The 144179-nt window shown below is 39.3% G+C and overlaps 3 protein-coding genes across 6 annotated transcripts; 2 read left to right on the forward strand and 1 right to left on the reverse strand.

The window, feature by feature from the left end:
• The first annotated feature begins 20471 nt into the window (after positions 1–20471).
• On the forward strand, positions 20472–40919 carry ALKAL2 (ALK and LTK ligand 2). The gene is made up of 6 exons (XM_067468214.1): positions 20472–20900; positions 23289–23596; positions 35487–35540; positions 35641–35721; positions 38911–38976; positions 40299–40919. The coding sequence occupies exons 2-5, from the start codon at positions 23317–23319 to the stop codon at positions 38973–38975; spliced, it is 480 nt and encodes a 159-aa protein (XP_067324315.1). The 5' UTR covers positions 20472–20900; positions 23289–23316; the 3' UTR covers position 38976; positions 40299–40919.
• ACP1 (acid phosphatase 1) lies at positions 26320–62342 on the reverse strand. 4 transcript variants are annotated; one of them, XM_067468210.1, is made up of 7 exons: positions 62232–62340; positions 53579–53652; positions 53393–53506; positions 50827–50888; positions 48589–48694; positions 48326–48452; positions 26320–26481 (listed from the first exon to the last, which is right to left on the reverse strand). In XM_067468210.1, exons 1-6 carry the CDS (start codon positions 62272–62274, stop codon positions 48375–48377), a joined length of 477 nt encoding a protein of 158 aa, XP_067324311.1. In that variant the 5' UTR covers positions 62275–62340; the 3' UTR covers positions 26320–26481; positions 48326–48374. The 4 variants fall into 4 exon arrangements, with proteins under 4 accessions (XP_067324311.1, XP_067324312.1, XP_060608711.1 ...); XM_067468211.1 differs by lacking the exon at positions 26320–26481 and adding an exon at positions 40382–42954; XM_060752728.2 differs by lacking the exons at positions 26320–26481; positions 53393–53506 and adding an exon at positions 53226–53339 and having other exon boundaries at positions 48035–48452; positions 62232–62342.
• A 1-nt stretch (position 62343) lies between these two features.
• On the forward strand, positions 62344–97465 carry SH3YL1 (SH3 and SYLF domain containing 1). Its single transcript, XM_060752725.2, has 10 exons — positions 62344–62679; positions 72295–72405; positions 74595–74708; positions 77728–77792; positions 81300–81412; positions 82528–82656; positions 85253–85418; positions 87973–88033; positions 88974–89030; positions 96630–97465. Coding segments are annotated over exons 1-10 (1011 nt in total). The 5' UTR covers positions 62344–62678; the 3' UTR covers positions 96824–97465.
• The last annotated feature ends 46714 nt before the right edge of the window (positions 97466–144179 follow it).

Genomic DNA, 144179 nt, shown 5'->3' on the forward strand with positions numbered 1-144179 from the left:
TTACTCTAACTGAAGTGATGACAATATGTGATGTGTTGGAAGTAGATCCAAGTTCAATGAATTTTGTTTTAAGAGCTGATGGAGGAGATTTTAATCTTCTTGGCATGTGCCTCAGGTAGGGAAATGGAGAACAGTCCTCAATATGCTTCATTGCCTTAAGAACCCTGACATCTGTGGAAGTCATAAATGTTTCCCAGGTGTTTCCAAGAATTCTTACCAGCAGCTGTTCTTTCTGTGGGCATTGCCTTGGAGAGCGAAGAGCCTGTAGAGATAAGCTTAGCATACAGATATTGTTTTAGAATTACACCCAGTGAATTCTGCTAGAAAAATATCATGAGGTTAAAGAGATGTGCATGTTTAGCAGAGAAGGCTGAGAGGCGACATGATGATAGCCATATATAAATCAGTCATAGAGAGGAGGGAGCAAGCTTGTTTTCTGCTGCCCTGGAGACTAGGACGCGGAACAATGGCTTCAAACTACAGAGAAGGGAGGTTCCACCTGAGTATTAAGGAAGAACTTCCTGACTGTGAGAGCTGTCCAGCAGTGGAACTCTCTCGCCCGGAGTGTTGTGGAGGCTCCTTCTTTGGAGGCTTTTAAGCAGAGGCTGGATGGCCATCTGTCAGGGGTGCTTTGAATGCAATTTTCCTGCTTCTTGACAAGGGGTTGAACAAGGCTTCTTCCAACTCTATGATTTTATGAGGGTCTGGCAATCGAACACAATTGTTTTGCTCTGTGCCGAAACTGATTTATGAAAGTGCATTACTTACTATACAAACATACTGTAACTTGTCTATTATCAGATTCGTGGGCCATTGGAAATATTGGCTGGAAATCCATTGGGGAGCTACAAATCCAAAGGTATTGTAATTAAATTACTATGCAGTGACCTACAGGCAGTGACCACTGCAATCAATGGGAGCATTTCCCTTGACTGACATTCCCTTCTGTGAGTGATCGCTGGTGCAACAGGTAGAAGCAGAACCCTTGAGTTAATCCCTTCCTGAAATGGAGATAGCTCTTATGAGGGACAGGGCAACGTTATCAGCCAGCTCCTTCCCAAGTGACAGAGGCCCCTTTCACACAGCTGAATAAAATCCCACATTATCTGTTTGAACTGGAATATGCGGCAGTGTGGACTCAGATAATCCAGTTCAAAGCAGATGTGGGATTTTCTGCCTTGATATTCTGAGATATAGGGCTGTGCGGAAGGGCCCAGGGTTCCTATGAATTCCCTAAATGAGGTGGCCTGTGGACTAAGTAAAAAGTTGCCTCCTTCCAAAATGGGCTTACAAAGCAAATTGCAGTATAATTAATAGTTATTATTATTATTATTATTATTATGATTATTATTATTATTATTATTATTACTTGTATTCCACCCCATCTCCCATAGGGGACTTGGAGCAACTAACATCATAAAAGGCAATGCCAACAAATAAATACATGCAAATATAACTTAATAAAACATGTAAAAAACACAACAGCAATTTGATCATTTAAAAACCATAATTAAACAATACAACGCAGTACCACACTGAACAGTGCAAATTATGTTAAAAGCCATATTCCTATCATTACTTCCCTTACCAAAAAAAATTAAGAACTTACTTGCTGTGGTCCCTCAAGTGATGGAAGAGCTACAATACAAATCAATCAATAGGGTGGACATCATGTCATACTGGAAAGATTCTTCCATCAGATATGCCATCACTAAAGGTGTTGGGTGAGAAGATGGCAGCCCTTAGTATGAGGCTTTGAGTGGAGAAACTGTACCCTGCTTATTGATGCTTGCTGTAGCTCTTTGCTCATGAAATAGTGGAGCAGCTTTCCTGGTGAACTCTTCAGTTCTGAAAATGATGAGATTTTCTTCCTCTCTCTGTGTTTTCAAAAAATGCTCCCATTTACCCCAATCCTTGTAGCTTCCCATTCCTTTTAGGGTGACAATTTCTATCCTTTTTTTTTTCAGACAAGCACTGATTGATGTTTACATCCACTGACACAGGGCTCTGTCACATTACACAGTTATAGCACTATAATTCCACTTTAAGTGCCTTGGTTGTGTCTCAAGGAGTCTTGAGGTTTGTAATTCAGCCAGGGGCACTAGAGGTAGTCTGGATGAGAACTCTAAGGGCCCTTCCACACAGCTATATAATCCAGAATATCAAAGCAGATAATCCACAATAACTGCTTTGAAAAGGATTATCTGAGTCCACACTGCCATATAATCCAGTTCAATGTGGCTGTTATACAGTTCAATGTGGATGTTATAAGGCCCCTTATACACAGCTGTATAAAATCCAGATTATCTGTTTTGAACAGAATTATCTACCACTGTAGACTCAGATAATCCAGTTCAAAGCAGATCATGTGGATTATCAGACTTGATATTCTGGATTATATGGCAGTGTAGAAGGACCCTTTATGTCCATCCTTAAACTGCAAAGCCCAGGATTCAATAGGATGAAAACTGACAACTGAAGTGAGTTCTTAGCCATCTAATTGCGTCACATAAGGGATCTGATGGTAAGTTCTGGAATTGACTAGCAACTTTTCACAAAATTACAGAGTTACAGGTATTACTAGTAGCCACAGAAGTTAAAAATGCAAGGATCTAAGCAAAAAGCAGTTCATTTGCTTTAAGAGGATGAAATGAGCATAAATCCATCTGTTCTAATTTAAAAGGTCAACTGTTGTCTAATGTTTTGCACTGTGAATGGAAAGAATTTCTGCTTGTGGGCCCTTCAGAAAGTGAAAACACTGTAAACCCCCCCCCCCACTTTGTCCTGATTGGGGGGGGGGGTTGAAAACACATTGGATTGAAACTCGTGACCCATGGAATGGGTTCTTTTTGCCCTTCTCTCCCTTTTGCTGCATTCATGCACAGAGACAGACAAAGGCACATATATACATCCAGGAAAATCATTACCTCAAGTAACTCTGAGAATAGTAATGTTTCCCACTTCTCCAGAGTGGCTTCATGCAATGTCGGGGTCTGTAACTGCTGGGGCAGCCAGTAGAAAGCAGTGGGAGGCAACTCTACATCCCAGCAAGACAATTTTTCCAAGTGTTCACAGTATAATTAGAGCCAAGACACAATTGGACAGTCTGAAGACCTAATGGTGCAAAAGTAGAATAATTAATGAATGAAATAAATAAATAATTGAATTGTGTGTTCATGGAAGAAAGTAGATGCATACCATGAGACAGTGGTTCTCAACCTGTGGGTCCCCGTGTGTTTTGGTCTACAACTCCCATAAATCCCAGTTTACCAGCTGTTAGGATTTCTGGGAGTTGAAGGCCAAAACATCTGGGGGCCCACAGGTTGAGAACCACTGCCATAAGGCAATAATTGTATAATGTTTAACAATGCTTATATTCAATGAGAATTTTGGTATTTGAAGGGATACTTTGCATGTTCAGTTCTTTCTTTTACATGATGGATGAGGCCATTGCTTAGGAAGTCCACTTGTCCTGCTGTTAGCCAACTGATACTTGGGAACAAGGCAGAATTACCAGCACACCTGCTGCTTATTCAACCTTTCCTGTATAACTCTTACGAGGCATGTAATCTGGGAATCTCACAGAGTGCTCGCTCAGAGGAAGTATTAATTTCTGTTTGTGTCTGAAAAACAAAAGATTCTCCAGGACACATCCTTATGCCATTAATTTTTTAGGGGGAGGAGTATTATTTGAAGACTTATTAGTCAATAATATCTTTCATAATCTGCATTCAAAGTTGTTGGCAAGAGCTTTTTTTTTTCAAGGATCACATGCTGCTTGGATGTGGAGTATGCTAGAGTTGTGCTTATTGCTTACACAGTCAGCTGCACTCTGAATTGCATTCATATGTCCTTATATGAAATATACATGGGAACCCTATGTCTGTTTTTATCAGTTGAAACAAGAGTTCAGTTGAAATGCTTGGCCTGTTAGCATGAACGTTTCACCAGTCTTCCATGAACAGAAGCAAATGAAAGATATTTTCTCGATGTGTTTATATAGGCCACTAAATCTAAAATCAAAACTTCTTTGCTTTCATATTACACTTTGAAATGGGAGTGACAACATAAATTCTTAACTCTGAGAGCTAATTTTAGTCAGAGAAGGGTGTGTGATTTCTTATTGTAGTTCTATCAGTTCCATAAATTTGATATATTTTTGGCTACCACTACTGGAAATGATCTGCCGGTATTGCCACTGTTGTTATTTAGCATCGAGGCAGATTTAACCTATGATGATCTTACAAATGAAACTCTTCCAAAGCCCTAGTCATCCACAGTCCTGTTCAGGTCTTGCAAACTCAGGGCCTTGGCTTCATTGCGTCAAAGTTTATATAACACTGTCTTTCTCCTTTCCTTTGGCTTTATTGAACATTATTGTCTTTTCCAGTGAGTTATGTCTTGTGAAATGTCTAAACTACATGTACAACATATACTTGTGTATAAGTTGACCTCATATACAAGTCAAGGGCAGGTTCGGGGGGCCAAAGTTATGGACATTTATATTACCCTTGGATAAGTCGTGGGTTATTTAACAGAGAGGGGAAAGTATCATTGTTACTTAAGGAGGCCAGCCACTTCACCTGTCTCTTCCATTTTCTTACCTAGGCATTCAAAAAGGCCAAAGGTGCTGCCATAGTAGAGATAGTAGATGATTTAGTGCACCTTATAGGTACTCTTAGTACAGAGTAAGCTTTCGCCTTTTGCCACTCTACTCAGAGAAGGGAATGGTTCCCTTTTGATAAGAGTTAAAGTACAATAGTTATACTGACCAATTGATAAGTTGAACCAGTTTTGTTGGTGGGGTCAATTTTTGACAAAAATTTCTAGACTTATACTTGAGCATATAGACTACTACAGTTATTTATTATTAGTTATTTTCACTTTTAGGGACAACTCATGTTTCATTTCTCTTGAACATATTGATATATCTTTTTGGAAATTCAAGGTATTCAAAGGAGTCTCTTCACACACACATTTTAAATTACTTGGTTTCCTTTGTGTCAGTTTTCTCAACTTTCAGGTTTTTTGACCATATCTATAACTCAGAAATGCTATGACATGGTCAATTCTGACTTTGGTGTATGTGCATGCATGTTTGTGTGTGTATATGTGTGCATTTGTGTGTGTGTGTGTGAAAGCTAAACATATACTCAATTCTGAGATTAAAAATGTTTAATGTTGACTAGATGAACCATGAACATTATCAATACTTATACAACATTCATTAAAACGGATTTTAAAAATAGATGAGAGGAGGCAGGAAAAAGGTATCACCAAGATACATTCCTTGTTGTGTGTGCATGTATTTCCCAACATTTTATTTTCAATTGTATACAAATTATGTATACAAATACAAATAATTTGTTGAGTTGGTCTTAGACTCACAACATGTGCTGCTAACATTTAACAGAGCAGATTACTCAAAAGGTATATAAGCAGTAATTCTTATTAATCTGAACTGCTTAATGTTGATTTATTAGGTTACCTAGACAGTCTTTTGTTCTGCGAGTATATTTTATATTTGGGTCAATGAATTTATTTGAACTGACTTCATTATTTTTGGCAAACATTTTATTTTGCTGATGTCCCTGATCTCAGTATAAAACCTTCACTTATTGCTAAGGCAGCCAAATTCCACAGTGTAGGATAGGAAACATAAAAGCGGTAAATGTCTGTAAAAATGTAACAAAACAATAAATTCCAGGGGGGAATTCAGTATTGGGTATATATACTATGCTCAAATGCACCAACATATGAATTTTATCAAAGAAAATCCCCAGAAAAAATACATACTTTTTATTGTTGTTGCTTCTCACCAGAAATGTCATAAATGTGGTGCTAATTCCAGATCATGAGGAATTTTGCTGCAGTGACTGTCACCACTTTTGTATATGCTCTCAGAGCATCATGTCTCCAACTATTTTCTGTTTTGTCTTCTTCAGAGAGGTTGCACTGAACTGAAGTTGACGAACCAGGGCAAATAAAGCTAACATTTCTGGCTGTAAGGCATTATGTTGACTTTTGTTGACACATTCCCTACTAAGGATGTGAAGAATGTTTGTTACTTTACATGTCCTCGATGAAAAAAAGGTGTCCAGCACTTGGGAAAATCTGCTGAGAAAAAAGAAAACAGCTGTGAAATACTTTGCAGTTCTGGGAAAATATGTTTGGGCAGAAATACAGATGTTTTTGCTAAAAAAATTAGAAAATCTTCTTCCTATGCAGAAGACCCATTTTCTGTACAGGACAGCCAGGTGTATTTCTGGGCAAACGTTCTGTCCCAAAAGATATTCCAAAATGTGATCATGAATCGCACATGATCACTTGTATTTGTGTTCACCAGGGAGAAATTGGTGGAAATTATTTGGTCTTGCAGGTCAGGATAAAATTAAAGGAATATTTATATTCCTATTCCCCAGACTCCATTCAGTTTACACAGGACCTCCTGTGTACCCAACCCACCTGTGGTTGCAGCCTGAGAAAGTCTTCCTGTATCCCCACTGCCTGGAGCACTGTAAATCTCATCTGAAGATCGAGGAAGCCCTACTAGTGTTCTATGCCTATAGCAGCAAGTGCCAAGACAAGCAAGATCTAGTAGGCAGAAGCAGTTATGGGTGAATCAAGTTAGTACAGATGACACATAAGCAAGCAAGGAACTTTACTGGGTTGAAGCTAAGAGAAGTAGCAAGGTTTCAATTCTTCCAGAAACTGTCACAAGAAGCTAGCAGTGATAATAGATGAAGATCGAAGGGAAAGTTTGGAGAGAAAAAACATACCTCATTAGGCAATCCAGAGGTCAAGAACCCAAATTTAGTAATCCTCCCTCCCCCGCTTATCTATGGCTTCATTTGACCACACTCCAAAAATTATTTCCCTTGGAAGCAATTGCAGTCCCTCTAGGTCCTCTAATGTGATTGTATGGTTTTCTTCTGGGCCAATGATAGTCAAACTATAGAGTGGCTCACTTATCCATGGGAGTTCTTAGAACATATCTCAACAAAAGTATGTTCCAAGAGGCATTGGCTCCTTTCCTGACCATGATGCTCTAAAAATGATAGTGTCCCTCCAGCTCAAGTGGGACACTATTAGATTCTTCATTAGTGTCATTGGTCACTGGCTGCACAGATTCATAGCGGTGGGGTGGGAGTCATCATCTGGAACCCGAGGCCTTTCTTTATCAGGTTCCTCTTCATCAGATTGCTTGGACCCTATGTGGTAATTACATAGAGCAGCAGACTGCTTTAAACAGTGAAGGACAGGCAGTCCCCAAGTTAGAAACATCCAACTTACAAACAACTCATAGTTAAGAATGGAAATGAGACAACAGGAAGTGAAAGAAATCTACCCCTTGAAAGGAAAATTCACTCATGTAAGAGTTAACATTGGGGGGGGGGGGGGGCTCAACTGAAGTTTTTTCACCAATCCTTGTTTCCACAAGCCAAATTTTTCAAAATCCAATGATTACGGGGACAGAAAGATAGGTGAAATCTTCTGAACGGGGGCACAGACAGCAAAATAAACACCACCGGGGTGTTAACTCTTCCCTATGCTATTCAAAGTATCTGGAATTATACTTCAAAATGTACCTGTTCTGATTTACAAACAGATTCAACTTAAGAACAAACCTACCGAACCTAGCTTGTTCACATCTTAGGGATGGTCTGTATGTGAAACAAACATTCCTGGGGGATGTTTGAATGCCCAGAAAGTTCAGAATGAAAACTTGAAAACCGGAGCATTGCCACTCTTCCCCCAGCTGCTGCTTCAATCTGTCCAATGTAGGACCAGTCCTGGATAGTTTTACTGGCAGATCTACCACCTACCCAAGTTTAAGTGTTTCTACTATGGTTCCTGTTTCCACTCCTTGAATAGTTTTTTTTTCCACATTACTGATTGAGCAATAAGCAAGGTATGAAGTATATTTAAAGTAAGTGCTAAGTTCATATCATGTAAAAAACACAGAATCATATTTCTTCTACACTACCCTACCCAAAATTCAATGTGACAGCATCACATAAATCTGCATGCATTTGTGCATGCACACAAATACCATTTGCATGACCTGTCAAATGAAACTAAGTACAAGTCGTACCTATTTGGTAGCTGTCTCATCATCCTGGTTTAAGTTCCAGATGTCCCGCTTTATTCATTACTTTAGATGAAGCAAAACAAATAAAGAGGAGACATTCAAGAGCATCCAACATCTACTAAATCACAAGACAGAACTTATACAAGGGATGTTGCCGTACAGGGGCAGCTCAACCCATTACGCAAAGTAAGATTTGCAGTATAGTTTATTTTGCCCAGGGGCGCTCTTGAGGCGCTCTTGGGGAAAAATAGACATATGCGAGTTGTAGTTACTGGGGTATATAGTTCACCTACAATCAAAGAGCATTCTGAACTCTACCAATGATGGAATTGAACCAAATATGGTACACAGGACTCCCACAACGAACAGAAAATACATATCAGTGATTGGTTGGGGGGGGGGGGGGGCAAAATACTGTTTGTTTACCACTGAAATTTACCTAGGGCCGTCTCTGATGCCATATGAGACGAAGACAAGATAGCCTCCATTCTAATTCTATATGCTAGCTTGACAATGCAGCATTTACAATTGAAAATTTTCCCAACACACTGGGAACGTTGGGCTATTTTGATGACCATGCTTTATAGCAAAAAATGAACAACTGTGAAGCCTGGTAAATCAGTGGGGTAACTGCCATCACGATCTTCCTTCTCCCAACATCTGCAACCTTACAGGATTGCCGCATTCTGTCTAACAGTAAGGCTGGTCTTGTTAACATTGATACTAAAAGTTATTCTGTTAGGGGAAAGATTCCCAAATGTACATATTTGATCTATAAAATTCAGCACTGGAAAGGAGGAGAAAAGATAAACTAAAACCATATAGATGAATCAAGCTCCAAGTTATGAAGTTGGTTATGATTAACTGCAGACATATTGAGTTTATGACTGCTGATTGAGGAAAAATGCAGAGAAAGGCTTACAATTAAGTCCAATCAAGAAAAGATGAGCGGAAACGTGGGACTATGGGCTATTGGAAGAGGGTCCAGTGTAACCCAAAGTAGATAAATTAATTCCCTAGACCTGGGATGCTAGAGCCCGAATTTATGATACGGCTAAAATTAGACTATATCGGGATAGCCAAACTTGCATAACATAAAGGATACATATTATATACTTCAGATGTTTGAGAACTGCCAAGACATGAACAAAATGCTACACACACATTGTTATTGTTACATGCACATTTTGTTACAAAAATATAATAAATATTATTAAGAAATATGTATATGTAATAGATTTATGTGTGTATGCAGTTTTCAAACTATTAAATTGTATGAGTTTTGATAATCACAAAGTTTATATATACCAAATATTTTCAGGCTCCTGTTTAGTTTGTGTTTTAACAAATATGGTAATGAACTATAGAAATATCTAAGAAAAATATGCAGATTTGAAAAAGCAGTGATCTAGGCCACATAGTTTTTCAGGTTGTATGAAGGATGCTTTTTCAAAAACAGAACACTAAGCCCCCTTTGAACAACTAGATCCATGTCACTATGGAGATTTTTGCATGAGGGTTGCGAAGCACATTAGCAGCATTTAACCACAAGTAGAAACACTTCTTGTCACACAGCATCATCTCAATCTCATTACAAACCACATTTCAAGTCATTGCTTACCTATTCCTTTCTAAGCAAAAGGGGAATATTGCTGATAGCCTGCAGAAAATATCTTCTTCTGGGGTTGGCAGTAGTGCAATAATTCAGAAGGACTGCTTGCCATGAGTTTGGGAGAATATGTATTATTGTGGACACTTTGTGAGAGCATCACTTTCCACAGCTTCACTTCCCCTTTCCGAAGACTACATGAATGAGGAAAACTGCCAGGAACTATACTTTTATGTTATCCATATTTAATCTTGGAGGTACAGCAATACTCAAAAGTGTGTTATTACATTACTCAGTGACAAAACCACAAAATGGCAGAATCTTGTGGACTGGACTCATATCTCAGAATTGGGAAGTTCTTTTGGTAAAAAAGAGGGAGAGCTTGGCCAACAAGGAGCAACGCACAGGTGGGGATAAGTTTTCTATGAGCCAGTGCTCTTTGAAAGCTCTTTTTGAAAGATTATTCAATAAGAAAAGGGGTTATCCAAGTGCATTCCTGATTTTTACAGTGCAAGAAGGCACTTTTAGACCCTCATGTGACAATCACCTTGAGTTACCAGTCAGTATTTTTAACAAATCCAGTCGTGTCCGGCTCTGGGGGTAGTGCTCATCTCCATTTCTAAGCCGAAGAGCCCACCTTGTCCGTAGACACTTCCAAGGTCATGTGGCCAGCATGACTGCATGGAATGGTGTTACCTTCCCACAGAAGTGGTACCTATTTACCTACTCACATTTTCATGTTTTCGAATTGCTATGTTGGCAGAAGGTCGGCCTAACAGTGGGATCAAACCCTACTCCCCGGATTCGAACCACCAACCTTTTGGTCAGCAAGTTCAGCAGCTCAGCGGTTTAACCGCTGCACTACCAGGGCCCCCCAAAAGCCAACATATACAGGTTTAAATCCTATTTTTATTCCTGTGTATGATTAGACCAATATAATTAATGGCTCATACATATGTATTTACTTACTAAGTTCTCATTAATTCAGCAGCTTAGTTTATTAGGACTAACCATTTGCTTTAGGTTTTACACTCTTGCCTATTGATATTGGCATTATGGGATTTTTATCTAAATTCTGGATGGCCGAAATTTATTCTTCCACATGTTGCTGGACTGTAACTGTTCACAATCCTCCCCATGGGCTACACTGACTAGGGTTGATTGGAGTTGCAGTCCAAAGACATCAGAAGGAGGACAGTATTACTGATCTAAATTTAAAAGGCTGTGTTACCCATGTCACACTTCCATTTTTATTGTCATCAGTATTTATATCTTATTAGTTACATTTACATTCCACTTCTCCTCCAATGATTGATGACAGATACACTCCTGCTGTTGTCCACTTTCCACATCCATTGGACTCTCCCATAAGGCTGAGATAGGACAACTAGCCCAAATTCAACCAAGGATTTTCATAGTTGGCTGAGGACTATAACGCCATGGTATTCCCTGCAGTAACCTACGGATGTGAGAGCTGGACCTTAGGGAAGGCTGAGCGAAGGAAGATAGATGCTTTTGAGCTGTGGTGTTGGAGGAAAGTTCTGAGACTGCCTTGGACTGCGAGAAGATCCAACCAGTCCATCCTCCAGGAAATAAAGCCCGACTGCTCATTGGAGGGAAGGATACTAGAGACAAAGTTGAAGTACTTTGACCACATCATGAGGAGACAGCAAAGCCTAGAAAAGACAATTATGCTGGGGAAAGTGGAAGGCAAAAGGAAGAGGGGCCGACCAAGGGCAAGATGGATGGATGGCATCCTTGAAGTGACTGGACTGACCTTGAAGGAGCTGGGGGTGGTGACGGCCGACAAGCAGCTCTGGCGTGGGCTGGTCCATGAGGTCACGAAGAGTCGGAGACGACTGAACAAATGAACAACAAAATAACGCCTGGATGGAGTGTTTTACTCTTAACATTGCAGAGCAGCTGTAGGAGGAATGGCTTTCCAAAACTCCACTGGACATACAGTTCCTATCCATGGAGTAGACCACGCTCAATTGCCAGGAAACATACAGTTTTCATTCAGAATAAATTCCAAACTACAATTATTCTTACCTATCTGGGACGCTCCATGTCAGGGTTTTGTGATACTTGAGAAACCCATTTTACAACTTTGGCAGGTCTTCAGTAGATCTTAAATCCTAGGATAAGGAGTGATGTTTTGCCAGAATCAGGAGCCAGGTTGTTTAAGACTTTAAAGGTTAAAGCCATCTTATGGACTAGGTCCAGAAATTCAAAAGGGCAACTAAACTATAGGCATTTTAAAATACTGTCTAAATAAAATAGCACATTAAACTAGATAAAACAGGTGAGGGGCAGCATTCTGGAACAACCAAACTTTCTGAGCTCTGTCCAAAAACAGTTTTACCTAAAATATATGAGAGTGATACAGGACTATCTTACGCAAGCCAAGAGTGATTGTTTTGGGGTTTTCCCCCATCAGTCCCACACACACACTCTCTTTCATACATATGCACATGATTGCAGACATTCTTAACATTTGGCTCTCAATCCAAGCCTTTTCCTTAAATAGACCATGTTTGGATCCTCTGTCCAAACTGTCCTTATTTGCATAGATATGTGCAGATATCTCATCTGCAAAGATAAGTTGCAAATGCATCACTCAAGCATCAATGAGACAAGTACTCACGTAGCTAAGGCATTTCCCCAACAGATGTAAAGTTCCAATTTGCCGCACATGTAGTCCAAGTTGAGACAACTCTGAAAATGAAACGTTTTAATGTCTGAGAATGATATGTCACATTCTTCATACGCTCATAACAGCAGTCAGCTCTCCAGCTCAGTGGAAGCCGTGCTGTATATGGGACTGGATGCTGGGCTGTGGAGTCCCCAAACAGCTGTGAATGGGAAGGAAAGATATTTCCTGTGGCAGACAGGGATGAGAAAGTCAGAAAACTGGATAGGGCACACATGTGAATGGTATTGGCACTTTTCTCTTCACTTATGTTGGCACTGGGATAAATAATCACCAGAGAGAGTCAGAAACACATCTCTGCTATCAAAATGCAAATTGTTTTGTACTGCTATCTGTTACATAAATGTGTATCTGTTGTACAGATGGGTAACGCTCATTTGCAATACAGACTGCTTCCAGATAAAGCTGCTATCATGCAGTCATCTAGGGCAGGCCTCAGGTATTATGCCACCTAAAGCAGGGCTGAGTGTAGGCATGTGCAATCGATAAAAAATCATTACAAAATTAGGGGGTGCTGGCGTTTCATTTCTAAGGTATCATTAGTAAAAATTTCATTACTATAATGAGAGAAATGAAATTTTGTTATTTTTGTTATGGTAATTGAGCAAGTTTTGGGGAAATTTTCAAAGTTTTTCTAAACAACATTTAAAAAAAACAACAAGAGCTATCTCCTTGAATTTTCTATACACTGACACAAGATATCAGGGGATCATTCCCCCCAACTTTCAAAAATAGTCATAGACCTACTGATTTTAGATGTTTTTTAAATTTTTGATTAAAAACTTTCTAAAAAAGCCACAAAAGCAGTCTCATTGCATGTCTCTCATATTAATTAATAGAACTTCCATTTAGGGATTTCTTCCCAGCACAGAGATTTACTTACTAGACGTATCAGTGAGTCCTCCTCTTTGCAGATTCAACAATTTATTGGAACTCTGGCTGGAAACTCTTCTCCCCCTGGCCACGTCTTCAAAAGTACTACTTTCACAATCAAAATGAGTTTTGATGAATGAGCATCCAATCTCACGTTCTCCGGAATCTGTTAGTTTGTTAGAGGGTAAAAGTTGTCACCTACACAGGTATAGAGAAATTGTTGAAAAGAACATTATGATAGTATCTGTCATCACAAAGTGTTGTACCAAGTCTTTGAGATCTCTAAGGATGCTTCATTACACTTCAACTGTAATGGCCAAATGGAAAGATGGGAATTGTAGTTTGGGAAGGCACTAGCACTTTTTAACCAAGAAGGCTAAAACTACAACTCTCATAGTTCCACCACATTGAGTCATTGAAGTCGTGACAAACTACAGTTTGGATGTACCCTTTCACTATTTAGACCCTCAAAGGACTGAACTGGACTTGGTACCTGAAGCAATCTACAAACAACCGAAATATTAATGACGTTTTAGAGTGCTGCACAGGAGTAAACCAAGGCTAGATCTACACTACCAAATAATGCACTCTGTACTGCATTATATGGTCACTGTCATTAGACACATATAATGCTGTTCAATGCAGTTCAAATTGCATGATGTAGGTCTGCACTGACCATATAATGCAGTTTTAATTGCATTATTTGGCAGTGTAGATCCAGCCCAGGTTTCAGAATGTAAGCCTGGTGACAGAAGCCCTGCAGAAAGCCATTGGGGACTTCCTTCCTTCCCTCCCTGTCTACTGCTTATTCCCATCCTTTTGTTCATCATCACAGCAACATGTGATTCTGGTCATCACCGCTATGTGTCACTAGCATCACTGCCTGGTCAGGGTGTTAAACCCACCCGATTCTCGACTTCTGAATTTCTTCTTCTTTGCACCTGAGTGTTCTTTGTACTTGGAAGCACTTGATTTATTTACCCAAGTCAACCAGAGTGCATCTTGATTATCTCTTCTACTCTTCCCCACTCCCTATCCATTTCATGCAGGTTGAGAAAGGGTCACAATGCCTGATCCAACTTTCTGTTTACTTTATTAGTAGAAAAGGGAGAGGTTTATATACACACCATTAGAGCAAATAGAGTTGTTCCGCTGGATCCTGTTTCAGTAGCATTTAGGCACATATTATATTCCATAGGAGGCGCCTTAAAGGAAATCAGATTACCTTTTAGGGGGGAAATGTTGCTTCATTTTTTAAAAAAAAAAATCACAACACAATGTGACTGCATATTCTTCTTTATTATTAATCAATGTTATGCTTGAATTCACCAACATTCATAGGTCTACAGCACACATGTCAAAATATTCTTAGCAAGGTCATTCCATATCAACTATATGAAACAAATCTGTTCACATTTTACAGTGGGAGTGATGAATGACAGGTAGTGAAGTAATTGACTTGTTTAAATTATTCTTGCTGTAGTTCAGAGCCCCTGCTTTCCTTTGAAGCTGAGGGAATATGACTTGCCTAAGATCACCCAGTGGGTTTCTGTGGTGAAACAGATTTGAACCCTGGTCTCCACAATAACAGTCCAATACTCAAACCACTACACCACACTGGCTATCTATACTGCAGTTTTTTTTTATTTTCTGGAAAACAAATGAGAGTGGATGCATCCAGGTAAGGCTTTAACACAGATTTAATCTAATTTATTGGGGATCCAGACAATATCATCTTCAATTTATCAGTCTTCTAATGCAGAACTTAGGAAATTTACTTATGAAGACTATCATTACCAGAATTCCATCCTGGGGGATTCTGGAAAATATAATCCAAACACTAAGGGTGCATCTATGCTGCAGAATGAATGCCATTTTATACCCCTTTAAATGTGGTGGCTCCCTGCTGTGGATAATGGGAGTTGTAGTTTGGTGAATCACCAGCACTTTTGGCAGAGAAATATAAAGACCTTATAAAGCTACAAATCCCAGGATTCCATAGCATTGAGCCATGGCAATTAAAGTGGTGTCAGACTGCATAAATTCTGTAGTGTAGATTCAACCTAGGTTTCCCCACTTCTTCTTCCATGTTCCCCATTTTTTTTGTTTTGTTTTTTTGTCTTTTCAATCTTCCATGAAAAAATGATCTAAAACAGTGGTTCCCTACTTTGGTCCTCCAAGTGATTTGAACTTCAGCTCCCACAATTCCTAACAGCTGGTAAGGGATTTCTGGGAGTTGAAGTCCAAAATGACTGGAGTACCAAAGGTTGGGAAGAAAAGATTTCATTTGATTGGTAATGGTAGGAGCAATCCACCTGGAAGCAATTTTTCTGTTAATGTATGAAATTATGTGAAGTTTTCTTAAAGTGTATTAGTGTCTGTAGTTACCCAATACAAAGTACCTGTGCGTTATGAAATAGTTCTGAGATAGAGAAGGATAAGGTGTTGATTCTCACTCTTTTCTGCTGCTCCTTGAGTAGGTAACCGTGGAGCAATAAGTCTCTCTCAGCATGATATATATACCTCACAGGAAGGTGGAAGAAGCATTTATCTCACCCTGAGCCCCTTAGGGGGGAAAGAGAACTAAATCCAATTGCTAGTCCAATCTAGAAACAGACTTATTACATAAATTGACACTTGACAAGTCAACAGATGAATATTTCTTTTTATTCACTTGGTTTGCTATACCTAGGACTAATAATTGGATCCCAGCCTTCCAAAAACCCAGACATTAAGCAAGTAACAGTTTTTCCTTTAGATTGCTATAGATAAGTAATCTGAAACTGACAAAAGAATACAGAAAAGCAGGGGTGAGAAGAAAGAAGTCCATTGTGTTGCAGCTGTTTCCAGTTTTAATTGAGTCAGAGAAGCAGATAGAAGCACTAAGGTGATAAATGTGGGTACATCTACACTATAGAATTAATGTCATGGCTCAAGACTATGGAATCATCAGAGCTGTAGTTTTCAAGGTCTTTAGCCTTCTTTGCCAACAAGTGCTGGTGTCTCACCAAGCTAAAACTCCCATAGTCTTGAGTCACACTGTTAAAGTGATATCGAAGTGCATTAAAAGTGCAAAGTGAAGATGCATCCAATGAAACAAGCCACTTTACCCCCCTTGCATGTTTTTTGTGAAGATAAAATTGGGAAAAGTTCTTGCACTTGTAGGAAACATAGGGTATAATATTTGGATGCTATTTGCCTTGGCCTGAGTGAACAGATGGGGTGGGAGAAACATAACACTATGTAACACGATTTTTGTTCCTGGATTATAAATGTCATTTCCTAATTGGTCCTGTCATAAAAACATGGAAAAGGTTTATTAAACTAGAAAAACTATTATTATTATTTTTTGCGAAACATCTTGCAGTACAATTTGCTATAGTTTTTCAATGAATATATCATGGAGTCTCAACCAATTCAACATAGTTTGTGGCAGCCACAAAAATGTCTCAGGAGTATAACAGCTACTTCAAAGTAAGTACCACACAATTAACCAGGAAATAATATGTTCACACCAGGAACATTTTTTTTCAAATTTTGTTACATCTTCATCACACTAGAGAGAAAAATCCACTAAAAATCCAGTTTCTCCCTTCTTCAGAATTCTGGGATTTGTAGTTTAGGGAGGAGCCTTTAACAGCCTCACTAAACTACAAACCCCAGAATTCTGCAGGAGGCAGAAACCAGGTTTTAATTGGTAATTTAATTTAATTTAATTTTTTTCTCTCTAGTGTGATAAAATGGTGTAATTTATAGCTTTGCTTCAAGCAGCAAAATATCAAGTACTGACCATGGAACAATGAGGAGATTGTTGCCTTTAAATTCTTTGTAAGTTTCCCCAGATACCCCTCACTGCCCATTTGTGAGGATAATTAAAAAAAACTAGAGCTGGACCTTTAGGAACCAATTGAATCTTTGTGATACAATCCAAGAGCAAGCCTTTTCCCTTATTCTGAGGATATCAGAGTCACCCAACAGTAGTGTCTTGGGCATGTGCACAGCAGGTGACACTATCAGGGAGGTTTACACCAAAAAGGTATCATTTTTAATAAAATCATTCTTGTAATAGTTAGATACGATTGGTCCTTGGTATCCACTGGGGTGTGGTTCCAGGACTATCATGGATACAAAAATCTGTGGATGCTCAAATCCTATTTTATACAATGGCATAGTAAAATGGTGCCCCTTATATAAAATGACAAAATCAAGATATGCCTATTGGAATATTTATTTATTTTTTGTTGAATTCATGGATGTGGAAGGCTGACTATATAACCACAAGGACCTGTTTCATAAGCCCAGCTTACATGTCCTGTATCAATTTACCTACAAGGCTAAACCTGGATGCTAATTTACTTTCTCAACCTTCTAATGTGTATGACTCCAGTTGTTGTTGTCAGTAATGCTGCTTTGAATTAGATGATTTTTTCTAAATATTCTGGCATCAAAGACTCCCAGAGTTAGATGATACTCCAAGGTCTATCTAGTTCATCTAGGTCCATCTAGATTGGAACACACAATCAAAGCACTACCAATAGATGGCCACCCAAAACTCTGCTTAAAATGCCCGAGAAAAGGAGACTGACACACTTTGAGGCCACATATTCCACTGTTGAACAGCACTTACTGCCAAGAAGTTCTTATTAAAGTTTAGGTGTAATTCCTGTTCCTGCTACAGGTTTTGTAGCAACTAGGTTTTTAAAGTAATCATTGATTTTATCTTATATTTTTTTGGTATTTTGGCTACACGATTGTGATATGGTCTACTATAAGAGGGGGCCCGTGGAGATGACACACAAGCTCCTACACTGGGTGACACTGCTACTCTAGTATTTGTGTGTGTGATCTGTCAATTTATGCTGATTTCTTTGATTTCATAGCTTTTTCTTAGGCAAGGAATACTCAGGGGTGGTTTTGCCAGGTCCTTCCTCTGAAATATAGTCTACAGCACCTGGTCTTGGTTGGCATGGAACACTTTCAAAAACAAGCCCTGGAAACAGTAACAAAAAGCCCACTCTATGGTTCAGATATGTGGATGCAGGCTCATAGCCAGGATTTCGATTCGGGGGGGGGGGGGGGGGGGGGGCTGAGTTTGTTTTGGGCGGGGGCTGAGTTCGAGTGAAAGAGGGTCTACCCTAGCAAACCTTTTGTATCGTTACCCCAATACCCCCATGCATATGGGATATATTGGGTAGGGTGAGCAGATCATTATATGAATAAACATAAAAGTTTAAATAATGCACCAGTAAGGCCTTTTTGTGAACCACCATGAGAATTTGGGGGGGGGGGGGCTGAAGCCCCCCCAGCCCCCCCAGCCCCCCCCCCAGCCCCCCCCCAGCCCCCCCGCTACATGCCTGTGTGGATGACACCTTCACCATTTGGAGCCATGGAGAAGAAGAACTAAACAAGTTCCTGGACCACCTCGACAGCATCCACCCAAACATCCAATTCACCATGGAAAAAGAAAATAATGGGAAACTGCCATTTCTAGATGCCCTAGTCACCGCAAACCAGATCAACAATTGGGTCACACAGTTTACAGAAAACCTACACACACAGATAGATACCCACATAAAAACTCCAATCATCACCCAAGTCAAAAAAAGAAGTACCATTAATGCCCTGGCAGACGGTGCAAAAAAAAAATCTGTGAACCCCACCTCCTCCAAGATGAACTGAACCACCTCAACTGGGCTCTCCAGGCCAATGGATATTCCACCTCAGACATCAGAAGAGCTGCAAGACTGAGAATAAGCCACGAGAATAAAGACGAAGATCCACCCAGAGGAAAAGTGTTCTTGCCATACATCAAGTGAACCGCATAGGGAAGCTGATGAGGAAACACAACATACAAACTATCTACAGACCCTCTGCAGGAGTCTACCATATACCATGCAGCTGTGGACAAGCCTACATAGGGACCACCAAACGCAGCATTGCCCAAACACAAATCAAGGAACAGGAAAGGCACTGCAGACTGGGTTGTTGTAGGTTTTTTCGGGCTATACAGCCATGTTCTAGAGGCATTCTCTCCTGACGTTTCATCTGCATCTATGGCAAGCATCCTCAGAGGTAGTGAAATCTGTTGAAACTAGGAAAAGGGTTTATATATCTGTGGAATGACCAGGGTGGGACAATGGACTCTTGTCTATTGGGGCTAGGTGTGAATGTTTCAACTGACCACCTTGATTAGCATTTGATGGCCTGGCAGCGCCCGGGGGAATCTTTTGTTGTGAGGTGATTAGATGTCCCTGATTGTTTTCACTCTAAAATTAAAACAGCAAAACAACAGAGGGAATTCTAGAATATCAAGGCAGGAAATCTCACATTATCTGAGTGTGTTGTCAAAGGCTTTCATGGCCAGAATCACTGGGTTGTTGTAGGGTTTTTCGGGCTATATGGCCATGTTCTAGAGGCATTTCTCCTGACGTTTTGCCTGCATCTATGGCAAGCATCCTCAGAGGTAGTGAGGTCTGTTGGAACTAGGAAAAAGGGTTTATATATCTGTGGAATGATCAGGGTGGGACAAAGGACTTTTGTCTGCTGGAGCTAGGTGTGAATGTTTCAACTGACCACCTTGATTAGCATTTGATTGCCTGGCAGTGCCTGGAGCAATCTTTTGTTGAGAGGTGATTAGATGTCCTTGTTTGTTTCCTCTCTGTTGTGCTGTTCTAATTTTAGAGTTTGAACTCAGATAACCCAGTTCAAATAACCTAGAGTGTGGACTAAGATAACCCAGTTCAAAGCAGAGATTGTGGGATTTTTCTGCCCTCTGTGTTGGACACCCGAGTTCTCTCTGTGGGGACATGAGAGAAGCCTCCCATAAGGATGATAAAACATCAAAAAATCTAGGGGTCCCCTTGGGAACGTCCTTGCAGACGGCCAATTCTCTCACACCAGAAGCGACTTGCAGTTTCTCAACGGGGGAAAAAAAACAAAAACAAAACCGAGTTCCCGGTCCTACATTGAAGCGTTCAGGCTACACTCTAAGGAACTGATTCCCGAGGGCCTTGCATCAAGAAAGAGGAGCGTGTGAGGGAAACAGCCTCCTCCTCCTCCTCCTCCTCCTCCTCGTCCTGCAAAGGAGTGGGAAATGCCTCTTTCCGGCGGGTTTCTCATCCAAGCCACTGGGGCCCCTCTTTTTGACGTCTTTTTTGCGAGGAGGGCGCATATAAGAGGAGGCGGGCGGGTATTGAGGGGAGGGCAAAGAAAAAGACGGAGGAGAAGAAGAGGAGGAAAAGGGGAAGAGGAGGTGTGAAGAAGAGGGGAAAGCGGTGTGACGAGCTCGTGCGGCCAAGGGAGCCTGGGAGAGAGCGCGCGCGCCTCGCGTCCACCCACTCGTTGCAAGCCGATCCTCGCGCTCTCTCACTCTCTCTCCCTCTCGTTCTCTCGCATCCCTCATGGACTCCCCCAGGAGCCTATATAAAGCCGGGTCATGGAGCAGCCCGAGGAGAACCGGCGGAGCTTGACAGAGGCCACGAAGAACGGAGGAGAGTAAAGGCAAGCGAAGCTCCCCTTCAGCGCTTCTCCGGCCAAAAGGGAAGCGAGAGAGGAAGAAAGAGAAAGAGAGAAGAAGAAGAGAGCGCGGGCAACTCTCCTTCCAGACTGAGCAGGTATGTATGTATAGGGACGCTGCTGCTTCTGCTCTCTTCCCTCGCGCGCTTCCCGCCAAGTTCGGCTCCTTGCCTGGACTAAACTTTCCACTTCCTTGGCTCCATGCTCCCCAATCCTGGGAGTGCGGCAAGCCCCCTTTCCCAAAGGAACCCCTCTCTGACCCCACAGCATTGTGCCCGGGCAGTTCAAGCCCTGCCAGAGACTGTATTCATTGTGTTGTACTCGGAATTGCTTTTGGGAAGGCAGGTAGAGAGGTCCAAATGGTGGAGAGGGGGAAATTGCGTCTTCTCTGTAGAATCGATGCGGTTTGACACTACTTGAACTGCCTTGCCTCATACCTCCCCTCCGCGGGCTTGTAAAGGGGAAAAAAGTGGGTGTTATCAAACTAGGCTGTGAGAGGACTAGTGTTGTATTACTGTGAGTTTTCCGGACTGTATGGCCATATCCCAGAAGCATTCTCTCCTGACGTTTCGCCCACATCTATGGTAGGCATCCTCAGAGGTTGTGAGGATGAGGATGTTATCAAACTAGGCTGAGAGAGGACTATTGTTGCGTAGCTGTGAGTTTTCCGGGCTGTATGGCCATGTTCCAGAAGCACTCTCTCCTGGCGTTTCGCCCACGTCTATGGCAGGCATCCTCAGAGGTTGTGAGGATGAGGTTGTTATCAAACTAGGCAGTGAGAAAACATGTTCCAGAAGCACTCTCTCCTGACATTTCACCTGCATTCATGGCAGGCATCCTCAGAGGTTGTGAGGATGAGGGTGTTATCAAACTTGGCTGTGAGAAAACTATTGTAGTGTTGCTGTGAGTTTTCTGGGCTGTATGGCCATGTTTCAGAAGCACTTTCTCCTGACGTTTCGCCTGCATCTATGGCAGGCATCCTCAGAGGTTGTGAGGATGAGGGTGCTATCAAATTATATGTGTCCCATCAAACACTTCGGATAGAAAGATATCTGGCCAACAGAGTTTGCTGTTCCCACCTATAGCAGGCATCTTCAGAGGTTGAGGGGGCCTGTGGGAAACAAGGCAAGTGGGGTTTATATATCTGTGAAAGGTCCAGAGTGGTAGAAAGAACTCTTCTTTGTTGGAGGAAAGTGTGAATGTTGCAATTAATCACATTGATTAGCATTGAATGGCCTTAAAATACTTTAAAAACTCGAAAATCGGGACAGTAAATAAAGAGGGGAATTCCTGACATGAAACAATCAGGGCCAGCTAACACCTCCCAACAAAGGATTCCCCTTTGTGTTGTTGTGTTTTCACTTTTCAGTTTTGCATTAGAGAGGGGGATAGGTAGAATTCTCCATCAGAATTTTCCGATTTTAATATGTATTGATAGCACTATAAAGATGTAGATAAGCCCTCCTGGAAGAACATCCTGATGGCTAAGAGCTATTGCGTAGTTGAATATGCTGCCCCAGGGCCCTTCTACACAGCCATATAACCCAGAATATCAAGGCAGATCATCCACAATATCTGCTTTGAGCTGGATTATCCGGCTCAAAGCCATATAATCCAGTTCAAAGCAGATAACGTGGGGTTTTATTCAGCTGTGTGGAAGGGGCCCCAGAGTGTGTTGGGAGCAGAGGCTGGATGGCTATCTGTCTAGGGTGCTTTGATTGTGCTTTCCTGTATGGCAAGTAATGGCTTTCCAGACAGGCCCTATATCCCAGGATCTGATCCCAGATTATTGCTCCTCAGCTATAACAGAACTTCACTCAATCTAGGTTCTACAAATCACGTGCTTTAAAACTTTCCTAAGGGCCCTTCCACACAGGACTATATCCCAGAATATGAAGGCAGAAAATCTCACAATATCTGCTTTGTACTGAGATATGTGGCAGTGTGGACTCTGATAACCCAGTTCAAATCAGATATTGTGGGATTTTCTGCCTTGATATTCTGGGATATAGGGCTGTGTGGAAGGGCCCTGAGTCCACACTGCCATATATCCCAGTTCAAAGCAGATAATGTGGGATTTTATTTAGCTGTGTGGAAGGGGCCTGACTCGCGTGGGCTTTGGCACAGGAGAGCCCCCAAGCGTGGTTCCCAAAGTGGGATGGATGGATGGGAGCGTAGTGCGCATGCGTGCGCTCCGGGACATGCCGAAGAAGCGGGCAAGTTGGCTTTGGGATCTCCCATGCTCTGCCTCTGCCCTGTCGCTCTTGTTAATAGTCTGCTTTGGGTTATGGGACTGGAAAGGTTGTTTTGACCCCGATGTGTAGGGTTGATGTGACTGGAGTGAGTGCCTTTGGGGAACTCTCTACGCGTGTGCCTGACTTCCAGGCGAGAGGGGCCCCTGAGCTGGGCTCCCCCCCCCCCCCAAAAAAAAGCCTTGCTGACTTCTTCTCCCTGTGGTCCTCCTCCCCCCTCCCCCCCCCCCTTAGTGCCGAGGCTCGTGGCCCGCCTCCGAGGATGGGCGGCCGGCTCTTGTGCTGCTCCCCGGCGCTGCTGGCGGTGGCGGCGGTGCTGTCGGCGGGGCTGTGCAAGGAGCGGCCCTCAGACGCGAGCAGCGCGGCGGGGCTCAAGGAGCGGCAGAACCTCCTCAACCTCATCATGGAGATCCTCCAGGAGCTGAAGCGCTACCGCCTCGAGGAGGACGAGAACGAGAACGGCGCCCACTACAAGCAGGACTACCTCCTCGGCCGGAGGCAGCTCCCCGACTACGGAGCCGACTCCGAGGAGCAGAGAGTCGGTAAGTTCAGGCTGGAGACCGGGGGTGGGGTGGGGTGGGGTGGAGAGAGTGGGGAAGCCTTCTCCAGCCTCTCCTCCCATTTCTGCCCTCTCCCCTCCCTTCCTTCTCTTATCCACTCCCTCCCCTTTTCTTCCCCCCTCCCTTCCCTTCACTCTTCTCCTTTTCCTCCCCCTCCTTTACTCACCTCTCCTACTGCGCTCTCCCTCCCCTTATCTCCCTCTAACCCAGGTATGGGCAAACCCAGGCCCGAGGCCGGATGTGGCCCCTTGGGCTCTTCTCTCAGGCCCTCCTCTCACTCACTACCCCATCCTTCCTTCAGTTTTTCCTCCCTCCCTTTTCCTCCCTCCCTCTCTCCTTCTTTCCTTCTCTCTTCCCTCCATTCCCTTCCACACTTCCTTCCTTCTCTTTTTCCTCTCTCTCTCCCTTGTTGCTGTTGTTCATTCATTCAGTTGTTTCTGACTCTTCGTGACCTCATGGACCAGCCCACGCCAGAGCTCCCTGTCAACCATCACCACCCCCAGCTCCTTCAGAGTCAATCTAGTTACTTCAAGGATGCCATCCATCCATCTTGCCCTTAGTCAGCCCCTCTTCCTTTTTCCTTCCATTTTCCCCAGCAGCATTGTCTTCTCTAAGCTTTCCTTTCTTCTCATGATGTGGCCAAAGTACTTCATCTTTGCCTCTAGTATCCTTCCCTCCAATGAGGCTTTATTTCCTGAACTATGGACTGGTTGGATCTTCTCGCAGTCCAAGGCACTCTCAGCACTTTCCTCCAGCACCACAGTTCAAAAGCATCTATCTTCCTTCGCTCAGCCTTCCCTAAGGTCCAGCTCTTACATCCGTAGGTGACTGTGGGGAATACCATTGCTTTGACACTCTCTCCCTTACCTCCCTCTTTCTCCCTCCCTCCCTCCTTCCCTTCCATACTTCTTTCTTTCTTTCTTTCCTCCCTCCTTCCCCCTCTCTTTCTCCTTCTTTCCCTTTTGTCTTTCCATCCTTTTCTTATCCCTCCCTCCATTCCCTTCCACACTTCCTTCCTTCTCTTTTTCCTTCCTCCTTTCCTTCTAGGGAATGTTGAGCTGGGAGAAGAGAAAGTAGGGAGGGAACATGAGAACCATGTTTCAAGATTTCAAAGGGTGTCCCATTGAGGAGTAAGAGGGAGGAAAACTGACTTTCAACTCCTCTAGAGACCAGGGCCCAAGGGAGCAATGGTTTTAATCAGCAGGGAGAGATTTGACAGAAAAGATTAGGAAGAACTTCCTGGAGAGTGGCATTGACTGCCTCAGAGTGTGGTGGAGTCTCCTTCTCTGGAGGCTTTTCCACAGAGGCTGTCTATTGGGAGTGCTTTGATTGTGTCTTCCTGCATGGCAGGGGGTTGGACTGGATGGCTCTTGGGGGATCTCTTCCACCTCTAGGATTCTAGATCAGAAGTAGGCAATGTGGGGTCTCCTGGAAACACATTTTCTCCCCCATCCACCACCATCTCATTCTGATGAAGGCTAACCTTTTTGGGATCCAAACTTTTTCCATCTTTCCTTAACTTTCTGTCCCCAAAAGAGAGGAGGAAGGGGCGGAAGGGCAGAGAAGGGGGTGCCCACCCTGCTCCGGTCCACCACATGGCCCCCAAGTTAAAAAGTTTGCCCATGCCTGCTCTAGTCCCTCTCTTTCCCCATCCAACCTCGCCTCTCCCTTCTTCTCTCTCCTCTCCTCTCCTTCCTTTCCTTTCCTCTCCCCCTTCCCTTTCCTCATTTCCTTTCTCCTACTTCCCTTCCCCCACCCCCCCCCATCCTATCTCCCCTTCTCTAACTCACCTCCCTCTCCTTCTCTCTGGTCCCTTCATATCTCCCTCTAGTTCCTCTTCCTCCTCTTTCTTCCTCCATCCCTTTCATTTCCTTCCTCTCCCTTCTGTCCTCTCCTTGCCTCCTCTCGCCTTTCTTCCCCTTCTTTCCTCACCACTTTTCTCCGCTCCCCTCCATTCCTCTTCTTTCCCACTTCTTTTTCTCCCATACTCCTCCTTCTCTCTCTCTCTCTCTTGACATCCCACCCCACTTTTCCCTCTCCTTGTAACCCAGTTGGCCATCACTCCCGCACTTGATCCCTAATTGAGGAAATCCCTCCAACAACAAGAGCTCTGGTGCTGGGACAGGGAAAGTCCCCTTTTGGGAAATGAAGGGATGGAGAGGAGGCATCTTCCTCATTCTTTGACACTGGAGGGCACTGAAGAGCAAAACCCGGTAGATTGAAACCTGTGGGAGTTTGGCACAAAGGCAGACTCCTTTGAAAGCCAGCCCTGGACCCCAGGCCTCCTAAACCCAACTTGTTACAGTCTGGCATTCCTCATTTCAAACACCCTTCCAAAAGTCTTCCTTAAAAAGTCTTCCATAGTTAAAGCCGTCCCCTCCCCTGTATTATTGCACTTTCCTTATATGCTATTAGAGTGTGTTCCTGAGAACTGCCTGTATGGAGCTCAATGATTACATCCTCTTTACATCAGGAGCAGGAGCCAGTCCCATGTGGGCATAGCCTTTCAAACATGTACTGCTTCCAATAAGTGCAGTTTTTTAAACTCCAAAGCACCACTTTGGTTGCATTTAGCAAACAGTGGCTTCACAGTTGCGATTTCACTAATACGTCAGCAGTGGAGCTACACTTAGTATCTTTATATTCACTGTTTATAATGAGAGAGTTGAGCAAATGTTTCAAGAACAATAAGGCAGAGACAGGAAGGCTTGAAGATGTTTTAAACTTCAAATCATTACCCACAAATTGTCCCAATTTGGCAGAGACAGTTCCAGATAATCAATCTTCTGCTGTCCTGTTTTCAGCTGCTTTTAAAATGTCCCATTTTTTTCTTTTCCACTTTTCTCCTTTCTCCTTAACTTCAATTTCTGAAATTGAATCAAAGTGCAAAATTAGCTTGTATCCAATTAATGAGGATGTGGGAGGGAGAGAAGAGGACAGAATCTTTCCCTTCCTAGTAGTCTCAGGCAAAAGCAAACTGCTGATGGGATGTTTTTCTTCATTATTAATTTTTGCCATTATGACCACACTCTAATGTTGGTATTCACATCCAAAACTCCCAAAGTCTACAAGAAGCATGGCGAAGAGTGAGGATTTGTGGAAGTTGTAGTCTAAATAAGACATCTGAAGGGTCAAAGCTTTCCTATCCCGGATAAAAGGGCTTCTTATGTGCAAAATAGATGTCCATATGTCTTATGTCACATGCCTGTGCCTTCCTCAATGCTTCTAAAATGTGATATATCTTCAGGAAGTCAGGTTTTGTCTCTTTTCTAGGACGTTTATACTTTTTGTGCAGTATCTTATTTCGAATGTGCACAATAAAATAGAGACCTTAATTCTACTCCTTGAACTGCATTCATACCACCTCTGGCCTGAAATCTTATCCTACGCATCAAGGCCCCCCTCCCTCCCCCCAATTAGCTATCTTATCTGCTGTATTTTTTCAAATATTTCCTTTTTATACCTTTTCTCCCCCTTAGCCTCACTTTGAAATCTGCTTAGAAAAGTGGAATAGCTTCATGACAAAAAGGTCAAACTATTAGTGCTGTTCTAAACTAGAGACCCTTTAAACACATCGAAAGTTGTCTTGATTCTTCAAAACTGAAGATACAATCATAGACTTTGACAAATAAACACTGGAATGTAGTTATAGGGTACATCTACATGTAGAATTAATGTATTTTGACACTGCTGGAACTGGCATGGCTCAATGCTATCAAATCCTGGGAGCTGTACTTTGATGGAGCACCAGCATTATTGAGCAAGGAAGACCTTGTAAAATGATAATCCCCACAGTCCCACAACATTGAGGCATGGCAGTTCAAGTGGTGAAATGTTCTCTCTAGGTCAGCGGTTCTCAACCTTTGGATCCTCAGATGTTTTGGCCTAAACTCCTGGAAATCCCAACCAGTTTGCCTGCTGTTAGGATTTCTGGGAGTTGAAGGCCAAAACATCTGGGGACTCGCAGGTTGAGAACCACTGCTAAGTACTCCAGTGTTGCTCTATTTCCAACTTCCGCCATTTATGCTGGAGGACCTGAAGATTTCTAGAGAGAACACCTCTCTAGGAATATCTAGGTCCACCAATGCAATTCTGTGGTCAGTTTCCAGGAAAATTCAATTGCAGAATCATGCTGGAAGACTGACAAATTTCTACAGAGGTGTTCCCTTAGAGAAAAACCAGTAGCAATTTCTTTATTCACAGCTTATCAATTTCATGGGGTCCTGTGCCTCTCAGTGAATGTGGTGGGAGGACTGTACTTTTATTTGACTTCAGTGGGATAATTCTACAAAAAAAAAAATAATTTCAGAGATACCTCTTTAGAAACTTAGGACATGATCCTTCCCTGCAAGTACCATTAAAATCAAACAGGAATTTTTGCTTATTATAAGCTGAATCAGTAACAATCAAAGCGAGCTTCTTTATGTTGCTGCAACCTGATATTTGTATATAGACCATTACTTAATTTAGATCTGTTTAGAAGCTACAGTGTACAGTATAGAGCAGTGCTTCCCAACCTTTTTGTAAAACCAGGGACCACTTTGATTAGGGACCACTTTGACCAGGGTCCACTCTCCAACATTAGTACCAAAAAAGTTACAAATCAGTTTTTGGTCAACTTTAGATTGGGTTTGGTTATTTGGGGTGCTGATTCAGAAAATTGCATTGGATAGACCACATCAGCTCTAGTTTCTGATACAGAACATATGCCATCCAATAGTCCCTATCTGCTCGCACACAGAAAACCATATTTAATAAGCCTTGGCACTATAAGAGGGTTTCACGAGACCAGTCACCTTCATTGCAATGATGTAGTAATGGTGAGACTGCAGACCATATTTTAGTTCTTGTTGACCACTGAAGGTCTATGGACCACAGGTTGGGAACCACTGCATAGAGCAAATGGTGTGGTTTAAAACCTGAGCCAGCATGCATGGCCCCATTGAACCCTGTGGTGTAGAGTAACTCTGGAACACAATTGAAAGTAGAACCTATCCCTCTGTACAGATACTGAATTTAAAACCAGTAGGTCAGTGGTCCTCAATCTGTGGGTCCCCAGGTGTTTTGGCCTACAACTCCCATAAATCCCAGTCAGTTTACCAGCTGTTAGGATTTCTGGGAAGTGAAGGCCAAAACATCTGGGGACCTACAGGTTGAGAACCACTGCGGAAGGTGAATATTTAGTCCATGACAGAGCAATCTTAAAAGAAATCCCATCTTGGCCACTTATCAGAAATGTAAGGTGGAAAGAACTAGCCTGACATTTTAAAGAGGAAGTGAAACAAGTGATGTGCTGCTATCCAGAAAATTCTGTCTCAGCACTCACAAAGAATTCATACAGATTTAGAAAGAGACCTCACGATAAGCATCACATGCAGATGCAACAATAGGTACAACATTGTTATGAGCAAAAGTAGTCCTCTGTCCTTAATACTGTAGAATTAATGCAGTTTGGCATCACTTTAATGCTGTAGAATCATAGGAGTTGGTGTGGCACCAAGTCTTAAAGGTCTCGTAAAACTACCAGGATTCACTAGCATTGGTCCATGGCCGTTAAAGTGGTGTCAAGCTATATTAATTCTATGATGTAGGTGTACTCTAGAGCCAAGAGACTACAAGGTGTCTGTGTATATTAATTGCCCTTTATACTCGCGTATACATCTAGAAATTCTAGTAAAAAATACCCCCAGCCCTTGCTCAACTTATCTATGGCCCAATATGAGTACTGTACCTTTTTGGGAAATTATCATCTTTGGAAAGGCATGGTCTTTGGAAAGACCTTGTTAGAAATAATAACTTTTTGGAAAAATGATGCCATAACCTTTTAGGAAATGGAAATCTCCATGATCTTTTGGAAAATTGCACAAGTAGACTTCTTCAAAAGCAACATAGTTACTTTACTCACAAACTTCATGTATTCAGCATACAGGTACATTGCATATCAATCTTTTTTCAAATGGATTTGAAGCAGTTTCTTTGTGCAGATTACACAGGTCATCTTTCTTATAATCTTCAAGCCCATAGTGTGTACTCTAAAGCATCTATCTGGTCTGAGAGTCTAATAGAGTCTCTGGAATCAATTCTCTAAAACATCATGTTTCTACAGTCTTCTAAAAGCATACTGTTTCTAACATTTGAAAGCATACTGTTTCTACATTGACAGTCTAATGGCTTCTGAGATCCAAAATGGAGTCTGAACTGAACAAGTCCCAGATCTGATCACATGGTCTGCAGCCCCTCCCACAATATAGAGTTAAGGAAAACTCTATACCAATATACACATATACAATATAGTAAGCAATCTGAATTATATACATAACTAGTGGAGGCTTGAAGAAGGTTGCTATTTCTAACATACCTTAACTCTTAATTAAAAAGGAACCATCCTCTTGTCTGAGAAGAGCAGAAAAAGGCAAGAACTTAGTCCATCCTGGGAAAATCTAAAACAGGCCTATACAACCTGCAGACTTCAGCTCCCAGAATTCCTGGCTATCGGACAAGCTGGCTAGGGCTTCTGGGAATTGGGAGTCCCAAACACCTGGGGGGGGGGGGATCACAGGCTGTGCAGGTCTGATCTGCCTGATCTAAAAGAACTTCAACCTAGTATGGATTAATATACTGATTTTCTACATTCATGGTATGGTAGTGATAATGATTGACACACCAAAGAGTATTTGGAAATGTACCCCCATCTTCACTGCAAAATATGAAGGAATACAGTCCATTTTAGTCTATATCGGAGTGAGAAATTTGTGGCCTTCTAGTATTATTGGAGGACAGTTCCCATTACCCATAACTATGTACCATAATCAGTAGTGTGAGATTATGAGAGTTTCAGTGCAGCATCAACTAGAAGGCCACATTTTCTCAACTTTGGTCTACAACTTCAGACTATATCTACAAAATAATTTTGAAGACAGCAGAATCTGCTTAAGTAATTAGTTGGATTCGATGTATAACCATGCTATAGAAGTTAATTAGAACACAATTACTAAAATATAGTTGTTGTGAGCTTGTTTTAATAAAAGTAACAGTGCCACTTTCTGAAAGACTTTCCTTCCCAGTCTTCTAATAAGTCTTCTAAGGCATTTTACCATCTCCTAGGGCACTTTTGAGAAACATCTGAGCATTTACTATGAAGCAATTAGGTTAAATAGGATAAGGTCAATTCAGCTGAGTCTAACTTTACATAGAGTAAATAAATGTTGAATTTCGAGAAATGTTTAAACTTGCCAGTGAATCAGATCTGCGATAAAGAGGCTCCGAGGGAATTCAAAGGCCACTTAGGCATTCATTTATGGTAAAATAAATAAACTACAGTGCTCCATGGGCAATCAACATTAAGACATCACCATAAGTAACCATAAAAGCAGTAAAATATGACACTAAATCAAAAAGACTGGCACAAGCAACTAAAGAGATTTTCAATAAGCTACTTATATTCTGTTCCATTAAATAGAAGACGTGGGAAAACAAGCCACTCCAGAACAAAGTAGTTTGCTGCTTGTCTCCCCAACCACAATACTTTGTTCAGCACTGATTACATTTCTTGTTAAGGAAATATTAGCTTGTCCTGAATATTAGATAATAAGGTTGAGGAACTGAATCACAGAAATAATAGCAGCATAAAGAATTCAGTCAAAATTCAGATTGTCTTTGTTTAATATAGCCATATATGGTTCTGTACAATTAAGGATCTGTGGAGATATAGATAGTTATGTGAACTGAAAACACAAGTGTGGAGGAACAGCTAGCATCTGAGATAAAAGTGGATTTACATGTTTTGTTTACAGTTCCATTAATCTTAGGTAAGCAGTAACATCTGTGTGTTTCACTGAAATGCTATGAAGCAGTTCAAGTGACAGGCATGAGCACAGTGTCATTTGAAGCCCATAGTGTAAAAACAGTATTAGGCAGTTTAGCAAAACTTGGGTGCAGTTCAAGAACAGTAACCACATTCTTCTTATTAGTCACATAGCTTTAAGCTCACCAGTGCCCTTCACCCCTATCAGTACAATGTAGCCAGGAGTATCTAGAATGGTCATAATGCAAAAAGTAAAACAAAATATAGAAAAAAGAGATGCAATGATTGATGTGCCCAAACAGAGACACCCAAGTTCAGATGCACTTGGGGCCAGCCATACATCAACCTGATCTACTTTACAGTGTTGCTCTGAAGATGAAGACTATATAAGAGGGGCCCTTATGTTAGCTGGCCCTGATTGATTCATTGATTGATTGATTGATTGATTGAACAACACTCAGAAAACAGAGGAATTCCTGGCATTAAGCAATCAGGGTCAGTTAACACCTCCCAACAAAGGATTCCCCAGGCAGGAATCAGCCAATCTTTGAAGCTGCAAGGCCATTAAATGCTAATCAGGGTGGCCAATTGCAACATTCACACCTGCCTCCAGCAGACAAGAGTTCTTTCTCCCACCCTGTACATTTCACAGATATATAAAATCCACTTGCCTAGTTTCCAACTGACCTCACAACCTCTGAGGATGCCCGTCATAGATGTGGGTGAAATGTCAGGAAAGAATGCTTCGGGAACATGGCCATACAGCCCAGAAAACTCACAGCAACCCATATGAATGTAATTAAAAAGCTCAGTCAGTAGGAGAACGTTCCTAACTTATTCATATAGGTATGAATTGTGGTGTATTATTGTCTGTTACCATTCTTAGCCCTGTTAGTACATTGATGCAAATTACAATTCCTGAGTGTGAAATGAGGGCCTACATTTCAGATCTCAGTTTCTTAGTGAATATGCTTCAGATATTCTGTTGGACCTAAGTGTTGTATGCGTTTTGTGTCTCTGCCTAATTTTCCCCATTTTCATTACTGATTGTAATATTCACCAACATTTTCAGTACTTATAACTATGAAAATTTAATTCTTCCCCAGACTTTAGAAAATCAATGGGTAGTCTCTTCTTCTCTGCCTCCCACCCTCAGTCCATAATAGTAAGATATATCTGGAAAGGAATGCTGAATATATATGTGAAGCTGAATATGTTGGAGACCTTTGTCTGTTAATATGTAGTAATAATAAACTAGGATTGTAAGTTGGAATTCCCGTAATACCTCACCACTGGCTCTCCTGCTCATGACTAATGGGAACTGGGGGGGAAATGGGGAGGGACCCAGTTTTCCCCCCTTAGAGTAGGGAGTCTAGCTAACTCAAAGTAATGTTGTGATAATAAACACACAGTATCATCCTATAAAGGCCTATTAAATAATATGTCCTAGTGAGCTGAACACAATATTTTCAGTTCCTACTAGCCCCAAGGTAACTAGGAAATAAGCAACAGCAATTCTCTTTCAAAATACACATATTTAGGCCTTATAAAATAGAACACAGTTCACTGAATATTGTAAACATAAAATCCAAACACACAAGTAAAACTGTTCTGAAGCACACAATTAAACTTGATTTGTTTTTAAGTTATGCAAACATCTTGCATCTTGTCTGGGAGAAGACAATTTCTTTCCATTAAAGAAGCATCCTTTAAAAAGTATCTCACACACATAGTAATAATAATTTTCTTTCTTACCTCTTTATGGCTCGAGGCGGGTTACAACATTGCTAAAACACATAATCATTTGTGTGGAAACATTGTATTATTGCAAAAGTCTTGTTTGTTTATACAAAAATTGATCAAAAAGGTACGCAACCCCCAAGCTGAAGCCCTATTATCCAATATTACAAATGAAGCTTCTTTTAACCACCAAGTGATTTCATGGTTGAAGCAACATTTGTATCAGGAATCTCCTGGTTCCCACTCTTTTCCCCTACATCAGCTCTTATTATTATGGACAGACAGTTCCCGAGTTACAAACATCTGGCTTACAAATAACTCATAGTTAAGAACAGGGGTGAGACAACAGGAAGTGAGAGAGATCTTCCCCTTGGATGAGAAATTCACTCCTGGAAGAGTTATTATGTGGAAAAGGGGTCTCCACAGAAGCTTTATCACCAATCCTTGTTTCCATAACAAGCCAAATTTTTCAAAGTCCAATTCTCACAGGGACAGAAAGTGACACGAAGTCTCCTCTGAACAGGGACACAGACAGCAAAACAAACACCATAGGGTTATGAACCCTTCCCTGTACTATCCAGAGCTAATGTGTATATGTATGTGTGTGTGTGTGTGTGTGTGTGTGTGTGTGTGTGTGTGTGTGTGTATATATATATATATATATATATATATATATATATATATATATATATATAGTATTTGGCTAGAGTTACACTTAAAAAAATAACTGTTCCGACTTACAAACAAATTCAACTTAAGAACAAACCCTGAGAAGCTATCTTGTTTGCAACTTCAGGGCAGCTTGTAGTTCATTATCTATGAATGATCTAAGAGACTAAGGTTCAAAACCCTTCTTGACCATACCTTTCAGTTTGCCTCTTATATGTGTTTGTATCTAATGTGAGGATTTTTACCAAATTTCAACTGTTAAAAATACTCGAGATTATCCCATAGTCCATGTCCATGTCCAGCTTGGGTACTCTGTCTGTCTCCCATGTCTTCTTCAAAATGCATCCTTTCTTCATTCCCTTTTGCAATTTTCTAGACACTATCTCTATTTGGGTATACAAATCCTTTGCTCTCAACAGTTATCCAAAATGGCACTCCTGTGTATGATATCAAATTCCTTGGTCTCTGTAGGTTGCTCTAAATCTTTTTCCAAAACCCAACACTTTATTTTCTTTTTCTGAAAGTTCTAAGTTGGTTCAATCCATCCCAGATTCATCCTTATAGCTAGAATTTCCAACCATATACAATTTTCTCAGCAATTTCACCTCCTTACATACTTTTGGTCATTTGGACAGCCTTCCTCCACAACCCTAATTCATTTCTTTAAACGTTGTTGTTTCTTCATTCAGTCACTTCCGACTCTTTGTGACCGCATGGACAAGCCCACGCCAGAGCTCCGTCGGCCGTGGCTACCCCCAGCTCCTTCAAGGGCAAACAAGTCACTTCAAGGATAGCATCCATCCATCTTGCCCTCTTCCTTTCCCCTTCCATCTTCCCCAGCATCATTATCATCTCCAAGCTTTCCTGTCTTCTCATTAAGTGGCCAAAGTACCTCATCTTTGCCTCTAATATCCTTCCCTCCAGTGAGCAGTCGGGCATTATTTCCTGGAGTATGGACTGGTTTGATCTTCTTGCAGTCCAAAGCACTCTCAACATTTTCCTCCAACACCACATTTCATTAAACATAGGTATCTTGAATATCCAGCAAATTCTTTTAAGTAATCAAGAAACTGATTTGACATACTTCTGGAGGACTCAACTGGCCATTGCTATCACCCTGAAATCAGGGTATGCCACAGTCTTTCAGCCTCCGAGGAAGGCAAAGAAAAGTCCCCTTTGAATAAATCTTTCTCTGTGTGTGTGTGTGTGTGTGTGTGAATGATAGGGTCACCAAGGCACTAAACATTAAATCAATGACCTCTGTCAAATAAGTCATAGAAGGACAAAATTTCCCTCAAAGCAAGAAAAGTATACTCCTGTGAGTGAGAAACTGAGCACTTGCCTAATGTTTTCAAACCAAGACATTTATTATTTTGCTAGTTAGAGAACATGCAGATGATTGTCATGTACTTGCCAGAACTGTTAACAACAGTGTAATTGAGAAATCCACTCCCTTTGGGAGTTAGTCCTAAAAATACTTGCTTAAAATTGTTTTATTTTTCTTGGACATAAGGTTTTCTTCCAATTTTACTCAAACTGATTCTAACATTAGTAGAAATATTACTGCCCTTCATAAACAGAGTTAAATTTTATCCTGTTTTTAAATGTCTAAAAACTAAAGAGCATGGAAAGTGAGTGTCTTTTATTGCTTTTCAACAGAAATAGTTCCAAGAGATCTGAGAATGAAAGACAAGTTTTTAAACCATTTAACAGGTAAGAATTTAAATATATGTATGTTTTTACCATTAACTTTCTTATGGTACCAAGACTAAAGTGATCTATTGCTTCTCTTTCTCTCTCTCTCTCTCACTAGGACATCTTTATTTTGGTCCAAAATGCACTAAACACTTTCACAGACTTTACCATCATACAAGAGACTGTACTACTCCTGCATGTAAGTGCTGTTATCTGAAACAAGAATGAACTACTGCTAAGTATAATAAGGCTCAGATGGGGATAAATTGTACCTGTCGGTTTGAACCTTAAAATGTCAACAACCCACATTTAGTCATCATAGCATTGCATTCCATGGGAAGCTATTTTAAATTGCTCTTGCTGCAATTCCTTTGAGAGGTCTACTGGCTCTAATTTCATAAACTATCACTTAAAAAGTACTTTTTGTGGGCAGCCAATTTGTACTCCAATTATATGTCAACTTTTTAGGTTTACAGTGTAATGACTTGGAACTTACTAGTTCATCAGATAACACACATTAATGAATCAAGCCTGTTTTGGCTTTCAACACTTGGATTTAAAAAAGGAAAAAATGTTTTCCAGCACTATAGCTGGCAAGAGTCAGAGAAGACAGTGCTAAAATTAGGACTAAATATGATGTCTTCCCCCATCATTGTTCAAAATCCAATCATCTAATATCTTTCAAACTCTCCATTTCTAAGCTTCTATACATCATTCTGAAAAGGTGGTCCACAGAAGTGAACAAACAAATAGTTCTCAATATCCTGCTCTATGAAGAATAAGGAATCTGTGTTTTGCTTGCTTTCAGAAGTAAGGATCAGTCATTGCTTCTTTATCCCAGAATGCAGTATTGGGTAAAATGTGATCCCCGTAACACTTGAATCACACTGACTGAAAGGTTGGCAGTTCAAATCCGGAAAGCGGGGTGAGCTCCAGCTGTTAGCCCAAGCTTCTGCCAACCTAGCAGTTCAAAAACATGCAAATGTGAGTAGATCAACAGGTACCGCTTCGGCGGGAAGTTAACAGTGCTCCATGTAGTCATGCTGGCCACATGACCTTGGAGGTGTCTACGGACAATACCGCCTCTTTGGCTTAGAAATGGAGATTAGCACCCTCCCCTAGAGAGTAGGACACAACTAGATTTAATGTCAGAGGAAACCTTTACCTGTACAGTTAACACTTGAATAATACCTATTCAGCCTGAAAAACTAATATTAAAATACATCTGGCCAAGTTTTTGGACTCTGATTTTTTTATCTATCTCCTGCTTTTTGTACCTCATAGGCTGATTAGTTCTGGAAAACATGAATATTTTTTTCTGGTATCTAGTTGAAATCCTTACAGATGTAAACATAATAAAGGCATTTACCTAATATTGAATTTTGCTCTTCTCTGCCCCCTGGATAGATTCCACAATCATGAATTAGCAATGCTTTTTTAATTTGTCTCTCCAGCATCCATAACAGATCAAAATATTGTCTGTCAAGTAAAAAACGCTCATAAAGCTAGGGTTGAATGCAAAATCCATGTAATCTAAATCGAAATGGCAATATGTTTGTTTTTGTCGCTTCCAAAAGATAGAAGGGACCAGCAGGAAGTAAATGAATGTCTTTCAAACTACTACATATGTGCAGATCTAAAACAGCTTGGGGACTTTGGACATAGGCCTGTATATCAAAATACAAATAATTGCACAGGAAATAAAATAAGTTTCTTTTGGGCTGTAAACAGCTGAAAGACTGCATGCTGGAGATTATGATTTCTGCAACTGGATGAATCTTTCACCCACAAAATAAGTTGACAATATAGCAAACAAATAATGTACATAAGTGTCAAATTTATCAATGTACTCAATGGAGAATCTTTAATTTCTCTTCCCCCAGTAGCCTTCTGCTATCTTGGCAGTAACTGAAACTGTTTATCTCATATTTCAGTTTTAGAGTAGGTTTCTCTATCAATTCTTGCCACTTGCACATTAAAACTACTTATATTTGGAAAGTCAAAACAAGTAATTTATTGAGTTAGGGAAAAAATTACTTGTTTTGCAGCCTTTTAACACAAAGACATTAATCTTTGACATCTGAATTAGGTTGCAGGAGGTCTTAACTAAAAACATGGAGATGCCATATGTACAATCATATGTATATGTGTGTGTGTGTGTGTGTGTGTATAGGGTATACATAATACTATTTAATTGTGTTTTGTATGGAAATCTATTGCATAAACAAGGCAGTTGGAGGCTACGTAATATAGGTTGCTGCATATTGCAGTCCATGTTGTAGTGTATATTACCCAGCATATTCTAGGTTAGAAGAAGTTTCATCTTTTATTGTTCCTCACCCTGGTTTCCAACCAAACTTGGATTTGACAGGAACCACAACTAATGCCAACTCCCTAGGTGTACCTACATGATGTAATATTTTCAAAAAATTAAAGTTGTTCACATTTGCATTACTATTTTTTTGTGTTTAGAACAACAATGTAGTCTATTGTGCTTTGAATATCCATTACATTTATATCCAATATTTGGGCAGGTATGAACAAATACAGGTTACTGTGAGGTTCAGGGCTCAGTGTGAACTATAGCCTAAAATTCTTTTCACACTTTAAATATTAAAACATACAGGGTCGCTCTGATAAGTAGGTAAACAGTATAGTTTTCCACACTTCATTATTAGGTCATTTCTCCTTTTTTTGTGCTAGCTCATTTAAGAGTAAATAGAACATTTTTTATTCCATAGTTCAACTAATTTCAAAATGCCATTCTTGCAAATCTCTGCATACCTAACTTGCCTCCACATGTATGCAAACTGAAAGAGGTTGGTAGCATAAGCTTTCATGGACTAAGTTTACTTCCTTAGATTCAGTATACCTAGTTTACGAAAGCTTATGCCTTCAACAATTAATCTCTAAAGAGCTATAAAATCCCTTTGCATACTGATATTCCAGACTAACATGGTTATGGCTTTGAATACCTGCCTAGATGTGTTTTGGAAATTCTTCAAGTAGGTGCTTACAGGAACAGGGATTGTTCACTTGTATAGTTTCAAATATACAGTGTCTCTTTTAGTAAAGACGTATCTGCCGATTTTACACATACATATTCAGAAGTATGTCCAAGGGTGCTTTCTACCCAAGCAGTCTGCATAAGATTATACACTGAAGTGCATATAAAAATCCTTACAGATGTAAACATCTCATTTATCATGTTCACCTGACAAGCCACATAGATTTAAACATGTTTTAAATGGTTTCAAAATAAATGGCAGTAGATTTGTATAAGCTCTTCCTTTAATATAATACCAAGTTAAACCAAGTTCTTTCTTTTGAAATTTCAAAGCAAAGTTGGTTCTTTTCTTAACACCTATCTATGATCTTTTCACTGTAGACTATAAAAGATGTGCCAGGCTTCTTACTCGGTTGGCAGTAAGTCCAATGTGCATGGAAGGATAAGGTAAGCTTTTGAAAGAAGCAGTTGCGTGCTGTCTTATATGCAGTGTTAAGATCTCCATTGTTATAGGTGTAATAAATGTATCAATGCTGGAATAATAGCTCTCTGAAAGGGGAAGACCTTAACCAGAAAGAGTGACTCAGGGCCTTCCTTTAGCAAAAGACTGGCCATAAATAATGATACCCCCTGCTAGAAAGAAACATAAAAACCCTGACACATCAAGCATCATTCCTTCTTAGCAGTATGCAGTTAACAGAGAGCAAATTTGCTTCGTTCAAGACAATGCACACCAGTCAGCAACCATTTTTAGTGTATTGACACTGGGTCTTTATTTGCAGTTTTGGCATTATTATCCATGTTTTAATAAAGCTTAGTGTGTCCATGTAGAAGCGATTAACATGTTGCGGTAATTCAGTTGCAGTATACTCACAGCATGACAGACATTAAGTAAATTCAGTAACTTTTTTTCTAATTTGCAAACTAATTTCAATATTAGCCTACACTTCAAAGCAGACATCCTGTTCTTTCTTCCTGCAACCCACAGCGAGATAGCACCCTTAAGGTCTTGTGAGGAAAATTTCCTCACCTAATATAAGTCACAAAATTAAAAAAAAAACTGGTTGAGTAAAGGTGATCACGACCATTCGCTCTATTGTTGCTGTTTGAGCTCTGAGTAGCTTTACTTGTAGGGGTGGTACAGAATTCTGTTGGCGATTTGGGAAAAATTGGCAATCCAGCAGCCACATCACCGAAAAATTACCGGCAAGGACCTAGTCAAAGCCTTAACTGGAACAGATCACAAGCAGCCAGATCTTTTGGCTAATGGAGGCGATGGGGATGAGTGGCATGTGGGTGACCTTGCAAATCAGGCAACAGTGGGTGCCTGGCGGCAGTGGCTCCTCCCCTTCTTTCTTCCCCTGTAGCCTCCTTCTCGAAGTGCCATCCCCCCGACAGAGCACCCGCTTTAGGCAAATAAGGCTGCAAAGAAAGAAAAAGGCAAGAAAGGCTTCCCTAGGCTTCTCCTCCAAAGAGGGCCCTGCCAGGAACTCGCTTTCCCAGCAGCACTTTGTGGGCATGGGCATTGAAGGAGCCTCTTGCATTCCCTCCCGGGGAGAATGGAGTACGATTCTTGGCCACCCAAAGTCTGCATCCACAAACTGAAAGATTTTCCACAACAGCTGATGCTCACATCCTGAGAGAAATTGCAAACCAATCTGGAGTTATTGTGTATGTTGGATTGCAACTAAAGTGAATTGTGTTTCCATCTCATACAAATTGATAAATTAATCATGTACGTTTATATGTATGTTTTGTTTTTTTTCCAGATGCCACTACTATCAAAGGAATAGCGCCAAGAGAAGTGCCTTGGAAACCAACAGGGAAATTAAAAAAACATCTTTGTAACATATTCCATTGTGAAGAGATTTATTTTTGCAAGTTGATGGACTACTTCCCCAAAATCTTTCAACATGTGTTTTGTATACTGTCACTACTGTTTACAGATACACATTCTTTATGGTAGAATTCTACCAAAACAAGAGAAAACATTTCATACTTTAAAGTTGCCCTACAAGAGAAGTGTTGTATTGCCAAAAAGGAATTTCAGTGACTATCAAACACCCGAGTACATTTCATGCAGAGACATTATGGGACACTGTCAAGAAAACTTTCCTGTGAAGATGGCTATCACTTATATCTTTTTTTGCTTATGCAAGTCAAACAGTTTCATTCCAGTCTTTTTCATAAATCTGTTATGTTGGATTCATTGAGTGGAAAACTGTATGCCATGTGCAAGAGAAACATGTTTTATGTAAATCTTGGATTCTGTATCCACTCTAAAATGCCATCTGTTTTCTGTACAATAGAGGTATAAACATTCCAGCTAAATGTGCAATATGTAAATAATGTAAATAACATACATACAGAATAAAGTGTTTGGTATATTACCTAGCTCTTCATGACTATTTTTCAAACTTCCTAACTGCTCTTTTGAGGATACAAAACTACTGCTAAGAAACTGTTAAAAAGGCATTGCATAGCTGAGGACCAAGTAAATTTTTCAAGTGGTACTTCAAACAGTGGAAGATAATACAAGTGAATTTTGGTTCAATAACATCCTTGGGATTAATTATTCCATAAAGGCAAACCTTGCTCATTCCTGCAATCACTTTCTCAAGTCTACTACTAGCTTTGTTTTATTTTGCTGATTTTTGTTTCACACACATGGTTCTCCAAATGAAAAGGATAGATGGAGCCACAACCTATGCATGAAGCACAAACGAAAACACCACATACCTCGTATGTCATCCTTTAGTAGGGGAAAAGATAAAGGGAGAAGAAAGGACATTAAGAGCTGTATCAGAATAAATGTACTGTCAAAGGCTTTCATGGCCAGAATCGATATAGTACAGAAACCTGGTGTAATAGCCAATGTGATGGATTAGGTAGTGCATCTAGAATTAATGCGGTTTGGTATCACTTTAAGTAACATGGATTCAATCTACGGAATAGCTTTACAAGGCATTTAGCTTTTTCTGCCAGAGTACTAGTGCTTCACCAAACCAGATTTCAGGATTTCATAGCATTGAGCTATGGCAGTTACAGGGATATCAAAATGCATTATTTCTGCACCCTCAAATCCTCAATCGTCATGGGACTTAGGAGCACCCGGTGGCACAGTGAGTTAAACCCTTGTGCCAGCAGGACTGCTGACCGATAGGTCAGCGGTTCAAATCTGGAGAGAGTGAGTTGAGCTCCCTCTGTCAGCTCCAGCTCCCCATGCAGGAACATGAGAGAAGCCTCTCACAAGGATGGCAAAACATCAAACATCTGGGCGTCTCCTGGGTAACGTCCTTGCAATTGGCCAATTCCCTCACACCAGAAGCAACTTGCAGTTTCTCAAGTCATTCCTGATATGAAAAAAATAAATAAAAGACTCTTTGAGCAACTTTGGGAAAGCCATACTCCATCTACTCTACCTCAATAGTTTTTCTGAACATAAAAATAGGAAAACCATTGTAAAGGAAAAGAGGAATATTAAAGCAGCTAATTAAGTGCTCAGCTGGGCATTTATGCCAATTTCATGAGACAAAATTTTTCTCCTGCTATAAACTGCAAGGAATAGAAAGTGGATAGACGGGTTTGCTAATTGCCACAGACTATCAAAAATTGACTACACTTAATGCCTTACATCTCATGATACTTTAGAAAAAAAATAACCGGTATGTAGTTAGAAAGAGCAGCACTGCTATCTATCCTAAATCTACTACTGATCAGTTTCACCGGATGATCATGCATTGGCAACATAAAAGCCCTCAGTGAACTCTGCTGCTTACTTTCCTATTTGAGAATTCCCATTTAGTTCTGTACTTTAATCCGTTAAAAATCAATTTTGTTTAAACTTATGCCACAAGTATATTTTCTCTGAAGCTTCCAAGGGTTATGTCAAGCCTTTTAGATAAATCCAAATATATAATATCTATTTAATATATTATCTGCACCTCTGTACTTATCTGCACCTCTGAATTCTGAAGCATGCTTTCATAAGACAGTTTACTCCTACTGAAACTGAAACTTCTCAACAGGAAGCCTTGTTTTCTTTATGCTATGTAACACATACTTTGTAACACATAGCTTAATAGTATTTTCTATCACTTAATCTCAGCATGTTTGGCAAGAGCTTTATTGTATGATACATTTAAATTATTCACTATTATTTTCACACTAATTTTTTTAAATACATACCCAACACCAGGGCAAGACTGCATCTTAAGGTCATTTCCACCTTATGTTAACCCTATAATAGGGGTTTATTGGAATGATTCATCAGAGGGAGTTTGCCACTGCCCTCCTTTGAAGCTGTGGCATGTCTGGTGGGTTGACATGGCCAATGGGGGATCCGGCCTTGGTCTTGAATTGTAGATCAGTTCCCAAACCATTACACCATCATTCTATTGCTTTCTTCACCAGAGGTAGTGATCTCTATAGGGGACAGATGAGTTCATCCATATCACAAAGGAAGGGAGTTTACTTCAAATACTTATGATTATCAAAACTATCACAACAAAACAAAACTAATAAAAATGGTTAGTTATGGTAAAGGTTTTCCCTGACATTAAGTCTCGTGTCCGACTCTTGGGGGCGGTGCTCATCTCCATTTCTAAGCCAAAGAGCCAGCGTTGTCCATAGATACATCCAAGTTCATGTGGCCAGCATGACTGCATCGAGCACCATTACCTTTCTGCCGAAGTGGTACCTACTGATCTACTCACATTGGCATGTTTTCGAATTGCTAGGTTGGCAGAAACGGGCTAACAGCAGGAGCTCACCCTGCTTCCTGGATTCAAACCACCAACCTTTTGGCCAGCAAGCTCAGCAGCTCAGCAGATTAACCTGCTGTGTGGTTAGTTAAATCATAGTTAAATCACAGTAACTGTATCTGTGATAATAATTGATGTAAAATGTTTATTACATGCTATTATCATCACTCATCAGGAATAGTCTATTTGATCCAACGGTAAAGACAAAATCCATGAAGTTAAGACAAGCTTTAGGTTCTTGTGGGTTTTTTCGGGCTATGGAGCCATGTTCTAGAGGCATTTCTCCTGACGTTTCGCCTGCATCTATGGCAAGCATCCTCAGAGGTTGAGAAGACAAGCTTTGTTCATATTTTCCCCCTCTCCAAGACTTTATACTAGAACAGAGCTTTCCAAACTTTTCACCTTGGCGACACGCTTTTCAGACATGTATCTTTTTGTGACCTGGTAATTCAGTTTTACTGGCAAACCAGAGGTCAAATAAACCCCTTATAAGAATTTCATACAATATATATGTTTCATATATTCTTTACTGTATAAGCAAGGTTTGGATTTTTTTCCTTTAGACTTCTGATTCATCCTAAACATCACTGTCAACAGATTTTCATTTCTTAATTAGAAACTTAACCATTTTAGAAGAAATTACTGCAACTCAATCAACAAATCGTGCAAATTATAACAGTTATAACACTTTCTGTACACTTGAACAGCACCAGCCTTTGTTTGTGAGGGTGCAGAAACAATTGCCATGTGACACGCCTAGGTACTACAGGTGATGCATTCGAGTCGTGGTTCTCAAAGTGGAGCCCTTGGGGCTCTGTAGAGCACACTGAGGGGCTCTGCGGCTCTCTCCTCCCTGTCCAAGATTTCTCTTTTCTTTCCTGTTCCATCCCCATCCCTGCCTCCCTTGCCGTCAAAAGCCTTTTTCCTTGTCATCCTTGCCACCCATATCCTTTTCCCCTCACCTTCCTTGCTTTTAAAAATCAATTTTCCTTCCCACAACTCAGGGGGTGCTTTGATTGTGCTTTTCCTGCATGGCAGAAGGGGGTTGGACTGGGTGACCCACTAGGGTCTTCCACTGAAATACTGTTAAGTTCATGTTGGCTAAAACTGTTCTTCATTTTAAATACTGTATCATTCTTTCTTTCCTTTTCTTGCACTACAAATGAGATATGTGCATAGGATTTTGTTCAATTTTTTTTGTTAGTTCGCACAAACACTCTTCATCCATCTGCCACTGGCCCAGCCACTCTGCCAAATCTGATAACACATTGCGTCAAAAACGTTTGCCCGTGCCTGATATATATACATTATATATAATACAATATATAACATTTATTGGGGCTGCATGAGAAACTTTTGCTTCAAAAAGTGTTTTGCGGCTGAAAAGGTTTGGGAACCCCTGCACTACAGTGTCCCAACACACAGTTTGGGAAGTTCAGTACTAGAGTCTAGTTAAGGTATCATAACCATATGAAACACCCATTCTAAATACTCCAAGTTGAGGATCTGAGACAGTAAGGTCTTTTTTGGTAAATGGAAACTTAACAGCAATCACAGAAAGGCATTGCATTAATTAATTATTTAAATATGCATCATATCTCATCCAACTCATTTAGATATACTCATGAAATAACTGACGACACCATAAAATGAAAACATTACAAGGACCAATATCCTGAAGCTAATTTTTCACTGTTTTATTTGGTATTGACTTGTTAAATCACAAGCCTGGAAGTTAATCACTTATAGCTGTGAACTTTATGGAAATAAAATTTGACATTTTTATTCAACTGTTATAAGGCAAGATTCAGCAGCATGTCAGTACAACATCTTATTAAAAGAATCTATGGCAATTTAAAAATATCAATGAGAATTCAAAAGTAAAACTAATAGTTACGGAGATTTTACCTGCCTGATCCATCGATCCCAATATTATAGCCGCTTGGGGGACTGGAAATAGTCTTCCAGTCCCCCAAGCAAAAAATCCCTATAGCCCTACCTGAAAATTCCAGAGATTGAACTTGGGTCCCTCTATATAAAACAATACATTTTAGTCATTGAGTAACAGCCCCTAGGTCAGTGGTTCTCAACCTGTGTATCTCCAGGTCTTTTGGCCTGCAACTCCCATAAATCCCAGCCAGTTTACCAGGCCAAAGCAACTGGGGACCCATAGGTTGAGAACCACTGCTTTAGATGCAAGTGTCGAGGCATTTCACAATAACAAGGTAGATTCCTAACTTATGTCCATGACTCCTAGAGGGTCCATGGATGGGTTTCAAGGGGTCTGTCAATGACAGGTAACCTCGTTTCCTTCCTTTCACTTTGAAAATTATGTTAACATACATTTTTCTGAGGAGGGGGTTCACAACTTTCATTGCATTCCCACTGGAGTATGTGACCCAAACATGTTAAGCATCTATCTATCTATCTATCTATCTATCTATCTATCTATCTATCTATCTATCTCCTTCATTTCAAAGAGTATTCATGCTTCTGAAAGTTTAGCAATACCTTAAATCCAGTTCTAAGTCTCTGAATAGACTCAATTAATCTACAGAATGTACACTGATTCAATGGATCTATTGCAACTGGATCTAACAAATGGATTCGCAGTTATAGTACGATTAAGTACCATTACACCATTTCTCCTCTAGCCTACTGGTTCTTACTCAGACATATGGTAGCACAGCAGTCTATGAGCTTCAAAGGAATTACAGTAATGCTGCTAAGCAGAAGTGAGAGCCCCATTCCTTTTAGGGAAGATAACATCTGGAGTTTAAAGAGCAGCAACTAAGGGATGGAGAGGAAGTGCCCTACTTTGTACATATAATGAAGAATTCCTTTACAGGGTGGTTGCTATTACCCCTAACCGAAGGAATTACAACCATCTCTTATTTTTGCATTGGCAAAATAATTTTGTTAATATAGAACACACAGATCTTGACAGACATTTTTGCAGAGATCTGTCAATCAAGCTGAATTATGCTATAGAGACTGAAAATAATCACAAGGTCCATGCCCTGCCTATTTACAAAGCAGTGAGCGACTGCTCCTGAAGGAAGTGTATTTAGTGTAAAGACAGAGATGCCAAGTTGGGAGGATTTCAAGCTGTAACCAATCATCAAGCTTGAACCCTTTAAGTAAGATCAAGGACTTCTCTCATCAAAATCTTGTTCCATCTAATGTGCCAGATTAAATTACTGAGGGGAAATAACATGGTATAATGCAGAAAGGCTATTCCTGCACTCCTCATAGCCCACAAAAACATTAGGAATGGTACAGAAAGGACATAGTCCTGAGTAAAAGAAAGACAACCGGAAAAGAACATTAAAACTCTTTGCAAGCATCAGGAAGTGACCTCTGAAGAGCATCAATAACTGGTATACTGTACTTCTTGGAAACGTGGCAATAAGGAGAATGAATTTGATAGGGATGGAAACAAAAGTATGGCAGAAGCAAAGTTTCTGCATTAAAATATCAAGGAAAATGATGTAGGGGAAAACATCAAATAAAACAGAGCCAGCTAGTATGTTGTTATCTTTAGAAATATGAATTACGGAAAAAGATGTGTGTGTAAATAAGGGAAGAGACAAGATTCCTATGTTGTACAAGATTGCACTGTTCATTGGAATAACTAGTCATTTAATTCATCACTGTATTATTTCAGGTATTTTGTTTTCCCAACACACCATGTATAGACTTATGCAGTTTGTACAATATGTCTTCAGTCTCCACTTGGGGCTAGCTCCAGGAACCCCATCAATACCAAAATCAGTGGATGCTCAACTCCCATTATATCCAATGCCACAATGGTGTCCCTTATATAAAACAACAAAAGCAAGGTTTACTTTTTGCATTAAAAATGTTTTCAAGTTTTGGACAGTTGAATTTGTGGGTATGAAGGGCAGACTGTATATGTAATGCTAGCTAAGCACACTGGTGTGATTTTTTTCCTGATTTTATTAACACTGGAAAGGACCAAAGTGCTGATCAGAGCAGTGAACATTTTTCAAGGTAGCACTTATCTTCTTCTAATCAACAACTTAACAACTTTATCCGCCCTGAGTTCCTTCAGGGAGATAGAGTGGAATATAAATAAATTATTATTATTTGAAACACAACAAGATGATGCTGATGATCTTATCAATCAGTAGATAGGGTTTTTTTTAATCTAGTGTAAAAACTACGCCCTATTCTTTTCCGAAATTCTATCCTAGTTATATTTCACCTGGTCTTGCTCAGCATTATTTTTAAAATTTTAATTATTACATTTGGCCCAGCCATAGGTTATTGTTGATGTTTACTGCCTATTTTTTGTTTATGAGCTTTATTTAATTGTTTTGTATTACTGTTGTTGTTGTTTCTGCTGATGTATTGTGGGCTCGGCCTCATGTAAGCCGCACCGCGTCCCTTGGGGAGATGATAGCAGGGTACAAATAAAGTTATTATTATTATTATTATTATTATTATTATTATTATTATTAAAACTAATTTTGAGCATCTTGTAACAAGGTCAAATCCACACATTTCAACTACTTTATAGAGCAGGAAATAATAATCCACAATTATTTATGCACTAGTCTGTCTTCCTACTTCACTTTTGTGTGGTACCCTGTACAGAAATGTGATTAAATATGCCGTCTTTAATATTTATTTGACAAAACACGAAAAACCTCATGAACAGATTTTTATGGAAGTTCAAAGTGTAAGTATAGCTTTAAGAAAGATGCTTAAGATTAAAGTTAAATAATAAACAGGCATGAGTGTACTGTATTTAGAGGATATACACAGGAATTCTTGTACATAATGCATGGGACATGTATACCAAGAATCATCCACATAGCATTGGGCATGTTCTTTTCCTTATGTTGCCTTGCAGTCACAGCTGATACTCATTCTAAAAAACTAATAATTCCCAGGAAGCACACAGATAGTAGTTGCAGTACAAACCTCAAATCAAAAAGGTTCAAATGCAATCTACGTTAGAGGTAAAATATTACAATTTAATGTCAATTGAGATTTTAAATTAATACCTTTACAGAATGGCTAAACATTGTTTACTTTTAGAGACTATCAGCCATGTTAATGGTTTTTTTCCAAGAATGCTTTACAACATCTAAGACACTGCTGATAAACTGTTTCAAAATCTTCATCATTCCCCTAGGGAAAAAGAGAGAAAACATCAAATACACCAGGTAAAATTAGAACCTCATCAATACCAAAATCATATGTCTTTGTTATACAGTACAATATTGATTCTGAATAGAAAAGGACAAAAATGGTCTGGCATGCTTACATAATATGGATCCTCAATAATGAGCTGTTTCTGTGGATCATAACTTCCAAGGAGTTCAATCTGAGATTTGCAGTTTTTAATCTGATTGCTTTTTCTTTTCAGATCTCTGTAACACAAAACATTAAACAACTTTTAATCATAAGATTAATATGCATGCAAATATTCATTTATTTAGCAACAATACTTCCTATAGATTAATACTGGATAAAGTACAGTAGTACAGGTATGACATTCATTTTAAAAAGCAGTCTACTTCACAGTACATAAATATACAAAGAACATAATGACAATAAGAGTAAATTGTTTTGATTGGTGAATAAATATGAGAATAATTCACCATGCCTATTCTTTCACTGACTGCTAAATGGTATAACACATGCCCTGAGAACTTGGTTTCATTTCAGAGTTTGAGGAGTACTCTTGGACACAGTCCCAAGCCTGAATTTCCAGGTTTCACTGGTGGCCAACAGTGCATTTACACAATCTAGTGGAGCAGCTGGCTAATTCCTGAGAAATCTGATCTTGCCCCAACAACAAATGCCAGTTAGATCCCATTTGGATTACTAAATACCCTCTACATGGGACTGTCTTTGAAAAGTGTCTGGAAATTTCACACGGGCAAACATACTTTGACCAAAATGGTAACCCAATTTAGGCAACATGCAAGAATCAAGTCATAATGATGTTATGTCACATTAAGGAGGTAACACACTTGTTTTCTGCACCTGGAGACTAGGATGGATTCAAACTGCAGAATAATAAACATTAGGAAGAACTTCTTGACAGTAAGAGCTGTTCAGCAGGGGGATGTGCTGCCTTCTGGAGAGGTTTTTAAGCAGAAGTTGGATGGCCATTTGTCAGGGACTCTTTGATAGTGCTTTTCCTGCATGGCAGAGGGTTGGATTGGATGGACCGTGGGGTCTCTTCCAACTCTATGATAGTTTTATTGGCTTCCAGACTCTTTCAGACAGAATGCAAAGTCTTGGTTATGCTATATAAAGCCCTATATGATTTGCATCCATGTTGCATAGTAAAGATAATGGTTTCCCCTTGACATTAAGTCTAGTCGAGTCTGACTGGGGGATGATGCTCATCTCCATTTCTAAACAGAAAGAGTCGGTGTTGTCTGTAGACGCCTCCCGGGTCATATGGCCAGCATGACTGCATGGAGCACAGTTACCTTCCTGCCGAAGCAGTACCTATTGATCTCATATTTGCATGTTTTTGAACTTCTAGGTTGACAGAAGCTGGGGCTAATAACAGGAGCTCACTCGGTTTGATGATTTGAATCAGCAACCTTCTGGCCAGCAAGTTCTGCAGCTGCACCACCATGGTCTTTATTGCTTGGAGGACTATAATCTCCCAAATTAACCTCCAGGTTTAAAGATCACTAGAAGCCCTTCTATTATTCATATCACTGTTGCAGGCCCCCTGGGTGTGGATGAGGATTCTTGTTGGTGGCTCCTAGACCACCCAATAACTCTCTTCCAAAGGAGGGTACAATACCCTCCTCCCTTAAAGAATCAAAACAAACTTTTGGCAACTGAACAAATGCTACAATATCATTTTAAGATATAAGATTACATTAGTTACACTGTCAACTACTCAAACAACTATTCTGCCTTGTAAGAACCTGTGGTATTTAGTTCTGTATTGTGAAGCATTCTTCATTATATGCCTACAAATACTCCTCCTTTCCTGAAGGATTTTATCCTCCTGGATAACAGTAGAATTCCTGTGGGATCAGAAAGTGACCCAGAAGGTACTCAACAGTCAACCCAAGCTGCTAAGAATGAACATTAAAAAAATATTTTATAAATACAAATTGTTTCTAGATGTACAGGTTGAGCACCTCCTGTCTGCCATTCCAAAATTTGAAGTATTCCAAAATTTGTCCACATAAGTGCCTGAGATAGTAATAACTTGTTTTTTGATAGTTCAATGTGTACAAATTGTGTACACATTGAACTATTGAACTATTGTTAATATTAGCTTTAGTATAGCTGTTTAATTCATGTTAAGACTTTGGTACCATCTCCAAGATACCTCATTATATATGCATATGCAAATCCCCAAAATCCAAAATACTTCTCATCCCAAGCATTTTGGGTAAAAGATACTCAACTTCTATCTGTTTTGAAAACTAACTTGAGCAACTGTACTCTGAAAAAGGATAAGGATACAGGCAGAAACAGATATTTTATAAGAAGTAAAAAAAACACCTTTCCCACAACTTACCTCAGATTGCTTTCATCCATACAAAGCATATAATCAAATGTCAGGAAATCATCTTTTGTAACCTGAAATGCAACAAACAGGTTTAATTTTCATGTAATACTAATAAATTGTTAAATAAGAAGTCTCCTGTTACAGTTGTATAATTGAAAGTAGAAATAAGACCCTAAAACAGAAATATTATTAACTCTCATGCATTAAAATATTTCATTGTATTCTTACTTTTTTTTTTGGAAATTATAGGGGATTCAAAAGCAACTGAAACAGATACTAGTTTAAAAACAAAAGGGAAAAATGAAAGTTTTAGGCCTGCTGAAAGCAGTTCTTTGGTTCCAAATGAAAGAATTTTGTGTCTTCAAAAGATATATTTGATTCCTATATAGACAGAGGAAAGAAGAAGAGAAAACACATATAATAATGCTGAAAGGAAATAAACTGTGAAATTCTATCTGGATACTTAGCATATTGTTTCCAAAAGAACTTTAAAACTTCTGTCCAGACTAATATTCACATTCAATATTATCTTCTGAGGATGACAGAAAGATGACAATCCTCCCAGAGCAGATTTGGGTGAAGGACAATAAGTGGCAGAATCAATCAGAATAGCATATTTCCCTGTGTCACTGATGTAAAGTTTTTGGAGAACAAAAATAAGCCAATTGGATGCAACTTAATATTCATACAGAGTATTTTAGGCCTTGAAAAAGGGATCTATGCATCTTTTGAAAATAATTAAAATTTATTTGTAATTCTGTAAAAGCCAAGATAATAAAAACGATAGAACACTACATCTCTCGGCTCAAGACAGATGGAACTAGCGGAACACTGAAAGGATTGGGCATCCAAACATGCTAACAGCTTTAGGAGAACCAGAATGAAATTAAAATTTGAAAAGCAATTAAAGGAATCCAAAAGATGGTTGTGAATGATGTGTTCATATTTTTTAAAAAATATTTTGAATTCTTAAACTAATAGTTGCCTTAAAATGATAGTTTACATTCGGCCCTCCACACCCATGAATTCAACCTTCCATGGATTAAATTGAAAGAGCAAATCTTTGCTATTTTATATTTTACCATTTAAATATTTTATATTTTACCATTTTGCTATGTCACTGTATATACTGAGGCTTCAGAACCTATGTATTTTGATACCCAAGGGAGTCCTGGAACCAAACCCCAATTGCATATTTATTTATTTTTTTAAAAGAAGTTGGTATCATCAACCTTTTAATTGTTTCATATTTTAATCATTAACCTTTGTTTGAATTGAACAGGGACCACTCTCCAACCTTAGTACCAAAAGGGTTACAAATCATTTTTTGGTCAAATTTAGATTTGGTTTGGTTATTTTGGGTGTTGATTCAGAAAATTGCATTGGATAGACCACATCAGCTCAGAACATATGGCATCCAGTAGTCTGCTCGCCCACAGAAAACCATATTTAATAAGCCTCAGCACTATAAGAGGGTTTCGCGAGATCAGTCACTGTGAGGCCGCATACCATATTGTAGTTCTTGCGGATCACTGGTGGTCCACAGACCATAGGTTGGGAAGCACTGATGTGAAACCATATTGGCTCATGCATTGAGAGAAAGACAGGATATAAAATGTATAGGCACATAAAAAGCCTGAATGCAAAATACAATAACTTCTTTTTCTGACATGAAAATCACAGGCATAATTTAACTTTAAAAATGTCTAAAGAATTGTGTAGGATGTTTATTTTAATAATCAAGACCATTACGTAAATATCCTATTTCTAGTTTCTCTTTTTCTCAATTCCAATAGCTAGGACAGCACATGCTGACCTATAGATTATGTTCTTTCAGTTGTCAGAAACAGTTTTTAATAATGGTGGGAAGTAAGCAGTGGGTCATCAAGAGGATTTTTTTTTTCTGCTAATGGAATACAGGGGCCAAGAGAGCAGGGAACATCATATCTTCATCATATGGAAAGCTAAGCAAAGCATTGTCCAAAAGATCTTTCCAAAAGAAAAAAAGTTAATCCAGAAAATTTTAATTATGGTCCAAGTGAGGAAAAATATCCACCTAAACTGATGATGTCTGATTCTAGACACACTGTTATGGGACACAGAAATCAGGCTTCTCTTAATGGCTTACAAAGGTGCTATAAAATTATTTCAATCTACAGCAGAAAACGTACAGATCATGAACTACAGAAGAGGCCAATTATTTTTGTGACTTATCACAGATCTACCCCTCTGCTCCTCCCAAAAGAAAGATTAACCAATGTAGTATTGAATATTCCAATATTCAATAATTTGGAAACTGGTACACCAAACATAGTTGTTGTTACAAAGGACTGTGGGAAGGGTGGTTAGGGATAAAGCATAACACATGCTCATGGTTTCTGGAAAACAATACAGCAGACACAGTCTACCTGTCGTGCTTTATGGGCCGCTTCAGTGCCATGATTTCTTAGACAGCTTAAAGCCCTTGCATCAGGGGAGCGTCCCACATTCCAGTCAGAAACAGCACCGCTGTCTATCATCCACTGTGGATAAGAACATATGCATACACACATTTAAAGGAATATGGATACAGTACCTGCCTAGCAATATGATCCATGGTAATGCCATGCTTCCTCATGCAATTCTGGCCCCGATAATCTGGTGGGCTTCCTATTTCATACGTAGATGTTGCTGCACTGTCTATCCTCCACTACAGAAAAACAAAGTAAAATATTTACATTATGCTAACCAAAAATGGCTTCAGTGGTTAAAAAATGTTTACCTGCTTTTCAATGTTCTCTTCAGCTACAAGTTTTCTAAAGACAGCCTCTGCTATGGGAGATCGGCAAATGTTCCCTGTAAAAATACAGATTAAATTCATGACTCTAAAGTAAAGCATCACCCATAAGTGGTCTTAACTTAAAAAAAAAGAGCTGCAGAGAAGGCACATAACCTGCACAGATATTCAAGGAATCTGAAGAAGGGAAATAAGCCTTCACTCTCTTTGGCTCCTAGTTTGGAAATAGCCATAAAACGCTTTTGCTTATTCTTCCATTCAGTTTCCCCATATTACCTGTTCCCTACTCTGTAATGACCTACTTCTGACACATGTCTTGTCCAAGGTGGCAATGCCTCGAACCTCAGTAAGAAATATAAGGAACTAATGGTGCTGTCTTGGCAGGCCACAGTGTACTGAAATGGTGGTATACATACACATAGACACACACCATAGCAACTTCAAGGACTCAAAAGAGAAATACAGCAACATCTCTAAGAAAGGGCAGAGATTGGATTCTGTCCACTCTACTTTCCAGCACCACCAATCCTTGGTTTTAAGATGTTCTCAAATCAATATCCCAGGATTAAACACAGAAAGCACACACAAAGAAATTAAAATGGTTTACAGAATGCTATCCCCAAGTACACAATAAGTTGTTTCAGTTACAGTACACTCTCCATATCCATAGAAAATATGTTCCAAGGCCCGCACTGTCCATGGATACCAGAAACTGTGGATTAAAAAACTATATTTTTACTATTTTAGGGTCAAAAGCATATCATAGAATCTCACTGGAGGCTACAAACAGTTCCAGTGGCAAGTTTTTTTTAAAGCATGTATACATGAAAATGTAGCAATCAAAACTTTGAATAAGGGGGTCATATCTGTATTTCCATTATATATTCTTAAAAAGAAACTCATCAAGCTACTCATATCATGAAATTATATTAGAGTTTGGCTTCGGGACTGCTACCTGCACTGGCAATGATATTTTCTGCAGTGTACTTCCCAGTTCTAAAATCAGAACTAATACAGTTTGACATCACTTTTAAATGCCATGGCTCAATGCTATGGAAACATGGGAGTTGCAGTTTGGTGAGGCACTAGCACTTTTTCTCAGAGAAGGCTGAATACCATATAAAACTACAGCTTTGACAATTCCATAGCATTGAGCCATGCCGGTGAAAGTTGTGTCAAACTGTACTACTTCTACATTGTAGATGCACCCAAAGCCAATTTTACCATATCATATCACTAACATACAAAACAAAGGTGATTGTCTCAAGAGGTTGTACAGAGAGGGCTTGCTTTTTTCCTTCCTGAGGCTTAAAGCACATAACCCAGTAGGTTTCCATGGTCGATTTGAACCCTGGTCTCCAGAGTAACAGTCCAATGCTCAAATCAGTACACAACTCAAGCTTTTTAGAAGACTATAGAAGAAGAGACTGCATAGCATTACTGGGTGTGGTTATTTTTGACCGCCCCGCCCCCTAAAGACAGACATTGCAAATCACAAAATGCCCCACCAAATCAATCCATAAAGCCACAAAAGTTTTGCCTGTTGCAAAAGATTTTAGGCTATGATATTGAAGCATGAGAGGCTAGCATTGGGGGTTGCCTCTCTACATTATGAGAACCAAGACTGATGCTTGGAACATATTCAGCAGTTTCCCCAAAGCTATAGAGCATCAAATGGGGACAAACTGTCTTTATGGCAGCTGGTCAGCCACAGCCTTCTATAGGTCATGGTTTATGAAAGAGCTCTTTGAAAATGACTATAACGTATAACTTTCCATTCTGCTCAGTCTTTTAACTACAGTATATTTGATGGTGGAATCCTTTCAGGGCATGTGATTCAGTAATGTGGTAACTGATTGAACTTTTTTAGTTAACAGAACTGAAAAGGGACAATTTTTCCTCCTCTCTTCACCTTCAAACCCACTCCAAAAGCAGGGGAACAGGTTTCTGAAAGGTCCAGGTGGTGGTGGTGAGGACAGGAGGTAGGCAACAATCCTATCATATTAAAATACTAGATTCTAGCACAACGCTGTATTTACAACAAGCAAAACAGTTCTGTACATGTAATGTATGCAACTTATCATCAACAGTACAAGATAGCCAGGCCTAATTCATCAAGTATTAAGCAGATTATGGTCTCCTATGTAAATAATACCTACTACTACTGTTACAAACTGAAAACAGATGGTTCAGTGATATTTGACCAGCATTACCTTTTGAAACCAGTGTAAAATTAAGAAGGTACAAGATATACCCTTCTATATTTCACAGATGAAAAGGGAGGATGCTTTTGTAATAGCCACATCCTTTACCCAAGAATCATGGTAAAACTTGAACATCCCATAATGTTGCAGGTGTCCACAGTATAGGCCATGTGCACACAAAATCCTGAGCTGTAACTACTGAAAACCCTAACTTAACAGAAATAAGCAAGTTAAGCCTGAATGATGATTGGAGAAATTAAAAGCCTACCAACTCACAAAAGCGTAGTATTTCATCTAAATCTAGCTTCCATTTGTTTCTAAAATAAGTCTAAATTTCTAACACCATGTCAATGGCTTGATAGAGAAAAGCCAGAAAGTTTGAGCAACAATGGCAGCAAATTTTCCCTCCTTGGCAGCCATACCACCTGAAATGTAAAACTATGTCATTACTGATTGCAGTTTCTATTTTCATATTACATCACTCAGATGGTATTTAGAAGAATGAAACAGGCTATGTGAATAAAGATAAACTTTATACTTGGATTAATGTGAGAAAAGCAATAAATAATAATAGCAGCTAAAAAAATAAACAAACCTGGTCATATGCAATGTGTACTTCCTACAACTCTGGCTTAGATGATTGGTGCTTTTTTAATTGCAAACCAGAATACTCAGCAATTCTGGTTTAGGACTTTACGCTAATATGCAATTGCATATTTCACTCTGAGGTGCCCTTCTATAATAGTTTCAGATGATTTGAATATTTTGTTTAAAAGCACTTAATTTCAGGAGATCTGATTCTACTTTGTACCTGCAACTCACACTCTTACAACAATATTTACCCACTTGACAGATGTGCTGTGCCTGAAGAGATTAAAGAAAATCTGACACCTACCATGTTTGTTTGTTTGCTTATTTTACACATCTGTACCCCACCCTTCTCAACCTTTAGAGACTCAGGGTGTCCTTGCAACAGTAAACAATTTGATGCCAACTCATATCAATCTAAAAATAAATACATTAAAATACAAACAATTAAAAGATCAATTATTAAAACAGTTAAATCACACAAATTCAAATCGTAGTCTCAGACCAGTCCATTTGTCAATCACATTAATTCATTATCATTATTGCACTGCTACAATTACTGCTCGAATGCTTGGTCCCATGACCATGTCTTAAGCTTTTTCCTGCAGGTCCAGAGAGAGGGGGCTAACCTGATTTCCTTGGGGAGGAAGTTGTCTCTTTGTTTGTATCTCCTTATGCTTCAAACACTTTATTTCAAGTCAGTAGATGGGGAGGGAGGTAATAACGCATCAACTCCACATTTAACAACTGAAGACACTTTATTTCAAGATATCGGGTGGGCTCGGTCAATCAATCAGTTACAAGTACTCCTAACAGTAGCACTCTCTAGCCCTGTGGTTCCCATCCTTTGGTCTTTCAGTTCTTTTGGACTTCAAATCCCAGCCAGTTTACCAGCTGTTAGAAACTGTGAGAGTTGAAGACCAAAACACCCGGAGGACCAAAGGTTGGGAACCACTCCCACATCTTACTAGCTTGTTTGCCTTACTGAAATCAATATATGAACAACCAGAGCATTCCCTTCATCTGCCAACCTTGTAACCCTATTAACAAAATACAGAGAGAGAGAGATAAGACTAGTTTAGCATGACTTGTTTTTTGAGAAACCCACATGGACTTTTAATATTATGGATTTTGTCTTAGGGAAGAACACTGTTTAATGAACTGCTCTAGAGTCTTCCAGGTACTGATGTCATACTGACGGGGTGGTTCGGGTCCTCTTTTCTTTCCTCTTTTGAAAATGGCAAATTTGACTTCCTCTGGTCCACTGGAACATTTCCTGTTCACCAGGAATTCTCAATGAGTATGGCCTGTACCTTTTAGATTACTCTGCCAACTACTTTTAAATCTTTGGATGCAGTTCACCTAGCCCTGGAGACCTGCACTTAGAGCATTCTTAACTTGTGGGCCATGGACTACCAGTGGGCTGTGAGGACAAAAATCTGGTCTGCAAGCCTCCTTTATTTATTTATTTTATTTCCGTTCATTTCCAAACCCTACACAACTTTTCGTAGGCAGCTGACACAGAAGAGAAAAGGAGGTAAGACAGTTTCACTGCACAAGGACAATTTGACTTGCCTTTCTTAATGTTCAAGCCACTAATGTCATGGGTTCTATTTCAATGTGCACATTACTAGCTGTTGACCTAAAATGTAGCCACAGTTATGTTTTACATCAACTTTGGTACAAGGAGCAATTCTGCCTGAATGGCATATCAGCAGTTAAAAGCAATTTCAAATCTTAAAGTTACTTTTTTGCTATTAGGCCTAACAAGCAGAAGCAAAATGGAAAGATGGAAGGGGCAATGTATCACTTACATAAAGCTTTAAATGTCATTACAAATATTAATTGCAATGTGAGAGGAGTCAGGCACTACTATTTGCACTCATGAACCCTAACCCCTCTATTTCCACCATTAAAAACCCAGTGATTAGATTTTGCTTAAGAACCCCATCACACTTATTGATTTGGACAGAAAGTATATAACACACAACCCCAACAGATAAGAAAGACAATCATAAACACAAAATACAATGGGGAAAATATACATACATACAGAGATACAGTGTTATAAGCGAAAATTTTAGGATTAAACTAAGTTAAAGCTAAAGCCTACAGTCAAATTCATTTCCAAAAACATTAAAAATAACTGACAAAAACATTTCTATTCTAAGAAATTCTGACACCCCAACCACAAACTCTAGAAGTCTGCATGACGTAGTGCTTTGAACATTGGACTCTGAAGACCAGGACTTGAATCCTCACTCAGTCGTAAAGCCCACACAGAAACCTTGACAAAGTCACACTCTCCCAGCCTCAGGATGTCAATCAAAAAACCCCTCTGAACAAAACTTGACAGGGTTGAGTCTATGCTGCCATATAACAACATTCAGAATTGCATTACATGGATCTACACTGACTATATCATTCAGATCCAAATGCCATTGTATGGCTGTGTAGATCCAATCCAACAAATCCCGTATGGCTGTATAGATCCAATCCAACCAAGACCTTAGAGTTTCTGTTGGTTGGAAACAATTTGACAACACAAAATAACAAAACATTTCAAACTAATAAAAATGCTGCTTGACTATTAGAGATCCAGCTAAAAAGATCTAATAGAATAAATAATAACAAACTTATTACATTCCTTCTGTGCCACCACCTTGTTATTCTTTATTTGGGAAGGAAGTGGGGTTATAGGGACAAATTCAATAAATCCACACACTTTTTTCTGATAATTTCTACAACTATGCTGAATAGGTAGAGACTCTATGATCTATTCATTGAAAAACTATAGCAAAATGTGCTGCAGGATGTCCCATCAAAGCAAAATATTTGCAGTTTAAGAAACTTTTTCCATGTGTTTGCAAAAGAACCGATTAGGAAATGACATTGATAACCCAGAAACAAAAAACATGTCACATAGTGTAATAACAGTACATTTTATTGATTCGCCCTTAGGCCATATCACAATAACATAATGTAATAGGTAGTGACTGAGGGTGGATTACCTTGTGGGATTAAATGAAGTTTGATGCCACTTTAACTACCATGGCTCAGTAATGTGGAATCATGTGAGCTGTAGTCTTGCAAGGTCTTCAGCCTTCTCTGCCAAAGAGGGCTGGTGCCTCACCAAACTCCAAACTCCATGAACCCACAGCACTGAGCCATGAATCTCCACAAGGAGACAGGGTGGGGTTTAAATGAAATGGGGCCCTTCCACACAGCCATATAACCCAGAATATCAAGGCAGATAACCCGCAATATCTGCTTTGAACTGGGTTATCTGAGCCTGCACTGCCATATAATCCAGTTCGATATGGAAGGGGCCCTATTGATATACAATGTTCCCTCGCTACTTTGCGGTTTGCTTATTGCGGACTCGTTGTTTTGCGGATTAAAAAAAATTAATTAAAAATATATATCATGGTATTTTCACTGTTTTGTGGGGTGTTGCCGCTGCCGCTCTCCAAGCCGGTTTCCTCAGTCCTCCCTCCCTCCAGCCTTGAAGGGCCTTTCCTTCCTTTCCTTCACTTTATTTTAAGTTTATAAAGACTTTAAAAAGTGTATAACTACTAAAATCTATATAAATAAAAATGTAATGTTCATTTGTGCGATTAACATAAGTCAAAAACAACTGGATGAATTGCTGCCAAATTTGGCCACAGGACATCTACTAACCCAAGGAGTGACCATCACTCAAAAAATTGATTTTGTCATTTGGGAGTTGTAGTTGCTGGGATTCATAGTTCACCTACAATCAAAGAGCATTCTGAACTCCACCAATGATGGAATTGAGCTAAATTTGGCACACAGGACTCCCCTGACCAACAGAAACAAGAGAAGGGATTGGTGGGCATTGATCTTGAGTTTGGGAGTTGAAGTTCACCTACATCCAGAGACCACTGTGGACTCAAACAATAATGGATCTGGACCAAACTTGGCAAGAATATTCCATATGCACAAATATGAACTCAGATGGAGTTTGTAGGAAATAGACCTTGATATTAGGGATTTGTAGTTACTGGGGTTTATTGTTCACCTACAATCAAAGAGCATTCTGAACCCCACCAACGACAGAACTGGGGCAAACTTCCCACACAGAACCCACATGACCAACACAAAATACTGTGTTTTCCGATGGTCTTTGGCAACCCCTCTGACACCCCCTCATGACCCCCTAGGCGTCCTGACACCCAGGTTGAGAAACATTGCTCTAGAGACCATTGGATGAGATCAGGCAGATCATACTTTCCCAGCCTCAGGGGAAGGTAAACTTCCCTCTGAACAAATCTTGCCAAGAAAACTCTATAATATGTTAACTTCCCACACAGAATCCTTATGACCAACAGAAAATACTTCAGGCCATCCAGTCCAGCTTCCTTCACCAGGGCAAGAAAACGTAATCAAAGCCCTCCTGACAAAGAGACATCCAGCCATAGATATAAATAGATACGATTCACACAGAGAGAGAGATATAGTATTATAGATTTGAAAGGGACCCCTAAAGAAGGACAATCAGGGCTGTAGCCAGAAAAAAAAATTCGGGAGAAGTTGAAATTTGGGGGGGGGGGGGATTTCACGGGGGGGGGGTGAAACCTGCCTCCTAGCTCACGCTGAAGCAAAGAGCACAACAGATGGCAGAGCAGCCTTCAGTAGCCTGCAGCTCCGCCCCTGTCAACCACCTCCACCAAGTCTGGCCTCCTTAATGAGAGCATTCAACACACACACACACAACTTGGTTGCTTCACTACATCGGCTATTGCTGCAAGCAATGACAGTGTGAATAAATTGTCAATATTTGCCTGAGATAGTGCTTGCAGTCCTGGAGGGACTCTTAATTTTTTTGTATCTCATAGACTTAGCATGGGGATTTGGTTAACCAGTTAAAATTCATGAGTAAACCAGGGTTTTTTTTTCCAAAAATCTGAAACATTTCGGGGGGGGGGGGTTGAACCCCTAAACCCCCTCCCTACAAGCCTGAGGACAATGATATGTCGCATGTTCCAGAGTAGGCAAACCAGACAATCTCCACATCAACACTGACAAAGAAACAGCAAGAAATACAACAACCACCATGTCAGACTACACAGAGAAGCCATTGAAATCCACAAGCATGTGGACAATTTCAACAGAAAGGAAGAGACCATGAAAATGAACAAAATCTGGCTACCAGTATTAAAAAACTCTAAAATTATAACAGCTAAACAACAGAGAGGAAAAAACCAGGCACAGATTAACACCTCCCAGCAACAGATTTTCCCAGGCTCAGGCAGGCCTTCAAATGCTAATGAAGGTGATCAGCTAAACATTTACACCCTAACTGCAGCAGGGAAGTGCTCCTTGCCCCACCCCAACCATTCCACAGATATATAAACCCATTTTTCCTACTTCCAACAGACCTCACACCTCTGAGGATGCTTGCCATAGATGCAGGCGAAACGTCAGGAGAAATGCCTCTAGAACATGGCTCTATAGCCCGAAAAAACCCACAAGAACCTAGTGATTCCATATATTAGAAACCAACACTTTATCATTACTTTATTTTCCAGATCAACAGACTGGGCCACAACAACGCGTGGCAGGGGGCAGCTAGTGATGTATAGCTATTAAAATAGAGCATCCCTACTTTTTCACTTATTGCGGGAGGTCCTGGAACGTAACCCCAGCAATAAGTGAGGGAACAGTGTAATTTGATGAGAGGAGGCCCACTGGCAAGGATGACTGAGTTACATAAGTCACTGAGTTGGACAAAACCAAGTACCATCTTTTCCCCTCTTGAGAACAATTTCCTCCCCTATTCCCAAGCTCGAATTCCTCCCCTCTGGCCTCAAAACCTCACTCACCGAGGCACACGAACAAAACAGAGCGGGCTTCCCCCGCCGCCATATTGGCCCCAACGGATAACGGAGCAGCGGCGCCGATTCCGAACTGCCGTAAACGCTGCTTTACGACAGCGTGGAAAGACCCCTCTTCAAGGGTGTCTAAGTCGACTGCCTGAATAACGCACGATTAAAACTAAATAAAAGCACTCCATTGGAAAGAGTGGTCTGTCCACCCTGTTCGGTACAAGGCCTATTTTGGCGACTGTTTGAAAGAAACGAATCAGGCACTTGGTGGGACGGCTATTCGTTGGCCCAGAGCTCTCAGTGCACCTGTTGCAGGTGAGGAGCCGCCGCCGCCTCCCGTCTCAGGGCGGGGCGCGTCTCAGGGATGCGGAGGCATTTGGCTGCTGCTTTTGAGGGCGACAGGGGCGCCTCCAGGGAAGAAGGCTTGTCAGTGGCTTTGGAAGAAGTGAGTATGGGCTGAGACAATTTAAAAGAATGGGTTGGGAGGCTGGGAGTCGGGGAGAAGCATCTCCACACTGTAGAACTGGTGAGGGGCCAACTTGGGCCTTCCAGGTGTTTTGGGCTTCAACTCCCACCATTCCTCACAGCCTCAGGCCCTTTCCTTTTCCCCCTCAGCCGCTTAAGCAGCTTAAGCGGCTGAGGGGGAAAAGGAAAGGGCCTGAGGCTGTGAGGAATGGTGGGAGTTGAAGCCCAAAACACCTGGAAGACCCCAAGTTGGCCCATGCCTCTTATAGAATGAATTGCCAAGGAGTTGCAGCCTGGAGGGACACCATAATCAGCCTTTGGCAGAGATCTTGTCAAACCACAACTCCCAGGACCCCAGGACAGGTAAAGTGGGGTCAAATCGCACTAATTCCACAGTGTAGCTCAACCCTTAGGCTGTCCCTCTTTATAGGCTTTTCTTCGCCCCCTTCCACACAGCTGTATAAAACCCACATTAAACTAGAATATATGGCAGTGTGGACTCAGATAACCCAGTTCAAAGCCATTATTACAGACTAGCTGTCCCTACCATTATTGTTATTAAACTTTATTTGTACCCCGCTAGCATCTCCCAAGGGATTCGATGCGGCTTACAAAGGCCAAGGCCTCAACACAACAACAGCAAAACAATAACAATGCAATTCAAAGCAAATTAAAAATTAAAAACATAAGCAATAACAAACATTACACCATTACACAATAAAAACCAGGGCCGGGCCAGTGATGGGTACAGGTTAAAAAGTGCTTGGTGTGGATGGTGGTATGTTGGATTTCTGGGCAAGTGCAATGTGCAGAGAGTCTTAAACTCTAATAAAGTGCTTCTGGGACATAGAGCTGAGGGTTATCCTACTCCGGAAAGGCACATCGGAATAGCCAGGTCTTCAAGTTCTTCCTAAAGACTGCCAACGTGGGTGCTAGTCTAATGTCTTTGGGGAGGGTGTTCCAGAGTCAGGGGTCAACCACAGAGAAAACCCTGTCCCTCGTCCCCACCAAACGCGCCTGCGACACAGGTGGGATCGCAAGCAGGGCCTCTCCAGATGAATGAAGGGAGCGTGTGGGTTTGTTGCTGTGGCCCAGTCTGTGTTTTGTTTGTGTATATATGTATGTTTATGTATATATGTGTGGTTTTGCACATGCATTGCAATGTATTCTTTTTTTAAAAAAAAAATTGGCCTTTTAAGTATCTTCTGCTGTTTTTCAGTGTTTTTATGAGTAACTAGTCGTCCCCTGCCACGTGTTGCTGTGGCCCACATGGGTGTTATTTGGAAGGTTTGGCCCAATTCTATTGTTGGTGGGATTCAGAATGCTCTGTGATTGCAGGTGAACTATAAATCCCAGCAGCTACAACTCCCAAATGCCAAGGTCCATTTCCCCCAAACTCCACCAGTGTTCACATATTGGCATATTGAGTATTCATGCCAAATTTGGTGCAGATCCATCATTGTTTGAGTCCACAGTGATCTATGGATGTAGGTGAACTACAACTCCAAAATCAAAGGACACTGCCCACCAAACCCTTCCAGTATTTTCTGTTGGTCATGGGAGTTCTGTGTGCCAAGTTTGGTTCAATTCCATCGTTGGAGGGGTTCAGAATGCTCTATGATTGTAGGTGAACTATAAATCCCAGCAACTACAACTCCCAACAACTACAACTCCCAAAAGACAAAATCATTTTTTTGAGTGAAAGACATACATTGGGTTGTTAGGTGTGTTGTGTCCAAATTTGGTGTCAATTCATCCAGTGGTTTTTGAGTTCTGTTAATCCCACAAACGAACATTACATTTTTATTTGTATAGATGGTCACTTATTGACATCTTGTGTCCAAATTTGGTCTCAATTCGTCCAGTGGTTTTTTTTAAGTTATGCTACTCCCACAAATGAGTTGTTGTTATTTATATAGATCAGGGGTCCTCAGACTTTTTAAATAGAGGGCCAAGTCACAGTCCCTCAAACTGTTGGAGGACTGGATTATAATTTGAAAAAAAAACCATGAATTCCTATGCACACTGCACATATCTTATTTGTAGTGCAAAAAATACTTTAAAACAATATAATAATTAAAATGAACAGTTTTAACAAATATAAACGTATTAGTATTTCGATGGGAAGTGTGGGCCTGCTTTTGGCTGATGAGACAGGATTGTTGTTGTTCTTGTTGTGTGCTTTCAAGTAGTTTCAGACTTAGGCTGACCCAGAGCAAGGGCCGCGTAAATGACCTTGGAGGACCTTAGTTTGAGGAACCCTGATATAGATTATCAGCCTTGATATTCTGGGTTATATGGCTGTGTGAAAGAGCTCTCCTTTTCCTATAGTTGTTTTCTATGCTCAATAATTTCTGCTTCTATGCTACCTCCAGAATAATTTTTATTCAAGGCGGGGGGGTGTTACCATCCTGTGGGAGGGTTCTCTCATGTCCCTGCATGGGATGCTGCAGCTTGGTTTTGATCTAGAGTACATACCATCATATAGTGTGTGTGTGTGTGTGTATGAGAAATTACATTACAAAAGGTTATTAAAACATCTGATGCCTCTATGTGTTTGTATTCACTCAAGATATTTAAGCAGATTCTACTCCTTACTACAATCATCCCCTTTTCAAATGGCCATTTTAAATATTTTATAATTTATCTAACAGGAGTAAGGGAACATGGCTGGATAAGGCATTGTTTCCATGGGTCTATCACTTTCGAGTTTATATGGGTTGCTTTTATACACACACAGAGCGAGACTAATGCTTCAATCTAGATCAGTATTACAACAGTTTTATTGTGAAGGAGCTAAAAGTGAAAGATACCTTGCCTAAGGCTAGACTTTGAGTACAAAGCTAAAGTGGGATTTGAAGTAATAACTTCTTGTTTTGCAGTATTAAGATACAGATATAAGGTTTTTTTTCATGTCAGGAGCGACTTGAGAAACCAAGTCGCATCTGGTGTGAGAGAATATCTGTTTAAGAAATGTCCAAATGGGATTAGAATTCCACATTTACAAGTGTATATTTACAAGTGTAAATATATACCCAATTCATAGTACAAATAAGAATTACTTTCACAGTTTTTTTAAAAAGTCTTACTGAAACAGTGGCAGCTATTAAGCAGCCTGAAAAGTTAAGATCACTAAAGACAAGTCTGCCCTGACACTGTACGTCATTACATTGTGTACTGTAGGCCACTGATAACAAACCTGTGAAACAATGTTTGTATTTGAATGAAGCCTTTTTTTTATCATAGAGATTTTAAACAGCATATTGGGCCAAGCTTTTGTCATGAAACACTTGACCCACTTTTTCTTTGCTCCTGTTGCCACTGGAGCAGGGTGGGGCGCCTGCTGGCTTTGATTTGGAGAGGGGTATTTTTAAAAGGGTAACCAGGTAATTATAAAATGTGGTTTCGTAATATGTTATGCTAACAAACATGCTAATAAATATAGTTGTTAGCTGCAACTATTTATTTACATTTACAGTATTTCTATACCGCTTTTCTCACCCCTAGGGGGACTCAAAGCGGTTAGATTGGACCCACTGAATCAATAGGAACTTGATATGCCAAAATTATTAAATGGTCATTTATTCAATAGCTCTACTGTAGTTGGGACTAACACTTGGATTCAGGACCTAAATAACATTTCCTATGTTCATGTCTTCTGAAATGGGGTGATATTCTAGAAACTCATATTTTTAACTTTCACACATGTATCTGTCAATCCCATAAGTTTCATGGTGATTGGCTCTAACGACTAAACTGGGAAGATCTTTCCACTTATGATCCCCACAATCATTGATATATTGATCTATAGTGGAGCCAGTTGTATGTTTATTAGATTATATTCGATTTTGGTTATAATAGATTTTTATGACTAGGAGACTTTTCTCAAATTATACATTAAAGCCAATGTTGTGAAATTTGGGGATTTGCAAACTTTTACTCATAATTTGTCTTAACTTCACTGGATTCCAATCAGTTTCTCATCCTAGTTTGCATTGCCAATTTTTAAGATCTAGGTAACTGCAGTAGATTTTGTCATCAGGATCCATTTCATCTGCCCAGGTTTGTTGAAAAAACTTTGGATTAATTCCAAGGCTTTAGACCACAGGTCTAGTGAAATGCTTTCACAGTAGTTGTGCTGGCTTTTTCTCCAAGAGAACCATTTTGTCGTTTCCCTGCGTGATATTAAAACTTTTCCCTATATTGGATGTATTACAATGTGTCAGATTTTTATTGGAAACAACTATGAGACTTGTAGATGCATATATCCCTGAGCCATGAAATTTCACTAAAAGGCCAGTGTTGCTGGATCCTTTATAGTCTCACTTCTGCCAAAAAACGTGTACTCCAAGCTAGAAAAATAAACATTTACCATTTGTTCAACTCGCTGCTTTAGTTACTTGTGAACATGCTTACCCTTAGTCACACTACAAGACTCCCATTAACCCCTAAAAACAAAAGAAATGGCCTCACTTGTAGTTTTACCTGGAGGTGACTTTTGTTTTATCCATCCTTGCTGTTGGAGAGGTTGTGTCCATTTTAAATGGAGAACATAAAATAGATGACAGACATGAATAGATGGAGGCATTAACAGAAAGGAATAGAAAATTTAAGAGATAAAAATGGAGGTAGTCATAAAAAGTAGACAAGAAGCCAGCTGTTGCCTCCATAGGCTTTATGAAAGCTTTCTGCTGGGTAAGTGCTCTTCTACTCACAAAAACTGAGGCACCCCTGCAGTATTCCATGCTGTTTTGGGAGTCCTCTATTCATCAGGGACAGCTTCATAAGGACCTGCACTAGGTCAGTGGGATGGAATAGTAGAAAGCAAGACAAAGTCATTTTGGGATGTTGCCTGATACATTTCACGCCCATCTAACATTCAGATACCATACTTCTATGTTTGTTCTTGGTTATCAACACAGCTTACACCTCAAATATTAATCATGACTCATTTGCCTTTTGGAAGGGCATCAACAACTTTTTTTTGCCCACAGAAGGGCAATGTGGAATGGGAGCATAAATCACATGTGCTGCTATAACATATCTGTGCATTTTTCTTGTGTGGGTTAGCAACGTGAGTCTGAGAAATCTATTCCAGGTTTATATGATGTTGATTTTATATTGAGACTCAGATCTTATTTATGTAAAGTTGTATCTCTGGAGTTTTGTATTGCCACTATATGTCTATGGTGTCAAATTCTTGCAAACCTTTACAGAAGTCCCATATTAGATCAAAAGACACTGCATTCCTCTGTGCTGCCCAGTGGCCCAGGCAATGTTTTGACTAGAGCATCAGACTTCTGCTGTTGGTTGGTTGGTTAATGGAAGTAGACTCAGAGAGCACTTAACTCCTTGCTGACTAACCAGATGTGCATTTGTTTCTTTGCATTACAATGTATAAATGTAATTAAAATTTAGGAGGGGAAATGCTTCCTCCTGTGAATACCTAGGGCTGGGCACATTTTAAATATGTTTCCATCTAGATGTATTTCCAAAATATTGTCTATTTCTTTCAGGCTGAGACGGTGAAGAGAACATTTTATAACAGTACCTACTTTGAGAAGTGCAATCTTTGGCGGGGGTGTAGGCTCTTATATGGCAAACTTGTTGAAATAAACAAATAACAAATTGGCAGAAGAGAGTTTATATGAATTCCTTCCTCTAAGATCCAATTTTGGGTTTTTCTTTTTGTAGTCAAAAATTCCCGGATGTTATAATGCAGAATGTTTTTCAGGGGAAGAAATAGGCAAACTAGCTTATTCTAGTTTGCCTAGAATAGCATTCTTTCCCTAGGAAAGCAGGCAACTTGAAGGCGCGCACACACACACACACGACTAGTTAATAATTGACATAAGTAGAAAATAGTATAGAAGAGTATGGTTTATAGCATTTAGGTATAGGAACAAACTGGTGGAGTATTCCTTGCTTAAGAAATGGATAGGAAACTTAAACACACACACACACACACACACACATGAAATAAATATAGGCAGAATGAAAAAAATGACACAATAGAAATGTTGTACTGCTTTGGTTAATTACTAGATTGATTTAAAACCACAGACTGCGAGAGAGAAATAAAATGTTAAATAATTCAGATAAAGCATTATTTGGGACATTGAATAGAATAGAGCATTTTTTGAATTTTCATATAAACTGTTTTGAGCATGTCACTATTAATGAGGGAAAGTTGGAAAGGAAGACAAATACTACTTTTCATGTCATAGCATGTAAAGTGATGAGAAACTGCCTTAACAATTCCAATGGAGAAGTACTTGGCCTTCTCTCTTTACAACAGCTTTGTCTGAGAAGAAGAAAAATGCACCAACCATTTCAGCTGTGATTTTATTCTGTTCTTGCAAAGTTACTCCCCAAGTGACTGACAACCAACCAAACAAAAATCTTTGCCTGCCTCTGGCACAATAAATGTAGTAACAATGCATGCAAAACTAGGAATCTTCTGCCTTTTTATGGTATCTAAAATCTGCTGTCTTACTGCCAATTTGTATGACATCTCTTTCATTATTCACTATGGTGGATGGGGGTGATGGTAATTATGTAACAAAACTGGGAGGGCCTGATTGAGGAAATGTCCTAGACCACATAAACCTTATTATTGCTAAGAACTTGTACCTGAGGCAATGGCAGGGTTTCTCGGTAACTAGTTTGCAGCACAACGTATCTCAAGTGGAGCTGTTTTTATTTTATTATATTTATTTGGTCATTCATTCAGCATTTCCTGAGAATATGTAAAAAAAATCAGATGTCCACATGCAACCTTTCAGTCCTTGGGAAGTAAAATGATAATAGTAACAGTATTATGATTTGTTAAGTTTTTGAAAGCATTGAAGGGGTAATATTACTTTCAAATTCTATAATGAGGATGACGTAAGCACTACATTTTTTGCATGACAAGTAGCGTTTACTCATTGTTGTGAACCATTACTCAAGAGAGTTCTATTTTTTCCTCTTTTTGATATTTGGAGGGTAAAAACTGAAATGTTCAAGTGATTGATTTACACATTTTTATTACTCATTACTTGATATGAAACAAACAGTGTTACTTTTCTGAGTAATGTTTTTAAACTCCGTAGACTCTGGAGAGCATACGTTCTCATTTTCATTTTGCACACAAAATGTATCCAGCACAGCTGTTGTTATATTATCTTATTCTTCAATATATTTTAGCTTCCATTCAGAAAGATTATGCTGTTTATGATGATGGCAGGGAGTTTAGTCTCTTTGTATTTAGAGTCTCATTTCAAGCTCTTTGGATGACAAAAGTAATTTGGCTTGACGTTCTTCCTGATAATATCTCATCTTTTAATTAAGTTGTCTGCATACTTTTCTGGGAAAATTCATTGGTGTGTCCTGTTTATACTGGTATAATTTTAGTTAATGAATTCTGTCTCAGGAATTAACTGTTTTATGGCCATTGGGATGTAGTAAGGATCAGACTTCAAAGAACAATGCTTAAAACTTAACCTTGAAATTCATTATACGTATATGTGTTTTTGCATACTTACTTTGTGTTAAAATCATGGAATTCTAGCAAAAAATGATCCAAAAATCCACAGATCAGTGTAAATGTACCTCGAATCTTATTTTTAAAGGAAACATTTCAATCTCTGAGCAAAATGGCAGAAGACAAAAGCTTAGATTGTCCTAGAAGAACCTAAAACAAATATTGACCCCTGCTACTCTTTCTGCCATGGTGCCACTTTGGGCTTTTTTGAATATCTGGATTGAAAAATGACAGCAGCAACCAAGGCGCCTGGGCACCCGAGGCGGTGCTGGCACTTTCCCCCCTCTGTAACATCTGTCTTCTTAGCCACAATTGCACCTGGGTGCCTCCTCCACACATCATATAGCTATTCTTTACCGTAGTTCTCACTTCATCTGTTCAGCCTTCAACATGAACACAATTATATTTCCTTTGTGGGTTGTTTGGCATCATTTTCCTTTTCTTTTCCCTATAGATCCTTTGTTACATACTCTTAAGTGTTTCCCTCAACTTATACACAGGTCATATACAAATCCATATTTTTGGCTCCCAGACCAGCTCTTGACTTATATATGAGATCAATGTATACTCAAGTATATATGGTAAAGTTAAATCAAATTATTAGCCTCCACTAAACTGCTGAAACATACATAACTATGAATGTTTTCAGTTCCAACTGATGAAAGGGCTCTTACTCTAGTTGAGAATAAAAAATCTGTTTACGTTCCAGCCCATACTATTTTTGTATGGCATGCATTTATCATTGCTACCAATGTCTCAGTACTGTATGAAATTATACTTGGAAAAGTAGTTAAATGCATAGTCCTCGAGCAGTGTTTCTCAGCCTGGGGGGTCACCAGGGGGATGTCAGAGGGGTCGCCAAAGACCATCAGAAAACAGTATTTTCTGTTGTTCATGGGAGTTTTGTGTGGGAAATTTGGCCCAGTTCTATCGTTGGTGGGGTTCAGAATGCTCTTTGATTGTAGGTGAACTGTAAATCCCAGCAACTACAACTCCTAAATGTCAAGGTCTATTTTCTCCAAACTTCAGCAGTGTTCGCATTTGGGCATATTAAGTATTTGTGCAAAATTTGGTCCACATCCATCATTGTTTGAGTCCACAGTGTTCTCTGGATATAGGTTAACTACAACTCCAAAATTCAAGGTCAATGCCCACCAAAACCTTCCAGTATTTTCTGTTAGTCATGAGAGTTCTGTGTGCCAAGTTTGGTTCAATTCCATTGTTGGTGGAGTTCAGAAAGCTCTTTGATTGTTGGTGAACTATAAATCCCAGCCACTACAACTCCCAAATGACAAAATCAATCGCCCCCAACCCGACCAGTATTCAAATGTGGGCATATCAGGTATTTGTGCCAAATTTGATCCAGTGAATGAAAATGCATCCTGCATTTCAGATATTTGCATTATGATTCATAACGGTAGCAAAATTACAGTTATGAAGTAGCCACTAAAATAATTTGATGTTTGGGGGTCACCACAACATGAGGAACTGTAGTAAGGGGGGCTTTCAAAGGGGGGCTGCATCTCTAACTGGAGTAGAAGAAGAGAGTTTTCTATAATCAGTGGTTCTCAACCTGTTGGTCACCAGGTGTTTTAGCCTAAAAATCCCAGAAATCCCAGCCAGTTTACCAGCTGATAGGATTTCTTGGAGTTGAAGGCCAAAACATCTGAGGACCCACATGTTGAGAACCAGTGGCTTAAATAAAACATTATGCTGCTGATATGTGGACAAAAATATTTTAGAGCATTCTGTCATTAACAAAACCAAGAGCTATTTGCTTTGTTACGTAAGCTATCCTAATATTTACCTTTCCTCAGATACTTTCAAACAGCAAAGCATTAATATAGTTAACCATCAAACCAACTAACTGCAATTTTGTAGCTGTATAATGCCATAATAATGTTGGGACCTAATGTATTAGGAACTCTAGCCAGATTTTTAGGAATGTATTGTACGCTGGTACAAACAAATGTTAACAGACTCTAAAATAGGGAGACATCAGTCTTGTGCCATACAGATGAAAACTTATTATAATATGCTTTCATATTACTTATCTTTTTTCATTTTAAGTGAATAATCCTATACCTTCCAATCTGAAATCAGAAGCAAAAAAAGCTGCTAAGATTTTAAGAGAGTTTACAGAAATAACTTCCAGAAATGGTCCTGACAAGATCATACCTGGTGAGTTCAAAAATCATTTTGTGGGTGAAGTTTTAAGTCTTTCCTTCAGCTTTGATGTTGTCTTGTCTCTATGAATTTATCATATTTAAATCAGGAGTCCTCAAACACTTTAAGCCGAGGGCCAGTTCACTGTGGGGGGGGGGGGGCACAACTATAGCTTGAATGGAATTCCTAGTCACTCTGCACATATCTAATTTGAAGTCCAAAAATAAGAACCATGAAAGAACAGTACAATATTTCAAATGAAGAACAATTTGAACCAATATAAACGGACCAATATTTCAGTGGGAAATGTGGACCAGCTTTTGGCTAATGGGAGAGTTAATTTGTATTGTTGTTGTGTTCCTTTAAGTAGTTTCAGACTTAGGGTGACCCTAAGTCTAAAGTTTAGGGTGGGGACCAGGGAAATTATCTTGGAGAGCCACATTTGGCCCACGGGCCTCAGTTTGGGGACCCCTGATTCAAATAGTTTGCTACATGTATTTAAATAGTAGCACTATGAAATGGATCATGTTATTAAGAAACTGTTTGTTACATGTCAAGACCCCAGATCTCTGTTAATTCTTTTTATTGGAAAAGCTGTGTCACTTTCAAGGAAACAGGAGTGAATCAAGTGGTTCCTTCTTTCTCAACCTCAATGTACTTTAAACTGGATTGTCAGAGGTCAATTCAATGATAATATTAAGAAACATTGATTTATTTCATTCCTGCCCTATTTATGCTTTGTCATTTGAAGGGAGAGTTACAAAGCAAACTTACCCATTGGTTGATGGGTAGGTAAAGAATAACCCCATACTCAGCCTCTAATCCTCACTAACCAAAAACATAATTTTGCCCCTATATCTTGTAAAAAAATGATCCAAATAATATTTTCTGTAGTATTAATAAAAAATCACAAAGTGGTAGTGTTTTCAGTTTCAGAGTGTTTCTCAGAATTCCTTGCGTGGAATTTTCCTGAAGCCAATTTGTCAGAACAGTGGACTTTTTCTATAGAGGAAATAGGAAATTGCTCATTCAGTTCTTTTTGCTAATATTACGTTGGGTCAGCAAACATCCTGAAAATTAGATGTTAGAATGTGGTTTCTGCTATTTCGCTTTCTTTTTAAAATGAATGTGCTCTTTCCCCTTTCCTTGCTTCCATTCACTCAGTCTCATTTCCTTTCCCTGTTGTTTTCCCTTCTCTCTTTCTCCTTTTATCCTTCCCTTCATTGTTCTCTCTCTCTCTGAGTGAGGTCTAAACACTACACTCATCCATACATTCACTTAAAAGTTAATCCTGTTTGGAGTACAAACTGCCTGTGTGTCTTAATGGCTGTCAGGAAGTCAACAGGAAGGTCTTAATCAGAATTTGCAAGATTTTCTGTCAAAAGGAATAGCACATTGTTTTACTTCCCTGATACTTCAAAAAGTTATATCCCAGAATCTATGTCGTGTTTGAACCTTGGGTGGTCAGTCAACATTAAGTAGGGTGATACTGGTGTCTCACATAGGGATGACTAAAAGAAAGATCTATAGAAATCGGAGAGATTTCTAAATCATCTATTGGGATTTCTGATTGATTGGCTATAGTAACATCATCATCTCACATTATACTTCTGAAATATATAAAGTTTCAAAAAATAACCTAAAAAACCTGGGACGATTTATTTCAAGTAAATATAAATACTATGCATCAGCTTTTATTATAAAAGAAGCCACCTGTTCTCTGAGTAGAGTGGTGAAAGGATTTTTTTCTTGCTGAAGGAAATGTTGACTTTAGAAAGACAGAACTTTCTAAAAATAGCTTTAAATATCTGCTAGTGTAGGTTAATGGTATGCTTACAGAAGTTAGAATGTATCAATACAATTTGAGTATTTTTCCCATTAAATCCTTTTGCTTCATATCCTTTCACATTTCACTGAATGCAAATAATGTTTTTGATGAATTCTTAAGCTTAATAAAATGTTACATTTGTATTTCTTTTACATGTTGCATAGCAAAATGCTATCAAAACTTAGGGAATTGCAGGACATTTCATTCCATGGCATAAAAATGTGGCTTAAATGAAACTTTCACTGGATTGGACCGGGAGATAACAGAGAGGGAGTGATAGTGTAATTATGCTTGACACTAACTTAATTTTTAAATTGTTTTTTTCTGTATTATTCATTAATGTTTTATCTTTACCATCTTTATGTAATTTTTATAGCCCATGTAATTGCCAAAGCAAAAGGTCTTGCAATCTTGTCTGTTATCAAGGCTGGATTTTTGGTAACTGCTCGAGGAGGCAGTGGGATTGTATTAGCTCGCCTGCCAAGTGGAAGTAAGTTTGCGCCTTTTCATTTATAAATAATTGTAATATATCAAACCTCATTGTCCTGCTGTCTCTCACAAAATCAACAGAAACAAAACAGTAAAAGTCCATGGGGCCCAAACTAAAAACATGTGCTCAATATTTTAAATTTAAAGAAGTGCTTCATATTGATCAAGCTAAAACACTGTAGAAAGACTTATCAAGGTATAACTCTTAGCCATCTCAGTTATACCTTAATAAGTCTCAACCCTTATGATATGTTTTCACAATGTATATGTACTTTTGTTAATGTATTTGGAATATAAAACCAATTTACATAATTTACATATGTAAAAGTGAAAAAATAGACAGGGATGGTAGAGAAAGTCAGCATGTCCTATCAGAGCTCAGGTATAAAAAAAAAGACAATAAAATTTAAAAGAAACAAAAATCATGTCCATGTGTGCATCTGCACTGGAAAATTAATGCAGTTTGACACCACTTTAACAGCCATGGTTGAATGCTGTGGACTCATGGGAGCTGTAGTTTTATAACACTTTCAGTCTTCTCTATCAAATAGTGTTGGTTCTTCACCAAACTACAGCCTACCAAACTACAGCTCCCATGACAGTTAAAGAGGTGTCAAACTGCATTAATTCTATATAGTGGATGTACCCCATGAGAACAGTAGTGGCTTTGTTCTGGGAAGAAGTATATACTGTTCTTTGGAGTCTAGCACTAAAAATGTTTTAACACACCCATCCCTCTAGCACTTCTGTTTCTGAAGAATCTGGTAAATGTCCTGACACTGAGACAGAATTGTGTCACCGATGTAGCTACATATTTTTGGGAAATGATCTGTGCTCTTTTGCTGGCATGTACTTAATTGTCAACTGCTATAATCTCTGAGGAGTTTACAAATGAATTGTCTCTTTGTTTTGAATCAGCCCATACTGGCAAGTAACTATTGTATAACTGCTAACCGCTATATAAAACAATTCGCTATATTGTGAAAACATTTTGGATTAAATAATCTTAGTTTTAATAAGGAAGAATTTGCAGTTCTTTTAGGTCTCATCATGCAAGATGACTGGGCCTGTGTTTTGTTCTTAAAGGATCTGTACACTAAGGAAATGCAGAGCAACTACATGAAATTTAGGTTGTCTTTCAAAACTGCCCCTGGATTACTTTGTATCTTTCTCACTGTTAATGGTTTGAAAACAATACTGGAATAACATTTTCCAGTGGTTGGTCATATCTGTAACTCCTCAAAGTGCTTTTCTTTGCAAGAAAAGTCTGCCCTCCACTTTCATAGGTTTCACTTTTGCAAATGTTATTATTTGTTGTTGCCTGTGCTCCTGCCATAACCACTTTTTAATAGGAACTTCAAGTCTTGCTAGGCGGCAACTTCATAGGATTTTACAAACCTTTACAATAAGGCTTGTAAAACCCCATTAAAAAATGGCATAGGACAGCCACAGAGGCAGCAGGGAACTGGATATACTAAAGCGTGGAGGAACTGAAGGAAACTTAGGCATGGAGGGCGGCATACTGCTGCATGTTACTGAGGTGAAACAGAGATACATGTGCTGTGCTGCAGCAGCTGCCATTCTGCCCAAGCCACTACTTCATGGGGAAATTCCCAAGTCCAGTTACTTCTGACATTTTTTTCCCTACCTTTTCCCAACTGCACCCCCAGCTCCTCCCTCTCTCAGTGTACCCATCTATTCCCACTTTTGACGCTCAGGAAAGCAGACAGAATAAGCAAGGGGAATGTGCCACCTTCCTCTGCTTTCCCACATCTGCCCTTATCTGTTAACTGGCTGCAGACCCCTGTTTATTTATTTATTTATTTATTTATTTATTTACGACATTTATATGCTGCCCTTCTCACCCCGAAGGGGACTCAGAGCAGCTTACAAGGTATATATACATACAATATATTATATTATTAGCATAGTACAATATCAGTTTTATATATTGCTATATTATACTATACCAATTATATTGTAATATTATTAGTAATATTACATGTAATATAAGTATATAATTATAATATCATATTATTATTATATTGCATTACATTATAATATTATAAATATTATATGTTTATACAATATATATTATATTATATTATTAGAATAGCATAGGAGACAAAGTTGGTGGTGTTATTGGCATTGCTCAAGTGGAATATACACATGCAGTATTGAAATTCAGGAAAAGTAAACAAGACAGCTAAAGTAGTGATGATGCACAGGGCTTGCTTTTCTTCCTCCTAATGCTATTTCACCTAGGCAACATCAATGACACCACCACCTGAGGTGCTCAAGGCTTGACGTAGCAGCCCTGGTACAGCAGCTGCAGTATGAGGAACGGATGGCCCTCGTCCTCAGCTGTCAATTTCATAGAATTTGCCTCCACCTAGAGCCACCACTTTCATGCACAAGGAAAGAAATAATGAGGTGGCCATGGAGGGTGGAAGAATGGCTCTCTGTGAAGAAATGACATGGCATCAGCCTCCATGGCCAGGCTAGCAAGTGAGGGCAAGTGAGAGAAGACAGAGGAGAGCAGCACAGTCCCACTGCTCATCCTGGCTTCCTTCCTGAGCTCCTTCCTTCTGCTATGCCCAACATTCCCACATGTGCCCTTGTCAATAGGATAAAAAAGATAGGCATGTGAACAAGCAGAGAAAGGCAAGGAGCAAGTGAGGAGAGTACAGTAGATTGAATGAGCAGGTGGATAAAAAGACAGAGGGCAAAGGACTATGGCAGTTAGCTCCTCGAGGACCACAAAGACAGTGCCCCATCTCACCTCCGGGGCTCTTGGTTTCCCTAAGAGGCTCCTGGAGGTCTTTTCATTTCCCACCCACTTTCATGGGTCAGATACATGCCTAAACCACCACAAAAGTGTGCGGCTGAATCTCTAGGTTGTAGAATGGCATGGAATTTTTTTCCAAATGCATGTTCAATAGAAATGATCAACATGCCTGTTATTAGTTATAAAATGATCATTCTGCATGGTCACTAATTATCTCCATTTCTGTGTCTAGACTGGTCGGCTCCTTCTGCAATAGGGATAGCTGGCCTGGGTGGTGGATTTGAAATTGGAATTGAGGTAAGTGTGTATGATCGCAGTGTTTTCTTAATTGCTTAATTAAAAGAATATTTTGGTGGACTGATGAAAACCCAATTCATTAATAGGCATATTTAAATAATAAAAATACTTTTAAAAAGTATAAATATGATACCTGCTGCTTCCTGTGCACATTATTCAATCATACAGTAACTTCCTTCTCCACAGCTGTTATTCTTACTCATATGCAAATCTTTGCAGAGTTGATTCAGTGATTACAATAAATATTATAAATCAAATAAAATGTAACTGTGTTTCAGCTTTATATCTTGTTGTTTTCGCATTTGTATTATTATTATTATTATTATTATTATTATTATTATTTTCATTTATATCCTGCCCTTCTCTACCTCAAAGGGGACTCAGAGCAGTGTTACAAATTAAGCAGCAATTCGATGCCAGAATGGTATAGCTTAATATACCACTCTGGAAATAACAGGCTGACCTCTAAGAAGCTCTGTACTTGTATTCTTGATATTGTAATTTACTAGAAATTCTAACTTCTGCTCATGTTCTTTGGCTGGTGTTTATAATGGCTAGTTACCAGCTGTTAGTCTGACTAAGAAATCTTTTAAGAATTCCACATGATAGGTTCTTTAGTATATTGTAAGACAGAAATATCTTGAAAGCACAACAACAGCAGCAACATACCAAATTGAAGTGCAGTATGTATATTGGAATGACATTCCTGAGTTGCTTTAGCAGCTCCACTGGTTAGTCCACTACCGTGTCATATAGTTGGTATTTGTTGTTCATGAACAAAGAAGGCTCCGTGATCCAGTTAGAACTGGTTAGTCTGCTACTGTGCTATATTGCTGGTATCGGTTGTTAATGAATAAAGAAGGCTCTTGAAATGATCCTGGGTCTTCTGGTTTCTTCACCGTAGGGTAAACAAGTTGGAATGCTCCTATAGTGAACATGCATCACTAAATTAGGATATCTGTATAAATACCAATATGTTTCTATCTACCCATTTGTCATCATATCATGCGAAAGCAGCTGAATGTTGCCTAGAGAAATTTAGACCATATGTTTGGGACAGTCTGCCTTAAGGCCTGGGCCGTGTCGTGTATGTGAAATCCTTTTTTGGGAAGCTCTGGTGGTGCACTCCCCTTCACAGTTAGATGAATTTGCACCAAATTGGAAGTGTATGGATGGTCCAACATACAATATAAGTTGTGGTCATATACAAAATTTTGTTTCAGAAGTCCATGGTGTGTAGCTATACTAATTGCCATGAAAATGGATGGACAAAGTTACTTCAAATTTGGAGAGTTTGGTAAGGGGCAGTCCATACAGTTTCTACTATGGGGGATCTAGTTAGAACTTGTAAATCTGCTGTTCTCTAATACTTTTAATAGATATTGTTCATGAATAGAGCCCGTATGATGCAGTTAGAACTGTTTAGTCTGGTGGATCCCCCGAGAAATTGACTCAAGCAAAGCTGTACAATTATGCAAATATTATGTGAAGTACTAATGGAAGGCTTTCCTTGAGTATTACTCACAAGTAGCAAACATGCAGTTTATAGATGAAGGGTGTGAGATAATGCTTTCTCATAAGGTAGTTTAATCAGCATGGCTGAGCGTCCTGAGATGATTCCAGAAGACTGCATATAAACCACATCTTTGTTACACATCTATCATTCCCTTATTGGTCAATACCAAACAAGTTAACTTAAGAAACATGATAGGGACACCACAACTACTCTCTTCTACAATTGCTGTGTTGTCTGTTGCTGTTAACGTTTTCCTTATTACATTCTCCTCTTTCAGAGGAATGGGAGGTACCCATTAGGCAACGAAGGCTGAAAGAGAAAATCTTACCTTGTTTGAATTGTAGAGCCATGCCAGCACAGAACAGAAATCGAAGACATCCTTTAGCACAATGGGAATTTAGATATCCTTTAACACAATGGGAATCTGTTCCCACCCTGCTTCCTTTTGGCTGCTCTCTATAACTCTTGAAAACCTGTCCGGGGGGAGAGGGGGGGTTAAGATCATATGGAAAGGTTTATGGGGGGAGGTACAATTCCCCTCTCCCCTGGTTTCACCTATTTCAGCAACATCAGTGCAGCAGATCAACACTATATCATTCAGTCCAGAACCAAGGAAATCAATATTGTAGCTTGAGCCTCCAGTGACATGATCCTCATAATTTTCTCAAATTATGCTTTTATTAATACAGTTATCGCATGGTTGAAAGAGCAACTAATAAAGTGTAAGTTAGGTCTTACCTCTCCTCTTTCCTCTATATCAGTTACATTTCACATAAATGTATATGTACTTGTATGTATGGATTTTTCCTACCCGTTGCTAACCAACAGTCAACATAATAAGACTTCCAGTGGTTTCAGAAAACACTTATACCATGATATCTCTTTCTCTCCATATACGTGTGTGCTTTGCTACCCCCCACCCACCCCCACCCCAAAATCCAACTACAAAATTGATTTTCTTTGCTCAAACATTTCTGAGGAATTGTTCAGCAACTGTGCACTTGAGTTCTATTTGTGCCAAGGTAGACATAGTTAACAGTGGAACATGTTCAGCATGAACATCCATATCCTACTTCTTAATTTATGGCTTGTTTACATTTTCACTTATTCTGAGATGGCAGCTATTTAACTTGTGTCACTCTTTTAAGTGATCAAAGGTTTTTGCAAGTTAAACTAAAGACGAGAGCTCATAAAAACACACACACTTGCAGCCTCTGAATGTATTGCATACTGCCTCTTCAGTTTCACTCCTCCTTCAGATGGCTTCTGCATTTATTCTTGCACCCACCTCAATATTCTTGATTCTTTGTTTTGGTTGGGTTGGCTTAGCCATTTATTTTTTTAAAAAGTTCTTTGGAAAGTCTGCTACTAAAAAGATATGACTTTATGAACGACACAAGAGCTAACCAATCAGTGCTATACATATTGAAAGAAATAATCATAAAATACTAGAGATATGTCACCCTCTAGTTTGTGTTGTATTACAGCAGTGGTTCTCAATCTGTGGGTCCCCAGATATGTTGGCCTTCAACTCCCAGAAATTCTAGCAGCTGGTAAACTAGCTGGGATTTCCAGGAGTTGTAGGCCAAAACACCTGGGGACCCACAGGTTGAGAACCACTGTATTACAGTGTCCATCTTGCCTAGCCAACACAACTATAATAATGTGGTGTGAAGCCCAACAGTATCTGGAGGGACAGAAATTATTCATCAAGCCCACAAGCAGGAATTGATCATTTTGTTCTAATAAATAATTGTAAAGGGTATGGGGTAAATTTTTGGCCATTGAATAAATTGTTTGGTTGTGTTCTTTATTATTTAAGCAATTGCTTCAACTACTCCAGTTTATACAAAGACATATCTGAGTATGTTCAATGAAAGTTCTGCAGGACTGTGCTCACTGGGAAAGTTACTAATTCCATCTATAATTTGTCTGTGATCTTTACATTAAAATGTTTTACCTCCCTTTAAAAATTATTTGTTGTCATCTAGGTATCAGACCTTGTAGTAATATTGAATCATGAAAGAGCAGTTGAAGCTTTTGCAAAAGGTGGAAATCTTACTCTGGGAGGAAACTTTACAGTGGCCATTGGACCTTTGGGGAGGTGAGTGTCATTGGATTAGTATAAGCTGTTACCATACTTATTTGTTAGTGTAGATCTTTGTAGTAAACTGAAATCCGGATTGTTCTTGCTGTAAGAGCTTTTTTCATGTCAGGAGTGACTTGAGAAACTGCAAGTCTCTTCTGGTGTGAGAGAATTGGCCGTCTGCAAGGAGGTTGCTCAGGGGACGCCCAGATGTTTGATGTTTTACCATCTTTGTGGTAGGCTTCTTTCATGTCCCCACATGGGGAGCTAGAGCTGACAGAGGAAACGCAACCCACTCTCTCCAGATTCGAACCACTGACCTGTTAATCAGCAGTCCTGCCGGCACAAGGATTTAACCCATTGCGCCACCGGGGGCTCCGCTGTGAGAGCTGAACTCAGGCAAAACATGGAAAAGAATTGTTTTGAAACTTACACCAGTTGACGTTCTACCACTGAAGGCTTTGAAGGCCTTTTCTGTGTCAAAGTACTTACCCACAGAAATCATGCCAGAAAAAAGGTTTATGTTAAAAAAGCAGGTATAGTATAAGGCAACTCCCAGCTATACTGATTTGTTTTAATATTAAAGTATTTGTAAAAATCACGTTTTTTCTTGGAAGTTATTCTTTTATGTTCACAATCTTTACTTAACTGATTATTTAGGCTAGATCCAGTGAAAACATGGAACACATTGGCTATCATTCAGTCAGACTACAAAAGAGAGTGTTTGCGAGATAGCAGTTCTAGTTTTTCTTCAAGCCTTTCCAGGCAAATTACTCAGATTGTCAGCCGAAGATAGGGAATATTTCTTAATACAGTTTATTGTGAATTATAAAAATCCATGAAGATGTTAGTTAACCTATTTGTGTACATACTATTTTAAGGTATTTTTGATGTGATAGAATGCCTGGACAGAACAGATTGAACTTCTGTTTTGATAAAGAAGTAAATAACTATTTTATGCACAAATCTGGATATTCTGAATATTCTCATTTTAACAAAATACTGTGGATATATGTAATCACTGCATTTTGGAATTTGTTGCACTTGGAGTAACTTTTATATATTAATGAAACAAGGAAAGAATTATCAGCTAATAATGTTGATCGCTAATCTTGAAGCCTTTCTTCTTTTAGAAATCTTGAAGGTGATGTAGCCTTGAGAAGCTCTGCAGCTGTCTATACCTACTGCAAATCTCGAGGGCTATTTGCAGGGGTCTCTTTAGAAGGAAGTTGTCTAATTGAGAGAAAGGAAACAAATAGCAAGTAAGTTGCTGAACAAATCTGACTACTCCATTCAAAATTAATTGTTGTAGTAGTGAGATTACTGGAAATTAGTGCTGCTTAAAGTGATGGTCCCTAGACTGGCCCTGGTCCCTGAGCCCTTGGTTGCCAGTTCCTGGAGAGTTTACAGGAAAGTCACAATTGTAGCTATTTCACTCAAATTTAATTTCAATCCCTGGCACACTGGACAAAAAATTGGCGGCTACACACATCAGATAGACTGAGAAGTACTGTTGTACATTGTTTTGTATTTTCAGTGTCTGTCTTTAAAATTTTGCATTTTCTTGGCATATTATAGAGGAAATATGTTACACAAATGTATACTGAATACTGGTTGTCTCCCTTATTCAGAAATCCAAATCTGAAAACCCATCAGTTTTGCCATCAGCCACTCACTTCTGCCTTTGAGGAAAGGGGGCTAGTCACACATTCAGCACTCATTGAGTTTTTCTCATTGAGTCATGATAAAGGAAAGTGAAGGGGGCATGCTATATAGTCTCGTCAGCAAGTGGTAAAAGTTGTTCCTGGTCAACCTATTTGAGTTGAGGACTAATTAATCCTTTTACATGCTTTAAAACAGGGGTGGAAATTCTGTACAGTCCTCAAATCATTCCAAAGATTTAGAATGGAAAATTACCTCTAGAGGACTGGGAGGCATAAATGTCCATGTATTAAGTAGTTTCCACTGCACCTGAAAGCATCACAAAACAGCAAAGAAAGGGAGCAAAAGTAGAAAGAAAGACATTGAAAATAATCAAGACAACACTTCTGATTTGGTGAAAATGACTTGGTAGAGCTTACAAGAATCCGGAGAGACCCAAAATGAGGCCTAGACCCTCTCCTTGTGACTGCCCATCCTTCTTATGCTACCACTGTTCTTTTTCAAAGAATTATCCCATGATAAGGCTGTATGAATCAGCCTTTTATGATCATGCTTCACTGCTTACTGTAATGCTGGTTAAATTCTTAAGCCATTCTTGACACTTCTATAAATGTGAAAATTCTCTTTTTTAACTTGGGAGATCTTTGTATTCCCTGAAGGCACACAAAAAGGACTCTGAATTAGTGCAATAAAGTTTTACAGTACAAAAAAATGTCATCGCTTGAGATTCAAGTGTACACAGAAGAAGTGCCAGTATTCAAAATATAGCATGGGTTCATCAGAGAGAGTAGATTATATAGTCTTTAAATGCTAAATAAACACATGAACTCAGTCTGGGTTTCACCTGAGCTTCTGATTATGACTGCTTGAAAGTTTTGTGTTCCATTAGGAAGAAATATAGTGTATATACTCAAATATATAGTGAGTTTTTCAGCCCTTTTTTTAGGCGGAAAAAAAAATCCCTTGGCTTATACTTGAGTCAAGGTTATTTATTATGTTACTCTGTTATCATTATTATTATTGTTACATTTCTTATTTTACTCTATTTATTATTATTATTATTATTATTATTATTATTATTATTACATTTATTGTTTTCTCTTTATTATTGTTATTATATTTGTTATTTTACTTTCTTATTTTTATTATTGCATTTCTTATTTTACTCTATTATTATGTTTATTGTTTTCTCTTTATTATTGTTGTTATTATATTTATTATATTACTTTCTTATTTTTATTATTACATTTATTATTTTACTCTATTATTATTGGAAAGATACATAAGCACATTAACATTGAAGAAGATTAGAATGATGGTTTAATCAGAGTTGGACAGTCTTATCTTAAATTACAGTTTTATGTAAATATTCAAAAACATTTAACTTACTGATGCCTGAATTAATGTAATTTTATGGGTTTCTATTTTTATTTTGAAATTTACCAGTAGCTGCTGCATTTCCCACCCTCAGCTTATACTCAAATCAATACGTTTTCCCAGTTTTTGTGGTAAAATTAGGTGCCTCGACTTATATTCGGAAAGGCAAAAGGGAAGGAAGGAGAAAGAGAGAGGGGGAAGCAGGGAGGAAAGAGGGGAGGAAGGAAGGATGAAAAGGTGGAAGGGAAGGAGGGAGGGAGGGAAGAAGGAAGGAAAGAGAGAAGGAAGGACAGATAGTTTAAGTGCACAAATGATGATTTTCCCAATTATCATTTATACTTAAGCACCATAGTATCTATCTTTATGTAATAAGTACCATACATGCCCCAAGGGAGGCATCAGCAGACATGGGGAATCCTAAGTTTTTCCAAAATGTTTTTAAAATAAGAAGAAATCTACCAGGTACCGCTCGGTGAAGATTGAGAACAATACAGAATGCTGGCAGATTCTTAGAGAAATCAATTGAAAGCCAATAAAAAGGAGAGGTTAAGTGGTCTACAAGAAACTCAGATATGGCTGATTGTTTGGAAAAGGAAACAGAAGCCCAGCATGCTGGAACATTTTGTTTCACAACCTAGTTGCACTATAAAGAAAGCTTTTAATACATGCATTCACATAAATTTTTGGATAACCAAACCTCAAAGGAAGTCAGATGAATGCTGTGTTCAAAGTTTAGGAATTGAGTGATGAACAGAAGTAAGTGCTCTCTGATTTCCATGTATCCCATTCACTAACTATCATGAAATACTATTTTTCCAGATTCTATGGTCGGGATATCCGTGCCAGTGCCATTCTGTTTGGCGATATGCCTCCGCCTTTTCAAGCACAGGATCTTTATGATATCCTTGAATCTTTTACACTGCAGTATGAAGCCCAGGAGGGGAGGAACTATGTGTGGACACCTGTACCAAGAGAACCAAAAAGGGTTTGCTCAATCTTTCTTCCTATTAGTTTAATCTGTTTGTTTAGTCACAATATGTTGTTTCTTGTTATGCCAATACTCTCTACTATTTTGTGGATCAGTGTCAAGAAATCTTCTGACAATGCTGCTGTGACTTAAGGATTGAATATTCACCTGTAACTTTACAGCTACAGATGTTGTGAAGTTTATCCACATATGGCAGCAAGCACTTTCCCCACTTCTGTTCAAGTGAAGGCTGGTATGGATTTGCTGGCATTCCAGTGTCAATTCATATGTGAGATGTTGCCTCCTGAGAGAAAATTAAAGCTTTAAATGAGAGGTATCAGTGGAATAAAAATAGTCTTGAGCTCCCATCCTTGCTTATTTTTAGCAGGCAGTTTGAGAATTCACCTGGATCTGCAGCACCTATAATTTTGCACAGAGTAAATGATTTAATCAAGCTCGTTTTACCATTCTTGGATAGATATGCTAAGAAAAATCAAAACCTTAGATATTGGGGTGAAGGACAACACGTTGCCACCTGTTGGCTAACGTGAATGCTATGTTATGGCAATTCATATGTACATATAGGGGGGAAATACTTATTGAACTAGGTAGTTGGTTACCACCAAAGTTTCTCTTTGGACTGCAAGTGTTGGCAAACACCCTATCCATCTTTTTATGTGATGAAATGAATTACTAGAGATGTTAATGTGGACACAGTTTTAACCTTCTCTCAAATTCTGAATGCTTAAAGTCACCCTATTAGTCTGTCTGGCATTTCTGTAGTGACTTAACAGTAATTCTTTGCCGCTTATTTATTGAAATATTTATTCACTCATCTTCAGCTAACACTTCCAGAGTAACCCTATATCATTAGCCGGTGCAGCAGCTAACATTAAAACACATACAATGAAAACATCATTAAAATTTCCTCATGATAAAATGTCACAAATTAAGTTAGAGGAAGGAATGGGGACTGCCAGTCCATCATCAAGATCTGTTCCACCTTCCATGGAAGACCCCGCTATACTATCACTATACATGAAGTACTTTATTTTTAGCAGCTCGCTCTCCTCACCATATATTCTTTTGGACTTCTACGTATGAACCTGCTTGTGTTAATTTTTATTTTCTACTATCTCCAATCATTCCTGGTGCAATCTTTTATATGCTTTACAATATGTTAAATCGATTGAGTTGTATATATGTGATAAAGACCAAGTGAACTATTTCCACACTGAATGAAATATATTCTGATATTTTTTGTTATATCTTGTAATATATTTTAGCAAAATGGATATTAAAATTAGGTTGTGTTAGGAAAAACAATCCTAAAATAGCAGAGCATCCAAAAACATAAACAGGATACTAAAAGTTGAGCATCAGCTCATTAATGGGCAGTGTGAAGTGCCGTGTGATGTAGCTATAAAGAATTAAGAGGTTAGGCAGGCAAAGATGCAGAGTCCAATCTTAAAAATCAAAGGTTTATTTACAATAATCAAAAGGTTTATTTACAATAATAAACAACTGCCTTTCTTAATAGTAAATAACTGGGTCTGAGCTACTCTTAACACCCATCTCTTCTAAGGTTTAAAGAGAGTGAAAAAGCACAAACAACTACATCTCTCTGACACGAACACAGAGAGAGATCTCAAAGCACAGAGCACATACTCCAGATGTAAGAAAAAGAAGTCATATTTTAAAGGGCTTGCAGTAGAAAAGTATCCATTCTACACAACCAATCAGAATGAGAGCAGAAACAGAGAGAAGAGAAGAAATAGATACAGTACTGTCATACAGGAGACATGAGGGTAGGGAAACCCATAGTCTATACTAAACTAACTGTTCCTTGTTGAGGACTTGAGACTTGGGCAGTGCGGGATTGAATTCCAACAGGTTGTACTTAAGGGACTATCTGTTCCACTCAGCTAATTTATTTGGCAAACCACTAGTAATTATGATCATATCCTGATTTCTTCCCTATCAGTGATCACTTTGGTTAGAATCTCATTGAGTATAAAACTCTCGGGTACAACTTTCTGAAGACTTAACACTCTCCTAAGCCAAATACATATAGTCAAAAGACCATTTCTTTCTCTCCCTTGTAACTCTGCTGCATCAACCTTTCACTCCCTGGAGACATCCTCAACCACTGCCTTCTGTTTTATTTTGCTTCTCTGCTTGCTCTGTGTGGACACTATTTTCTGCCACTCCTGCTTCACTTCCTCTGCCAATTTCTTTCCTGGCAACATATAAATACAATTAAAACTGTTTGAATAAAATAAAAATAAAAATTACCTTATTTTTTGTTCTTTGGAATGTTTGAGTAATTCTGTTATAATATGGGAGCAATAGCAGATGTGCTTTCCCCCCCTTGTATTGTGTTCCTATTTTGCCCATTATTTTTCACCCCTTCCCTTTGAATTGATGGCATTGTGGGACATGGTGTAGCTGCTTATATGCTTTTGTCAGTAGAGTTGAAAGTTCTTGAATGCCATCTTTAAAATTCATCAAAACCATAGACATTTCACATACTCAAATTAAAAATGATATTCTTTCCATTCCTTCTCACCAGGTTAGTGGCAATTCCTCAAGACAACAGGCACGCAGGAGTTCTGAAAACTTTACCCAAGAAGGTATTATATTGACTTAGTTAAATTGATAAACTGACTTATAAAGGCCCTAGAACCAATTTTAAAACATGCAGTTATTATAAACAGTATATTGAAAGCAGCCCTCTTCTATGTTATATTTTAGAGCAGAATAAAATATGGTTAGTTTTAGAGAGAATGTGTTATATTTATGTGTGTTCAGCTCTATTTTTATGCAATAATTGGTAAGGTTTGAGTTATTAACATACGTTTCAATGTATGTGACCAAGAAGGTCCCTAAAACCTTAGCAAGTGTATTACGTTGTTCTCTGGGTAATTGCATCAGTGCACTGTGTGAACTTTCCTTCTTCTAATGATGCCCAGTTTCTATTAAAAATGATCTCTTGGCATCCTATGAGTAAGTCAGTCCCAAATTTTGCCTCATTGTTTAATCCGAGCATGAGCCTATTAAGACTGAGATCTTCTAAAAAGGTAAAGGTTTTCCCCTGATATTAAGTCCAGTCTTGTCCAACTCTGGGGGGTGGTGCTCATCTCCATTTCTAAGCCGAAGAGCCAGCATTGTCCATAGACACCTCCAAGGTCATGTGGCCAGCATGACTGCATGGAGTGTTGTTACCTTCCCACCAAAGCAGTACCGATTGATCTACTCACATTTGCATGTTTTCAAACTGCTAGGTTGGCAGAAGCTGGGGCTGACAGCGGAAGCTCACACTGCTCCCCGGATTCGAACCTGTGACCGTTCGGTCAATGAGTTTAGCAGCTCGGCGGTTTAATCCACTGCGCCACCGGGGGCTCCTTCTACAATTTTTTTGAATTCTTTAGCCATTTTTATATTTATTTAGTCTCTACACTTTATTTTTATGATAGATTGTAGAATAACAGCTCTAACTTCAGTACATCAAACTACTAAATAAGATTAAATGGGCTATAATAGTTTATATAACACGTTCTGAATTTTCCACAGATACAAGAGCCCCAAACAGACTTTATTCTGACCTTCCTAGTTACTCAACTGCAATAGGTGAGCGTTTACAATATTTGAACATTCATAAATTAATGTAAAATGTGATTGTGATATTAGTCATCTGTATTGGGCTACTATATTCTGTTTGAAATAGTTATTAAAAATAGTTACTGCATGGCTAGCAAAGCTAGGAGTCTTCTAGCAAACTAATTTCTCTATCTGGGCTGGTGTTCCAAAAATAAGTCTTTTGACTTAGTTTTGTTATTACACAGATCAAGCCACACATAATGTAAGGGATACTGTTCTTTTTAGGAGGATATTTGGATTCAGTTTAGAAGGACATCACAGCTACTTTTAAGGATCTGAATGCACATCTAATCTCATTTAATGTGTTGTCAAAGGCTTTCATGGCCAGAATCACTGGGTTGCTGTGAATTTTCTGGGCTTTGTGTGTGTTGTACTGCAAGTTGCTTCTGGTGTGAGAGAATTGACCGTTTGCAAGGATGTTGCCCAGGGGATGCCCAAAATGTTTTTACCATTCTTTGGGAGGCTTCTCTTATGTCCCCAGATGGGAAGCTGGAGCTGAAAGATGGGAGCTCATCCCACTCCCCAGATTCGAACCACCGACCTTTCGGTCAGCAGTTTTCCAGGCTGTATGACCATATTCCAGAACCATTCCCTCCTGATGCCACAGATGTGGGCGAAACGTCGGGAGAGAATGTTTCTGGAACATGGCCATACAGCCCAGAAAACTCACAGCAACCCAGCAATCTCATTTAGTTTGTCTGTAAATATTCTGAAAGTCAAAGTGAGTCTTCATCCCATTCCACCAGATACAGCATGATAGTTGAATCAGTAATGGGCAAATATTCTGTCCCAATTACCCTCCAGGGGCCAGATAGTTTACCAAACTACCAAAAGTAACCCTATCTACTTCTGTTTTTTTTTTTTTTTAAAAAAAGCCAAAAAAACAACAACAGATATTTAGTAATGTTGAGGTGCACAGAAAAGCATGGTCTGCAGGCTGCAGGGGTAGAAGATAGAAAAAAAGCTTGAGGAAAATGCATGTTGCACCTTGTCCACAGAAATTATGACTTCTTTAAAATATTGATTCAATTGCTGGACTCCACAAATGAAATGGTTTCACGATCCCTCCTGTATAAGACAATATACTCGTATATTGTGCCCATAGTCTCTTAACTTTGTTCTGATCTAGCCTCTGGGGATAATAAAAATTGATGAACTCAAGTTTTTTGTCTAACTTATCCTTCTTCTTTTTTTAAAAAAATTTAAATTTATTTTTTTATTAAGAATAAAAAGATTCAAGAAAAGAGAGAGATCATTTACTTTACATAAAAAATGGGGGAACAATATTATTAAAAGAAAGTGGGAAATAAAAAGAGAAGGGAGAGAGAGGAAAAAAAAGTTTTACTTCCAGGTCATTCCAGACTGTGGATCCTTTTGGTATGCTGATCTATTTTTTGACCTCATGGCGTCGGAGGTTCTTGTTGCTTCAATCCTTTGAATTTCTTTTACGTCATTTTTATAGAGATTTCTGTATTTTCCTTTTTTAAAAATGCCCAACATTTAACCCAATCTGTTCTTTGTACTTGTAGGTTATTCTGGGTGAGCTATATTCACAACAAAGCTTATATTCATAATGCCCATTACTTTCAAAATGCATTTTTCAGTAGAAGGTATTTCTTGTGATTTCCATAGTTGGGCCAAGTTTATCTTATCTTATCCTTCTTGACATGTGGAAATTCAAAAATGATAGTTAAAGTAAACAGTAGTAGCTTGATTGAAAGTGAATTTCAACCTAAATGAGATAGAACTGTATTCTTCAAGTTATTTTGTCTTATGACTAAGGAGAACATATCACAGGGTTTTCTTGGCAAGATTTGTTCAGAGAAGGTTTGCCCCTTAGGCTGAAGGAATACCACTTGCTTAAGGATGCCAAGTAGATTCCTATGGCCAAACAGGAATTTGAATCCTGGCCTCCACAGGCATAGTCTAATACTCAAGCCGTACTGGCTCACTAGGGAAAAGGACACAGCATGAAGACATATCTATATAAATAAAAATGTAATGTTTGTTTATGGGATTAACAGAACTCAAAAACCACTGGATGAATTGACACCAAATTTGGACACAAGACACCTAACAACCCAATGTATGTCCTTCACTCAAAAAAATTGATTTTGTCATTTGGGAGTTGTACTCGCTGGGATTCATAGTTCACCTACAATCAAAGAGCATTCTGAACCCCACCAACGATGGAATTGAACCAAACTTGGCACACAGTTCTCCCATGACCAACAGAAAATATTGGAAAGGTTTGGTGGGCTGTGTCCTTTGCTTTTGTTGTTGTAATTCACCTACATCCAGAGAGCACTGTGGACTCAAACAATGATGGATCTGGACCAAATTCTACACGAATACACAATATGCCCAAATGTGAACACTGGTGGAGTTTGGGGGAATTAGAATCTTGACATTTGGGAGTTGTAGTTTCTGGTATTTATAGTTCACCTACAATCACAGAGCATTCTGAACCCCACCAATGATAGAACTGGGCCAAACCTCCTACACAGAATCCCCATGTGGGCCACAGCAACGCATGGCAGGGGACGGCTAGTAACACAAATAGAAAAACTACTTACATGTCTGGAAAGCTCAATACTTCAGATATTATCTGCAAAATTCAAAAAAAAAATCTTGCAGTTTCTCTCTCCTTCTCAATACAGATTTCCTGTCAGGAAACCCATTATTCTTTCCATCTCTACTGTTTAGTAATGAAATGAATATTGGATATCTGAGATCAATGTCTTCTATAGTATAGATAAGGTTCCTGTGGTAATGGAAACAATTCTGGACATGCATATAAACAGCTGTATCCATAATGGCTGCTTGTTAGTTCAATGCGTATGGCATTTTCCTTTTCCTAAGCAAGAGAAATCTGTGTCAGTTCAGTCATGTCTTTCATGACAGGAAGAACTCAAGCTCAAAAGCTCAGTTGCGGTGTGTTTGTAATAATTCCTAGAGGGCCATCTCCAGCAGAGTATAAACTGTTAAAAAACAGCAAGGCAGATCAAAGTGACTAATGGATATTTGTATCAAAAGATCCTTAAGCAGAAGGATAATGTGTGTGGATCTGTTTATAAGCCATGGTGACATATGCATCTTTAGTAGTAAATATTAAACAGGGACTCCTTTTTCCCTTTTAACAGGGTGTATGTCAGCAAAGCCTTTTTTATATTTCTGTTTCCTTTGTACAGCTTGTAGTTTATTTTCAAATAAATAAACATTCATCTAGTAGCTTCTTTCGCTCTGATGTGACTAATATAAACTATCGTAATACTGGTCATAAAGCAGAAAGAAAATCCCAGGAAATAATTTCTAACACTATGTTTTTTTCTACTGAGATAATGTGATTGCTGGCATTTCTACTAGCATTTTATTTTTACCATCGTTCTTGGGTTGTATTATCACGAAATGAGCAAAAATGCAACATGTGGATGTTGGGGGCGGGGAGGATGCCTTGAAAATCCATGCCATTGCTGAGCCAGCTGTTACAAAGGCACACCGAGATTGAGGTCAGTACACGCTAGGACTAGAAAATTGAGGTCTTTGTTTTATGTGTGTTTTGGGTCAATGCCATTTTGTAAAATGTATTGAGTAATTGGCAGACACTAAGAACCCGTACTTTTTCATATCCTTAACTTGGCAAATGCGCTGTTTCTCAAGATGAAACAAATATTTAGTGTACAATGGTGGTTTTCAGCTGTAATGAAAGCAACTCTTCCTTCATCCTGCACTAACATAAGACTTGAGGCAAGGTATAAACACAAAGAACTCATAAAAGCCCATGAAGTCATAGAGTGCTTTATCTGCATAAGTGAAAATTGCAAGACCAGTATAGATCAACTGAGTTGGTTTCAGAGTCAATGACAAGTGACAAACTTTAGGACGTAGAAAGCTTTTCTAGAAATGGCGCAGAGTCCTATTACCACTGTGCCAAAAACCTAGAATCATACATAGTTCCACAAGTATATAATGAAATTGTTTTTCTTCAAGAGAAAGAGGTGTATTAGCTAAACCAGGAGTGCCCCTCTAGATGTTTTAGAAGGCACCTCTCATAATCCCTCATCATTTGCTATGCTCCCTAGGAATGATGAGAACTGTAGACTTCTAAGGCTGAGGAGAGTAACAGTTGCATCACTTTAGTATAAGTGGTACACTGTTGTTATTAATTTTTGTTATTGTGTACCTTGAACTCAGTTTCCAACTTACAAAACACCAAGGCAAACCCATCATGGCATTTTCTCAGAAATATTTGTTCAGAGGGAGCTTGCCATTTCCTTCCTCTCAAGCTGAGAGAGTATGATTTGCTCAAGATCACCCCATAACTGAACAGGGATTCATATTTAATTCACATCTTCTTTTGTTTACAAAGAATGCCCTGTTTTGGAATATCTATCTATTTATCTATCTATCTATCTATCTATCTACACATATCTCCCTCAAAATTTAATGTGTTGTCTCATCATTTTGAAGAAAGCAATTTTGAAGCTAGGAAATTAAATTAGGAATCACACTACAGTATTATTTCTTTTCCATGTATTTGGTTTTGGTTAACCGTTCAAGCATAAACCTGACCTCTGGGATAGATTCAGTTTGTTTTGTCCTGTTGCAGAACAAGCACTCTTTGCAAGGTGCTCTAAACATTGTGCCCCCCCCCCCTCCGGCCGCCCCATCCTATCACAGGAGATGCATGATTGGAGCTTATGACAGATCAGTTATGGCAGAAGCTATATGTCTTTCCCAGTGCAGACAGCAAACATAAAAATGATACTTTTGTATATGAATTGGATTAATAGCCATGGAGACATTGGGTCATTCTCGTCGGCCATCTAATTCTATCCCAACATCTGTTCTGTGAACGTGCGAGGGAAAGAAATGTATTCTTCAGCTTTGTCAACATTATGGGTTTACTATAGGTCACTGCTGAATTGTAGTGGGTTTGATCAACATCTGGTTTGCAGAATCTGTTCTGCAGTACTGAAATTCATAGTGGTAAATAGAAGCTCCTGGACTTGATTTGGTGTGTTTTTCTCCTTGGGAGAACATTGCACATACATAACATTTTGGCATGAATCTGGTTGATTGTGCAGAAGAGACAGCAAAAAATATCGGCAAATCTTCTGTGTAAAACTAACGGATATGTAACATTATAGATTTCTAATACATTGAGGTTTCCATTTCAGAGTGCTTAGGGGAGTTTAGCTTGCTTGATCTGTGCAACAGTACATCTCCATTGCATGTGCAGCCTTGCCTTAAGAACAGTTTAAAACTCCACAGGAAAGCAGTGAGAATGGCAGGCATGCAGATGCTGTTTCGGTGATATAAAGGAGGAAAAAAGAGAGTCCTTATTGAATTGCAGGTACTTACTTTGGATTATCAGATATGGATTTGAAGAAGCACTGCAATGCTAGTGCAAAGTCCCTTGTATCCATGGGGAATACATTATGTATGGCGAGTGCTGTAGTGGTCAGGATGCCGGCCTAAGGCTGAGAAGGCCCTGTTTGAAGTCTTCACTGAAACAACAATTTACCACGTGATCATAGAACAATTATAGCTTAACCTATCAATGTTGTCAAGAAGAAAGAAGAGTAAACAAAAATATATGTTGCCATGAGCTTTTTGGAAGAACAGAAGTAAATGTGCTACATCCTATAAATAAGGTTCTGCTTTGGGGAAAAATGCTATTGGTTATCACCTTTTGCCTTCATTGTACCAAACTAGTTTGGATTTAGACTGTATCTTGAACTACTAAAATCAATAGATTTACAGGGTAATCTTTAAGCAGTGATTACGCACAAGGGTCTGTCTCCAGGGACAAACCAAGAATGGGCTACTTGAAAGTCTCTGAACAGACTCAGAAGTGGAATGGGCAGATCAAAAGACAAACTGCAAAATGGCACTACCTAAAAGAATCTTCCACCTTGTGTGACTCTAGAGCAGAACAGACAACTCCGTATCTGTCTGCTTGTCCACAATGTCCTGCCTCATGTACAGAGGAAGAATTGTTTGAGGCTACAGACAATGCAGTTGTTGTTCCCCTTTTTTGATCAAAAGATATTTAGCCGTTTGTGCTCCTTCTATTTTTATCAGCTTTATACTAATTTATGCGATGTTTTTGATATGAAATAAATAAATTGATTTACGGGATAATCCTTAAGTGATGATATGCAAGCTGTTAAGAGTAAGCCTGAACTATTTAGCATTAGGAAGAATCCTCTTCTGCTAACCGAGCAGGTATTTTTTTCTGCTAATAAAGATTTACCATCAGATGAGCCTCCTCAAAAGGGGGATAGAAAAAGGATGTTTAGAGGGAAAGATTGAGTTAAGCTAGATCCAAACCTGTCCAGTCCAGCCCAATATGGCACTGCTGTACCTATAAAAATTTGGCTAGGATAATGACAATCCTATATAGCTTCACCACCCTCAACTGGGAGAGGTTTTGATTCAGCATATCTTTAGCTGCTCTAGTGTCACCTCAGCTGGCCTTTGGAAGTTTTAATCAAGTAGGATTGCTCCTAGCCACAGATGAATTCTTTTCTTCGAACATTGCCCTTAAGAGCATCCAGTGCAACAACAATTATCAAATGTTAACTTTCTCAAGCATCCTCAGCTGCCTTGCATTACAACCTGAACCTGTTGGAATTTCCTCTTCTATAAAACAAAGCTACAGGAGTCCAGGTGTTGAAAGGTTGGCCATTTCTGAGGCAATAAATTGAGTAGTTTCCTCTATAAAACTAGATGTGTTGAAAACCTTTTAATATATATGATGTGAGTGGCCTTGGTAGTGAACCTCTTCCCCATTCTCAGCAGACACAGTGTAACAAAAACAGCAGCTTTATAATTAAAATCACAGTGCATTCTGTGAGTTTCGTATTAACAGATCAACAAGGCTCAATAGCATAGATAAATGTTTTGTTGAATGTAGCACTGTAGCACCATCTTGTGTGAGATGAATATTGCTTAGGTGATGATTTGGAAATTCAAAGAAAGATGGTTGAAGCAGCACAACTTACATAACAGTTTATTTACTCGTGTATTGCACAATCCTTAAACAAACTAAAGTTGTCTGCAGGTTTTCAGTAGATTCCATGAGAGTGCCAAGTTTACCTTTTCTGATGCATAGAAAGTATGTTTACAAATTTATTCATGGTGAATGTTTTGATACTGAAACATTGCTCAACAACAGAAGACCATTCCTGTCTTATGTTAAGTGCCAAGTGTTCAGTTCTTCACAAAGGCTAACCCACCAACAAAGCAGGAAAGAAACAGACCCTGATCTGCAACTGCTTTTGAGATAAAATTAAACAAAATGAGCCCCCTTCAAATTGAAAAAAAAAACCTGTTGATTTACCATGTAGTCTGGACTGTGCCTCTTTCCTTTTCTGTATATTTTTAATGTAAGTTTATATTAGAATATTGGGAGATTAAACAGACCATTTTGAGATGTTGACCTCTAGCTAAGAACCCAAAAAAGAAATAAATTCAGGTCCTTCCAATCCCTACATAGGCATGTAAGTACAATTCACAGTAAGGAGTAACAAGTTTTGAATTGAAATTGTCTTTTGTTTTTAGGCAACCCCAGGACCAACCCTACAATTGTGACAGCAATATATCCATATGAAGGGCAGCAGCCAGGCGATTTGACTTTCAAAGCTGGAGACAAAATCAAGGTCACAACGAAAACCAATTCCCAGTTTGATTGGTGGGAAGGATGTTTACATGGCAGGACTGGCATTTTTCCTGCTAATTATGTTACCATGAACTAAAACACATTTTAAATGGCCTTACCACATTGCCAAAATCCCTTTTCTTATAAATGTAGAGAATTACCTATTTGCTTTGTGGAGTTTGGGCTGGTGGACAAGGCAGGGAGTCCCATGGAGCTCATTGGAGATTTGTTTTCTTATTCATAGCCACTCTCTCCCAGCAGATATGTAGCTATGTGAACAACAAACTTGTAAAGCCATTACGAAGAATGTTGGAGGTTCATTTACGCTCCATCCAGTTCTGTTTTATGAAGTAATCAAGGACTAAATCAGGAATAAGGACAGAGGCGATGTACATTGACTCACCCTTTCTTGAAAAACTGCATTGTGCTAAAGTTGGTGAAGGGAGCAAGGCAAAAAAGGTGAATTGAATGTGAATGGTTGCCCTCCTCTTGTGTAGACACTGTGTTCCCGTTTTTCTTGATCAAGCCTTATATTTATAAAGATTTTAAAACAAAATTAAATTAATACCTTAAGAATTCATTGTTTTAACTTTTTTCCTGTAACTTAATACTTGATGATGAACAAAATGATAAATACTAATCAGGTTATGCTTCACCACAGATGCCAATATTAATATATTCTATGTTTTGTATTTAACAATTTCCACTAATAATGCATAATAAAATCTTATTTTGTTTATTTCTTGCCAATTCTTTTACATTTCCTTCAAATAGATTTGTATTCAGATACTATATTTGATATGAAAACCTACAAATGATTTGTGTATTGCTGTATTGCTGTATTTATGCCATGTGTCTGACCTGCTCCGTGAGAATCATGGTGAGCAATAATTGCTTTGACTTATTTTTATCAAAAAAATGTGTGACATAGGTCTCCTCAAACTCTGAATGACATCAAGAGACAGCTGCTTTTCCTGTAATTTTCCACTAGGAGCTCTCAGTGGTTTTCTACAAAATCAAATATGTTTATCTGTCTTCTGTGATTTGTAAAATGAATAATGACGATTTGATCACTCCACTGTTTTTTCAAGTTAGAATATGACTATCCCAGTTCTAGGTCCTCTATTTGGAGGAATAATTTGAAAATCTCTTGTAGCCAAAATCTAGTGTTTGGCCCAACTTCAATAGTCCAATTGAACTCACTTAAATGTTAGCTTAGCATATCCCTTTTAGAAGTTGAGGATAACAATTGGATTCAGAGTTAGGCCAAGGTTTGTAACTGTTATAAATGTTTCCTTGTACAACAGAGATGGCTTGCTCTTTTAGGCATTATAAGATGCAGTCAAAAATTCATGAATGAATTTGTCTGAAAACATAAATGCTCCAACTGTGATTTCTATCTATTTTTTTTTTACTCTCGCATACTGGCCAAAGCTTACCACAACTTCATATAACTTACAGCTGAAACACTATGTCATATTTGAAAGATAATGGGCTGGATCCAGATGACATCATGGCTTATTAAGATGGTAATGACTGTTTTAATTGCTACTGATTTTAATGGGTATAAAGCACAGGGTAGTAGAGTTTGATTGCAATACATAAATGTGACATTTTCTGTACATGCAACCGATTCATGCTATTTGACTAAGTCTAACTCATTTGAACATCTTGTTATTGCCTCTTCACCTAACACACAACATTGTCCTTTTTTGCTTTTGCACCATTTCTAGTGGATATCAATCAATCAATTTATTAATGCTCCGACCCATGGTCATATGCATTTACACCGACAGAAACAATAGCTCACAAGCATCTATACAAAACACTGTAAAATTCAACAGTTAAAAGCAGAATGTAAGCAGGATAAAACAGTGTGCAAAATACACATCATGAAGTGCAGAGACGTAAGTGCGACGGGCGCTAAGAACTGCACATTCACCGGTAAGCCAGTATAAAAGATCAGTCATGTTTAAAATTTACATATAAGAATCCCTTGAGGGTAATCAACCCCACTCAGGCTAGGTAAAAGCATCCTGGCACAGTTGGCGGTGATATCCACAATCAGTCTCGCCCTGACTTTATTTTCTGCCAGGGTAAAGAGAGAAATGTTATAAGAGATTGGGTTGTTGTAGGTTTTTTCGGGCTGTATGGCCATGGTCTAGAGGCATGCTCTCCTGATGTTTCGCCTGCACTTTGGCAAGCATCCTCAGAGGTAGTGAGGTCTGTTGGAACTAGGCAAAAGGATTTATATATCTGTGGCATGACCAGGGTGAGACAAAGGACTCTTCTCTGCTAGAGCTAGGTGTGAATGTTTCAACTGACCACCTTGATTAGCATACAATGGCCTGACTGCGCCTGGGGCAAACTTCTGTTGAGAGGTAATTAGATGTCCTTGTTTGTTTCCTCTCTGTTGTTGTGCTGTTGCAATTTTAGAGATTTTTTAATACTGGTAGCCAGATCTTGTTCATTTTCATGGTTTCCTCCTTTCTGTTGAAATTGTCCACATGCTTGTGTATTTCAGTGGCTTCTCTGTGTAGTCTGACATGGTGGTTGTGAGAGTGGTCCAGCATTTCTGTGTTCTCAAAAAAAATGCTGTGTCCAGGTTGGTTCATCAGGTGGTCTGCTATGGCTGATTTCTCTGGTTGAAGTAGTCTGCAGTGCCTTTCATGTTCCTTGATTCATGTTTGGGCGCTGTGTTTGGTGGTCCCTATCTAGACTTGTCCACAGTTGCATAGACTTGTCCAGAGTCTACACGGTAGACTCCTGCAGAAGCGAGAGGATCCCTCTTGTCCTTTGCTGAACGTAGCATTTGTTGGATTTTCTTGGTGGGTCTGTAGATAGTTTGTATGTTGTGTTTCCTCATCAGCTTCCCTATGCGGTCAGTGGTTCCCTTAATGTATGGCAAGAACACTTTTTCTCTGGGAGGATCTTCCTCTTTAATCTCGTGGCTTGTTCTTGGTCATGCAGCTCTTCTGATGTCTGAGGTGGAGTATCCATTGGCCTGTAAAGCCCAGTTGAGGTGGTTCAGTTCATCTTGGAGGAGATGGGGTTCGCAGATTCTTTTTGCACGGTCTGCCAAGGCTTTAATGGTGCTTCTTTTTTGACTTGGGTGATGGTTGGAGTTTTTATGTAGATATCTATCTGTGTGTGTGGGTTTTCTGTAAACGGTGTGACTCAAGCTTTTACAGTCCTACAATTCCAAAGTATGCCTTTAGCAATGCTGGATGGTAGATACTTGGGTACTCCTTTGGTTTTTTGGTTATGTGTATGCGGGACCCTAGAAATTGAGGATCTGCCTTACTACTTGTTCACCTGCTCCCTAAACTCTGCACCAAGAAATAAACTCAATTGTTGATCTGGTTTGCGGATGACTAGGACATCTAGAAAAGGCAGTCTTCCTTCCTTTTCTTTTTCCATGGTGAACTGGATGTTTGGGTGGATACTGTTAAGATGGTCCAGGAACCCGTTGAGTTCTTCTCCGTGGCTCCAAATGGTGAAAGTATCATCCACATATCTGAACCATATAGTGGGCTTTTTGGTTGCTGTTTCAATGGCTAGCTCTTCAAAGTGTTCCATGTAGAAATTAGCTATGACTGGGCTGAGAGGGCTCCCCATAGCTACTCCATCTTTCTGTTCGTAGAACTAATTGTCCCACTGAAAGTAGCTGGTGGTGAGGCAATGGTGAAACAGAGCTGTGATGTCTTCTGGGAACCTCTTGTTGATGAGTGCCATGGTGTCTGCTACCGGGACCATGGTAAATAGAGACACCACATCGAAGCTGATCAGAGATTGTTATAAGATTGTTATAAGAGATTGTGGAGTTGGAATCGGATAAAGGATGACCTGTTCTGCAACCGTGTTCAATTGTACGTACCATAGAATAGTCCCTAAGAATTTATTTCTTGGTGCAGAGTTTAGGGAGCAGGTGAACAAGTAGTAAGGCAGATCCTCAATTTCTAGGGTCCCGCATACACATAACCAAAAAACCAAAGGAGTACCCAAGTATCTACCATCCAGCATTGCTAAAGGCATACTTTGGAATTGTAGGACTGTAAAAGCTTGTCTGAGTTTAGGGAATGTAAAGTTGGTTAGGTACATAGCCCTTTCGTGGTCAAATTTGTACAACTTGAACTATGTTGATAATGTCTGTCCTTTTGAATGCCTTGATTATAAATGTATTCATGCAGTTTCTCTCTTGAGTTCAAGATTGAGGGCTTATGAAGCAGAGTATGCTTCCAGCAATTTTTGATGTTTTGAGCTCCAGACTTTGCATTCTGATATATGTTCAGCTCTACTCTGCCTTGGTCAGACCACACTTGGAATACTATGTCCAATTCTGGGCACCGCAATTGAAGGGAGATGTTGACAAGCTGGAATGTGTCCAGAGGAGGGCGAATAAAATGATCAAGGTCTGGAGAACAAGTCCTATGAGGAGCAGCTTAAAGAGCTGGGCATGTTTAGCCTACAGAAGAGAAGGCTGAGAAGGAAACATGATAGCCATGTATAAATATGTGAGGGGAAGTCTTAGGCAGGAGGGAGGAAGCAAGCTTGTTTTCTGCTGCCCTGGAGACTAGGACATGGAATAATGATGTCAAACTACAGGAAAGGAGATTCCACCTGAACATTAGGAAGAACTTCTTAATGGTGAGAGCTGTTCAGCAGTTCACTCTGCCCCAGAGTGTGGAGGATGCTCTTTCTTTGGAGACTTTTAAACAGAGGCTGGATGGCCATATGTCAAGTCTGTTTTGAATGCGATTTTCCTGCTTCTTGGCAGGGGGTTGGACTGGATGGCCCACAAGGTCTCTTCCAACTCCATGATTCTATGTTCAAAGCATAGCTTTAGGAAAACCCTAGCTGAGGAATCCTTTATATTCCCCAGTAATTGTATAGGAAAAAATACAATTTCTAGTATTTGTCAGTTCTTATCCTTCTGCCAATTTGAAACAACTGTTAATCATATTTTACTGAGAAATTCTCAGAGGAGATCGTTAAGAATTATGTATTCTTTTTAATATGCATGTTCAGAGTCAAACTGTCAGTCAGGGTTTATTTTACTCTTCAGGCTTTCTGGTGTATTTTATTTAATGAATGGTGACCACCAATGTGAAAGGATGTTGTTTGGAAAGCAGCTGCTCAGATATTATCTTTGGGTCCGGTTGTCTCAAATGTTTTGTATCATATTGTGGTTCACATTCCCTGGATGCTTTGGGAAAAGGCACAACAAATAGATTTCTTAAATTATCTGCTTCCCTACTACCCCTCTCTGTATTTCATCTACAATGGTAGCACATTTATCAGCTATAAATGGATGGCAGATCTCCATGATGTGTACCAGCTTTGGAATCTCCCAGTTTTGTACATTCGTCTGTACCAGTTTGCCGCATGTTACATTTATATTTTTAGTAGGCTATTTATGCTTCCCAGTGGAGCAGTGGGTTAAACTGCTGAGCTGCTGAACTTGCTGACCGAAAGGTCGGTGGTTCAAATCCGGGGAGCAGGGTGAGCTCCTGCTGTTAGCCCCAGCTTCTGCCAACCTAGCAGTTCAAAAACATGCAAATATAAGTAGATCAATAGGTACCACTCCGACAGGAAGCTAACAGTGCTCTATGCAGTCATGCTGGCCACATGACCTTGGAGGTGTCTATGGACAACGCTGGCTCTTTGGCTTCCCAGAGTCGGAAATGACTAGACTTAATGTCACCCTTATGCTTCCCAATTTTACTATATTTGTGTCTTAACTTTATTGTAATACCTAACCTCTGTGCAGACAACCCTGAAATCTTCTTTTGTATGAAAACATGGTTATACATTTTTCAAATAAACAATACCCTAATGTTTAAGGTATCAAAGAGCTATCCAAGACAAACTGAAACTTAGCTCACAAATGAGCCAAGGCACACTAAAAAAAAAAAAAAGAATTTTCTACATAGTGCAATCAAACTTGGGTTGCTGTTGGGTTTTTGTTTGTTTTAATAATAGAGAGAAATCCAACACATTTTTTAAAAAGCTATTCTTTTTAGCATTGGACTTGGGAAGGGAAGCATGAATCTTGACACAGTCTATAGACTATATATGTATGTGTCTGCACTGTATAGATTTAATATACTCATACACGACTATATATTTATAGAAGGGATTTTCAACTTTTTTCTTCAGCCAGAAATGCTGGTTCCAGGAATAGCAGATGGTCAACAAGACCCATCCTTAAACCAAACAAGGGAAAAGAAAATATTCTGGCGGGGGGAGAGCACTTTGAGAATGACAGCTTTAAAAACCCCTTTAGAAACAATACCTTATTTCAGAAAGATACACACTTCTTATTGTTATTAGCTGGAATAAAAACAACCAAAAGAGAGAAGGAAACAAAAGACTTAAGACATCCAATAAGGATATGACTTGTTTCCCTATTTCTGGGACTGATAGAAATTTGGCTGCTGCATGGAGAAATAGGATGGAAAGAGGAATTAGGAATTGCTGTATAGATCTTATCACTTCAGTCCCAGGACATTATCTCACGCATCATCCCTCCCTGCCCCCCCCCCCCCCATATTTCTAAATACTTATAATACAGTAATGTAACAGTGTATAACAGAGCTCATCACATGATGAAGGGAGACTTCCTCCCTGTTTTTGTAATATCTCATAAATTGTTTCTGAAGTGTCTGGAAGTTGCGGGGGGGGGGGGGGGGAGAAAGAGAGATAGAGATGGGCAGAGACCATCTGAGCTCAGGAATCGCTATACAATTGGAGAAAATGGGGGGAAACATATGAGATGGGATCTGTCAGATTCCCAACACTGAATTGAATTTATGTTGTGGAGTAAGGGGTGTTCCTATGGGCCATCTCCTACCAAACACCGATATTTCTCTGTCAAAATCCTGTTTCATAAGCCTGGCATGGTAATTTTTTAAATTAATTAAATCATTAGAAATACTGAACTTTCAAAATATCACCACTTTGTTTTTTCTGTCATTTCTCCTTCATAGTAATGTTGGCTTTCGAAAGTGCACTATTGCTATCTTGTGAGATTGGGAGGGAGGAAGGAGAAGAGCCGGGGGAGGAGATGCCAATCAATGCCTCCTGTCTCTTTGAGAGTCGTAGGATTGGAAGGGAAAGCCTGAATTCCCAAAGTGGTGTCTGTCTACCAGCTCAATGCTTCCTGTCTACTTGAGAGTGGATTTGGAAAAGAAAGTCTATGGCCCCTTCTACATTGCCATATAATCCAGATTATCAAAGAAAATAATCCATATCTGCTTTGAACTGGATTATATGAGTCTACACTGCCATATAATCAAATAATCTGGATTTTATATGGCAGTGTAGAAGGGCCCTAACACCTCCTGTCTATTTGGCAGTAACAGGATTGGGAGGGGAAGTCTAGTATCCCCAAAGGTTTTTGTTTTGTTTTGTTTTTTTGAGTGGGTAGGAACCGCACTTGCTCGTGTGATAGATCGTGTGATGTGATCTGAGAAACTCTACAATTTGCTTTCTAATGCAACAGGACATAACGCTATGGATATAAGATGCTCCCATTCCCCCAGGTGGGATAACATTCCCAGCCTAGCTAAGGTTTCTGGACATGATTTGCATGATTTACAGTGATAGAAAACTCAGCATTAAGGTCAAGAAAAAAGAGAATAGATCATTTTTCTGTTGCCTGTTATGTGAGTGACGTCATCATAGCTTGCGGCTAGAGCTGTCAATTTTTGACTTGTGAGTTTAGTCAGCAAATCCCTCATCCTGAATTATGTCTGAATCAATTCTAATTAGGGGGTCACTCTGCTTGGTCCAGCTTGTTCTCCATTGAAAATCCTAACTGCATATTCTTTGTCAGTTTCAGTTTTTATTCAAATGAAAGACAGTCTGCAGCACATTGCAAACTTTAAAACAATAACTCACATTACGTTTTCGTGATGATTTCTTTAGCACATTCCATTATGTAGCAGTATATCTAATCTGTATCCATCATAGTTGATTTTCAATGCAAACCCTATGCACACATCACCTCAAGCCATCATTTTTACTCGAATGGGCTGCTTGTCTTCCACCAGATTTTGACGAAAGCTCAGTTAAATGATGTGGGTCACTTGAATGCTGAGGGTCATTTGCTTTGTACATGGGTTTTTAATTAACTTCACCTGTTGGGCCAGCAGAAATCCCATTTATTGCGCCTAGAAAAGTTTGTTTTAGATTGTGGCTTCATAAAACTTAGCAAGTCTTTCTGTATGACACATTGCTTGATGGAGTTTCAAAATGCCTTTCACTCTAAGTGTTCTGATTTTGACATATTTCAGTTCTAAATCCTAGTTTTCATATCTCAGCATTTTTTAAATTTGTCAGATAACGGTTAGCCCTTGTATTTAGCAGATATATCTTTTTAGCTTTCACATTTTTTTTAAATAATAATAATAATAAATAGTTCAGATGATATATTGGAAGTTGTGCCACAAATACCATCTGCCTGTGACAAAGAACTGGTGGGATCACAAGCCTGAAAAAGTTACAGAAAATGAACACGTCAAACTACTCTGGGACTTCCAAATTCAGACTGACAGAGTTTTGGAGCATAGTACTCCTGACCTCACGATTGTGATAAAAAGCAAGTATGAATAATCAATGTTGCAATCCCAAGCGACAGCAGGATTGAAAAACAACTGGAAAAGCTGACGCAATATGAGGATTTTAAGATCGAACTGCAAAGACTCTGGCACAAGTCAGTCAAGGTGATCCCAGTAGCGATTGGCACACTGGGTGCAGTGCCTAAAGACCTTGGCCTGCACTTAAACATAATCGGAACTGACACAATTACCATCTGTCAGCTGCAAAAGGCCACCTTACTGGGATCTGCATGCATTATTTGCTGATGCATCACACAGTCCTAGACACTTGGGAAGTGTCCGACGTGTGATCCAGTACAACAGCCAGCATAGTGATCTTGTTTGCTGTGTACTAATCTTGTGTTTCAAATAATAATAATAATAATAATAATAATAATAATTTGTTTGTACCCTGCCACCATCTCCCTGGAGGGACTCAAGACGGCTCACAGGAGCACGTTCAAAGTGCCAGACATTATTACAATTTATCTAATGCAGTCCAGTAAAATAAGGCTGGTAAATTCCTTATTCAAAAATTTTAATTTCATGAAAAATTCTAGGCAGGTTGAACTGAATATCACTAGATAATTCTGAACTTGAAATAAAATATACTAGTGTCATGTGCCTTTAAAACATAAGCTTTCCCCATACTCTCAAAGTCTAACCAACACTGGACCTCTTTGAAATACAATTATTTTAAATTAGAGGGATCAAGGCTTCTATTTATATTACTATTAAAACTGGTAGTGTCCAAAACATGCTTTAGCTTATCTAGACTACTTGTGTGTTACAAATTTATCATAAAAGAGGTCTCTGAGACATACTAGGAGAATTATATGTGGAAGTGTGCTCATTGCTTTTTTTTACTCACCATTCCAACACACACTATGTATACATTAATGGTTGTTGTGTGCCTTAAATGCTGTGATTAGAGGATATGTAAATATGTGTTATTATTGTAGCCTTGGAATAAGATATTCCATTACATATATAAACACTGAGTTTTGAGATGCAGTACCATTCATGCAGTCCATTTCATGAAATCAGACCATGTTTTCATTTCCATGCTTCTCTTAGAAATGACAGCAAATGGCCAGAAGCTTCTGTGCATTTTATGAAGAGGGCCATGGCTTTTCATGAAACAGGTTGTAATTTTATCCCATTACAGAATTTTGGGTCTATGTGGTTCCATGTCATGAAGCCGAAAAATGTTAAGGAGAAGTTATCTTGGCCAGAACTTTGTTGGAACGCTATGTTAATTGTTGACATTTTTCCTGCCATAGCACAGTGGTGGAAAGGGAAGGTAGGCAATATCTAAGCAGCTTATTGGTAGTTCGCACTTGTTTCACTCCAGTCATTTTCCAGTCTGAGCTAAACTAATTCATATCTTACTCATATTAAAATAGATTGTACAAACCAGTTATCATTAGCTTAGATCCAATAGGCTTCACCCATTGGTCACTGCTTTTCTAGAATGAGACCTTTTAAGGCACATCTTTGTGGCAACTTTCAGCACACCTGAACTGGCATTGTAGGTACTTGTAGCCATGTACATCAGTTGCATCAGAAGGATGTGGCATTCTTCATCTTCTGGACTACAATTCCCACCAGCCATAACTACTACATTCAGTGCTGAAGGAGTTCAGTCCAACAACATCTAAAAGGCTATATGTGCCCCATCCTTGGTGTTAATAATACATGGGCAAAGGGGCATTCCTTTAATATAATGATATTCTTGATTATCAAGTATTTCTATTATTTAATGGAATCAAGAAAAATACAAATACATGACAAGTATCCAATGATACAAGATCAAACAGCATAAAAAAGCAAATCTAAATTTAAGTAGGAAAAATTGAATAAAATTACAGGCAGTCCCTGAGTTACAAACATCAGGCTTACAAATGACTCATAGTAAAGAACAGGGGTGAGACAACAGAATGTGAGAGAAATCTACCACTCAGTAGGAAAATTCACTTCTGAAAGCATTATCATGGGGAAAAGGTATATCCACTGACGTTTTATTACCAACCCTTATTTCCACAACAAGCCAAATTTTTCAATATCCAATTATTACGGGCAGAAAGTAAAAGTAAAATCTTCTGAAGAGGGGCACAGGCAGCAAAACAAACACCACAGGGGTGTTAACTCTTCCCTATGCTATCCAAAGCTAATATATATATATAGTTGGCTTAAAAATGTATCTGCACCAACATAAATAAAAATTCAACTTAAGAACAAACCTACAGAACCTATTGTGTTCGTAACTTGAGGACTGCCGGCAATTAGTTCATGACGGCCTCATGAGGCAGACTTGGGCATGTACAAGTAATCCCCCTTTCCTCTATGTACTGCCAAGACCCACATTTTATCCTTGGAATGAAAACCAAGTAGCTCCCTGACATTAGTGAAATGTAAATAACCTTTTAAAAGGAGAAGAAATCCTGAAACCACCAGCACCCTATCATGGACATGCCAATCTACCAATGCACATATACACAACCCTCTGTACATTAGAAGTTTCCATTAATGGGTTCTCCGCCTCTAAGTGAACAAAATGTTTAATGTGAACCTCAAGGGTGTGATATTAATAGCTCTCGCTTGACAACATGACATGCACACATTATTGATTACACTCCTGGTGCGTTGTGGTAACTGAAATACAGCATTGAAATAACATGGGCAGGCACACCAGATGCAAAACTAAAACACTATCTAAACAGAGTTGACTTAGAAAGTAAATATCCCAATGGGTGGTCTTCGAAATTGTCAGCATTCATTATTTATTGCAACATAAACAGGGTTGTCAAACATGATTTTTGTCACAACACTAAATTTCCCCTACTTCACGCAAAAACCCCAGGCTGTTTCCATGCAGAAAAAAGAGATTCTGTTAAGAAAGGATGCTTGCCACAGGTGGGGCTGAAATTATTATTTCTTACAAATCTCTTGCTATGAATCAAGTTGAATCATAGAGTTGGAAGAGACCTCATGGGCCATCCAGTCCAACCCCCTGCCAAGAAGCAGGAAAATTGCATTCAAAGCATCCCCGACAGATGGCCATATTTTGCTATATTTTAATCTCTTGAGAAACAAGAGATAAAAATATAGCAAGAAATGGACATAGAACATAGTTAAAAGCTAACACCCATTAGAAGTACATAATCAGTTAAAAGAGCATAATAATTTCAAAAGCATGCATGTTGAAAATAATCAATATAGGCAGTCTCCAAGTTACAAACAAGAGAGGGTTCTGTAGGGTTGTCTTTAAGTTGAATTTGTATGTAAGTCGAATCCTTAGGACTATACAAAGCATTCCACACAAGTCAGCACAAATCCAGGGCTGGGACCTCCTGCAACATTTCCTGGGTGTATCCTCTTCAAATGCCAATCCTGAAAGTGAGCATTACAACTTTATAGCCTTATTGGCAACTGACTAATGATTTTTGCAAATGTAAAAATGTTTGAAAATCTAAAGACCTTGGAAGACCATTTTTCTTCTTTAAAAGAAGGAATGGTTTTCCAAGGACATCCAGAACCTTTTGAGGGAGATACTCATAATAATGTCCTCGATTGATGGTTATCATCTCGCTAGGAGTTGTAAGAGAAACAAGGGTGGAGCAAACCAGGCAGTACTCAAACTTTTCTAAATACCTGGTCCACATCCTTAGATTCTAAGAGTTCAACACTTTTCTACCAAACGAAATTCTAGAATTTTCTGAATACACCAATAAGTTGAACTTTAGAATTGCTGTAGGCAAAGGGTTCTTGTAGCAACTTACCACCTCATCACACAGGCAAAATTGCCCATATTATGGCAGTTTCACCTCAGTTTAGGGGCAGAGCCCACCAGATCCCATCAGACAATGTAGATCTACTTCTGGCAAGGTTCCATCCCAGAACTATTGTAAGAGGGAGCAGCAAGAACACCGAAGGCTTCCTGTGTACTAATTGAGAAGAACAAGGGGAAGCCAGACAGCTATACTTCCCCTTGTGGGATAAGGAAGGAGTGATGTGAGCAATGTGGGGGCATGGAGCAACAGGTTCCTCACGCCCCCCACTACAATCCCACCCCCCACTATTGCCCGCAATTTTGCTTTCAATGTGATGATGTCCTAGAGACTGAGAATGAAGTCGGTAGTATATGCTTCCATAGACGAAGTCCCCAGATTCTAGTGTCTCTGCTGAGATGTTGGTTATCTCTCTAACACTCTGTGTCAGTGGTTCTCAACCTGGGGTCCCCAGATGTTTTTTGCCTACAATTCCCAGAAATCCCAGCCAGTTTACCTGCTGTTAGGATTTCTGGGAGTTGAAGGCCAAAAACATCTGGGGACCACAGGTTGAGAATCACTGCTCTATGTCCTCCTTCTGTAGAGGAAAAAAAATACTGAATGCAACTCAATTATCACAGGACACTGTTTATATGGTGGAAAGGGGGCATCTCACAAGGAATGAGATTTGTAAAGACCAGTTTGCTATATTGGTGTGACTTATGGGGTCATTTTTGGTTAGAGCCACTTATGTGTGACATCTATTTCTTAATAAAAAATTCTCACATGACAGGTTACAGCCCCTTATTGCATTTAAAGGACATTGAGACTCTTGTCTATATCTACCTTCCTCCTTTAACTTATTTGTTAGTTCTCTGATTTAACATGCTATTGCTCATTGCAATACACTTTTTTAAACAAAAAGCACACAAATGGTTTGCTCTGAGTTGTGTGATATGACCACCGGTATGTCACATTGTACCAGATTCTGAGCTCTTTGATCCCCGACTGATGTCAAGGAGAGTTAAAGCTTCAGCCTCTTAGATCATCCATTTTTATATACAGGCTCTTTCTGCTTTTGCATTAAAACATGAAGCCCAATTTAGGAGATGTAGAAGGACAGGAAGGATACTGAATAAACCCAGAGTCCCTGCAAACCCCAATGTCACAAAATATCCCCATTCTACTACATTCCCACAAAGAGGAGAATAGCCATTTTTGAAAACCCCAGCTGTTCAAAACACCCATCGGTCTCAAAGCAAACCCTTGGCCCTGTTTTATTTTCATAATTAAACGTATGTTATTGAAAAGACCCAAGAACGTGGGAATGGAAAATGTTTTGTCAAGCAGAATCTGTGGGAATCTAAGATGGGAAATGACCAACAGGGAACTCTGGTGCAACAATGCAGAGGTCTTTAAAGGCCCAATTGTTTACACTGTGGATTCTATTCCTAGGGGCACCCATAGCGTGGGCACTTAGGTACCTTTGGCTAAAAAATAAAATAAAAGCAAACATATTTCTAAAATAGAGCTCTTAAAGTCCACTCAGATCATTTCACAAATCCGGAAACTCTCCTTGGTTTTCATGCTAATCTTGGGCAATAATTAATTATTAACTGGAAGAGATGAATATGATCTGTCAACCTGGATTTGATTTATCCTTCTCGCTCTACCCTTGGTCAAAATGTCCAATTCACTTATGTAATGTAAGGAATAAAGGCAGTGTACACAATATTCTTACAGAAACAATATTTGATTAATTATAATGACAGGGCTCTTTTTTTTTCAAGCAAGCACTTATTTCTCTACTGAATATTTTGATATACCAAATTTGGGAGAGGGGGATATATTTCTTGATTTCCCCTTCCCACAGCACTCCTTCCATTTTCTGCAGAGCTCCAGAGCTCTTGGGAACAGATTTTTGGAGCAAGTGGTTGCATGTTGAACAGTGAAAATTGGTTCATCCCAGTTCTCCAGTTAGAAACTATCTGATAATGGAATTTCCTTCACAATAATAACAATAATAAAACTTTATTTATATCCTGCCCTATCTCCCCGTGGGGACTCAGGCCAGTCATGAGATTTCCATCCATCCATCCATGTTGTTGTTGTTTTTGTTGTTGTCGTCGTTGTCATCATCATCGTTGTTGTTGTTTTGAATGCTGGTTGAACAGATGTATCTTCGCTGTAAAACAGACCTGCCCAACATGGCAGTAGTGAGAAGCCACAATTAAAACAGGCTAAACCTCTTTGAGCTGCAGATAGGTATTTAGCTATTAACTCATTACAAAATTAGGGGAAGCCAGCATTTCATTTCTAAAGTGTTGCTAGTGAAATTTTCATTACTATAGCAAGAATAATGAAGTTTCATTACTTTTTCGTTACAGTAATTGTGCAAGTTGGGAATCTTCAGGGGCTCCTTCCTCCCTCATTTTACAACTATTGAGGTGAAACTTGCTACAATGGTGGAACACATTTACCACTGTTAGCCCATCAAGTATCAGAATGTTTCACTTATCCATGGATTTTGGGAGAATTTTCAAAGTTTTATAAACAACATTTTAAAAAAACTACAAGCGCTATCTCCTTGAATTTTCTATACAATGACACAAGATAACAGGGGATCATTCCCCCCAACTTTCAGAAATATTCATACATCTACTGATTTTAGGAATTTAAAAAAAAGTTTTTATAAACTTTTTTTTAAAAGCTACAGAAGCTATCTTATGGAATGTCTCTCATATTAACCAATAGAACTTCCATTATGGATTTCTTCCCAGACCAGCACAGAAATTTACTTACTAGACATATCAGTCAATTCTCCTCTTTGCATATTCAACAACTTATTGGAACTCTGGCTGGCTGCTGCTACAGAGGGACAAATCTCTCGCCTCTCCTGATTGGGGTTTTCTGATGTGAGCAGAATTCTGAAAAATGTAGTTTAGGGCAGGGCCTTTTGCATTATCTGCCATAGGGCTCATTGCCTTCCCAAGCTACATTTCTCAGAGTTCTGTGCTTTCTCAGTCTCTTTCCCAACTAATTCTGCTTTCTCCCTGATCCTTCCCTCTCCTAATGGTGAGAGGCTATTAATTTAAAGAAGAACAGCAGCCTTTTTGGCTTTGTTTTGCTTCCTTGAACTGAAAATGAAACTGACTTTGAGATTCAATCAAGAAAGCCACAGTCCAAGGCCTGAACGGGGCTGTTGATGACAGGAACCAATCCAATTCATAGTATTGCTGTTAATCTCGGAAACCATGCCCTAAACTCAGGAATCTAGTTATGATTAGCCTGGAGAATAAACTGTTAAGATCTTTTTAAAGCAACAGATAAATTGGGGAAAAGTAAAGGAGCATTTGAATAGGAAATTGGCCAAAATAAATGAAATAAGCATGCATTGTTCAGGACACTTCTGAATTGCTCCATAGTCTTGTAAATTAGATCATGTTGGCACTTGGCATGATCTTAAAAACAACTCCAGACATGCAAAAATATTTGATGTTGCCTTTGTTTCCCCTTTTATTCTTGTTTATTCTCTTCTTTATTTGTTGTTTAAGAGTTGTAAAAAGAAACTTTGTTTCTAGAAAATTGGGTTCAACTTGGAATGAAGTTCCCCATTCCCTCTCTAGATTAGATAACCTATACCCTTTTCAATGCAAATACCCTTTTCAATGCAAGCGTTATCTGTTTCTCCTATTTCTTTGTTACGACAGAGGAAAGACCCCTAGAATGAAACGAATTCCCATTTCCAATTTGGCTAACATTCAAGAATGTAAAATCCGAATGCTTCTGTGAGATACTCGTTATCAGGTCCTCTGCACTGTGATTTGTCGGTTGCAAAGAACAGATGGTAGGAAAAAATTCCCATGGTAAATGGTACCACTTCAACTCCATATCTTTTTTCTAGTAAAACAATTTTATCTGGTTTTGTTTTTAATCTGCTGCAAGCTCTTCAGAGAATGCTCGGCTGACCTAATAAAACTGTAAGTACACACTGGAAAGGAAGTTCTTACACTTGCAGGATATTGGAAGCAACGTCCAAATGAATGTATTTGTTTGTCTTGGACAGACTTACTCCCTCTGCACATTTCTTTTCACCAAACTTGTCAAATTCATACTGGAGCTTTATATGGGGTTGTACTGTCTCAGAATGACTCAATACACAACTAGGGCATGCTCTTGGACTTTGTGGCCAGGTATGCTGTTTACCAATTTACATTAATATGCCCGTGGCCCTTTCTGGAGAGACATGTCCATGTGTTAGTTATTCATGCACACATGATACCCAGTATCTACCATTATATTGTGTTCTTCATGCACAATCTGGAAAACAGTTTAGAAACTGTAAAATACAGTTACACACGTTTCCATGAGGCTAAGTGATTAGGTTATGTGACATTTTTACTGCACAGCTGCAATATACAGCTATACTGACATAACAGTATACTTCCTTTAGGCCAGTGGTTCTCAGCCTGTGGGTCCCCAGGTGTTTTGGCCTACAACTCCCAGAAATCACAGTAAGTTTACCAACTGTTAGGATTTCTGGGAGTTGAAGGCCAAAACATCTGGGACCTACAGGTTGAGAAGCACTGAGTTAGGCAGTGGTCAACTTTAACATTCTTTGATCTTTATAGAGTCGACTAGTTTGGGTCCAAGCTGCCTGAAGGAGCCCCCGGTGGCGCAGTGGGTTAAACCCCTGAAGACCGACAGGTCACAGGTTCAAATCCGGGGACAGCGCAGATGAGCTCCCTCTATCAGTTCCAGCTCCTCATGTGGGGAAATGAGAGAAGCCTCCCACAAGGATGGTAAAACGTCAAAACATCTGGCCATCCCCTGGGCAATGTCCTTGCAGACGACCAATTCTCTCAGACCAGAAGTGACTTGCAGTTTCTCAAGTCGCTCCTGACACGACAAGAAAAAAAGCTTTCTGAAAGACTGCTTTTTACCTATATTGCTCAAATTAATGTTGTCATCATCCCACTTTGCTGTCATGGAGGATAGTTAAGTTGGTAATAAGGCACTGGCAAATCAGAGGGATTTATGGGCTTCCTAACAGCTTACTGGCAGTTAGGAATTGTAGGAGTTGAAGTTTGCCCATGCCTGGAGGAACGAAGTTTTCCCATGCCTGGACTCTACTCATCATGAAAAGTAGTACTATAGTTACAAAGGGGATGCCAGCCAGCAACAGGACTCACACAACATTGTGCAATAACTTCCAGCAGTAGATGCAATTATCTTGCTGAAGTTCTGCTTTCTTAGCTTTATATGATAAAGTCCTAACTTGAGCTTAACTACTCTAATGTTAAAATAGCCAGAATTCAGTTCACTGTCAGCTGCGTCTTTCTGCTCTCCTACTGTTCCATGCAATTGTTGTTGTTGTTGTTGTTGTTGTTGTTGTTGTTGTTCACCCTGCTTTATCTCTCTAAAAAGAGACACTTGCAATGCAGATTCATAGTACCAGCACATACTTTCATTGTTATTGAATAGGGGGTGACAAGATTCATCCAGCTGCATTTCTGCAACCAGAAGGAGAAAACCAAAATGAGCTCCCTCCCTCCCTTTATGCGTGTGTAAAAAATATGTTGATCAGATCCTATCTGTTTAAGTTCTGAGGTGTCAGAACTTTATTGTATGGAGCTGGCAAACTAGCATAGAAGCAGTAGGGTTGTGCATTTGTATAGAATTACTATGCATTTCTGTTTGATTCATTTGTAAGCTCCCGTTTTTGTTTTCACGCGTTTCCCAAAAACAAGGCACCTTTATGAATGGTGATTTTTGTTCCAAGTCTGAAAAACAAATTTTTTTTTACTCATTGGCCACTATGGGAGGGCTTCCCCAGGCTCCCCCTTCCCTCAGTTTTAGGCCAGAAAATCGTCCCACATGGAGAGCACATCTACCATTTTTAGTCCACCAAATTTTATAACGTTTGGGTCATCTCCTGATTTTTAGGGGTTTTTTTCTTTCCATGAATAAATTCTCCTTAAAAACATTCCCTCCTCCCCCCCCCCCCCGCTGACCCCACCCTCTAACAGTGCACTGATGCAATACCCAGAGAATAATGTAACACACTTGCTAAGTGGGTAGCACGTGACAAATTGGAATGGCATTGGAATGGCGGAGAGCCATTTTACCACTACCCCGGGTTGCAGAAATGCCATGGGATAGCAGCTTCATGGGATAAAGACATCAATGCAAATTTCAGAGGACCAATTGAGACTGGTAATTTTGATGTCAGTATAGCGATGAGTCCAATTAGGCATTTAGTTTGGTTTTGAAAGCAGCTATCCAAGGTACTGAATTTTATTTCCAGACAGGTTCCTAAAACCCAGAGCAGATCTACCAACTCATTGACTTCAGGACCACTTTTATTGAGACCACTCTTCACTTGTCTCCCATACAAACTATGGGGCATGCTCAATGGGAGTGCTGTAGCCCAGTTTTTCCAAGTTTTTTGATGCCTAAAGTTGTGCAATGGTTTATTCTGGCTGGAGAGCCACAGCATTATTCTCCAAGAGGACAGTATTTATTCCTTTACAAGGAGATAAGAGCATATTAGTGAAAGAGAAACTCCACTTCACATCTCTATTTATTTTCAAGGTTTGAAAAGAATTCCCTCCCCCAAACTGTTATTATTAAGGGTGCTGCAATCACAGCATGGGTTGCTGAAATTACAACATCTCTCCAAGGTTTACATAGCAAACCTGCATTTTTCCGTAGATCAGCTCTGTGGATTTAATCCAGGCAGAAACTTGGCCTCCCTGGGAGAGACTGTACTGAAGTTTGATAAAAATAGGTCCTAGCCATTTGTAAGTTAATGCCAAAGGAATGCTATAAACAAATAAATAACAGAAGGCCAGTATGGCTCATACTCTCCTAACTCAAGTAGCATGGTTCATAGAAACATTGAGTCCATATTGGGCCTGATTTCACATCCATGGGAGTTGGAAGAGATTCCATGTTCTCCATGAGTTGTTCTGAAAGTACGATGACTATAGATAAAAGGCTCTTACATTATTTGGAAACCGAGCAAGAGGACCAAGATTTATTTGAATAGCGTAGTGGGAGAAATATATCTGGGAACAACAGCAAAGTCTTCTCTTCTTTTATTAGATAAACCCTTCACATACTATTGAGGTACATGTACATAGAAAGTGTACTTGTATGTCATAGCCAGGGCGGGGTGAGGGAGCAGCTCATCAGCATTATTTTCAGGTAGAACCTGGGTTATAATTATCTATCTATCTATCTATCTATCTATCTATCTATCTATCTATCTATCTATCTACAATATTTATATTCCACCCTTCTCACCTCAAAGGAGACTCAGGGTGGATCACAATGTACATATACACAGCAAACATTCAATGCCGTTTTTGACATACAGTACATACAAACAGATAGAGGCCATTCAGCAGTTCTTCCACTTCGAATCCTGGAGGTTGCTTGATTTGACCACAGGGAGAGCTGTCGCTTCGTCCACTATGATGTCGAGCCTTTTTTATTGTAGTAGTTCGTCCTTGCTCTCCGGCATTTTTATGGTGTCATAAATTAGCATCCCCGATTTAAGTGGTCCCTAATTTCGCTACTCACAGCTCACAGCTGTTTTCGAACTGCTTTGGTTGACAGTGAGCTAGGCATTTTTAACAGCTTTTTTTAAAAAACAGCTATTAACAGTCAAGCGCTCAACCCCGACTCAACTGTCTCACCTTTTTCCAACACAGGGCTGAAGTTCACTTAGAACAAATTCAAATCAGATGCAACTAAAATCTTGGTATATATGGGGGCTTAAAGCACAATAAAACAGATGATCATAAATCAGCAATCACAATCAAAAGGCTAAGAAAACTAGTTACAAAAATTCTGACGGATTCAATCTTTTTTTTCCCCAATATGGTCATAATTAGAGAAAGCCTGTGATTGATCCATTAATGCCTGAAAAGAGATAAAACTGGATCCATAAACTTGATACTGTATGGCCTTAATTAAAAAAAAAATTAAAGCTACCCTTGCTTCTAGTGCTGTTGTCCGAATTCCCTGTCTGGACAATTCTGTAATTGAGCCCCATTCTAATGGAAACTTATCAATTGTTTTATTAAATGTACTTCATTTTTATAGTATCTTCCCAGGATCCTTCTCAGCTTTTGCTCACAGGCTATGGAACTCCTTCCCAGCAGAGGTTCAGCTAGTCCCCTCTCCACTCTCTTTCTGCTAGCAAGCCAAGACCTTTTAATTTAGGCACAACTTTGCTCCTTAACTCACATGACAAGAGGATTTTTAAATTTTGCTGTGATATGGCCTTATGCCAAGATCACTAAGGCATTTTCCAACACTTCATATCTGAGATGCTGCCATTTGCTTATCTCTCTCTCTCTCTCTCTCTCTCTCTCTCTCTCTACCTATCTATCTATCTATCTATCTATCTATCTATCTATCTATCTATCTATCTATCTATCTATCTATCTTTCATTGGGGAAAATAAATAGCTATTATTTTAAGGTAAAGTCACAACATGTGAGTGCAGAGAAGAGCAAACCTCAGTCCACCTACTACGATGCAGTCTGAGCCCCACCACTTGGACAATGGAGGACCTTCTTATATCAACACCAGAGGCACTCAAAGTGGCCAGCTACTGGTCAAAGGAAATCTAGTGTAATGCCAAGTTTTTAACTTTGTTTGAGTTTTATTATACATTATAACTGTATTCTCAATTAGCTTCTGATACAATAAATAATACCCAAAAACAGCCTTTAAACACTTATGTTTAAATTCAGCATGTGCTTTAACTTTATCATATGAAAGACAACCATACTACCAAGTGATACCATTCCTTCAACCATAAAACAAATTGACAAGATTGTATTTGTTGCCCAAATAATACTAAGTTTACACTCTTCAGTACTTGAAATAAATAGTTCCAAGAAATATGGCCAAACACTCTCTACATTTAAAAGAAAACAAATCAAAATAGTCTTTTGTCATTACAGTTTTCCAAAAAAAAAGTTAATAATATTAAGAACAGTTCTTTCATTATTTCTTAATTGTCTTTTTGGCAAGAAACCACTCTCCTTTTCATAGATATTCTGAGAGATGTTCTTTTTCAATCTGCTTGCCAAGATAATAGTAATATCTTGGTTATTATTTAGTAGTAAGATAGGTCTATAGTTCTTTGTTCGTGTCTCTTCTGTATTTTCTTTATGAATCATTGTAATACAGTCATTTTCCTAGTATCTAGCACCCACTCTTTCCCAATAACTCATCACATACTATTTTTAATAGTTGAAGTAACTCGTCTTCAAATTTCTTATAATATGCTGCAAGTAGTCCATCTGAACTTGGCACGTTACCAGATTTAATATTTTTAATTGCTTCAATAAGTCCCATAGCTGTCACAGGCCCATTCAAGCCTTGTTTTGTCCCAAACATAATTTGTCCAATTGGGTTTTATCCAAGTTATCTTTCTTATGCAAAATATTCTCATTGTCCCTCACACACACATATATAAGTAATATTCCTTAAAGGATTTTTGCATTTTCAAATTATCAATTACAAACTGGCCTCCTTTCCTGGGACTTCATCACAAGAGGCTGGCAATGTCATATTTAAATGGCATAATAGCATCTTTGGCTGCACTTCTGACTCAATGCTGTGTCTATTCTGCTAGTGCTTTGTATTACATTCATTAGTAGAGCACACCATTTTAGTGGCAAGCAATTTATTTCCATTGGCTCTTAGCATTGCTGCCTTTCTTATATTTACTCTGTGCATGAGCAGAGTTTGCCTATGTATTGCTTTAACATTGTCAAGTTCTTGTTAATTTCTGTCTGTTTTAAGTCAGTTGACTCTTCTGGAACAACTTTTAGCTTAATCTGAATTTCCTTTGATTTTAACTTTACCATTATACTTATTTCCTCTGCCTTTTTCAAATAGTGCTGTAAAACATTTAGTCACTTCAAATTATCAGAAATTTTCTGTTCATGATTCTTTGTAATCTTTGTGAAATTCTGAATATGATCTCTTTGATTTCTTTTTCAGCAAGCCATAACAAATTGTGAGTTTGTCAGTGTAACAGCATGACAAAAGTTGCATATTCACATGGAACAATAAAAAAGAAAGATCAACTTCAAAATGGCAGAAGCACAAAGTTGTGGCAAGGAAGCACAAAGCACAAATTGATGAGGCAGAAGCATCTTTTTTCATGCTGTAGTCATTCCAGCCTCCCTCCCTCTTTTGCTCTCTCCCCCTCTCACTTTTCATGAAGCCAAACATACCAAGAATAAAAACCACATAAAATCAATTAACCCAAAGTTCCTCAGAGCTTACAACAATCTCCCAAAATGGACAAGAGCACAAGGCACGGAGGCTGCCCCTTGAAGCCCTAAAGCCCTGTGCTCTCATGCTACTGCTCTCTGTCGCAGTACCACTTCAGTCAAAATGCTGTTTATATGTCAAAGTGAAACCTTATTTACTATATTGATATCCCACTCTCTCTCACCCTGCAGGGGACTCAGAACGGCAAGCTGAGCAACATCTCTTAACTCAAAACGCTCTTAAATTAAATGCTCTTAAATTGTATACAGCTTGCTTATATTTGCAGCCTGTTGCATTTTATTGAAGAGGTTTTAATCAGTAGAGGTTTTATAGATTGTCTATTTACATTTTATGTGTATAATGTTTATTGTTCTGTTTTATACGTTCATGTACCTACTGTATTCTGTGTTAGCGCACTATGTAGTGCTTTGTAAGCTGCCCTGAGTCTCTTCAGGGAGATGGTGGTGGGATACAAATATAGTTTATTATTATTATTATTATTATTATTATTATTATTATTATTATTAAATTGGAATGCTCTTATGTTGACGATTCACTGTATTCTGAGCTGATAGTAGCCGTAAATACAGGTTACACAATGAAGGTAACCAAATTTGTTTGCAATACACTCACTTCTTTAAGAGCAATCAATAGCTTTTAATCTACATGATCAAATGCATTTCTATCATCTAAACAATATAAGATTTTCTCCTGAAATTCTTTGGTGGTCTTCATTACCCAGCATATGGTTTCTAGTGCATCTTCCTTTCCTGAATCCAGCTTATACATCTAGCATTTATTGCTTCATGTATGTTAAAAGTCATTTTGTAGAATTTTGAATATAACTTTGCTTGTCTGGGAGATTAATGCATTGGTTCTACCATTACTGGAACCCCTGGTGTCCCTTTACTAGGCTACTGGAATATTTATTGAACATTTCCAATCTGAGGGCCGTTGCTTTGTATCCACATTTGTTGACATGACAACCACCTTTAAATATCTGGAGGGATGTGTAGTTGAAGATAGAGTGAGCTTGTTTTCTGCTTTTCCAAAAACCTAAATCTATGGATTCAAATTACAAGAAAAGGGACTCCATCTAAACAATAGAAAGAACATCTTCACTATAAAATGGTTTGGCAGTGGTAGATTCTCCTTCTATAAAGACATCTTATTTAAAAACAAGTGCTCTAGTCCTTTTCACGAGCAGAAATTCAATCTCACTCTTACATATCTTTCTGGGTTATCTGAAGATGTAACTCCCTTAGCCTGTAAAATGTTCTGCCAAATTTGCAGTGGAGTCACCTTTTTCGTCACAAACACACACACACACACACACACCTTTTATAGTTTTCCAGTTTGTGGTTGGCTAGCATACTAACCATACTGAGATACATGTTTATCTGAATCAACCCACTTTGCTTCCAAGTAAAACAGGAGGATCCTAACATAAATGTATGTCAACTTTGAGACTTATGTGTGGAAAAGTCAGAAGGGAAAACTTGAGGAGAAGAATTATAAACACAGTAGCAGTTGGCTAAATAAAGAAAGACATGTTTTATGTTTAAACTTTCTGTGATTTTGAAGAAGTGCAAGGAAAATGTTTTATGTATGTTTGCATTGATATGTGAGAATTTGGTACACTGTACTAAGTTCTAAGGTGAAGCAAATCATTTCCCTGACCCTGAGCTCAGGGAGCACCTTTTTATTATTGAACACAATAATCAGTGTCAGAATCACAAAAATATTATAACTAATATTGTGGACACCTTTCCTTTGTTTTTACGAACTTGTATAAACAATTCCCCACAGAGAACCTTCCTCAAAGTGTTCCTACTTACCATCTGCCTAACACTTTTCTCTCCAGTATTGGAATAGGTTCAGTGGTAGAGTACTTGCTTTGCCAGCATCACATTGGAGCCCCCGGTGGCGCAATGGGTTAAATCCTTGTGCTGGCAGGACTGCTTATTAACAGGTCAGTAGTTCAAAACTCCCCAGCTGAGGAGCCTTCTAACCAAGGTGAAAGAAGAAAGCATAAAAGCTGGGTTGCAGCTAAACATAAAAAAAACCCAAGATTATGGCAACAAGAATGACTGACAACTGGGAAATAGAGGGAGAAAACGTGGAGGCAGTGACAGAATTTGTATTTCTAGGTGCAGACGCAGAGTGCAGCCAGGAAATCAGGAGACTCTTACTTTTTGGGAGGAGAGCAATGTCCAATCTCGATAAGATAGTGAAGAGTAGAGTCATCATACTGGCAACAAAGATCCACATAGTTAAAGCAATGGTATTCCCCATAGTCACCTACGGATGTGAGAGCTGGACCATAGGGAAGGCTGAGCGAAGGAAGATAGATGCTTTTGAACTGTGGTGCTGGAGGAAAGTTCTGAGAGTGCCTCGGATCACCAGAAGATCCAGCCAGTCCATACTTCAGGCAATAAAGTCCAAATACTCATTGGAGGGAAGGATAGTGGAGGCAAAGATGAATTACTTTGGCCACATCAAGAGAAGAAAGGAAAGCTTAAATAAGACAATGATGCTGGGGAAAATGAAAGGAAAAAGGAAGAGGATTCGACCAAGGGCAAGATGGATGGATGGCATCCTTGAAATGACTGGATTGACCTTGAAGGAGCTGGGGGTGGTGATGGCCGACAGGGAGCTCTGGCATGGGCTGGTCCATGAGATCACAGAGAGTCAGAAACAACTGAACGAATGAACAACAACAAAGTTCAAATCTGGGGAGAGCGGGTTGAGCTTCTTCTTCCGTCAGTTTCAGCTCCCCATGAGGGGACATGAGAGAAGCCTCCCACAAGGATGGTAAAACATCAAACATCCAGGTGTCCCCTGGGCAACATCCTTGCAGACAGCCAATTCTCTCACACCATAAGCAACTTGCAGTTTCTCAAGTTGCTCCTGACACAAAAAAGCATCACATTCAGTCTCCAATCATTCCTAATAAAAAGGATCTCAGCTATAAAATCTCCAAAATCCAACTGAGAGATGGAAGAACATTGCCATATTTTACAGTCCTTGGCTAACCAAACTAACCATCAGTCTTGTTATGTCAACTTCCTATATCCACCAGCTAATCTGATCTGCAGGGTGGTGCAGTGGATTGAACCAATAAGCTGCTGAGCTTGTTGACAGTAAGGTCACAGGTTCAAATTCGAGGAGTGGAGTGATCTTCTGCTGTCAGCATCAGCTTCTGCCAACCTAGCAGTTCGAAAACATGTAAATGTGAATAGATCAATAGGTACCGCTCCAGTGGGAAGGTAACAGTGCTCCATGTGGTCATGCTGGCCACATAACCTTGGACATGTCTATGGACAACACCAGCTCTTCGGCTTAGAAATGGAGATGAGCACCAAACCCCAGAGTCGGACACGACTGAATTTAATGTCAGGGGAAAATCTTTACCTTTACCTTTACCTAATCTGATCTGCACATTCCTCCTCAATCTTGAGGAAAAGTTCCTGTCAGGACCATGACTTCCTCCTTTTGTCATCGATTTATATATAGATCTAGATAAGACAACAAAAAGAAAACAGTGCTCACCCTGAACAAAATGGAACAGATGATGCAGTAGTCCAGAATAGATAAAGAGGCAGTATAGCAATGCTTGACAACTTTAAATGAGTTTTCAGGTACAGACGTAATCTCAGAATCACTGGCAATAATCCTTGGGAGAGAACAAGGATAGTCTCTGTCATCTGGAGTAGGGAAAATCTTGTCCCCATCTTTAAAAGGGGAGTGAAGCCCCAAACAATAACCATAAAATCAACCTGCCATCCATATCATGAAAACTTCTAGAGCAGATCATTAAATAGACAATCTGTAAACACTTAGGAATGCCATGATCACAAAAAGCCAAGGTGGATTTCTCTAAATCAGTGGTTCTCAACCTGTGGGTCCCCAGATGTTTTGGTCTTCAACTCCCAGAAATCCTAACAGTTAGTAAACTGGCTGGGATTTCTGGGAGTTGTAGGCCAAAACACCTGGGGATCCACAGGTTGAGAACTTGTGCTCTAAAACAATTCAGGCCAGACGTTTTGATAGTGTTTAATAGGGAATGAAGGGAATGCTATGGATTTGTCATAACTTGATTTCTGTAAGGTTTTCAGTAAGCTCCACATAATTTCTTTGCAAACAATCTAATTAACCGTGGGTTAGACAATGCTATTGTTATGCAGATTTGAAATCAGTTGATTAACTAAAAGGGTGCTTATCAATGGCTCCTCTTCATTCTCCAGAGGGAATTATCCAGTGGTTTGGATGATGGATGACAGAAGAATGGGTATGTTTATCAAATCTGCAGATTACACCAAATTAAAAGAGATCGCTAATATCTAGAGGACATGATTCGAATTTAAAAGAGATCCACCATATTATTCAATTCTGTTTTGGAATGCAGTATCACACCTTCATCCCTAGATGTCACTGAACACCATGGCTGGCTTCAGCATGAAGCTATTACTCTGCAAGCAGAACGCATTCATTTCCAGCCTGTCAGAAAAGGTGCCCACATACCAAAGAAATATATACATATACATTGCAACAAATACCAAGTCATATTGTTAAAAAAAATATGTAAATCAACTTCAGACATACAATACCCAAGTACATTTGCTACAAATTGAGGGTTATTATCCGAATGCATCTCCCTCTATGAACCATCTCAGAGATTAAGATCACCTGGGGAGGCCCTGCTTTCAGCTCCACCTTCCTAGCAAGTGCGATTGGTAGGGACGAGAGACAGGGCCTTCTCAATGGTGGCCCATCGGCTCTGGAACTCCCTCCCCAACGAAATTAGATCAGTGATATGTTTTTAATCCCATGTTTTCTTGTTAAATGATGTCGTGTTTTATGATTTATTTGATAATTTTGTGTTATTATCATTATGTTCGGTTTCTGTATCTGAGGCAATAAATTTTCCCATAATTATGTTGGAAATCACTTTGAGTCCTCAGCTGGAATGAGAAATATGGTATACAAGTGAAACAAATAAAGAATAAATAAATTATGACAGTGATACTGAAGGAATTCAGGCAAAATTTGGTCATTAGAATTAGCTAATACAAGCATAATCAGCTATGATATATGGCAAATAATACCAATAATACCAATAGGTGGGAGCCACCATGATATAGTGGTTGAGCATTGGACTATGATTCTGGAGATCATGGTTTGATTCCCCATCTTTCCATGAAACCCCATTGGGTGACTTTGAGTGAGTTGCACACTCTCGGCCTCAGGAAACCTCATGATAGGTTCTCCTTAGGGTTGCCATAGTTCAGAAATGACTGGAACATTAACAACAGCAACAGTAATAACAACAACTAATTAATAAGATTGGGACTGAAATCTAGCAGAGAGGGGAAGTTGGATTTCAGTTCTCCCTTTCCATCTGCAATTGCCTCCCCCTTGAAGTAGACTTCCAAAAAGAACAAGAGGCTGTCAAGGGGAGGGAGAATCAGTTGAAGTTACTGCACATATTTACCTTCATCTGGCAAAGACTGTCTCATGACTGAAATGCCAACTAGATGAAAAACAATCAAATTCAGCAGTCCATCCAATGTAATTAGAGGAGCAACATGAATAGCAACAGCAACAACAAAAGGCTCCTTTCATTGGCACAGGTGGCTGATATGAATCACAAAATTAATTTTACAAGCTTGATCTGCAAAAACAAACATTTCTTTACCATCTGGAAAGTACTTTTTGGATGCAAAGAGGTATTTTGGTATTTTTTTCAATGCCTTATGCAAATCTACTTTCCTCTTACTGTTATTTTATTTTAAACCTAGCGAGATAAAACACCATATCTCAAAAACCTTTATATGTCAACATGGAAATGCATCCCATTCTTTTCAATGGAGTTTATTCCCAAGTTTAAGTGTTCAACAATAGGAGATTTCCAGAATTTTTAAATCATCAACTTTCTTAGGGCCCCTGTACACTGCCCCTATATCCCAGAATCTGACACCAGATTATCTGTTTATCCCAGGTTATCTGGCAGTGGGGACTCATATATTCCAGTTTAAAGCAGATAACCTGGGATCAGATCCTGGGATAAAGGACAGCATGGAAGAGCCCTTAGAGGTGCAAGCAAGGAGCACTAGATGACGGAGGAGGTAAAAAATCTGGAAGGCTGCAGTGATCATTTTTGTAGAAAGGATTACTTCTTCATTTTATTATTTATTTATTTATTTATTTATTTGATATATTTCTATCCCGCCTTTCTTGAACCCAAGGGTGACTCCAGGTGGCTTAAAACCAGGCAGCAATTCGATGCCTAACAATATACAATTAAAACAACACTTAAACAGAATTAAAAATACATTCAATAAAATCTTTATAAAACCAATGCCTTCACTGTTAGTTTCATTGTCCAAAAATCGTTGCCTGAGCCATTCCAATGTTCATTTTTGTGTTTGACTGTTGCATTAGATTCCGAAGGCTTGTTCAAATAGCCACGTTTTCACTTTTTCCCCCAGAAGATCAAGAGAGGGGGGGTTGATCTAATATCCCTGAGGAAGGCATTCCACAACCAAGGGGCCAACACTTGAGAAGGCCCTGTCTCTTGTCCCTGCCAGTCGTACCTGTGAAGAAGGTGAGACTGAGAACAAGGCCTCCCCAGACAATCTTAAACCCTTAGATGGATCATAGGGAGAGATATCTTCGGACAGGTAAGCTCAGAATGTGATTTGAACAGTGTGGGAAATGAGGCTGCTTGTTATAGCTTCACAATCAGTGTGAAGATATGTACCCTATAGTCAAAATATGGTGATAGCGCAATAAAGTTGCTGGTCACAGCCTTCCTATACACAGAAATCAAAGGGCAAACATTTCTCATAAATTCCGAACAGGTAGATAATTTATTTCTTTTCTACGCTCATAGCAGCATGCTGCTGTCATGTGAAAACATAAAAGGAAGCAAGTGATTCCCAAGAGAGAAATCTTGGACCTCCCAGGAATATGACTCAACATAGGAACCTTCTCTGATGCTTCATGTGGTTCTGAAGGGTGGACATTAATATTTTTGTCATATTATAATATGCTGAAATCATTTGAAAAAATGTTCATTGTTGTTGTTTGCCTTGAAGTTATTTCTGGTATAATAACCCAATGGGATTTTTGGACAAGATCTGTTCCTCTGGTGCTGAGAGAGTATGACTGCTCAAAGTCATCTAGGAGATTTCAACTGCTGACCAAGGCATTCAAATTTTGGTCTCCAAAGACACAGTCTCATGTTCAAACCACTACATCACCATGGTTCTGCAGAAAATATAATATAAACATGAATGATGAAACAAAAGGCTATGATGTACTGTCGAAGGCTTTCATGGCCGGAATCACTCAGTTCTTGTGGGTTTTTTCGGGCTATATGGCCATGTTCTAGAGGCATTTCTCCTGATGTTTCGCCTGCATCTATGGCAAGCATCCTCAGAGGTGAGGTCTGCTGGAGCTGAGAAAAAAGGGGTTTATATATCTGTGGAATGACCAGGCTGAGACAAAGGGCTTTTGTAAGTTGGGCTAGGTGTGAATCTTTCAACTGACCACCTTGATTAGCATACAGAGAGAAAAACAGGCAGGGACATCTAATCACCCTTCAAGAAGAGTTTGCTCCAGGCACAGTCAGCCCATTGTATGCTAATCAAGGTGGTCAGTTGAAAGATTCACACCTAGCCCAACTTACAAAAGCCCTTTGTCTCACCCTGGTCATTCCACAGATATATAAACCCCTTTTTCCCCAGCTCCAGCAGACCTCACCTCTGAGGATGCTTGCCATAGATGCAGGCGAAACGTCAGGAGAAATGCCTCTAGAACATGGCCATATAGCCCGAAAAAACCCACAAGAACTGAGAAAAGGCTATGAGTTCTTCTCATACTATAGTGAGTTTTTTTCTGTGTCAGGTTCTGCCACTCTCCAGGGATCCCTTGCTATCAAACAGAGGGAGTAAATGTGATACCTTTGTGAATAATCCAAGATTTGTACTATATGCACATTTTTCAAAAGCTACTTTGGAAGGTTTTGGGTCCACCTCTGATCTTTCATCGTGGAGTTTTTAAAGGCATTTTAGAATTATCCTCACATTTTAATTCTAGTACTTTATAACAAATTGTGGTTAAAGTGAGCACTAGTTATAGGGTGACTGGTTCAGGGGTTGCTTCTCAATCCTAATGTATAATTCTATACTTAAAATCCAGCTGGGTCATGAAAGCAATCTTCTGGAGAAAAGTACAGATATTCTTTCTGGAAATGCCACCGACTGTGTGAGCCTGGCAGCTATTTGCTTACTTTTTTTAATAGTTAAAAATATTAACAGCTCTTCTCTCTGGAGAGTCAACAATACTAGGATTAAAAACAAATCATCCATGTTTGTGCCTCTAGGAATCACAGTCTGTTAAAATAAAAAGAAAGAGGAGGTAACATTTGTGAAACAGTTGATTCCCTATGGCAGAAAATCAACTGTTGCAGGACAAGATCACCTTGTAACAGTGGAAAGCTCTGACACAATACCTGAAAATATGTTTTTTTTTCCCAAAGGTCTTGGGCCAGAGTTATTCATCCCACAGAATCATGTAGGAAAGATCAAAGTAAATATGGCTAGAAGTAGGTATAGGTAAAGGTTTCCCCTTGACATTAAGTTTATTTGGGTCCGACTCTGGAGATTAGTGCTCATCTCCATTTCTAGGCCGAAGAGCCGGTGTTGTCCATAGACGCCTCCAAGGTCATGTGGCCGGCATGACATCATGGAGTGCCGTTACCTTCCCGCAGAAGCGATAGCTATTGATCTATTCACATTTGTATGTTTTTGATCTGCTAGGTTGGCAGAAGCTCGGCCTAACAGTGGGAGCTCACCCCACTCCCCGGATGATTCTACTTATAGACTAGGAGGAGCTATAAACTCCAACACAGGTGGTGAATGGAGGCTTTCCCCTTTCCTTCAGAGCTTTGTTGCCTCTAAACGCTGCATACCAATTACACCTTCCCAGCCCCAGAGCCAGCCCTATCATCGGGCACAGCAAAATGTCAGCACCAGGTTTTGGGAGCAGAGATAGTATCCTTCAATTGTTGTTGTTTTGAAACACTCTTCCCATCATTTCCCTCTCGTTAAAAACATAAATATGTGTGCCAAAATCTGTCCTAGTATGTTGTCCTTGGGTGCAACAATGAGGTTACAATGCACCTGGCCTTGTTGAAGTAAGAATAAACTGCCAATTTTTTTACTGCCCCCCCCCCCCCATGCACACAGACACACACGTCCGATCTATCCCATCTCTTTATTTACACATCATCTTTTTTTGCATGTCTGGGGGTGCATCTACACTGCAGTGAAAGTGGTGCCAAACTGCATCAATTCTGCAGCGTAGATATGCCTAAGATTCCAGGTAATTTGTTGTGCTTTTATAATTGACAAGTGCTACTACCACATACCCTTGTACCCTGTTCTTCCCATGTTTCCTCCTTCATATTTTGCCAAAACTATGAAATTGAGTGATTTCATACTTTTGGCAAAATATGAAATAAACACTAAATAGCTCAAGAATAATGAAGGGAGGGAGAAGATCCCAGATGCCTGATTATCTGTTTATCCCAGGTTATCTGGCAGTGAGGACTCACATATTCAAGTTTAAAGCAAATCATCTGGGATCAGATCCTGGGATAAAGGGCAGTGTGGAAGGGCCCATAGAGGTGCAAGCAAGAAGCACTAGGTGTAGACGACCAGGAGACTTTATTGTTGTCAAGCTAAGGAACAGGTACATTTGGGAGATTGCAAGACATTGATGGGGTTTGCCTGTCAATTACAGAGAATGGGCCAGCTTCATTGTGATCAACTGTTTGTCCTTAGATAAACATGCCAGTATGGAACTTCCAAGTTCATTTCTCAATTTATACAAAAAATCCATGATGTGGAATTGTTGATATCTTCATGTGGGCTACAAGCTACATACTTGCTAGTATGCACTGTGTTGTTTGCACTTGAGTTCTATGTGAAGTCTTAGCTCTGCCTTTTCCTTTCCTCTGCTTCAGTTTCCCCTGTTTATAGGTTTTCCCAATAGTGTGGATACTTTCCTTTGTATTAATTTTTGGGTGGAGCATGACATTCCTCAGAGGCTAGCCTTAGTTGGTCTGTTCCATTTCCCTGTATAGAGCTCTTTGCTGGATTCCTCCCTTCTTTCTATAGCAAAGTTACTGTAATTTAGGCTTGGGATTGTCTGATAATTCTAGGCCCAAGCAATTCAAACAGGCATCCTTAGAACCTGCATTCAGCAGTATTTTTATACTAACAGTCCAAAGGACAACAGAAGCTTATGAGCAGCTTATGCTTCTTAAGAAAGAAGGTTGAGAGAGTTTATAACCATTGCTTTGCACCAGAGGCAGGAAACTTTCAAAGATCCAGAAAGATGACTGCAACCAACAAAATCTCCTTTGGTTGGTTGTTTTAAGTTACCTTATGATAGTCCCAGGTGGAGTTAACCCTTGATTCATCTTGTTTGCAGTGAAATCATTTTGGTTATTTTTCACATTGCCTAAAGTGCCTCCCTGTATTAAAGGGTCTTAATATTAACAGAAGGTAAACATATAGCCCTGAGTAAAGCCAGACACTATAGTTTTCCCAAAGGCTTGGGCGTGCCATCACATCCTATCCAAAACAAGACAAACATGCTGTTTATGGTGCACACTGCACAGTGAAATATAACAACATATGCATTTTTAAAAATATAAAGTCAATATACTATTAAATAGGCAGTGGGACAGAATTTAATAGACATACCTAAACATTAATGGGGCAAAATCTTTACAGGTGGTGGTGGGGGGTGCTATTGCATTAGCATTTCCAAATGACAACGATCCCAGAAGCTGGCTCTGAACTGTAGCCAATGCAAATACAGCAGCCAAGGCCAGACATGTAGCAGAAGGAATACCGTGAGTGTTAAGACAAAACAAAGTGATTTCAAGGGACCTTTTATTTAGGCTTGAGGGATAAGCTTGATCACTGTTGTCACCTATTTTATTTTATTTTTGTTTCTGGAGGAACATCAACACTTTGGGACAATATCTGCCAGAACTGCCTTGTCAGCACGAGAATGTTGATTTTCAAAATGAAACTGTGCTCATTTTTTAAACATATACCATTTAAGAAGTTATACTATGTTGGTTCTTTCTGTATAAAATGATTAAAATACCTCAATCTGAATAAGAGTTAAGGCTGGGACAAATGAGACACAGCGAACCTAAACACTGCAGAGAAATGATTTTTCATGGTGACTGCACCAACACTTTTCTATATAGCTGTTTTTGTCCTGGTTAATATTTGGATTGGGGACTGCCAAAGAACAACACGTTCTATGGATTATATTTCAGAGGAAGGGCTCTGAATACTCCTTGCCTAAGAAAATGCTATGAAATTTGTGGGATCACATTAAGCCAGCAGGCAACTTGAAGGTGGGTAGACACACACACACTGAAATGCAAACTGGATACTTTGCTTCTCTGTTAAATCAAAATTTGCGAATGTGCAAAAGTGAAAATGAACATATTAACTTCTACCCTTCTGTTATTTCCCATTCTTCTCAACACGTTGGCGGAAAATAGCCTTTTCTGTCCATAAACAGAGTTGATCCTAGCATCAGCCAGAATAGGTACGGCCACAAACAACATATTGTTAATTCAGTTAATGCATTGGGTTAAAACCTTGTGCCAACAGGACTGACTGACAGGTCAGCAGTTCAAATTCGGGGAGAGCAGGTTGAGCTCCCTTTGTCATCTCCAGCTCCCCATGCAGGGACATGAGAGGAGCCTTCCACAAGAATGTTAAAACATCAAACATCCAGGCATCCCTTTGGAAACCTCCTTGCAGACGGCCAATTCTCTCACACCAGAAGTAACTTGCAGGTTCTCAAGTCGCTCCTGACACACACACACAAATTTAATTATAGAGAAGAGGGAGTATTTTATAATATTTTCTGCCTTGGACACAAAACAACTTTTCCAATCTTGGATACTATGCATCTTGATCAAGTGGGGTGGGATGGGACTTCATTCCTCTTCTGTATCAGGCAGGAATTTGTCTTGAATCATCTCATCTATATCAACTTTCTGTGTGATGGAGATTTGTTATTTTTAAGAGTTTTGCCTTCTGCAAAGATGACAGAGCCTACACAAGCAGATAAATCTCTCTGCCTATCCAATTAACTTGGGATGCTTGCAAGACAGTGCATTCCTCTATAATCTCTCAATTTGTATTTAGGTTAAACATTGAATAGGTATATGAAGAAGATGCCTAGGAACCCAGGATGAAGGTAAGATGGTATCATTCATACCAGTGCTCCTCAAAGTGGTGGTGCATGGGCCAGTGCCAAATCACAAGCCATAAGCCGCTGGGCTGTGGAGAGTTTTCAAGAAAGAAATAACAGTCAATAAACAAGAGGGGGGGGGGGGGTAAATAAATAAATAACAATTGTATTCCATGGGGACAAATATGACATCAGTCCCAGATATATTAGATGAAGGAATTGCCTGTCCCTCATATCAGACAGTATAAAGTCACTGATTTATACCATATCATAATATCTACTTCTTTGGTGTTTTAGTTGTGGGGTTTGTCATGGCATACATTCCCCACAGGAAAAAATGTTGGCAATTAATTCTGTTTGAATTACAACCAGGGGAACTCAAAGCTGGCAGGCAGGTCAATAATGAATTTTGCCTACTTGCAAGTTCATTCTAGTACCTACAGGTTGTTTGATTTTTTAAAACAATCCTTCCTCTCCCTCCTCTTCTTGTTCCTCCTCCTCCTCCTTTTGTTCTTCTTCTTTAGAAACAGGTGCAATTTCCCCTCAGAAGTTTATCTTAGGAGAATATATTTTATTGTATTATATTTTTATTACACTGCTCCTGAGAGGGCTCATTTAATAACAGCTGTCTCTAGAAATGACATTTGATAAATCTAGAGTTGCATAATATACAGTTACAATACCATATTCACAATCCCTACATTGCCCCTAAGTTAGACTCTACATTGAAACAGAGAAAGTCCCCAAATCTCCACTTATGAAGAAGCAGCCACTGCATTTGACAGGAATCTGTTCTTCTGTCCAATGGGAAGCAGCTGCTAATGGTCTTGCACACCTCTCACCTGAATGATCTCCAGCATGAAGGAGAAAGCAACAGGACACCACCCCTCCGCAACCCCTTCTGCCCATCCCACTAGAGATCACTCACAGGCAGGATTGGGTTGTGGAAGTTTTCCAGGCTGTATGGCCATGTTCAGAATCATTCTCTCCTGACGTTTCGCCTGCATCTATGGCAGGCATCCTCAGAGGTTGTGGGGTCTGTTGGAAACTAGGCAAACGGGGTTTATATATCTGTGGAATTTCCAGGGTGGGAGAAAGAACTCTTGTCTGTTGGAAGTAAGTGTAAATGTTTCATTTGGCCACCTTGATTAGCATATAATGGCCTAGCCATTAAATGTGGACAATTTCAACAGAAAGGAAGAAACCATGAAAATGAACAAAATCTGGCTACCACTATTAAAAATAAACCTCTAAAATCATAACAAAACAGGGGAACTCCAGACAAGAAACAATCAGGGGCATCTAACAAAGGAATTCCCCTGGTATTAAGAAGCCAGACCTTGAAACTGCTAGGCCATTAAATGCTAATCAAGGTGGCCAATTGAAACATTCACACCGTCCTCTAACAGACAAGAGTTCTTTCTCCCACCCTGGAAATTCCACAGATATATAAACTCCATTTTCCTAGTTTCCAACAGACCACTCAAACTCTGAGGGTGCCTGCCATAGATGCAGCCAAAATGTCAGGAGAGAATGCTTCTGGAACATGGCCATACAGCCCAAAAACTTACAACAACCCAATGATTCTGGCCATGAAAGCCTTCAACAATACATAGGACTGGGACTTTTAGTCAACCACTTCCAGATTGACAGACATACAGTCCCCCATTGATCGCAGTGCCTGATTCAAGGTAATGAGTCTTGATAGAATCAGGACTGGATTCACTAACTATGCAGTACCAGAACTATGGTGTTTGCACATATGTAAATCCCATGCAGGATTCTAGCCTTTTTCTTTTAATGGCCATGTGTTTTATTATATGAAAGGGGAATCATTTGTAAGGGACATGGCTACACAGGGTTTTTGGGCCAATCTATCATATGTCAGAGATCATTTCCTTGTTTGGGGGTGGATTTCAACTCCTCTTCTCCTTTCTCTGTATTCTAGTATCCATAGTTAAAACTTCAGCTATGGCATGGTTATGTAACAATCAAGTATTTTAAATTTGAAATGCATACTTCTGTGCTGTGTTCTCTGTCATTTGTTAAACTAACTTTAATTTGTGTGCAATGCCTGACCCTCTTCAAGCATTGCCTTTATTTAGAAATCAACAGATGAAACCCACTGTGGCAGCGATGGAGAGGAACTAAGTACATTTAATGCCCTTCTGGGATATGTGTTTGGTTCACACCACTATATAATAATCACCTGAATTGAGATAAAAACACATTTGGGTGAACATTAAACAGTTTCCCACCATAAAAGCTAAGCCACTATAGCTCTGCAATGTTTCCAGTCGGTATTATTTCAGGAGATGGGCAAATTATTCACTAGCCTGAAAAGGAGGCAAGGCTCTGACTCTGCTTGCTGCTGGAAATCCAATAGAACTCTGTGACATCTTAGCACATGGAGGGGAAGATTATGGGCTCTCTTCTGGACCAAGGAAACACACAACACACACATTGTCTGCATCTGATGACTGCCAATTGTAAGCACGCCTGAGTCCCCCTTCAGGGGTTGAGAAGGATGGGAAACAAATGCTCTAAATTAATTAATTAATTAATACTGTGGAATAATTTTGCCATGTTTGGGAGACTCTCTCATCTGATTTAAGTTCAGAATGGGCCCTTTTCCCAACCAGGAATTTTCCCCTTAGCTAAAAATAGCTCAAGGGAAAGCAAAACACAATGTGAAATTGTTCATTGTGGCCATATAGCAGTGGTGCCCAAGCTATGTTCTGTGCTACAAAAATTATTGTAGCAGTTTCAAGAAAAAAATTAAAATCAAATTTAAAACTGATTTTAAAACAAAACCACACAGGCCAATTGCTATATTTTTTTCTCTAATGCAAAGGGAGCACGGGTTACCTCCAAATACCTACTCACCAAGGGAAGTTGTTTTATCACAGACTGACACTTCAGACCCACACAAACTTTCCAGAAAAAGCACATGGAAGTTCCTTGACCATACACTAGAGCATTCTCAGCTTTTCTAGAAACAGCCAGAAAGTTCTTTTTGTTGTTGTTGTTATTATTATTTTGTCGTGTCAGGAGTGACTTAAGAAACTGCAAGTCGCTTCTGGTGTGAGAGAATTGGCTGCCTGCAAGGGGATGTCTGGATGTTTTGATGTTTTACCATCTTTGTTGGAGGCTTCTCTCATGTCCCCGCATGGGGAGCTGGAGCTGACAGAGGGAGCTCATCCGCACTCTCCCCGGATTCAAACCTGCAACCTGTCAGTCTTCAGTCTTGCCAGCACAAGGGTTTAACCCACTGTACCATTGGGGGCTCCTCTTTTTGTTATGAATACCAGTGTACCACTATTTATTTACTTATTTATTTATTTATTTATTTATTTACTGTGCTTATATACCGCTGTTCTCAGCCCGGGGGCGACTCACAGCGGTGTACAACATAGAGAGGACAGGGTGCAAATTACAAGACACAATCTAAAATCAATCTAGCAATAACAAAAGCAACGTCATCCACAACATCAACAATATCAGTAACAATAATACAAAAAGCCAATTCGCGTCGTCTCATCGTTAAACCACAATCCAGTATCATTTTCCGTTGTTCCATTCCTGTCGTCATTACCAATTATTGCACTTCTTGTTCAAACACCTTCTTGAACAGCCACGTCTTTAATTTCCTGCGGAATATCATCAGGGAAGGGGCCAGTCTGATGTCCACGGGAAGGGTGTTCCACAGCCGAGGCGCCACCACCGAGAAGGCCCTGTCTCTTGTCCCGCGCCAGGCGAGAGCACTATTCTCTTCATTAAACTAAATTCAGTTTAACTAAATTCTAGTTATATTTAGAATGTTTCCACTTTGTTTCCAAGCCTTCTACATTATATGATACACACAGGCAATTAAAGTAGAAAAGAAGAAGGGATAAATTTGTGGGTTCACAACGCTTAGTGGAAACTAGATATCAAGTTAGGTTTCTGCAGGAAAAAAAATCTCCTAAAGAATTTCATGACCAAAAGAAATTGGGAACTGCTGCCCTAACACTAACCCTAGTATTATAACTAAACTTATGGCTACAGAAAACCCTAACCTTAGCCCTTTTCTTTACCCTAATTATAACCCTACCTCTCACCTCTACCCCAACCCCAAACCTAACCCTAGTACTATGCCAATACTATGACTAGGTAAGGATGCAACTGATAGATTTAATGATTGCCATTTGTAGAGGCAATGTTTACACCTAATTTGAAATTCAAAACAGGAGAGGGAATTGTCCATATGCAGCTTAATCTGAGACAGATTTACTCAAATGAATTCAGTTTGGGCCCCTTTCACACAGCTGAATAAAATCCCACATTTTCTGCTTTGAACTGGGATATATGGCAGTGTGGACTCAGATAACCCAGTCCAATGCAGATATTGTGAGATTTTCTGCCTTAATATTCTGGGTTATATGGCTGTGTGGAAGAGCCCTCGGAAGTTAGTGCTAACACTATACATCCCAGAATCCTCCAGACAGTAATATCCAATTGTCTATATTTTTTCCAAAGCTTTGGAATGTCTATATAGGATTGATTTTTCAGTGCTGATCCAAAGATTGTAACCACAAATCTTTCTCATTTTTTCAGCTTCCTTTCTTTCCCCTTCCTTGTCATACGAGGCATCTATAAGAGCATGATGCAAAATAGAGGCTACTTTTGGTTTAATGTCATATTGGAGCACAAGGATTGTAGAACGGGTAAGTTGCAACCTGGGAACAATCTGGAAGAGCATGATTTATTATGGATGGTGGCTTATACCAGATTTAGGGTCATTAATTTAACAGAATCTTCTGAGGCCTACATGATGAATGAATAGGAGAAACACAGAAAAAGTGGGAGGGAAATGCTACTCCTACCATACCATATCTGCCATCTCTTTGCATATAACCGAGCCATTTATTGATGGATGGAGGTGTGATCATTATCTTGAAAGTAAACCTTACCTTGGACCTAGGAGAGTAAAGGCATTAGTGTTTAAAACCTAAAGCACAAACAGGAAACCTGCTTGAACATGAAATGTCTTGCAGCTGCAGTGTGGGCTTCTGATGTAGAAAAGGCAGCAACTCTTCCTAGCTTCTGGGAAAGGAATATAAATAAACTTGATTCTTTTGTCAAGCTAAAATAGTCAGACATAGTGCAGGATAATACTAATGACCACAGAACATGGGTAGAGAATTCACGTTGTTATAAACTGGAAGACCAGCTTTCAAAATATCTGAAGGGGGTTCAAACTATGTGCAAGAATTAACTCTCATGTGTTAAGAGTCTGGATAATGTTCAAGACATATTGAGGAAAACACAAGGTACATTGCCCTGTTGTTTTAGAAGGGAGGGAGGACCTTCCCATTCAAAAGCTCCAGATCTGAGTATTTCGAACAGGCTTTTCAAGTTCTTATTATGTATAAATTAAAAAATTAGCATTAAAATCATGCAGAAGACTGACTAACTTGCTACCAAGTGACATCTGATCCTCACCTTCCCTTGATCTTTTGAATCATGCAGATGATTCTCCATGCTTGAAAGAAAACGACAAACCTCCTCTTTCAAAATATAATCTTTCATTTAAATAATATTGATCAATATCTAATTGAACACAAAATAATATATAGCTGGGAGAAAACCTCTGCTGGGGGATTGCTAAGGATATATATTCTATCTACCAGGGATGGGGAATGTACCACCCTCCATATAATGAAGGACCGGACTCCCTGTCAATCTTATTCTAATTATCTTTCCATGCTAAGTGGTTATTGTAATAATAATGATAGTAGTAGTAGTAGTATCGCCAATATTAATATGAATATTACTCCTGAAGTGGCTACTATAGCTTACCACTATCTTAAAAATGTATGACAAGATATACATCTTATATTTTTTAAAGATAAGGGAGATGATGTGGCATAATGGTTTGAATACTGGATTAGGACTCAGAGAAAGCAGAGTTGGAATACCTGCTTGGTTATGGAAGCCCACCTTAAGCGAGCCTGAGAGAGATAGTTGAGGTTCCTTCTTTGGAGGCTTTTAAGCAGAGGCTGGATGGCCATCTGTCGGGGTGTTTTGAATGTGATTTTCCTGCTTCTTGGCAGGGGGTTGGACTGGATGGCCCACGAGGTCTCTTCCAACTCTATGATTCTAAAAAAAAAAGTTGGAAATGATAAAACTCCTCTAATAAATCTTGCCAAGAAAATCCTGTGGTAGGCTCACCTTGGAGTTTTCGTAAGCTGAAAATGGCTTGAAAACAAAGAACAACAACCAGTTCTGCCACCTCCCACACCATTCTATACATGGCGGGTGATCGTCAATAAGGGAGAGTCGCCTTATCCAGGGTCTTCTAATCATTTGGGATCTTCTTTTTCCATCTGTAGATGGTAATTGGAATCATGGAGGGACAGTTCTCATTTCCTTACTTCTATGTTGAGCTCACATGCAACAAAAAGTGCTTCCTAATGGCTTATTTTGTACTACAGTCCCATTTAATACACTCTACTATTTCAAGATGGGTACTGACATTCTGGGAAAGATTATCGGGGGCTCAATATGTTTCTGAGGCAGTGAGAAGAGACCTATCAGTTGTATAAGCTATCTTGAGTGTTGCCTCATGTAATTTGACATAATTCGTGAGGCTCAAACCATTTTAGAGATAATTTTAAGAGAAAGGCACTGAAATGCAATTACTAATGCTGGATGTTATTTCCTGCTTTCCCCAGAGGACAATTATTGATAGCCAAGAAATATGCTTATGCTCTTCTTGCTCCTTTTATAGAATAAACAGAAAATATTATATACTGTATTATTTCTCTTTCTAGAGTGGTTTATAATCTCCCAAGAAGAGATGTTCTTCGTAAGCATGCATACATGTGTTTTCAGATATAACTCAACTCAGAACTCAATAAATCATTCCCATGCAAACTTTCGCTTCCAGCTTGCAAACCAGTTTTCAGTTAATAGTCTCCTCAGATGGGTGTTGAATGACCTCGGCTCCAATGCCCCAAGATCAAACAAGTTACAAATCTTAGTCTCTTGGAGATATGTCAGACTCAATGACCTCCACATCTGCCTTGACTCATCTCTAGGAATACTCCATTCAAATATGACATGCATGCAGGCTGATCACCTGCGGCCAATATTAACTTTTTGTATTAAAAAAAATGGAATTTAGCTTCTAGGGCTTGTTTGAATCTCGACATGAAAGCATCTACAGGGTGAGGCAGCGTAACTTCCTTTTTTAAAATGTGTGCCATTCAGTCGGTTGAAGACGTAGCAGAGCGCTAGTGGTCTCATTCGAGAGGTGGGAGTATAAAGGAGTATAAAGTTTTGTCCTGACACAGTTCAGTCACCATCATGCGTTGGAACAGTGAAGAGCGTGCTTTTGCCGTTGAGGCCTACTTTTCGAGTGGCCGGCCTGCTCTCCAGATTTGGCCCTTGTGATTTTTTTCTATGGGTTTTTTTGAAATCCCGTGTTTATGTGAACCATCCAAGGACCCTACAAGACTTGAAGACCAACATCCAGGAAGAAATTGCCAACATAATGCCTGTTATGCTGGCAAGAGTAATGACAAATGCCAGAAATTGGTATATGGAGAATGGGGGATGTCACCTACCTAATTTGATCTTCAAAACTATGTAAATCAAAAGTTTAGGTATGCGACTTCATTATAAAAATAATAAAAATTTCTGATTCATGCAATAGGTTTTATTAAGTTTTTTAAAAAAAGGAAGTTATGCTGTCTCATCCTGTACAATTAATAGCTCTGTCCTAATTCCTTCCATGATAACCCAACAATCTGTTTGTAACCGTATGATTTGGATCCCAGGCAGAGGCGGCCTTAGGTAATTTTCAATGGTAAGCAAACAGTATTTTGGTTCCCCACCCAACCAATCACTGATATATATTTTTCTGTTCGTCGTGGGAGTTCTGTGTGCCATATTTGGTTCAATTCCATCATTGGTGGAGTTCAGGATGCTCTTTGATTTTAGGTGAACTATACATCCCAGTAACTACAACTCGTATATGTCAAGGTTTATTTCCCCTCAAGAGCACCTCTGGGCAAAATCAACTATACTGCAAAAGCTTACTTTGCGTAATGGGTTGAGCCACCCCTGATCCCAGGCTAGGTGAGGACAGAACTCAGACTGCTGCATTGTATGACATTGTTCGGAAATGTCAGTTATAATAATATTTTATTTATATTCCGCTCTATCTCTCCAGATGGACTCAGGGCAGATTCCAAATATAAAAGGCAAATGTTCAATGCTGACTATAAACAACAATACATCAATACTAATAAAATTTAACAACCCAACATATAAACACAAATTATGAGTTAACAACTAAAATTAAATTAAAAACGCAGCCTGTTATAACAGACATAAGACAAAACATCAAATATCGAACAGAAGCAACAATTTCCCAGTTCCTTGGGGCAAATACATTGATAATTGCTCAACATATCTATTGAGCTGGTGGGAAGAGCAGGGGTTACTCCGCAACTTCCCCATCCACCATGTCTGTTGGCTATACTGGGAAATGATTCTGGGGGTCTATGAGAGGAGGAAAGAAAAACTGGGACACGTTTAAAGCAGCTGGAAAAGTGGAATGACGAAGGATTAATTGGGACTGTCCCTGACAAAGCAAGACAGTTAGAAGTTATGTAACACTTGAGCTGAAGTATAACCAGTCCACTGGATGTGCAGCTGCAGCTAAAACCAACTCCTACAAACTACCAATCGGTGCCTCTACAAACCAGGCTGCATAAGCCTTTTATCATGATACCACATCACCTCATTCACCATTGTCCTCCATACATTATTTTTCCCATGTCCCCCACTTTTTTTACTATGGGAAATCCATGAAAGAAAAAAAGGACAGAACTGTACCTTGGCTTCAAATTGCTGACATAAAGAGCCCTCCATCTGAAATTGTTTCATACATCTTGTAACAAGGCCACTGGTTGCATGATTCGGTTTTTTAAAAATCCACTGCATATAATCTCTCCTTCTAGAGCTCTATGGCACCTCTAGACCCATATCCTGCCATTTAAAAATCTATAATTCATGGATTCTCCAATAATGCAAAACTAATTGCTTCATATTATTGGTTCAATTCCATCAAGATGGCACTTTAAAATAAATCTGTTATTGGTTTAGATTGAAATTTCATTTCAGAATAAAATCATAATTTGGATAGATGGCCTTGCTTTTTGAATGAACAGTAAAGTCCTAATTCAAAGATGCATTAGGTGTAGGATACCTAATGCTTTGTATTTGGATTACAAAACAAATGTTTCTGCCAGGAGAACCCTCTGGAAATAGTGGACCAGAGAGATCTGCTGTCAAAAAAATCTGCCAAAAGAACTGTTCTGTTGGCTCAAATCAATAGGCAGAAGCAGATCCTTCTAACAGTTTACAACAGTGGTTCTCAACTTGCGGGTCCCCATATGTTTTGGCCTTCAACTCCCAGAAATCCTAATAGCTAATAAACTGGCTGGGATTTCTGGGAGTTCTAGGCCAAAATACCTGGGGACCCACAGGTTGAGAACCACTGGTTTACCAGAAACAGGGCATTGCAAGCCATGGGTGGAGTGTATGTCTTTTTGCACTATGTCAGCAGTATTATTATTATCCTTGTCCTCTTCATGGTGGACCTTTACATGGCCAAAAATGATGGGATCGCTAAGAAGCCCAACATCCTGGAGAGCAACACCGTGCAGAGCTTCCTGGACAGAAGTAAGCAAAGAGAATGGCTTCCACAGGACACTAACCCACATTAACACAGAGCATCAGCTATCTGATGTGAGGGTCTGGCAGGCCATCTCTTTCTCCATGTGCCAGTGACCATCTCTATATTTATGCCCATTGTCCAGAATTGTTTCTTGCTTTCCTGTTGTTTTTTCTCCCAAAAAGCAGCAACCAGCATCTCATGACCCATGATTTTGAGTAGCATTGCATTATACCATCTCAATGCTAGCATAGAAGCCCAAGCCTCACAATGTTTTGCGTAGTAGGATTTTAGAGCAAAGATCTTGTCGTACACAATGTTAACATCTTGCGAAGCTGTTAGTTCAAAGATGGAAACAGCATCTTGTCAGATTTGAACTGGCTCAAGGTTATTTAAGACTTTCGGTCAGTTAGACTTGCTGTGTAACCCGCCTATGTTAGGTGAGGTTGGTCATTCATCAAAAGATTGAAAAGGCCCTTCAGCCCTCATACTTGCTAACATACTATTTTTTTCCAGTTAGTTCATCTCAATTGCTGTCACCATTATTGTTATTACATCCCCGGCCCAGTTTTATTGTACCCAAAGTTGGGTGTTACTTCACTCTTATAGCCAGAAAGAGGAGAGAAAGGGCAGTATGTGCAAGGAGCTGAGTTACATTGGATCAAGCCCAGGGTCAGTGCTGCCATATAAGCACACAAAATTAGACCAGGGTAAGAACAATCTTCAGGGATTTCCAACAGCTGAAGCTAGGAAAAGACCTGGAGTCAACACAGCTACAAATGGCCCTGTGTCACATCAGCTGTTCCCAGGAAGGCTTTGCTTATTAGGACTGCACATATGCAAAAAGAAACACAAACACAGAACAGTTCACCAGCTGCATCATGAACAGTTTGCTTGATAGGACTGAAAAGTTTCACCTTTGTTCTGGTATGCTCTGAACTATCCCACTTTATGTTCCAAAAAGAATTGCAAAGAGTCCTAAAAATAAACCATCAGTCAAAAAGTGCTGTGCATATTTTTACACCATGGTTGGGGGATGTATGATCCTATTACTGTTGTCAGGTTGCAATTCCCAGCAGTCCTTGCCAACAGAGCCACTGGTGAGGAACACTGGGAACTGAATACAACATCCTTCGGGGGCCCTATCTGAGATGTAGAGTTTAAAAAGCTGTAGAAAATAAAACCTTCTGTGTCTGTGCCAAATCTCCATTAATGTGTTTTTATGCCACTTGAATACATATGTATAGATGTGTTTATGTACTTATTTGCTCAAGGACAGACAGTGACATTATTATTATTGGCTGATGTTCAGTACTGTGGTTATAGATATGCAACAGATTGTAAAGACTATATAGTTCTATTGGGAAAAAAATACGTAAATGCCCACCCAGTCCATCATAATAGCTAGAGGCACATCAGATAAAGGAAGTATGTTCAGCTGCCAGTTGGGGTATTATGAGATGTTTCTAGCCTCCCCTGCACTTAAGAGCAAGCCTGCAATAATGAGGAATTATCCCTATTGCAATTCCTTGTTCCAGCTTCACTTTGCACCTCAATTGGCAGCTGAACAGACATCGTTTGCCTGATCCAGCTGCTGGCAGTTAAAGTTGGCTAGCATATCAGGCCAGGCAACATTGTCTAGTTAATCATATGTAACTAAATAGCTGATTCTGGTGATGACGGTGATTTCTCATAGGTATACCAGAAGGGTGTAGTGGTTTGAACATTGGACTATGACTATGGAAACCATGGTTCAAATCCCCACTCAGCCAATGGATGACCTTGAGCAAATCACATTCATTTCTAAGCTCAGAAGAAAATGGCTAATCTTCTCTGAATAAACCCCCACTCCTTCAAAAAAAAATCTCATTAGGATAACAATAAGTTGAAAATGACTTCAAGGAACACAACAATATTTTTACGCAGCATAATTTTCTAATGCAGCTTTTGTCAATGTCATTTTGGGAAGAAAGTGGGGGTATAAATCCAGTAACTCCACGTGCAACTAAAGAATCTCCCAAAATAAGATATACTTGTTCTGAATTCTATGCAGTTGTGTATACATTGAGTATCACACCTCATCACCTTTTGGGATTTATGTATGTGAGTCTGAACCTGATAATTTCCAGAGCCAGTATCCCTTTATTTGAAGGGAATACGGATATTTTTTGCCCATGATCAGGCTTCCTTGTCATGTGGCAATATTCTAGGAACACCACTAGATGTAGTTCCAGAGCCAAACTGCCACAATTGCAAACTGGAATGATAACTTTAAGAGAAATCTTCCTGCAAACACCCAGAAAATGGGAAGGCTATTGCCAATGCAGCTTGCTTTGCAGAGCTATATTCACTCAGCCCATTTCAAGGTTGTCCTGACCAGGGGATTTATAATGTTGCTGACAAGAAGCATGCCCCCCTCCACAGCCTGTTTAACATATAACTTAAGCATTCCCTCTGCTCCACCTCATTTTACCTTTCCCAATACCAAGAACATGCATTAGCTGAATATACTGCTCATTGTTCTTTTTGGTCTTATTCTTTGATCTTTGTACCTTATAGCTCTCGGTTCCTTAATCCTGTTAACAATCGCAGCATTCTGATGAAATATATAGTTATACTTATCCATTGTTGACCCCAGTTTGAGGACGTGCTCTGCAGAGGGAGTTTGGTCACTTCAAACTGCAGGGTGCAAGGAACAGCAGCTCTACACTATAATTCTCTTTGTGGATTATGCTTCTGTAACCAGGGGTT

Source organism: Anolis sagrei, chromosome 1 (genome assembly GCF_037176765.1).
Source record: "Anolis sagrei isolate rAnoSag1 chromosome 1, rAnoSag1.mat, whole genome shotgun sequence".
Taxonomy (NCBI): domain Eukaryota; kingdom Metazoa; phylum Chordata; class Lepidosauria; order Squamata; family Dactyloidae; genus Anolis; species Anolis sagrei.

Excerpts from the sequence above, each read along its gene's own strand:
- ALKAL2 (XM_067468214.1), top strand. The coding sequence starts at position 23,317 with ATGGGCGGCCGGCTCTTGTGCTGCTCCCCGGCGCTGCTGGCGGTGGCG. Across the intron at positions 35,541-35,640 it reads GTTTTTAAACCATTTAACAG|GACATCTTTATTTTGGTCCA; the intron begins GTAAGAATTTAA and ends CTCTCTCACTAG. Across the intron at positions 35,722-38,910 it reads AGACTGTACTACTCCTGCAT|ACTATAAAAGATGTGCCAGG; the intron begins GTAAGTGCTGTT and ends TTTTCACTGTAG.
- ACP1 (XM_067468210.1), bottom strand. The coding sequence starts at position 62,274 with ATGGCGGCGGGGGAAGCCCGCTCTGTTTTGTTCGTGTGCCTCG. Across the intron at positions 53,507-53,578 it reads AAGAGAACATTGAAAAGCAG|TGGAGGATAGACAGTGCAGC; the intron begins GTAAACATTTTT and ends GTTTTTCTGTAG. Across the intron at positions 48,453-48,588 it reads TTATTGAGGATCCATATTAT|GGGAATGATGAAGATTTTGA; the intron begins GTAAGCATGCCA and ends CTTTTTCCCTAG.
- SH3YL1 (XM_060752725.2), top strand. Across the intron at positions 74,709-77,727 it reads AGCTCGCCTGCCAAGTGGAA|ACTGGTCGGCTCCTTCTGCA; the intron begins GTAAGTTTGCGC and ends TTCTGTGTCTAG. Across the intron at positions 85,419-87,972 it reads TACCAAGAGAACCAAAAAGG|GTTAGTGGCAATTCCTCAAG; the intron begins GTTTGCTCAATC and ends CCTTCTCACCAG.